Source organism: Cetorhinus maximus, chromosome 1, assembly GCF_964194155.1.
Source record: "Cetorhinus maximus chromosome 1, sCetMax3.hap1.1, whole genome shotgun sequence".
Taxonomy (NCBI): Eukaryota; Metazoa; Chordata; class Chondrichthyes; order Lamniformes; family Cetorhinidae; genus Cetorhinus; species Cetorhinus maximus.
In genome coordinates, this window is record NC_135879.1 from 199,353,290 (window position 1) to 199,497,468 (window position 144,179).

Sequence of the window (144,179 nt, forward strand, 5' to 3'; positions counted from 1 at the left end):
CAGATGGAACAAATCCAAGAATACACAGGGAAATAAACAAAAAAGAAGTAGGGGGAATTGTGTCTGAACTTTATTATTGAGAATTCAGTAGTTCAAGAAGTCTGGAAATTAACTGAAGTTATTCCAAATTTGAGACAGAAATTAGAGGCAAATTCTCAACTATGCACATCCTGTTAGTTTGACATCTATAACAGGAAAAATAATGGAGTCTATTAAGGAAACTGTTCAAGTACATTCAATAAAATTACAGCCTAAAGTGAATATTATCATCGGCTGTCTCTCAATTCAAGGATAATGTCTACTCAGGGTCATCGGTTTCTGCCATGGCTCTTCATGGGGCAGGACAGGCTGATTCTCGACCCACAGATCTTCGGGTACATGGGGAAAGACGTCCCATGTGGTAGTGGGATCCAGAGTGCAGGCTTTGCTTCCTTTTCTTTCCTTCTCTGCCGCCGCTCTACCTCATTATTAAGATGCTGTGACTCAAATCATAATGCGACTTGATGGACAGGTTGTATGCATTCTGAGTGATTGGTAGCAAGCTTCTCACAGTCATTAATGTAACTAGTCATTTGGTAGAACAGAACTTGAGTACTGCTGAAAAAAGAGACATGTCTAAGCTTCTCAATTTGCACTCATCAGGACACTCGCAATAAGGGGAAACAACAATTTATACTGTATGTGACGAGAGTGCTGATTGGTTGGCAAGTGGCATTGCCATGGAGAATGTACCACTGTAAAAGGGAATTTTTTTTTCTAATATTACTGTGGGATACTTTAAAGCAGGCTTGGGGAGGCTGTGTTGTGTGTATGTTTGTGTGTGTGTGACTAATTTAATTAAACTGAAGATGGTCAGACTGCAAGGTTTAAATCACCAAAGGTGTAGGCAGGCATTTTGAAATGGAAATGGATGAGCTAACATTTGCATTTGTAGATAAGTTAAGAGGTTGTTTGAATTACAAAGGGGAATTAGAAGGTGACAAGGAAAATGGTTGCATCTTGCAGGAGTTCATAGGCAAACAAGCAGCGGGGATATCATGTTTTATTAACTCAAAATCAAAGACAAGATGGAAACATGAAAGATTTGTATTTGGAAGATTTTGAGTTTCAAAGAAAGTTTGAAACAATGGATTTATAGATCAAAAGGGAGAAAATATATTTAGGAAAGATTGAAAGCTGTATGGTGAGTGGCCATGTGAGATCTTGAAGAGTGTACTGTGAAGTAGCAGCTTCTAGCCACCCCAGAGAAGTGCTTGCTTGTTCCAGAGAGCAAGGTGTTGCTAAAAGCCTTGGAATTCCATTGTCAAGTGAAAGGGTGATAGAAGCTGTGAACCACATCCCTATAGTGACAGTGGGTGCTTGTAATATTGCTGGATGTTTTATGAATTTACAGCGTAATTCTTAGCACATTGAGGATTATTTAGCAAATAAAACATCCAGCAATATTACAAAGAATCTATTTGGACTGTTGCCTGAAAGGGGTGTCTGGTTGGGAGTCTAGTTAAGTAGAAATCTTTTGGGAACTGTTATAAGATTAAGTTTAACTGTGTAACTGTAATCTTGTGTGTTTAAGTTTTCTTTTCTTCTGTTAATAAATGTTTTACTTTAATCTTTAAAATCTCTAAAGATGGTAGTGGACTTTTTAATTCTGACTTCAGTGCACAAACCTTCTTGTAATAAATACAAATTGTAAAATTGTGGTGATAGCTTGGCCAAGTTTCCCTTTGAGATTTGGTCAGCCTGGTAAATACCACCCACCATATCATAACACCACTGATGGTGACTGACAGTTAACTGCCAGGCAGCTTGAACCTGATTGGTCAAGGCACTGCCCTGAGGATTGAGCCAGTGAATGGCTGTCACTTATTTTGTTTAGCTGAAACAGGTGCAATGTGCTTACATGTTCTTCTGTCTGCAAAGAACAGGGTTTGCAAAGAACAAGGCCCTGTGTATTAATATACATAGCTTCCAGTACATGCAAATGCACCACACTGCGAATCCGACTGACAATCTTAAATTGGTTGTCAGCGTAATTCTTAGCACATTGAGGATTATTTAGCAAATGTTGTCTAATCACAGGATCACATCTAATCTTGGACACTGTGTTTTGAGTTTTGCAAGCACGCGCTGGTTGGGTATGGCCTGTACCCTGCCCGTTGTGTACAGCGGCTGAGGCATGCTGTTTGATATGATCCGTCAGTCTTTGGGACGTATGGTGTACATACCTAACAGTATACTGACACTGAAATTCATATACCACATTACTCATTTGTGTGATAGACAGAACATCTTTTTGGCTTGACAGCAGCATCCCGTTAGTGGAAAATACCACTCGTGTTGCTACTGCATAGTAGCGGGTGAAATGGTTAGCTTTACCTGTAGCTCAAATTTTTGAGATACCTTGCCCTTCCAGGGTAATCTGAGGTAGACTGGGCACTTTTCAGGGCCGAAAGTGATGGCCTTAGGCCCATTCATGATTTTGCGTGATGTACAGTGTGAAATTATTTGATCATTGAGGGTAGTCATTATCCTGCATGATGTCTTTGATGCGCCCTATTTCAGCTTGCCTGGTGAGCAAATGGCTCGGGCCCTATTTACAAGATTATACCAGTTTTGACCAAGTTTTCCACATATACAGTGAAGGATTCCTTCACATTTGCGAAGGCCATACAGAACTTGCATATCGATAGCAATGCTGTGTCCATGTGCTCATTTGACAGTGCTAGCCTATTCACCAATGTTCCACTTAAGGAACCCATAGATATACAAGACAGATAAGACCAATCTTATAGCGTGTGAAACTGTAGGAATCCCCATGTGTATATTGACCAGTGAAGGTAGGCTTGCAGTAGACCATGGTAGAGAATCCCTTGGCAGATTTCTGAACTAGTATGTCAAGGAAGGGGAGTTAATTTGACTGCTCCATTTCATAGCTGAGTTTGAGCGCAGGATGGAGCCCATTGACTCATGTAAGGAAATTGTTACATGCAGCTGCGGATTTAAATATAGCAAACATATTATCCACATATTGGAAATATGCAAGTGGTAGGAGGTCAGGTGTCATTCCTTCGAAGGCACGTTTCTCACAAAACCCAACAAAGATGTTTGCGAGAGCTGGGCCTAGAGGCAATCCCATGGCAACACTATCGATTTGGCCATACATGGCGTCATTAAAGCTGAACTCAACTGCATGAGTTGCTGAGTTCATAAGTTCAATGAATACTGATTCACATAATGGTGGTGGGTCTAGGTCGCCATGATAGAGTGCTGCAGCGCAAATATCTATGGCTTCCGTAAGTGGAACATTGGTGAATAGGCTACCAATGCCAAATGAGCACATGGACACAGCATTGCTATCGATATCAATTCTGGTCGCCACATTACCAGAAGGATATGGAGGCGTTGGAGAGGGTGCAGAGGAGGTTTACCAGGATGCTGCCTTGTCTGGAGGTTATTAGCTTTGAGGAGAGGTTGGAGAAACTCGGATTGTTCTCACTAGAGCAACGGAGATTGAGGGGCAACTTGATAGAAGTTTACAAAATTATGAGTGGCTTGGACAGAGTAGATAGTCAGAAGCTTTTTCCCAGGGTGGAAGAGTCAATTACTAGGGGACATAGATTTAAGGTGAGAGGAGAAAACTATAGAGGAAATGTGCGGGGCAAGTTTTTTACGCAGATGGTAGTGAGTGTCTGGAATTTGCTGCCAGAGGAGGTGGTGGAAGCAGGTACAATAGTGGTGTTTAAGAGGCAGCTTGACAAATACATGAATAGGATGGGAATAGAGGGATACGGACCCCGGAGGTGCAAAATGTTTTAGTTGACGGGCAATATGATCGGCGCAGGCTTGGAGGGCCGAGGGGCCTGTTCCTGTGCTGTACTTTTCTTTGTTCTTTGTTCTTTGATATGTAAGTTCTGTTTGGCCTTCGCAAATGTGAAGGAGTCCTTCACCGTATATGTGGAAAACTTGGTCAAAACTGGTTGTAACAACTTGCCCAATTATTTGGTAAATTCATGTTGTGCAGAACCAGTCATAGGTAAGGTGGGGTGTAGAGGGACATCACTTTTGTGTGTCTTGGGCTGCCCATGCATACAAAGATGTAACGAACTGTGAGGACAAACCCTGTCATATATATCATGCGGTCGCTCCTACACAAGTCCAGCAAACATTTTTTTAGCTTACTTTCGAGCAAGGCTGTCCAGTCATGTTGAGCAACAGGTCCTATGGACATGAATTTGGACCTGTCATTAAGAATGGCGTGCATTTCATTGATATAGTCACTTATGTTAAGGATGACTATTCCCATCCCTTTGTCAGGTTTACTGATGCGTATGTCTGGGTTGGTCTTTAGGCCTTGCAACGCTGTGAGACATTCACGTTGTGCTTTCACATCGCCTCCTTCACTTTGACAGAGCTGGACTCTGATGCTGGGCCTCGGGGACAAGCTACACTACCTGGATCTCGCCTGGTCTGAGTCAGAAGGTTGGGCTAGACAGGCTTGGAAAAAAATTCACGTTAATAATTGGACACAGAGTGGCAATTCAATGCTAACTGCCACTCTGAGGAAGTTATGGCTCAATATGATTAGGTATAACAATTAACAGTAATAAAAATAGAAAATTCTGGAAATACTCAGCAGGTCTGGCAGAATCTGTGGATAGAGAAACGATAAAAGATCATCAACCCAAGTTTCTCTCCCCACAGATGCTTCCAGGTCTGCTGAGTATTTCCAGCATTTTCTGTTTTATTTCAGATTTCAAGCACCCACAGTATTTTCCTCTGGTGTTAATTGTGGTAACTTGCTTACTAGAGTTTGGATAGGGTTCCTACTACATGTTCAGTTTCTTAGATAATGGACAAATATTGCTTGCCAAACTACGTTCATGCAGCTAAAAGAGTAACCCAAAATATTTATAATTGAATAAAATAAAACAATAAAAATACTAGGTAAGTTTGACAAGCCTTTTAAAGTAGAGGGCTGTTGGGGCAGGAAACACTTTCCTACAAAAGCTGAGGAGGTGGTCATCATTGTTGTCTCCTAAGAGAAAGCTGAAAAAAATGTATGAAGCAAAGGAATTTAAAGGTTTAGGGGGGCAGAAAAATGGATTAGTTTGAACCATTTTGGCAAACAGTATGCATGTTGGAATGAATGGCCTCCTTTGTGCTGTATATGTCTATAATTCTTTATATTTAAGTAAACTTTTCCAATTCATACATCTAGATTGTACATTCAAAGATGCTGGTGCTGTTATGAATTTTCTTCTGCCATAGTTCTATTGCCGCACTCAACACATGGGAGAAATCCCAGGGAATGAATTAATTAATGATCACACAAATCAGAAATATTAACCAACTTTCAGGAATCTATGAAGGACCCAAGCACATAACAAAGTCCAATTGCTTTAATCGAACAATTCCTTAGAAAATAGGATTGACAATCAACTGTGATCAAGGCAACAATATCAAGCTAGATTATTTTTGCATTTTTTCCAGAATTAGATCAAAATATCATGAAGGACACTCCAAAGGATTCTAATTAGAATAAAAGAGAAAGAGAGAGAGAGAAAAAAGTGATTGCATTTGAGACATGAAATCAAATAGACTTATAAACAAAACCTGAAATGTATTTGAATGACGAATCAACAAGACGCAGTTTTCAAGAAGCTAATGGCAAAGCAGTGCATCTCAAGCCGCAACTTCCAGATTTTTGTATTTAACTGTGCACCTGCCCTCATCTGGCATTGCTGTGCAATTTGCACAAATAATGGTGAGCACCAGTAGCCTCACCGTTACTTTGTCAGTAGATTTTGGTCCATTAGTTTATAACCTACCTAGCTTAAAACCATGCAGGCTACTGCCAGCTGCCACCTCCCCACCCCTGATAGTGACCTTGACTCTCCCCGCCTTATGCCCTAATCCCTTTCCCTTTCATGGTGGTTACCATCTTCCCCCCATCTTTCACATTGCTTACCCTTTAATGACCTGCCTACCTACCTGATAAACAATGATAATGAATTTATGATAGTGGGTTATACAGGCTTGACAAGCTCAAACTCCAACATCTGAAGTGCAAATGGCAGGACAAAGTTACCAGCTAGGAATCCTTGAGCATACCAATATCTCTGGCATATTTGCAAAACTTTAATACAGACATGATCCCTTATTTTTAAAGGATTCTCAATGGTTCATGTGGCGATGTAAGATTCAAAATTATTTTCACGGGTATTAGAATCTGATATAACCAGTACATTTCAGTTGGGCCGAATGGCCTGTTTTCATACTGTATATTCTATCTAATTCTATGAATTTACTTATTCTAAGTATATAAATAATATAAATATTCCTATCTACCATATGTAAATTTATAGAATCTTCCGTATCCACACCATTGTCTCTAGAGTTCCTAGGAATCTATCCTTGGTTCCCCTCCTATTTCTCATCTACATTCAGCCCATTGGTAACATCACCTGAAAGAATATTCTTAAAAAGAAAGAAAAAAAAGACTTGCAGTTATATAATGCCTTCCACAAGCGCCAGGCACCTCAAAGTTGTTTGCAGCCAATGAGGTGCTTTTAAAGTGGAATCACTGTTGTAACATTTTTTACGCATAGTAAGCTCCCACAAACAGCAATGTGATAATGACCAGATAATTTGATTTTTGGTTGTTGATCAAGGATAAATGTTGGCCAAGACAGTGGCAGGTTAAATCATGGCTTTCGAAAGAGAATTGAATCATTACCTGAAGAGGAATAATGTGCAGGGCTACGGGGAAAAGACTGGGGAATGGCACCAGGTGAATTGCTCTTGCAGCGAGCCAACACAGGCACAATAGGCCGAATGGCCTCCTTCCATGGTGTAACCATTCTTACGTTCCATGATATAGTTATGGACAGAAGGGGAATTAATTTAAACGGCCCTGATTTATCCTCTCACTACCGTGCATAAACAGAAAGGTGTTTTTGATTTCCAATTTTCCCCCTTTATAAGTGGTGGCGTATTTACCCCAACCCTTCATGTTGGAGTGATCCAATCCTCTATTAATAACCCCACAGCAAACTCGAGATAAGGCAAAATAAGAGGGTTGGTTTATTTTACACACACACAAAATGTGTGGAGGGAAAGAAAGGGGTACAGGGTGAGACTACGATAAAAATAAGAGTTATGGTTTCACATGAGTCCAGAGTCCAAAATCAAAAGTCCAATGGTGTACTCCTTCTGAGGTTAGCAGGCTGAAACTGTGGCAGGGTGATCCGTCATCCCAAAAGCGAGGACTTGCCCAATGGAAAAGGGCACGTAGAGATGAATTAGTTTTATAGGCCCAGATTCAGGAGTTCTGATGTTCCAGTAGTTCACAGTGTAGATTAGGGCCAGGCAATTTACCTGAACATAGCTCTTTCTGCTGCTACCCTGTTAGGTGGTAAAATGGTAGGCTGCCTGGGTTCAGTTCCACACGGCAATATTACAGGTTCTAGCAGCTTGAGGGAGGTCATGTGAAAAACCTCCCACTTCTTCTTCCTGGGCGTTGGACAAAGGATGTATTTTTCCAGGTTTGGAATCTTGAGGCATTTAATAGGGGAATCAGGGTCCGTTTGGTCCTTGCAGACATGGTCCTGGCTTCATTGGCCAGGGCTCTGCTCTAGAAATGTAAAGGGTGTTGGTCTATTTCTTTGGAATTTGATTTTCTGCACTCACGGGGGGCATTAGCACCTCTTTAAAAGTAACTGCTCGTTCCTGAAGGTTAGAAATTCCTCTGGTCTAAGTCATTGCTAGTCAGGCATGTCAGGGTAAAACCTTTGCCCATTTTAAAAATAGAATAATTTTATAAAGTAGCCAAGTGGACTTAGATATATATTTTCCTTCCTGTCTTCTGGCTGAGACAATATGATTCTATGATAAGACACTGAGGATAACTCCCCTGCTCTTCTTGAAACATTGTCATGGGGTCTGTTATGTCCACCTGAAAATATAGATGGGGACTCAGTTTAACATTTAAATTGAAAAAAGTTCCACATGTACGCTGATGCCACCCAACTCCACCTCACCACCACCTTTCTCAACCCCTCCTTCATGTTGGCAGCTTGCATGTCCAACATCCAGTTCTGAATGAGCCACAATTTTTCATTAGCTTTGAGCTTCCCAATATGTAATTCAGCCCCACCACAAACTCTGTTTCCTAGCTACTGCTTCCATGGAGCTCCTTTGCCATTTTCTCCACCTGAACCAACCTGTTTTGAACTCTGGCATCCTATTTGAGCACGCGGAGCTTCCAATCCCATATTTGTTCCGTTACAATATCCTGGAGGTTACCCATGGCCAGAAACTGAACTGGAATGGCCATATAAATAGCGTGGCTACAAGAGCAAGTCGGAGGGTAGGAATCCTGCGGCAAGTAACTCACCTCCTGATCTCCAAAGCCTGTCCACCATCTACAAGGCACAAGTCAGGAATGTGATGGAATACTCTCCACTTGCCTGGATGAGTGCAGCTCCGACAACACTCGAGAAGCTCGACACCATCCAGGACATAACAGCTCACTTGATTGGCAACCCATCTACAAACATCCACTGCCTCCACCACTAACGCACAGTGGCAGCAGTTTGCACCATCTACAAGGTGTACTGCAAAGAATTCACCAAAGATCCTTTGACAGCACCTTCCAAATCCACAACCACTACCATCTAGAAGGCCAAAGGCAGCAAACACACTGGAACACCAACACCTGCAACTTCCCCTCCAAGCCACTCACCATCCTGACTTGGAAATATATTGCTGTTCCTTCACTGCTGCTGGGTCAAAATCCTCCCTAACAGCACTGTGGGTGTACCTATACCACACGGACAGCAGCGGTTAAAGAAGGTCTCAAGGGCAATTAGGGATGGGCAATAAATGCTGGCCTAGCCAACGGTGCTTACATCCCATGAATGAGTAAAAAATAAACAAAGATCTCCTACTTCCATCTCTGTAACATAGCCCCTCTCAAACCTCTGCCTATCTGCTGCTCAAACCTCTATCCATGTTTGTTTATCTCTAGACTCCCCTATTCCAGTGTTAACGTATCGAGTCTGTATGACTCTTCAAGGTTCATACGGATTCAAAACGTTAACTCTGTCTTTCTCTCCACAGATGCTGTCAGACCTGCTGAGTTTTTCCAGCAATTTTTGTTTTTGTTTCAGATTTCCAACATCTGCAGTATTTTGCTTTTATCCCCTATCCCAGTGCTCCCCTAGCTGGCCTACAACTCTAATCTTCTATAAGCTTGAGCTCATCCAAAACTCTGCTGTCTGTATCCTAACTCGCACTAAGTTGCATTCACCCATCACCCTATGCTCACTGATCTATATTGGTCCTTGCCTTAAAACCACCTCTTGGTCAAGCTTTTCATCACACCTCTAATCTCCTTTTTAGGATTGGTGTCTGATTACTCTCCTGTGAATTGCCTCACAACGCCTTACTGCACCAAAAGCACTGTGTGAATGCAAGATGTTTTTTATTACATAGCAGAGATTCTTATCTAAATGCCCAGGGACAATATAAATTTCAGAAAGTTGGTAATGCATTTCACACATGTTTGAATAGATAGATCAGTATGCAGGCACCTACAGATTATCTGTGACAATGGCGACACTTTGTTTGCCCTGTCATTTTGCCTGAGCCATAAGGTTCTGGGTTCAAGTCCCCTTCGGAACCTGAGCATAAAAATAAAGGTTAACACTCCCGTGCAATAATGAGGGAGTCTTTTGGATGAGAGGTCCACATCTACTTGCTCTTGTGGATACAAAAGGTGCCATTGCATTAATTCCAATGAGAGCAGTACAGTTATCCTTCGAGTCCTGGCAATGTTTTATCCCTCAATTAACATCAGGAAAAACAGACTATCTGGCCGTTATCACATTGGTGTGTGTGAAAATTTGCTGTGCGCAAAACTGGCTGCCCTGTTACCGCAGTACGAGAGCGAACACGCTTCAGAAGTGCAGTACTTCACTGTCTGCAAGGCGCTTCGACATGGTCGATGGTCATGTAAAGAGCTACATGTATGTAAGTCTTTCTTTTTCCCTTAGGGGTGTGCATCGCTGCAGCATGTTCTGCTCACGAGACGGACATCAGGGATGGACAGCAGGAGCGGCCAATGGTGTTTGCAGGAGTTGGAGAGGGGGGGGGGGGGGGGAGTAGGGGCGGTGCATCCGGTGTTTGTTGAGCTTCTGGTTTCTCGCTCCCGGGGCGGAGAGTGAGGAGCTGAGTGCGGCTGATTGACAGGGGAGCCTGTGCTTGAGCCGGAGCCCAGCGTGTGGTGTCTGATTCGGTTCTCACAGCCAGAGCAGCGGTACGAGTGAAGGAGACATGGAAGAACCAGCTGGGTGAACCCACAAAGAACGCACAAGGTAACCAGGACAATGTGTATGGATTCAATAAACGTTTCAGTGCGAATGTGAATGTGTGCATTGTGGCTTTGCAACAAAAGTTTGTGAGAGAGATTTTTCTCCCTCTCTTTGTGCATGGAGAGAGAGGGGAGGGAGGGGGGTTTGAAGTCTTGTTTGACTTGGCTCAGTCATGCCCTCTGTGTAGGCTGCTTGTCAGATTGTACAATATGGGGCGTTTCTTTCCTAAACTTGGGATTTAGTTTCCGACTCTCGAGGATGTTAGAAGTCGAACACTAACACCAATGCCATTATTTAACTTTCGTTTTATTGCTATCTACCACATCAATAAAACTTGACCTGGTATTTCTGCGACCCTCGCAGCAAGTAACTCTCTTTTTACCCATGAAATAAATATCTTGTTTCCTCGCAGTTGTACAATCCAAGAAATTACGAGTATTGTGCTGTGATTTTAAAGAAAACATATTAAGGGCTTGTCTCTTCAGTAGTGTTTCCCCCCCCCCCCTTCCAAACCATTATTAGCAATGCCTTAGCTTTATCCGTTTTGCACTTAATCTTTTAGGAGTTTTGTACTTTGAAGTCATAATCGGTTAAACCTATTATTGAGTCTTTTGAATTCTTTCATGTTTACTCCATTTGAAATCTATCATTTACTAGAGCTTTCATCGGCATAATTATTTCAGTTAATTATAACTTTCTGTTAACGGTAAAGTTCAAAGTTTTTATTTCTTCCCTCGCTAACACTGCAATCATTGTGCGCTTTAACTTTTGCGATGAGTGTTTTGTAAGTTATAAAGACTTCAAAGCGTTTCTGTCCTGCTCCTCCTCCTCAATGATGTGCTTTTAATTCACTGGTGGTAGTGTATTCTTCAAAAAAAATCCTCACTTAGGAAAACAGCGTACTTGTACTTTTAAAACATCTCTTCGCCGTAGATCTTTTTTTTTAAAAAAAATGTTCGTTCTCGTGTTGTTTGTGTCGAGATGATTTTGCAGTAAAAGTATATTTTAGGATGGCGTTCTTTGTGGAGATATTATTGAGCCCTTGGTTCAAGTTCTTGAATTGCAAATAGTTCATACACAGGTTGCTTATTCCTGAAACCACCTTGAAAGCTTGAACGTCTTGAGTGACAATAATAACAACAACTTTCATTTATATGCCACCGTTAGTGCAGTAAATGTCGGATCATTTGAGTGTTAGCTGTGGCTTAGTGGGTAGCACTCTGGCCTCTGTGTCATAAGGTTTCAAGTTCAAGCCTCAAGTCCTGGGCATGAGCACATGGATCTTTGGTGATCCGCCAGTACATTGCTGAGGGAGTACTGCATTGTCAGAGGTGCTGTCTTCTGGATGAGATGTCAAACTAAGGCCCCATCTGCCTGCTTGAGTGGATGTAAAGATCCCATAATGCAGTTTTGAAGAAGAGCAGGATAGTTATCCCTGGTGACCTGGCCAATACTTCTCCCTCAATCAACATCACAAAATGAAGTTTTCAAGTCATTATCACATTGCTGTGTGATGTGAGTTTGCTGTGTGCAAATTGGCTGCTGTGTTTCCTATATTACAACAGTGACCATGCTTCTAAAACTACTTCATTCGTTGTAAAGCACTTTGAAATGCCTGGCAGTTGTGAAAAGCACTAGATAAATGAAAGTCCTTTCTTTACCATTATCAGAGAGAAAAAAATCAGCACCAAGCCACATTAGCAGGTATTGGCCAGGGTTACCAAAAGCTTGGTCAAAGGGATAGGTTTTAAGGAGGAGAGGGAGGTAGAAAAACAGAGAGGAATTCCAGAGCTTCAACCTCGACAGATGCACAGCCACCAATGTTGAAGCACTGAAATTAGGGATGTGCCAGACAACAAAATTGGAGAAATGCAAAGATTTGAAGGATTGTGGCACTACAGGAGGCTATGGGACAGAAGCCCCAACAGCATCCACTGCTGCGAACATGGGTCCTTGGGTCCTGCCGCTGGTTGAGATGGTGTCACCTCCTGCTTTTGGGCCTGGTGGAGAAACTTCAGTCTTCGCGATAAAATTCGACCTGAGATTTTAATATCAAGGTGTTGTTTGACTGGGAGCCGATGCATGTCAGCTTGCACAGGGATAATGAGTAAATGGACTTGGTGCTAGTGGCATCAGTGTTTGGGATGAGCTCCAGTTTGCAGAGAGTAGATGTGGGGTTGGAAGCTCAACTCGGGGTCAAACAGGACACTCAGGTTGCGAATGGTCTGTTTTGGTCTCAGACACTGGTAGGGGAGAGGGATGGAGTTAGTTGCTAGGGATTGGGGTTTGTAATATAAACTGAAGACAGTGGCTTCACTCTTCCCAATATTTAGTTAGGGACATAATGCTGGGAAGTATGTTTTCTTAAATTGGTAGGCTGCATAAGCCCTTCTTTTGTTTTGCTGGATTATTGCAGTCCTAGAACCCTGAAATTATTTACTGCCGCTACTCTATAGAATAATTTAATAGAAAATTATTTTATCCAATTCTAATCTTGCTGATAATCTGCAGAATGTAAACTGTTAACAGCTCCAAGAAATGGCAAAGGAATTTCATGCAAACTATATGCATTGCAATTTCAATGCGGGAGTCTTTTTCCTTGCATCTAGTCAAGATGTTTAAAAAAGACAAGCAGCAGGCAGGGGTATCTTGATCCAACAACCCAACCCTGTGAATATCGATCACCCAGTCCTTCATTTCCTATTGGTGCTAGTTCCATTTCCATTTCTCTCATCCTTTGTCCTGTGGATCTGGTAAATGATTTATTTTGTATTTTGTATTTCATTGCTTGGGTTAATTTCCCTTTAGACATAAGGCAACTGTCACCCAGATCCCTCTTTAATTGTCCAGTCTCAAACTTTGCAAAGCTTTAGATGTGTTGAATAGGAAATGAAAGGCCAGCAAAACGTTTTTGTGCATTTTATTTGAGGGAGAACCTGTGCACACTCTTCCGAGGCAGTTGACCATAATGGGAAGATCACTTTAAATTCTCTTTACCTCTTTCTATAAGGGAGGATGTTTTTATATACATAACAGATTTGAGTGCTGATGAATGCTGGTCAGGGTGACATATCAAGGGGAAAGATCTTCTACAAAAATATTTTTCATCACCATTCTTTGTATTCTAACTTCTATATTTTTGAGCACATGCCAAACAATTATTTGTTATCTGAAGTCATTTGAAGTTTGAAACCAATTAGTCAGTTCAGTGAAATAAAAACAAAATGCTGGAAATACTCAGCAACTGTGGAAAAAGAAGCAAAGTTAACTTCCTGATGAAAGGTTGTGAAATATCGACCTGAAATATTAACTCTTGCTCTCCACAGATGCTGCTTGACCTGCTGAGTACTTCCAGCATTTTCAGTTTTCATTTCACATTTCCAGCATCTGCACCCTTTTCCTTTTGGAGTCACTTTAATTCTGTCACAGTTCTTCATGAATACAGTCACTTTGTTGGCTGTGTTACAGAAAACCAGTGAACATGCTTTTGTTACAGCAGTTATTGAAATAGTTTTGGTGTTAGCTGGGCTATTGGCATGAAGGGGATAACATTTGAGCATCTGCCTCCAAGAATGTTTTGCATATGATGGGGCATAATTACTCATCAGTTTTATTGCTGTTATTTTCAAGTGTGATGGTTCAATTATATTACAGTTTTTGTATTACATCAGAGCAGAAGCTGTCATAATTACAAGTTAAGTTGTTATTTGTACTGCATATTTTGGCATTAACCATGAATGAAAACAGTGTCTTCACACCCAGAGCCAACATCTCACATCCAGTTGCTGCTTCAATGTCTTTTTCAATTGATTGTAATTTCAACTACTTTTTTTTGCTAATTTTATCTGCAGAGGTCATTTTTTTCTCTCTCCATCTCCTGTGGCAAAGAGCTCCTGAGTACGTAGCCTCATGTTGGTAACCTTGAGTGAGAAAGTGGCCGGCCTTATGCACTTTGGCTTTCTATCTGGTTTAGTGGAGCTGTAACTCGTGAGATAAACTTTAAAGCACTCCCAAGTGACCTGTTGACCCACCTAGAATGTTTTTAAATTTAATGTTTAAACTACCTAGTTATAGCAAAGAGCCAACTTTCTCAACAACAATTTCTCCTCTGTCTTTACTCACATTTTCAAAAAAAATTAAAGAATTTCTGCCAGTATGCTTATATGAATGCACCTTTGAATTGACCGTAGAGCAGGACAGAGCCAGGGAGACGGTGATGTTGTGATAATATCACTGGATGAATAAGTGAGACGCCCAGGCTAATGTTCTAGGGACATGGGTTCAAATTGCACCATGGCAGCTGGTGGAATTTAGAATCCAATTTAAAACAAAATCTGGAATAGAAAGCTAGCCTCAGTAATGGTGACATGAAACTATCATTGGTGGTTCATCTGGTTCACTAATGCCCTTTAGGGAAAGAAATCTGCCGTCTTTACCTGGTTTTGATAACATGTATCATAGTATCACAGAATAATACAGCACAGAAGGAACCATTTGGCCCATCGAGCCCATGCTGGTCTGCTACAAGGGCATTCCAGCTGGTCCCACACCCGCCTTTTCCCTGTTGCTCTGCAAATGTTTTCTCTTCAGGTGCTTTTTCAGTTCCCTTTTGAAAACCATGATTAAACTTGCCTCCACCACACTCTCGGGCAGTGCATTCCTGATCCTAATCACTCACTGAGCGAAAAAAAGTTTTTCCTCGTGTCATTATTGCTTCTTTTGCCAGTTACTTTAAAACTGTGCCATCTGGTGCTCAATCCTTCCACCAATGGAAACAAGTTCTCCCTGTCTACAGTGTCCAGGTCCTGCATAATTTTGAATACCCCAATCAAACCTCCTGTCAACCACCTCCTAAGTGACTCCAGGTCAATGGGAATGTGGTTGACACTTAACTGTTCTCTGAAATGGCCTAGAAAGCCACTCAATTCAGTGGCAATTAGGGATGGGCAACAAATGCAGGTGTTGTCAGTGATGCCCAAATCCCATGAAAGAATTAAAAACAGATGTCCCTTTGCAGGTCATGACCCTGCACCAGTGCCTCAAGTCTAATCATGCCATAAAAGGCTTTATGTCAAATCCTATTTTTTTTAAACGGTTTTTCTGCATACTTTGTTTTATAAACTGTGGTGTCCTTTGAACTTTGTTGAATTCACAGTGAGTCACATGATTGTCCTGTGAAAGAGGCACCTTCCTTAATTAAGACTCATCATCAGCTATGCTCATCTTTTGATTATCTGCTCCTATCACTGCTTGCTTGTGCCTGCAACCACCCCCCCCCCCCCCCCCCCCCCCCCCCCCCACCTTAAACCAGCTTATATTTCACCCCTCTCCTAATATTACTCAGTTCTGTTGAAGGGTCATGAGGACTTGAAACGTCAACTTTTTTCTTCTCTGCCGATGTTGCCAGACCTGCTGAGTTTTTCCAGTTAATTCTGTTTTTGTTTTAGATTTCCAGCATCCGCAGTAGTTTTTTGTTTTTATCAGCTATGCTCCTTGGTCAGTCTGGACTTTAACAAGTCTGAAGTCTGCTGGAAACCTTCTTGCATTCCTTCCTTCCTCTCCATCACAGAAGCCTGTTATTTTGGTTTGTCAAGTTTACCCTCACTTGATCCTTTATATTGATTGTCCTGAGTACACGGAATACTTCCAGAACAGTCTTCATTTTTTTTTTGCAAATGTGGATTATGATACACCTGAGATCAAGAAGTAGTGGGTGTGAATCTACAGCTAACCGTGGCTATCCATGGCTGCGTTTAATCTGGCCTTAGAGGGATTCTCAGCATGGTTGGTGAGTGGTACACGAACCTTGGGAGCCCCAGTATAAACTGACTGAAAAAGCAGGCTCTTCCCAGCAATTGGTCTTAGTGAGTGCAGAAAATTTACATTAAGAGTTGCCACCAGGCGTCTGAAACCCATGCATCGGGAACACAGATGAAGCACCTCTCTTAAAGTCAATGTAAAAGCACCTGGAGAGATAAATGATTCCATTTATTTCATGATTAATATATGCAAGTACATTATTTTATGTTTTTGGTAATACCAAGATAATTGTTTGGTGCAGCTTTTATCTAAAATTATTTACAAACACCTATAATGCTTCGAGATTATTCTGCATAACAGCTGTGCATTGAAAGCTTCACAGCCTGATAAACTCGATTTTCGAAAAACAATTCCATTTTCAGTTCTAAGGGTTAAAAATATCGGTTTGAAAATCAAATGATATAAAAAAAATCTTCAAAGCAAATTGATTATCACACCGTTTTGTTTTCCTCCTTCCTACTTCACACCCATAGTAGTCAGTAAAAAGACTTTCTTCAGGCTCATTGTTATGCCTTGTACTTCTACTTTTGGCTTCAGAAATGTTATTACTCAGATTTTGTTGGGGAAGAGATATGAACAAAAATGAAAAGTTAACTTGCAGTTCCTTGGGGTTTAATTGGAGATTTACTGTGCTGCTTTTCTGGCCTACTCCTGTTCCTAATTCCTCTGTAAAAAGTTGCTCTTGGGTTGTGAGCGATGTGGGTAAGACCACATTTATTGCCCTCGGAAGCTTCCTGCATTGCAACAGTGACTGGATCGTAAGAAATAGCACGAGTGGGCCATTTGGTCCATCGAGCCTGCCCCACCTTTCCATAAGATCGTGGCTGATCTGATTGTGATCTTAATTCCACTTTCCTGCCCGCCTCCCATGACCCTTGCCTCCGTTTTAGAACAAAAATCTGTCTAACTCAGCCTTGAATATATCCAATGACCCAACCTCCAATGTTCTATATGGAAGAGAATTCCAAAGGCAAATGGTCCTCTGAGAGAAGAAATTCCTCCTAATTTCCATCTTAGATGGGAGACCCCTTATTTTTAAACAGCTCTGCCTAGTTCTAGATTCCCCCCCCCCCCCCCCCCCCCCCACTCCCTCGAGGGAAAAGATCCCCTGTATCTACCCTGTCAATGCCCCTCAGAATCTTGTATGTCCTGATACTTCTTAACTCCAAACAGTATAGTCCAATCTGCTCAACCTTTTCTCAAAAGACAACCCCTTCCTTCCTAGATCAACCTAGTGAAGCTTCTCTGAACAGCTTCATGTGCAACTATATCTATCCTCAAGGAAGGAGACCAAAACTGTACAAAGTACTCTAGGTGCAATCTCACCCAATGCCCTGAACAGTTACAGTGAGAGTTCCCTATAATTATACTTCAACCCCCTTGCAATAAAGGCTACACTTCAAAAGTACACTAAAGTCCTGCTGTTTGCGACTTCCTGGTCCGCGTTTTGACTTACCCGCACATTGTACACAGAATTGCGCATTGCGTGAGCAGTGTTCGCTCATCTGCCGTTTCTTCTCCCCCCTCGCTTCTTTCCCTGGGGAGACAACAGTCATAATAGAGCAGAGACGGGAATGGTTGCAACTGAAGTGAAGCCTGAACGAAGGGATTAACATGGAAATATCTGAATCGCGCCGTAATAACGGCTCTGTTCATTTTGAAATCTTCGCCGATGTATTGCTCAGAGGTTCCCCCGTCTGTCAGATACAGGTACTGCATCACAATTTTGTGCAGAGTAACTGCCCAAACCAGAGCTTCCCTCGCAAGGCTGGAATCCATCTAATTCAGCCCCATGGAAAAGCGTGTTCATTGGTCACGATTTCACCATTTGCGAGGTTTCGCTGGAATGTAACCCCCTGTGAACAGTGGGACTTTACTGTACTTCATTGGCTGTAAAGTTTGGGATTTCCTGTAAGGAACATGTCTTTTTATTTTTCTTTATTTCTGTGGGACTGTGGTTTTAAAAACTACCATGGCTGCAGTTGAAAAACATGTTCATTGGAACAGAGTGAGGAATATACAATATAAAAGCGAAAAAAAAAGCAACATTTTCTGTTTTTGCGTGAGGAATATACAATGTTGCTATCTCCTGGAACACAGTGTGCCAGGTTGGACGCAATGGTGCCGTAAAGGGGTCCTGAACTAAGGTTAGCAACAACATTTTAATTGGCTCCTGATCAGATGACCAAGGTTTTGTGTGATAGCAGCGACCAGAGAGATCCTAGCCTGCAAAGAGAACACACCTAAAACCTCTCTTCCTGTGTCTGTAAGATTCCAGTAGACCTATAAGGCTAGCTAGCTGGCTTTTTCTTCATATCTCTGTAACCTGCTCTCTCTGAAAATCCCCCTGTCAAGAGGAAAGTCACCAGTAGAGACATTGAAAAGCAAGTTTTCAACCAATGAACTACAGACTGAAAGTGCTGGAAGACCATCTTGTGTCATTAACAACGAGCAGCAAGGAATTTGGAAGACATCAATCAAAATCAGCCCATCTAATCCCGTATTCCGGATTGGTGCTACTGAACTGTTTTATCTCACCCTTCAGATCCATGTTTTGTATGTCTTATATGTGTGTGTGCGTGTGTTTGTGTATTGTGATTTAAGAAGGGTAGAGTTTAATTTATAGAGTTAAAAGTTAGTTCATATTCTTTCTTTTGCCACTGGTTAAGGACAATTTGTTTAATAAACAGTTATTTACGTATTAAGTTTACAAATCTGGTGCTCATATTCTGTTAACCTAAATTAAACAGTTAGGTAAAATTGGGCAGTTTGGTAGTTTAATCAACCTTTTCACATTTGTCGTGGCTCGGGGAACAGTGGGGCTTGATATTATATAGCACACTAACCCCAGTGAGTCGTGACACAAGGCGTTACATAAATGCAAATCCTTTTCCCTGAACTGCTGCTGATCTTATGGTGATGGTGCACCCGTGATGGTGTTAGGTAGGGAATTTCTAGATTCCAACCCAGTGACAATGAAGGAATAATTATATTTGCCCATGTCAGCAAGATGTGTGACCTACAGGAGAAATTGAGTTGTGTTCCCCTTCTTGGTGGATGAAGGTTGCGGAAGAGATAGGTGGTGTCGAAATAACCTTTGTGAGCTGTTGCAGTGCATAGTTTAGATTGTAGCTACTCTGTAGCCACAATGTGCCAGTAGTGGAAGAGTTCATTTGTTTGCGCCTACAAATCAGGCGAAATGTTCTATCCTGGATAATTATTGAGTGGTGTTGTAGATGCACCCATCCGGGTGAGAAATATATATTCCATGACACTCCTGACATGAGCTTTGTAGAGGTGGACCGTCTTTGGGGGACAGGAGGTGACTGCCTCATCTCGGAGTATGTAGCCTCTGTCCTGATTTCGTAGCCATGGGTTTTTATATGGCTGGTCCAGTTCAGCTTTTGGACAATGGTAATCACCATGATAGTGAAGAAAGTCTGAATGTTATCCTTGTCTTGAGCCGGCATGGGCTATTTTCTTATCAGAGGGTTTGTGAAGGGAGCTGAACATAGGAATTATAAGCAAAGAATGCTACACCTACCCTTAGGTTGGAGGGATGCACTTGAAGACCAACCTACAACAACTTCAACCATCTTTTGCTTTAGGCATGACAGCAGCTACAGATGGGTGTTCTGTGCTCACTGACCTACATTGATTCCTAGTTTAGCAATACTGCAATTTTAAAATTTCTAATCCCTGTCCCTCCATGGTCTGACCCCCCCCTCCCTCCCAAACTTCTGGAACCTCCTCAAACCTTACAATCTTCTAAGATATCTGTGCTCCACCATTTCTGGCCTCTTGCATGTTCATGATTTTAATCACTCCACCATCAGTATCTGTGCTTTCAGTTGCTGAGCCCATAAAACCTGAGATTCCATGCTTAACCCTCTTTGCCTCTCTACCTCACTTTCTTCCTTCGTGGCACTCCTTAAAGCCGACCTCTATGACAAAGATTTTGGCGTCTGGCCTAAAGTCATCTTTTGTGGCTCGGTGACAAATTTTGTTTGATAAAACTACCGTGAAGTATCTTGGAATGTTTTACTTTGTTATAGGTGCTGTACGAAATTAATCTTTTGGGATATTTTGATCTCCATTGAAGCAAATAGCACCATTGCTGATCTTATAACAGAGAGAAGTTCACCTAATAAAGCAATTGAGTTAGATTTGAGATTTAATTCACAATAATGAAATCTAGCTTTGTGTGCGTTATTTATGTGGTATGGAATTAAGCTGTTTTTAAGAAGAGGAGAAATATGGTAACAGCAAGCAAAAGATAATTCTGTGCATTCAGTATGTGGAGGACAAGCTCCACATTCATTTTTTTGTTTGTTTTTTTTACTAGCCAGTTGAATTGCGATGACATAAGATTTTGAGTATTTTTGAGCAGACAGGCTTAATCTCAGGCAGTTGCCAGGGAGAGAGATGGAGACAGTAGTCAGGAAACAAAGTTTAGAGTGGGGACTGTAAACAATGGCTTCCGTTTTAATAATATTTAATTGGAGGAAAGTTCTGTTCGTTCATTATTGGATGTTGGATAAGCCATCTGATAATTTAGCAACAATGGAGGAGTTGAGAAAGGTGGTGGTGAGGTAGAGCTGGGTGGCATCAGCGTACATGTAAAAACTAATGCCATGATTTCAGTTGATGTCACCAAGGGGAAGCATGTATGTGAGAAATGGGTGGGGTGGGGTGGGTGGGGCGGGGGGAGGGGTGGGGTGGGTGGGGGGGAGGGGTGGGGTGGGTGGGGCGGGGGGGAGGGGTGGGGTGGGTGGGGCGGGGGGGAGGGGTGGGGCGGGGGGGAGGGGTGGGGTGGGTGGGGTGGGTGGGGGGGAGGGGTGGGGAGGGGATGGGCGGGGGATTGACCCTTGGGGGACACCAAAGGTAGCAGAGGTAGGAGCAGGAAGGGAAGCAACGGCCACAGTCAGACGGAGCTGGCACTCCTCAGAGTTGAAAGCAGCATCTTTTTTTAAACCTAGTAAATATTGGACATGATTTATCTACTAGCGTTTGAGATACACAAAATGGTGCTCTTTGGTGCTTTTTTTCTCTTCCCCTTCCCCGCTTAAAACATGCCATTCTGATGATGTGGCTTAGCCAAGTGGCAGGTGAAATAATAACATTAAAGTTTGTTTTTAAGTTGAAAAATATTTTAAGCTTCACTTGTATGTATTTAAGTATATACTCAAATAACTAGTTCAAATAATGCTTGTTTGTTGTTCCTGTGAAAGTACTTGGAAAATAACCTGTACTTTGGTGCCTTCAAGTGAATTTGCAACTCAAAACCTGATGTTGTTGGACTACTGGTAGAATACAGGCAATGTTGACAATGAGTTAGACAGCAATCTAATTTATAGATTTGATTCTCATCCAGTTAATTGTAATACTTTATTTTCTGTATTGCTAAAGTAGTTTTGTTGCTTCCTTTTAACTTCTCTATAAATACCAATACCAAAAGATCCCCTCTGTTTTCAGTTTGATAACTGACCTATTGTGAGAAAGATGTTGCTGAATTGCAGATACAATCTGCAGATGTTTTCCACATTTCGATCTTTTAATGTTGTATTTATTAAAGTGAAGGTCTTTTGAGTTTACTGGTAGGTTTTCCTAAAGAGAACTTAATAATATTGTAGATAAAAGCAAGAAACTGCGGATGCTGGAAATCCAAAACAAAAACAAAAATACCTGGAAAAACTCAGCAGGTCCGGCAGCATCTGCGGAGAGGAACACAGTTAACGCGTCGAGTCCGAATGACAGGAATGAATCTGTTGAAGGGTCATTCGGACTCAAAACGTTAACTGTGCTCCTCTCCGCAGATGCTGCCGGACCTGCTGAGTTTTTCCAGGTATTTTCGTTTTTGTTAATAATATTGTATATTTTCAGTATTAAGTACTTGCCCTGAAATTGCTTTTCACATAACAATTTGCAGAACTTATATTATTTTTGCATTAAAGTATACATTTAACAATCTTTTTTTAAACAGACAGGAGGCTTGCACTAGGCATTTAAAAAGCATTATATAGCCACAATCATAGAGTCACAGAATCTTAACAGTGCAGAAGGAGGCCATTTGGCTGCACTAGATTGCTGAAAGAGCATTATACCTAGTCCCACTCCCCTGCCTTATCCCCGTAACCTTGTATAACCTTTCTTTTCAGATAGCAATCCAATTCCTTTTTGAATACCTTGATCGAAACTGCCTCCACCACCCTCTCAGGAAATTCATTCCAGACTCCAACTGCCTTCTAGGCGAAAAAAAATTTCCTCACATCACTATTACCCCCTTTGCCAATCACTTTGAATCTGTGCCCTCTAGTTCTTGATGTATTCCTCAGAGGGAACAGTTTCTCACTATTTACCCTGTCCATACCCCTCAGGATCTTGAATACCTCTATCAAGTCTCCCCTCAGCCACCTTTTCTCCAAGGAAAACATTCCCAATCTCTCCTATCTATCCTCATAGCAACAGTTGTTTATCCCTGGAATCATTCTTGTAATCTCCTCTGTACTCTCTCAAATGCCTTCACATCCTTCCTTGAGCATGGTGTCCAGGATTGGACGCAGTACTCCAGGTGAGGCCTAATTAGTTTGTTATACAAGTTCAACATGACCTCCTTACTCTTGTACTCAATATCCCTATTAATAAAGCCTATCCTACTAATGCTTTATTAACTGCTCTCTCAACATGCCCCACCCTCTTCAATGTACATTTACACCAAGGTCTCTCTGTTTCTGCACCTCTTTTCGAGTTTCTCCCTTTATTTTATACTGTCTTTCCATATTCTTCCTGCCGGAAGGAACCGCCTCACACTTTTCTGCATTGAACTTCATCTGCCACTTATCAACCCAGCGCACCAATGTGTCTGTCCTTTTGAAGTTCACAACTATGCTCATCACAGTTGACGACGTTTCCAATCTAAGTATCATCTGCAAATTTTGAAATCATGCCCTGAACACCACAGTCTAGGTCATAAATATATATAAGGAAGAGCAAGGGTCCCAACACTGATCCCTGGGGAACTCCACCAAAAACCTTCCTCCAAAACAACCATTTATTACTACTCTCTGTTTCCTGTCACTCAGCCAATTTCTTATCCAAATGCCTACTTCCCCTTTATTCCATGAGCTAAAATTTTTCTCACGGGTTTGTTGTGTGGCACTGTATCAAATGCCTTTTGAAAGTCCATATACGCCACATCAACAGTGTTTCCCTTATCAATCTTCTCTTACCTCCTCAAAAAATTCCAAGTTAGTTAACTATGATTTTACCTTAATGAATCCATGCTGGCTTTCCTTAATTATCCTGCACTTGTCTAAGTGACTATTGATTATGTCCCAAACTTTAGTTTCCAGAAGCTGCCCTACCGTTGAAGTCAAACTGACTGGTCTGTTGTTGCTAGCTTTATCCTTATACCCCTTTTTGAACAAAAGTATAACATTCGCAATTCTCCAGTCCTCTGGTACCACCCCTGTGTCTAGAAGATTATCACTAGTGCCCCTGCAGTTAATCTTTCTAGTTTAAAAAAAAAAATTCTTTCGAGTTATCAACAGTCACAGATTGCAACTCTTTCGAGTACAATCACAGTTCTTGGTTTCCCGGGAGTGGGACATGAACCCACAACCCTCTGATTCAAAGGCGAGGGTGCTATGAACTGAGCCACAGCTGACACCTCATCTTTCTAGTTTAAAAAAAAATTCTTTCGAGTTATCAACAGTCACAGATTGCAACTCTTTTGAGTACAATCACAGTTCTTGGTTTCCGGGAGGGGGACATGAACCCACAACCCTCTGATTCAAAGGCGAGGGTGCTATGAACTGAGCCACAGCTGACACCTCATCTTTCTAGTTAAAAATTCTTTCGAGTTATCAACAGTCACAGATTGCAACTCTTTTGAGTACAATCACAGTTCTTGGTTTCCGGGAGTGGGACATGAACCCACAACCCTCTGATTCAAAGGCGAGGGTGCTATGAACTGAGCCACAGCTGACACCTCATCTTTCTAGTTAAATACTTCGTGCCTCTTGATTACATTTTGCCTTGTAACTCTTTCGAGTTATCAACAGTCACAGATTGCAACTTCTTTCGAGTACAATCACAGTTCTTGGTTTCCGGGAGTAGGACATGAACCCACAACCCTCTGATTCAAAGGCGAGGGTGCTATGGACTGAGCCACAGCTGACACCTCCAAAATAAGGAGACCAATACTGTACACAGTACTCCAGATGTGGTCTCACTAATGCCCTGTACAACTGAAACTCTTTCGAGTTATCAACAGTCACAGATTGCAACTCTTTCGAGTACAATCACAGTTCTTGGTTTCCGGGAGTGGGACATGAACCCACAACCCTCTGATTCAAAGGCGAGGGTGGTATGAACTGAGCCACAGCTGACACCTCATCTTTCTAGTTAAAAAAAAATTCTTTTGAGTTATCAACAGTCACAGATTGTAACTCTTTTGAGTACAATCACAGTTCTTGGTTTCCGGGAGTGGGACGCGAACCCACAACCCTCTGATTCAAAGGCGAGGGTGCTATGAACTGAGCAAAAAGTACAATCTTTCTAGTTAATGTGCACCGATGAATCAGTGCAAATGATTGCTGCATTGATTGCCACCTGTTGCTCTATATAGGTCTGGTGTTCCAGCAAAACACTTCCTTGTGCTGAGAAAAACACTTTCCTGCGTTTGCTTGGTTGCACTGCTTTAATGAAGCTGTCCTGAATGTGCTGAGCAGTGTACTGTGACGTCAATGGAAAAAGATGAATGGTCACCTTGATATCTTTCAGCCTCAGTCAGTATAAGTTAATAACCTTGTAAATAACAAAGTACAGCAAAGCGTGTTCCAGGGAAGATCACATTTATTCTTATGTGCACATTATAAGGTCATAGGGGTTGATGTTCATCTACATCATGTCTGATTTTTTTATTTCCCCCCCCCCCCCTTGCATTCTTTTGAAAGGAGGGAAAATTGGACATGATCTATTAGGGAGTGTGATTCTCCCCACCTGATTTCCACTGGGTGGTGCAGACAATAATCTACCCGATAGTCCCCTTGCCTTTAGTTGTACCACATCTCCTGTTGCCTCCTTGAACAACTTGTGGTCTGTGCAAGACATAGCCCCCATTCTCCAGCTCCTGTGAAATAATTCTCATTGCCAAAACATATTGGTAGTACAGCTGATGTATCACTGCCACTATTGTTTTATTTAAATGGACCAGAATATACTACATGGGTCATTACACACTGAAATTTTATCTGATTTGATATTAAACTTTCAACCAAAGCTTAATCACCAAAAATATATTTTTATAGGCTATACATGTGGATTAAAGCACATAGAAGATCTGAGGATGAATTTTCAACACTTGGTGGGCTGGGGGTGATGGGGTGTGGGTGATGGGGATGTGTAATGTCTGTTTACTGACTTAGTATTTCAACTTCAGAGTCAAAGCAATACTTCCACCTTTCACCACCCTGCCTCACCATCCCTCTATATTTTATGGAGTGTTTGCTTCAATGTCCAAATCATGTTCCCAACAGTAACTATTGGAGAATAAGCTATTAACCTTTTTAACCTTATGTTTAGACATTCTAACCTTATTCTATAATCCAGAAGATTGCAAAGTCAAAAATTCATTGATCCCAAGCATTCTGAACTGGAGAGGTTACAAATAATTAAAATTTGGTGATTGGGGTTGATAAGCCCCTGAACTCATTTTGTTAGACAGGTGTTTCTCCTTCGTGCTCAGTGATGAGTACAACTGTCACGTCACATTTTTGTTATCTAAATATGCACAAGAAAAATGTTCCTGGTTCTGCAGGTTGATTGTAGTGTTACGGTTGGAGTGTTTCGTTTTGTTACTGAAAGGTACATGATGTGCGCATTGCATGTGACAGAACGTGTACTGAAAACGTAGTGAAATTCTGCTTGCACAACCTGAGCTAACATCAGTTGTTGATTTTCCTCATTGCAAATGCCATTGGTGACTTGAACATGTATCCAAAAAAAAATTGCCAATTTCTATTTCCCAGTTATGAGCAATCAGGCTTTGTTGAATGAGGGCACTGTGGTTACACAAGGATACATGAAATTGATGCAAGGACCGCTGACTTTGACATGCTTGAGCTATGATGGATCAGAATATACGTTGATTGTTACTGTGGTAAAGTGGAATACCATGTACTTTTTAAGAGAATGCAAGTGGGCTAACCATGTGACAGGACTGACCAATCCCTCTACAGCGCAGGCTACTGGTTAACTGTAAGTCTAGAGCTGGAGGTGGTTGTGGGAGCACACAAGGATTTAGTGCTCTGCCTTCCGTTGCAGTAAATAATCAGTTTGTTCCCCTCTCTGTTAATGATAGCGAGCATCAACTAAAGTGTATATGAAGGAGTGCAATTCAAGTTTATTCGACTAGTGAACTCATTGACGCAGGACGTAAAATTTGCGACGAGAATGAAAATAACAAAAAATAGCACCATGAGTGAGAATCCACAAGATGGGTGAGCAAAACATTGGAAAGAGGTTCTGTACTTGTGTTGTCAAATAGACGGCAATCAGAGCAGAAAGCAGTGCTGCAGTTTTAAATTTGAGAAAAAAAACCCTGCAAAATCACGATTGTGGGGATCCCGCCAAAACTCAGAGTGCGAAACACAGCACAGAAAAGCTGATGGCAGCAGAGACAGAGTTGAAAAAAAATGTTGACTGCTCTTAAAGTGGCAATACATTTTAAAGAGTTTTATGCAAGAAAAATGGCTATGGACATAAAATTATAAGAGACCCCAGAGAGAGGGCAACTCTGTGAAGGCAAAACACGAATTGATCAATGGCAGTCAAGAAAGCCAAATACCTGAATTCGTCATTAACTGGGAAGCCCATCGGAAACACAGGCCCCTTGCAGTCGGCCACAATGCTGCAGTTTGGGAATGTCGATCCATTTGACCCCACTTCAGATGACTGGTCTCAGTATGTCGAACGCCTAGTGTTCTTTTTACGCTAATGACATCGTGGGGGAGGAAAAGAAGAGGGCAATTCTTTTGTCCACATGCGGGAGCAAAACGTACGGGCTGATCTGCAGCCTCACGTCACCTAACCTCCCTGACTCGAAGACTTTGGATGAGTTAATAAAAACTGTACAAAACCACCTGAGCCCTCAGTGACAGTGCAGCGCTTCAAGTTTAATTCAAGGAATAGGCTTCAAGGGGGACAATAGCTGACTGTGTTGCCATTTTAAAGGTATTAACTGAACATTGTGAATTCAGAACGTCCATTAGTGATATGTTGAGAGACCAACTGATATGCGGGATTTAAGATGATACTATTCAAAGGCGTTTGCTAGCCGAAGCTAATCTAGACTTCAAGGCATTAGAATTAGCCACAGCCATGGAGAGTGCTGTTAGAAATTCGGAAGCTATAAGAGATACACAAAATGGCGCCATCCATCTGGTGGGGCAGGACAGACCAGCAACAAAAGGCCCGAAAATGTCGGACCCCACAAAGATGGGAAAAGCCCCCCATGTACAAATTAGTAAAAAAAACAGTACTACAGTGAAAATCCACAAAATGAATGAGGGGAAATGCATCCAGGCATCCAGTGGGCGATCGACAATTCAAACAAGTCAAATGCTTTTTCTGCCACTGCTATGGTCACATAATGCTGCAATGCAGAGTTAGGCTGAGACAGCATTTTAAAGACAAAGGGAGAAAATGTGAAATATGTCTCATGGAAGAGCCAGAAGAAATAGAACCAGACATTCATTCATTATATAACCTGAAAGTAGGTAGAACTGAGCCAATCCAAGTAGTCATTATAGTCAATGGACAACCTGTTAAGATGGAAGTTGATACTGGGGCGTCGATATCTGTCATTGGAGAACATACATTCAGATATTTGAATAAAGGAACCCATCCTTTAAGATTGGAAGTTTTGGACACTAAACTGAGAACGTAGGTAAAGAAATAAGACTGAAAGGGTTGTGTCAAGTCTCGGTGATGTATGGAGATCAATTTGAAAGGGTGCCCTTGATAGTGGTAGCTGGAGAGGGCCCCAGCTTAATAGGCTGCAACTGCCTGACCCTTATCTGGCCAAATTTAGAGGGGAGGGTGCAGAAGACCAGGCATGATGGTCATGGGTGCGAAAGAACTTTCATGGTGGGCGATGCGGTCCTTGCGAAGAATTTTGGAGATGGGCCCAATTGGCTGTTAATTGGAGGTGAGTGCAGTAACTGGACCCCTCTCCTATAATGTATCAGTAAATGGCAGAATAATTAGACGACACATGGATCATCTCCGCAAAAGAACACCAGTCCCACAAGAAGAAATGCAGTCGTCTTCTACGCTTGAGTTCATGCCGTATGTAGAGGACAGGTCACATGATTTGGAAGCACTGGTGGGGCCTGTGGGACCCGAAAGGGTCAGGGAGACAAACCTTAAAATTTCCACTGAGGAACTTAGTGGACGACTGTCCCCTGAAAAGGAGGGTCTTGGAAAAACCAGCTGAGGTTGTTGACCTGCAATGCTTAATGTGTCCAAGAAAGTCTCCTGAGAGACTTGATTTGTTAATAGTTATTAGTGTAAATAGTTCACATGTTGTCAAGTTTGTCGACTGTATTTTTTGAGTAAAGGGGGAGGGATGTGGTAAAGTGGAGTACCATGTACCTTTAAGAGAATGCAAGTGGACTAACCATGTGACAGTACTGACCAATCTCTGTACAGGCTGCTAATTAACTTTATCTGGAGGTGGTTGTGGGAACATGCAATGATTTAGTGCTCTGCCTTTTGTTTGAATAAACAATCACAGTTTGTTCTTATGGTCTCTCTCCATTATTGATAACAAGCATCAACTAACAAGTGTATATGAAGGTGTGCGATCAGAGTTTATTCGACTAGTGAACTCATAGATCCAAGGCATAAAAGTTACACACTTAAATTTCTCACTAGAATCATAGAATCGTCGAATAGTTACAGCACTGAAGGAGAACATTCAGCCCGTTGTCAGTGCTGGTCCTATGAAGGAACAAGTCACCTACTGCCCCTCCCTGCCTTTCCCCATAGCCCTGCAAATTTTCATTTTCAGATAATCCAATTCCCTTTCGGAAGCCTTAATTAACCCTGACTTCACCACACTCTCCGTGCATTCCAGATTCTAACCACTTGCTGCGTTTAAAAAAAAAGAATTTCCTCATGCTGCTTTTGCCTGGTACCTTAAATCTGTGCCCTCTGGTTCCCGACCCTTCCACCAATGGAAACAGTTTCTCCCTATCTATTCTGACTAGACCCCTCATCATTTTGAATTATCTCTATCAAATTTCTTCTCAACCTTCTCTTCAAGGAGAACAGTTCCAAATTATCCAATCTTTCTGTTATTGAAGTTCCTGATCCTTGGAGCCATTTGTGAATCTTTTCTGCACCCTAATACCTTCACATCCTTCCTAAATTGTGGTGCCCAAACTGGACACAGTACTCTGGTTGAGGTCGAACCATTGTTTTATACGGGTTTAATATAACTTCCTTGCTATTGTACTCTTTTGCTTTTATTGATTAAAGCCCACTATGTTGTATACATTTCTTAACCATTCATTCAACCCCTTCTTCCACCTTCAGTGAGTTATACACATATACATCCAGGTCTCTCTGCTCTTGTATCCTTTTAGTACACCTTTTCTTTTATATTGGCTGTCTACGTTATCCCAATCAAAATGTGTCACTCCAGTTCTCCGGATTAAATTTCATCTCCCACATGTCTGCCCATTCCACCAACCGATCTATGTCCTTTTGAAGTTCTGCACTATCCCCCTCATGGTCAACAATACATCCAAGTTCAGTATCATCTGCAAATTTTGAAATTGTGTCCTGTACACTTAGGCCTAAATCATTAATGTAGATCAGAAAGAATAGGGATCCCTAATACTGATTTCTGGAGAACTCCACCATTATCCTTCCTCCAGTCTGAAAAACATGCATTTACCACCACTCTTTGTTTCCTGTCACTCAGCTAATTTCATATTCGTGTTGTTACTGTTCCTTTTATTCCATGAGCTCTAATTTTGCTCACAAATCTGTTGTGTGGCACACTATCAAATGCCTTTTGGGAGTCCATGTACACCACATCAACAGCATTGCCCTCAACAACCCTCTCAGTTACTTCATCAAAAAACTCAATCAGATTAGTTAAACAGGATTTGCCCTGAACAATTTCATGCTGACCTTCCTTAATTAACCTAATTTGCCAAGTAGGATGCAACATTTGCAATTCTCTGGTCCTCTGGCACTACCCTTGTGTCTAAGGAGGATTGGAAAATTATGGTCAGTGCCTCCACAATTTCCGGTCACTTCCCTTGGTATCCTTGGATGCATCTCATCTGGTCCTGGTGCCTGATCAACTTGAATTACAGACAGCCTATCCACCTCCTTATCAGTTTTAAGCCCTTCAAGTGTCTGAACTACCTCCTCTTTCACCATGACCTTGGCAGCATCTGTAAAGGCAGATGCCAAATGTTAATTTAATACCTCAGCCTCGCTCCCTGCCTCCAGTTATAAATCCCCTTTTTGTTCCCTAATCAGCCCTACTTATTTTCTTATCACCCTTTTGTCTATTTATATGCCTATCGAAGACTTTTGGATTCCCCTTTCATGTTAGCTGCCAGTCTCCTCTTCATACGCTCTTTGCTCCTTATATTTGCTCTTTTACTTCCCCTCTGAACCTTCTATATTCCACCTAGTTCTCAATTGTATTGTCCACCAGACATCTGTCATAAGTGCACTTTTTTTGTTTCGTCTTAATCTCTATCTTTTTCATCATCCATGGAGCTCTGGATTTGTTTGCCCGACCTTTCCTCTTCTGGTGGGAGCTTTGTTGAATTTCATCCATTAATATTTTGGTGCTAGGTTGGTGGCAGGAATTTGAAAATGAGGATTTTAGGGAGAGGAGATGGCATAGTGGTATGGTCGCTGGACCATAGGCCAGAGACCCAGGGTAATGCTCTGAGGACCTGGGTTTGAATCCCACCATGGCAGATGGTGGAATCTGAATTTAATAAAAATCTGGAATTATTTGGCTTGGAATAATCTGGTTTCATGGTCATTATTAAAAGTCTAATAATGACCATGAAACCATTGTTGATTGTTGTAAAAACCCAACATGTGACTCCAGACCTACAGCAATGCCCTCTGAACAATTAGGGATGGGCAATAAATGCTGGTCTAGCCAGCTCTGCCCACATGAATGAATAAAAAAAAAACCCTTTCTTGCCTGCCTGAGAGGTTTATAATCGATATTAACCAATAATTGGGGGTGAAATTATTCCTGTAAAGTGACAAAGAAAATCAGGTGTGATTCTCATATTTGGGCTCATATAGGATTTTCATCTCGGGTGTGTTGGGGGGTAGACGTAATGAGAATTTCTTGCTACCTGCTGGAGTGCCAGTCTGCCAGCATAATGGCACCTCTTAAGGAAGGCGGCTTCTGGGGGTTGATGGCTACGCACCCACCAGTAGTGGAGAGCCAATTAGGCCAACTACAGTGCCAATGAGGCACATTTCACCTGCTGCCTTGATTTTCCAGATGGCTGATGGGCTGGTCCATGTAGCTGGAGCCTGTAGATTTAATGGTATTGGTCTCCCAGTTGCAGGGGAGGGGAGGGGCGGAGGTGGAGCAGAGATACATCCCGCAAAACAGCCCAGAATGGATCTGCTGGGCTGTGAGGGCTGCAGATGCCAATCATCCTATGGAAGGGGTCCTGGCAATGATGGCCTGGCAGCTATGGACACGGTTATATCTTATATCATTAACATGCCTTCAGAGGGTGCCTCTATCTTGAAGCACCCTTTCAGTCCCCCACCTACAGCAGCAGCAGCACCCTACCTCTCCTGATGGGGTTGCCGGTTGCCGAGAGACATGGCCCACCCACTGCCCTTAATTGGATGTGGCTCCCCGAGGCGACATCTTAATTGACTGCCCTCAAATCTTCTCCCATGTACGACCACAGCCTTCTCTGGGTTCCATATTCACACTTCAACCGGCATTAGAATCAGAGCCTGGAATTAAAATTCACCCTGGGTGAGGCTGGTCTTTTCAATTTCTTGCATTTAGCTCCATCTAATGTTCTTAAATTCTCCTAAAACATTTTAAGAATGCATTTGCGGACCCAGTGGGGAATTAGCTTAAGAACAGCCAAAAATTGGACAAAGCTCAAAAAGTTTGTTCAAATATTCTCAATGGAGACACTAATCTCCTATGGATAATTGCTGGAGAAAGGTTGTTGAAGGTCTCCAAAACCCTGATTAACAAGTTTTAGTGAGGGTTCTTGACTTGCAAAACTGTAGATTTTGAAAACCAGATTCTCACTGTATGATCCAAATTAAATATTTTTAGGTAAGGTACGGTTGGGCCAAGGCTGAGGTCAGGAACACCACAGTGGAAGCTAGCACAAAGGAATCATAGATGTTTACAGCACAGAAGGAGGCTATTTGAGCCATCCTGCCTGTGTTAGGGCTCGAAAAGAGCTATCAGCTTAGTCATTTTCCCGTACCTTTTTTAAAAAATAGATTGTTTTTCAACTATTTATTCCACTTCCTTTTTTAATGACCATCGTGGAATCTGCTTTCACCATGTTTTCTGGCAGGGCGCACCAGAATCAGTTTTCATTTCTCTCGCTCAGTGGCTGGGTGGTGGATGGAGCAATTGGTTGCCTGCCTAATGTTGGCAGTGTGAGGCCCTGAAGTATTTACATCGTCAGCCTGGTTACCATATTATCAGCGAGCTAGAAGTGCTGAGGTGGAACCAAACCAAAAATGGGAATGGTGGGGAGTGGAGAGGCATGGAGATGCTGGCACTAGATGTAGCATAGAGTGATATAACACAATAGGATGCTCTTCATTGTGCCGGTGCCAACTTTTTGAAGGAGTTGTTCAGTTAGTCCCACTGCTCTGTCTTTTCTCTTTCCAAGTACTTATCCAGTTCCCCTCTGAGAGTTTCTTATTGTATCAGTCTCCACCACCTTTATCATGATGAGATTTTTCAACAGAGGTGTTATAACTGGAAACCTTCCAGTTCTTCAGAACAACTTCCATATTCAAGGATGTTTGTCAGGTTGTGACAGAGGCTGTTATTTCCTTTCTCTCATCCTGAAATGCTAGATTGCCTGCCACTGGAACCTGTACTTTTGCCACTGGAGAGCCTCAAGGCCTTTCATTTTAAGTACTACTCTAAAGTTAGCCTATCTAATTGCTTCACATTTTCTTTTTATGTATTATTCCCATGACATAACTTATGAAAACAAAGGCTAATTGCTCTTTCATCATCATTGTTCATCTTTGATTTAAAAATATAACCCTCTGCATCTTTAATTGGCCCTAAAAGTAATCTTTTACTTTTTCAAATTTATAACATTCATTATTATTTGTTATCCTTTGCCTTGGCCCAACGTATTGTAATGACTGTTTCATTCTCCCAACTTCTCCATCTCCACTGCATCTGTTTTGACAATCCCACCTTTCACACCTATGCTTCTGATATATCATTTTCCTCAACTGAGGATGCTCCCACCGTGGTTGATGAGGAACTCGACTGCATCTATTCCATTTCCTAACATCTCTGCTCTTGCCCCTTTTCCCTCCCTCCCCAGAACCATGATAGGGTTCTCCTTGTCCTCACCTTCCACCTCGCAATTTCAACTTCTAATTGAAGTATTCGCTGTTCATGATACAGTCTCCCTTGCATTCGGGAGACTGACCACATATTGGGTGACTGCTTTGTGAACACCTCTGTTCAATTTCCAAGTGAGCGCTCAAGCTTCCAGTTGTCTATCGTTTTAATTCTTCGCCTCACTCCCTCTCTGTCCTCGGTCTCCTGCGCTGTGCCAATGAAGCTCGAGGTACGGCATTTCATCTTTCAGTCGGGTGTTTTGCAGCTTTCTGGACTCTGCATCACGTTCAACAGTTTCAAATTATAACCTGCCCCATTTTGTTGGATGACAGCTGTTGGTAATGATTGTTATTGTCACTTACACCTCCTCTAAATCCATCCTTTGTTTCTTTTTCTTGTCCCTGCATCACCATGACCTTTGTAATTTAACCTCTCCTGCCACTATCAAAGACCTGCCACTTGTGTTCTATCCCCAACCTACACCCTCAAAAACAGTCTCTCCCCCCCACCCTCTCTCTCCTCCTGTATTGGCTTAAAACCCACTACATGTTTAACTTTTCCTGTTCTGTCGAAACGTCATCAACTGAACTGTTAACTCTATTTTTCTCTCCACATATGTTACCACACCTGAGCTTTTATAGCACTTTCATTTTATATTTCTAATGTCCAGCTTCATTTAGCTTCATTTAGTTAGTGTAATTGGGCAGGATTTTGTTTATATGCTTGGGAACCCAATATTGGAGCTATTTCCAGGTCACTGCCTGGCATTGGAGTAAGGGAGAGAGGGGAAGTAGTCAAAGCCTGTGATTTTTACGGTGGGTCGCTAATTGATTGGAGGGTGGGTTTGGTGGCGGTGGGTGTGGGATGAAATGCAGGCCCAATTTAAAGGCATGATGGCAGCCATTACTCTGGCAGTAGTTTTGTATTGCAATGGAAATGCAAGCAGGAGGAGAGGCAGAGGCCTGGCACCTAGGGGCAGGAATGCCTCAGTTTTCTGATGCAGCCTTGAGGTTATATTGGAGGCTGGAAGAGAGAGGCAGGAAAAGACTCGCAGCCTAACTAAGCAGGCCTGGCAGAAGGTGGCCAGAAATTTTAGCAGCCATAGTGTTGGCCAGAGGACCTGAGTTCAGCACTACAAAAGATTTACGATCAACTCTTTCTCTCTCGCAAGGCAAGTACATCATGGCCTCCAGATCTGCAAACACACCAGCTGAGCAGCCTTGACGCATGCTACTCTTGAACATGGGAAAAATCTGTGCCCAGGGTGAACACCAGCTTATCAGCAAGGCCCAGAGCCCTAGCGCTGTTGAGGACCTAGCAGCACTGATACATGTAGCATCTTATTTAAATGAGCTGCTGGTATGGGTGAGAGGGATATAGAATCTTCAGGTGAGGCAAGGGAGGGGGTAAAAGAGGAGGAGGCATTGCATTATTAGTTAAGGAGTCAGTTACTGCAGTAAGGAGAGATGATATCTTGGAGGGGGTATTGAATGAAGCTTTGTGGGTAGAGCTCAGGAATAAAAAAGAGGCAGCCACGTTGCTAGGTGTTTATTATAGAACCCCAGATAGTCAGTGGGAAATTGAGGAGCAAATAAGTACACAATTTGCAGAGGTGTGTAAAAACAATAGCAATGGGTTAATTATATTAGGTGATTTCAACTTTCCCAACATTAATTGGGATAGACATAGGGCAGAATTTTGCCGTTGACGAGCAGGGGGGCGGGGCCTGCTCACCGACGCATAAAATGACGCGGAATGATGTCGGGCGGAACTCCTGACGTCATCCTGCCCCATTTAAATCTTCAGGAAGGTGGGGGCGCAGCAAAATCAGCTGCGGGCCCGCCGACCTGTCAATGGCCAATTGAGGCCACTGACAGAATCAATTAAGCAATTAAAGGACCTGCCTGTCCAACCTTAAGGTTGGCGGGCAGACCAGGAGCCCCGGCGCGAACTAGAAAAAACATGAAACCTCATCCACCGGTGGGATGAGGTTTCATGTAGGGATTTACAAAGTTTAATAAATTTATAATGTAAATTATGAACATTCCCATCTCATGTGACATTGAATTTTTTTTTCTAATTTTCATATTTTTAGAAGTGTAAGCGATCTCCCTAAGGCAACATTTAGCCTCAGGGAGATGTGCGCTCTTTTGTGTGCATGTGCGAAAGAGCGCACTCTTGCTTTTGGGGAATCCCCCCCCCGCCCGCAGAGGAAGCACATAGTGCTTCCCGCCGGACGTCATGCTGGGCGGTCCTTAATTGGCCCACCCACGTAAAATGGTGGCGGGGCCCATTTCTCCAGCGGGGATCATCTCCCTGCCCGCCAGAGATTGAGTTGGGCCCGCCCGCCCGACAGGCAGAAAATTCTGCCCATAGTGTTAAGGGATGGATTCTGCCCATAGTGTTAAGAGTGGATTTCTTGAAATGTGTACAGGAGAACTCCTTTAGGTCAATATGTCCAACAAGGAACGGCGCAGTGCTGGACCTAATTCTGGGGAATGAAGCCGGACAGGTGACTGAGGTGGTGGTGGGGGAGCATTTTAGCGATAGCGACCACAACATGGTACAATTTAAGCTTGTTATGGACAAAGAAATAGACAAGTTGAAAAAAAATGTTTTGGATTGGGGGGAGCGGATTTTCGTAAAATAAGGCAGGGCCTGGCCAAGGTAGACTGGGAACAGCTACTTGTGGGGAAATCTACAGAAGAGCAGTGGGGGGGGGGTGTTCAAAAAGGAAATGGGGAGGGTACAGGCTCAACATGTTCCCTCTAGTGTGATAGGAAGGAATAATAAGCCCAGAGAACCATGGATGACCAGAGATATTCAGGTTACGATGAGAAGGAAAAGAGAAGCTTTGAGCAGGTACAAGGGGAGCAAATCACCAGAGGCATTGATGGAGTACAGAAAGTGCAAGGTGTAGCTTAAGAAAGCAATTAGAGCAAAGAGGGGATATGAGAAAGCTCTGGCTGGTAAAAGTAGGGAAAATCCCAAGATATTCTATCAGAATATCACTGGGAAGGGGATAACCAGGGAAAGAGTTGGGCCTATTAGGGACCAGGGGGGGCAGTCTATGGATAGAGCCAGAGGACATCCGTAGAGCGTTGAATGAATACTACACATCCATCTTCACCCAAGAGAATGAGGATGAAGGTATGGAACTCGGGGAGAGAGACTGAGGTTCTTGAGCAAATTGATACAGGGAATGACAAGGTATTGGAGGTGTTGGCAGGCCTAAAAGTGGACAAATCTCTAGGTCCAGATGATTTGTGTCCCAGACTGCTGAGGGAGGCAAGGGAGGAGATCGCAGGGGCTCTGACCCAAATTTTTAATTCCTCTCTGGCCACGGGGGAGGTGCCAGAGGACTGGAGAACAGCTAGTGTGGTTCCGCTATTTAAGAAGGGTTATAGAGATAAGCCAGGGAACTACAGACCAGTGAGTCTCACATCAGTGGTAGGGAAATTATTGGAGAAAATTCTGAAGGAGAGAATCTATCTCCACTTGGAGAGGCAAGGTTTGATCAGGGATCATCAGCATAGCTTTGTCAGAGGGAGGTCATGCCTAACAAATTTGATTGAATTTTTTGAGGAGGTGACCAGGTGTATAGATGAGGGTAGTGCAGTTGATGTAGTTTATATGGATTTCAGCCAAGCCTTTGACAAGGTCCCACATGGGAGACTTATAAAGAAGGCAAATGCACATGGGATACAGGGTAATTTGATAAGGTGGATTCAAAATTGGCTTACTTGTAGGAGACAGAGGGTGATGACAGAAGGCTGCTTCAGTGACTGGAAGCCCGTGTCCAGGGATCTGTGCTGGGTCCCCTATTATTCGTCATTTATATAAAGGACATAGATGACTATGTGGGGGGTAGGATTAGTAAGTTTGCGGATGACACAAAGATTGGCTGGGTGGTTAACAGTGAGGTTGAGTGTCTTGGGCTACAGGAAGATATAGACGGGATGGTCAAATGGGCAGATAAGTGGCAGGTGGAATTTAACCCTGAAAAGTGAGCTGATTCACTTTGGAAGGAGTAATTTGACAAGGAAGTATTCAATGAACGGCATGACACTAGGAAGTTCTGAGGAACAAAGAGACCTTGGCGTGTGTGTCCATAGATCTCTGAAGGCAGAGGGGCATGTTAGTGGGGTGGTGAAAAAGGCATTTGGGACACTTGCCTTTATCAATCGAGGCATAGATTACAAAAGTAGGGAGGTCATGTTGGAGTTGTATGGAACCTTAGTGAGACCACAGCTGGAGTACTGTGTGCAGTTCTGGTCACCACATTATAGGAAAGATGTGATTGCACTGGAGAGGGTGCAGAGGAGATTCACCAGGATGTTGCCTGGGATGGAACATTTAAGTTATGAAAAGAGATTGGATAGACTTGGATTGTTTTCGTTAGAGCAGCAAACACTGAGGGGCGACCTGATTGAGGTGTACATTAGCATAATGCGGGGCATGGACAGGGTGGATAGGGAGCAGCTTAGTTGAAGGGTCAGTCACAAGAGGACTGTTCAAGGTGAGGGGCAGGAGATTAAGCGGGGCTGAGAGGAAAAACCTTTTTACCCAGAGGGTGGTGATGGTCTGGAATGCATTGCCTGGGAGGGTGGTGGAGGCGGGTTGCCTCACATCCTTTTAAAAGTACCTGGATGAGCACTTGGCTTGTCATAACATTCAAGGCTACGGGCCAAGTGCTGGTAAATGGGATTAGGTAGGTAGGTCAAGTGTTTCTCACGTGTCGGTGCAGACTCGATGGGCCGAAGGGCCTCTTCTGCACTGACAGATTCTGTGATTGTGTGACTTCGCATGACCAAATGGGCGATGGGAATTCCTGCAGGAGAGAGTGAAAGGATATTGAATTCTGTAGATGAAGGTAATAGAATGCACTCCCCTTCCAACAATTTTGAGAAGCCTTGGAAAACCCTTAAAGATGATGGTAATTTTAAAACACAGCCAAGGTTTAAATTGTGTTTCAACTTTGAATTAGAGTTTCCTTGACAACTTTCCATGACTCAATAGTAGTAATGTAGAGAAATCCATTAAGTGAAGAGAATTTTTAGCAACAACTACCATTTAAGTCATGCCTTTTAACATAGAAAATGTTCGAAGGTGCTTCACTGAAAAATAAGGAAAACGAATGTTGAGCCTGAAAGATTGAGTGGCGATGAAAAGCTTAGTTAGAGGTTGGTTTTGAAGAAGATTTTAGAGGAGGAGGCAGGTGAAGAAGTAGAAGGTTTAGAGTTTGAGTGGAACCTATGTGACTGAAGGCACAGCTATGGAGGAAAGGAACACAAGAGAGGTCAGAGAAAAGTAGCATTCATTGTTAAATGGCATATCTTGTGTTTGCTTATTTAATAATGTTGACATTGATATTTTGTACTTTTTAAGATTTGAACCATTTTGTTTCCATGCAGTGCATCTACAAGATGCACTGCAGGAATTCACCAAGACTCCTTCAACAGCACCTTCCAAACCCATGACCAATGCCATCTAGAAGGACAAGGGCAATGGATAGATGGGAACACCTCCACCTGGAAGTTCCCCTCCAAGTCACTCACCATCCTGACTTGGAAATATATCGCCATTCCTTCACTGTCGCTGGGACAAAATCCTGGAATTCCCTTCCCTAAAGCACTGTGGGTGTACCTACACTACATGGATTGCAGCGGTTCAAGAAGACAGCTCACCACCACCTTCTCAAGGGCAATTGGGGATGGGCAATAAATGCTGGCACAGCCAGCAATGCCCACATCCCGTGAATGAATGAAAAAAGCACCTAATGCTTAAAATTGTAATAAAACAGAAAATGCTTGGAACACTCGTCAGGCAGGCAGCACCTATGGAGAGAGGAACAAGTCAATAACCTTCCATCAGAACTAGAAAATGCTAAGAATGAACCACTTACAATCGTCTTTATTGGCGACTACTGTTTGCTGGATATTTTTTTCTATTTTCTTTGCCATTGAAAAGAATAGCAAAGGAGTTATGTGAGCAAAGAAATGCATATAAGACACTGTTATGTAGAACTGTAGAAAGTTAGTGGCACAAGTGAAGAAATTGTGATAATGTCACATACAGAGACTAGTGGACTATAGCTTGGTAGTGAATTGAACAGAGACTCTGCATAGACCACGGACTTTTTGTGTTTTTGTGTAAAGGCACATGATTCTTATTATAGCTCTTTAATCTCAAATGGAACTTCAGAGCAGGTACATTAGAGGCACCTTTATTGTTAATGTATGTAGTGATATGATGTGGTCATTTAACCACCATTCTCTTGATGGACTTGCTTCCTGTATTGTCATGTAAGGTGCATCATTTATAAAGGTATAAATAAGAAAGACAATTCTACTCTTTAGGAGAGTGTGGTTGACAGACATCTGAAAAATTAGTCATTCTATAGTTTTTCCATATTTCTCTGCTTGACGCCTTAATATGCCCTTGCCTGATATTGTTTTACGAGCACTGGTGTTCCTCTATTCATTTCTGATAATAAAGAGAAAAGGTCAGTACTCTAGCAGCTATTTGTCAGGATATTCTGTGATTTGTGGTATGGTAGTAATTTCTTGTACCCATGTAATTTCAGAAGGTCAAAGTATTTTTGTTCAAGACCCCTTTTAAAATGGATAGGTTTTAGCTGCATCTGAGTTAAATGAATCATATTGTGTTTTTCGATATTTCATTACACTTCAAGTGTCGAATATTTTGTTCCCATTTCAGATGCTTGGCTCTGCCTCCTACCTATGCCATATTCTTGTTATGGCCACAATTTTTCTTTTGATTCCAGCTGGAGCAGAAATTTTCAGAGCGAAAGGTAAGCTTGCTGGGTTTTTTTTTGGAGGGAGGCACTGAAATTTGCTTTTTAACAATCGAAAGTGTAAAGCAACTCAACTCCTTTGTCTTTGAGGCTTGGTGCAGCACTAGGGAATAGTGGTTTAGATGTTCAATCTTCCACCACATTGTTAGCTTCATTTCAACTGTATTATTGTGGTGAGAAAGTGAGACAAAAAAGTTGGACATTAAAAGTTAGATGAAAATCTTAAAGTAGGCATGCAAATGATCTTAGGAGAGAGGCAGAGGGAATGTGAAAATAATGCACCCTGGATTGCCTCCACCCCAAACTTTTGGATTTGCAATCTTTAAATTGAATGGTTTAAGAGTTTTAATCAACTGATCTTGGTTAACTTTATTGCATTTTCTCTATAACTTTAAAAATAATTCACGTGAACTCTTGATGCATCTCTATACGCACACTCCTAAAAAGTGGAAGCCTTTCTATTACGCAAGTATTGATTTTTTTTTAATCAAAAAAAGGACTAGTTCATTTTCGAGTTCAGTTGATCTTAATTATTTTGAAAGGGGATGTCAAAACAAACAAGATAAATAGTCCATTTGTTAGAACATTATCTGTGACATTACATAATCTTCAGTTATTTTCATGACTGTGATGCAAACCTTTTAAAATCTTTATTAAAAAATGAATCTCTTTATAATACTTTTTGCTTATGTCAAATTTTATATCTTGGTTTGTGTTTTAATCTGTGTTCAGTGTAATGTATTGACGTGCTCTAGGAAGTGTACTGATGATATTATGTTTATTCAATATGTAATTAGAAGCAGATTTTGTCAAATTTCCTGCAATAACTTTGAGCAAAGTGCGAGATTGGAAAATAGTGTCAAAACATAACGTATGTTGCAGCTATCATTAATGTAGCTTTACAACAAGCATTATTTGTGTTTATTTAGCGCCTTGAATGTAATAAGACCAAGGTGCTTCATGGGCATTATAGTACAAGTCAAGTAAAGAGAGGACAGATGAGCATAAACTTAGTCAATGAGGTAGGTTTTAAAGAAGGAAAGTAAGGTAAACAGGTGGAAAAATTTGAGAGAGAACTCCCAACCTCGGAGTCTTGAGAGATGAAGGGACAGCATTCAAGTGTTGAGCAGCTAAATTTGGGGATTCTCAAGAAGCCAGAATTGGAGAAGCGCAGATTTCATGGGTGATTTTGGAGCTTGTGGAGATTACAGATATGAGCTTGGGAGTGGTGAGGATGTGGAAAGATTTGAAAACCAGAATAAGAATTTTAAAATGGAGGTGTTGCTTAATCAGGAACAAGTGTAGATCAGCGGGCACTTGGGGCAATGGGAAAATGGGGTTTGGTATTGGGCAACAGAGTTTTTGATAATTTCAAATTTACAGATGGGAGAATGTGGAAAACGCTGCCCTGTGAGCTTCTTGCACTTTCTGGAGGTGAGGATTGAGAAGACAGGACAAGGGGTTTAAAAAGACAGTTTGCAGTAGAGAAAAAAATCTGAGATGTTCCCTTTTCATTCCAGGCTGATCCTGGAATAGTGACGAGTTTTCAGAGATGAGAGCAGGATCCCACAGTACTTTGGTGAATGATTAAGCCATATCTGTTCACGAATGCACCCTTTAAAGAACTAATATGTGATAGCCAATGCTGTTTTGACACTAGTGCGACAGAACATGAGCTGGGGAGAAGAGTCTGAAGTCGTTATAACTTATTTTGTTCTGTCCTAGATGTTCTGTATGGAAGAATAGGAACAGATATTACCTTGATGTGCAATGCTGCTAATGACAGGTATACTCTGTTAAGCTCTGGTTAATCATTAATTCATGTGTAAAGTGCCTTTCTTGTTTTTGTGTCCTTTTACACCATTATCCCAGCTCTTTTCTAGGTGGTATTGTGCAGTAACTGACTTCATACAGCAGCAGTGTTTCCGTTAGCTCAGGAGAAAGAGAGGTTGATCGATCTTGATGCTTTGACTAGAAAATCACAGCCATTAAAAGGGAGGCAGAGAGAAAACAGGGAATTATAGACCAGTCAGCCTGACGTCAGTAGTGGGGAAAATTCTAGAGTCCATTATAAAAGATTTAATAGCTGAGCACGTGGAAAACAGTGGCAGAATCAGACAGAGTCAGCATGGATTTATGAAAGGGAAATCATGCTTGACAAATCTACTGGAATTTTTCAAGGATGTAACTAGTAGAGTTAATGAAGGGGAGCCAGTGGATGTGGTTTATTTGGACTTTCAGAAGGCTTTCGACTAAGTCCCACATAAGAGATTGGTGTGTAAAATTAAAGCGCATGGGATTGGGGGTAGTGTATTGAAATGGATAGAAAACTGGTTGGCAGACAGGAATAAACGGGTCTTTTTCCGAATGGCAGACAGTGACTAGTGGGGAACCGCAGGGATCAGTGCTAGGACCCCAGTTATTCACAATATATATTAATGATTTAGATGAGGAAATTAAATGTAATATCTCCAAATTTGCAGATGACACAAAGCTGGGTGGAAGGGTGAGCTGTGAGGAGGATGCAGGGATGCTTCAGTGTGATTTGGACAAGTTGAGTGAGTGGGCAAATGCATGACAGATGTAGTATAATGTGGATAAATGTGAGGTTATCCACTTTGGTAGCAAAAACAGGGAGGCAGATTATTATCTGAATGGCTATAAATTGAGAGAGGGGAATGTGCAATGAGACCTGGGTGTCCTTTACACCAGTCGCTGAAGGTAAGCATGCAGGTGCAGAAGGTGGTAAAGAAGGCAAATAGTATGTTGGCCTTCTTAGCGAGAGGATTCGAGTACAGGAACAGGGATGTCTTGCTGCAATTGTACAGGGCCTTGGTGAGACCATACCTGGAATATTGTGTGCAGTTTTGGTCTCCTTATCTGAGGAAGGATGTACTTGCTATAGAGGGAGTGCAGCGAAGGTTTTCCAGACTGATTCCTGGGATGGCGGAACTGACATATGAGGAGAGATTGAGTCGGTTAGGATTACATTCGCTGGAGTTCAGAAGAATGAGGGGGATCTCATAGAAACCTATAAAATTCTAACAGGACTAGATGGTAGATGCAGGAAGGATGTTCCTGATTGGCGGGGGAGTGCAGAACCAGGGGTCACAGTCTGAGGATATCGGATAGACCATTTAGGACTGAGATGAGGAGAAATTTCTTCACCCAGAGTGGTGAGCCTGTGGAATTCGCTACCACACAAAGTAGTTGAGGCCAAAACATTGTATATTTTCAAGAAGGAGTTAGATATAGCTCTTGGGGCAAAAGGGATCAAAGGATATGGGGAGAAATTGGGAGCAGGATATTGAGTTGGATGATCAACCATGATCATAATGAATGGCGGAGCAGGCTTGACGGCCGAATGGCCTACTCCTCCTATTTTCTATGTTTCTATGTATGCTGTACTCTAGCTGCAGTCTAGCTGGTGCTCCATACATTTCCACCCTAACCTCCCAGCTCCTACATTCTGTGCCTTGGCCAAGAAAAGCAAGTACCCCATATGCTTTCTTAACCACCTTATCTACTTGTCCTGCCAGCTGTGGGGATCTGTGGACATGCACTGCAATGTCTCTCTGTTCCTCCACACTTCTCAGTATTCTACCATTTATCACGTATTCTCTTGTCTTGCTTGCTGTCTCCAGTTGCATTACCTCCAGGTTGAATTCCATTTGCCAGTTGTCTGCCCACTTGATCAAGTCCATTAATCTTTTCCTGCAACCTACAGCTTTCTTCCTCACTGTCAGCCAGACAGCCAATTTTTTGCACCACTTGCAAACTTCTTAAGCATGCTTCCTGCATTTAAGTCTGAATGTTTGATGTATACCAGAAAAGGCAAGGGAGCAATAGTACTGAGCCCTGTGGAACCCCAGTGGAAACAATCCTCCAGACACACAAACGCCAGCTGATAATACGCTTTTGGTTTCCTGCTACTGGACCAATTTGGATCCAACTTGATTTTTCCCTTGGACCCCTTGGGATTTTACTTTTCTTACCAGGCTTCCACGTGCAGCCTTTGTCAAAAGATAGGCTAAAATCCATGTAGACGACATCAATCATGTTACCCTCATTGACACTCCTCAAAAAATTCAGTCAAATTAGTCAGACATGACCCCTTAAGTCCTCATTGACTGTCCTTGATTAATCCATGCCTTTCTAAATGACAATTAATACTGTCCCTCAGAATTATTTCCAATAATTTGCCCACCACTGAGGTTGGGCTGAGTAGCCTGTAATAACGATTTATCCCTTTCTTCCTCCTTAAACAACAAAACAATATTAGCAGCCTTCCAATACCATGCTGTTAGCTGGAGAGGATTGGAAAATGATGGTCAGAGCCTCCGTTCTTTTCTCCCTTGTTTCCCCCGAGATACGTTTCATGCAGGCCGAGCGATTTATCCACTTTCAATGATACTAAACCACTTAATATGTTCCTGTTTCACTATGTTTGCCCCTTGCAATATTTCACACATTAATGTCTATGAAATTATGCCGAGAAAATGTCTGCATCATTGTCTCTTTTGTGAAGACAGGCACAACGTATTCATTAAGAACCTTGTCCAGCTCCAAATACAGGGTTTGTATTTGGTCTCCAAAAGGCCCTACTCTTTCCTTAGTTGTTCTCTTGCTATTCATGTATTTATAAAACAGCTGTGGATTTTCCTTAATTTTACTCACGAATATTTTCTCATGACATCCCTTTGCTTTCCTAATTTCTTTTTGAATTTCACTCCTACACTTTCAAGGCTTCTCAAGACTCTCTGCTGTATTGAGCTCTCATTATCTGAAGTAGGCTTCTCTTTTTTGCCTTACATGAATAAGGGCAGGAGTAGGCCATTCGGCCCCTCGAGCCTGCTCTGCCATTGTAACCTCAACATTCCTGCCTACCCCCAATAGCCTTTCACCCCCTTGTTAATTAAGAATCTATCTAGCTCTGTCTTAAAAATATTCAAAGACTCTGCTTCCACCGCCTTTTGAGGAAGAGAGTTCCAAAGACACTCAACCCTCTGAGAGAAAAAATTTCCCCTCATCTCTGTCTTATATGAGCGACCCCTTGTTTTTAAACAGTGACCCCTAGTTCTAGATTCTCCCACAAGAGGAAACGTCGTCTCCACATCCTCCCTGTAAGACCCCTCAGAATCTTAAAAATCTCAATTAAGTTGTCTCTTACTCTTCTAAACTCCAGTGGATACAAGCCTAATCTGTCTAACCTTTCCTCATAAGACAACCCGCCCACTCCTGGTATTAGTCTAGTAAACCTTCTCTGAACTGCTTCTAATGCATTTATATCTTTCTTTAAATGAGGCTAGCACTGTATGCTATATCCCATGCGTGTGGCAGAATCACCCCAGATTTGAACTAAGTGCGGTAGAGCGTGGGTAAAATGATGATTTACCGCCGGCTGCAATGGCACGTTTTCACGCCATATCGCCCCAAACCTGCCACATTATTTATGCAGCCCCAGGAAACACTTTGTTTAATGATGAGCGGGCTCTCATTCGCCCGCCCGCCATCACCTCACCATTCCATCATGCCAGGCGCCATGTTTATAGTCCAGCCGCGCGCGCACGTCTCAGTGTTTCCAGAGCATGACTGCTGCAGGGAAGACATGGCCCTGAAAGGCAAAAAGGCTGCAGCCCCCAGGTTCAGTGTCACCTCACTGGAACGCCTTTTGGATGCTGTGGAGTCCCGTCGGGATGTCCTCTACCTCGCTCTGGTCGCAGTATGGGCAGCAACATCACTAATCTGGCTTGGGAGGCGGTGGCAGTGGTGGTCAGCGCCAACCCCCTGCAAAAGGGGACAGCCACCCAGTGCCACAAGAGGATGAATGATGATCTCAGTTCCTCTGGTTCAAGGGACATCGCCATTTACTCTCTCACATTCACCGTCATTGTCCTCATCCTGTCCATGGGACCACTCACCATCTACACAGGTCAGGCATACTTATCACCTGGCCTGGCAGGCGTCCTGCTTACATTTTCTCCATCTCTATTCATGCAGGGCAAGCTAATACACAACAGGGAGAGGCTGTAGACCGTGGAGGAACGCCTGAAATCAAGGTCCTCACGGACTTTGAAAACACAGCCATCCAGTTGGCCGGCGATGCTCTGGACCAGTCCTGTGCTGACAGTGAAGTCGATGGTGCTCTACCAAGTGAGGCTCCAGCAGTGCAACATACATCAGACAACGTGCTGTGAATGATGTGCCCTGTTTCACAGGCCACTGCCATGCACTAATTATCTCTCCTTGCTTCCACAGGCACATCGGGGGAAACAGCCGACACAGGGCCTCCAATCAAGCCCCGAAGAAACCTCTGAAGAGAACTCTGAAGACATCCTCTTGAAGTCCTGTCACAACGCTCTCCACACCCCCCACTAGCGCAGAGAAACACAGCTCGGTGGGACCTAGCTTTAGAGTAGCCTTGAGATCACAATCTGGTGAGCACATCACACTGTCTAATCCACAGCAGGCGGTGGAGGGACATCCTGGTGTCCGGCACTCAGAGGACTGCTGGAGGCCAGAAATTAGCTGAGTGCGAGTCAGATGACGAGCCTCTGGACTCAGTCATGTCACAGCTGCTTGAGCTGCAAAGGCAAGCTCGGGAACATCAGGAAGGGGTGTCCACTGCACTCAGATTGCAAGGCACGATGGAGGTCCATCCGCCTTCATTCTGAGGTGATAGCACCGGCATGCCAACGCACTGAGGTCAACACTGGTAGGATGGCGGCCACCATGGAGACCTTGGTCTAGAATGTTGCTCCCGGACTGCTGTGCGGGCTCAACCCCATTGCTGATACCATAGTTGGCCTCCAACAGTGTGTATGCGAGAGAGATGACGGGCAGCTCGATCTCACTTCAGCTACCCCTTCTCCTCAAGGAGTCAGCCTGGGCCCTTGGGCACCCATAGGAAGGAGGATCAGCAGGTGCACACTCCGGGGCCATCCATCCAAGTGACTCAGAGAATGTTCGGCCCATCCGAATCCTCCCTTCCTGTGACCTCAGCAGCTCCAGCTCCACAGGCCAAGGAGGGTACCATTGCCACACAGCAGGACCCCAAAAGCAGGCCGGGGCCCTCCAAGTCTCAGCCCTCCAGAGGATGCCCACCAAGGTCATCAAAGGCAGGATGTTGCAGTCAGCAGGCTGCCTCCATCTCTGCTGTGGATGTCAGGGGAGCACCAAGACGTAGCGGCAGGGTTAGGAAAGTTAAGAATTAGTTGCACAGCCTGGGTACGGAACTTAATCTCTTGTACATACTGTTCACTATTGTCAGTAAACTCCCAAGAATGCCTTTTTGCCTATGGCTCCTTGTTCTGATGAGCAATGTTCATGTCACTCAGATGTGAAACCTTGCTGCACAAGATAAAGGCAGGTATCTCAGTCCAGGGCCTCTTCCCTGTGCAGTCTTCAAACCAAAGTGATGGTCTGGCCTCACACTCCCTGGAAACGGTATTGATGCCTGCACCTCAGTGGTGCTTCTCATTGCTGCCAGAATGTAGTGGGTAGGCGCCACAGGGTTCTCTCATTCTCTCTGTGTACTCTCTTTAAGGTGGGGCTGGCCCCCATCACACCAGCATCTGTGACCGCCAGAGATGGCCAGAAATTAGTGTTCTGCATGGCTGCCCAAAACCCCACCACCTCTGCCCCACTGCACCCAACCGACTGGTGGCAGTTTTGCTCATTGGACTGCAGGCTGTGCTCTCAGCTCGGGCACAGGCATTCTCCTAACCTGCACTGCAAGTTTGCACTGTTAGCTTGAACCATGGGGGAGACAGGTACAAACTGAGATGCTGACATTGGAAGGGGCTGAGTGTGCCTCCAGCAGTAACTGGTCCATGGCCAGCTTTAGTGAGGAGATTGTACAACGTGTGCAGTCATCAAACTGTTCTGCCGTCCACTAAAATGCTCATGACTTTGCATTCTGTGCCAGTGGGAGGGAGCGACGGTGTGGGGTGGGGGGAGTGGAAAGCTTTGGAGCACTTGGTGGCACTTTGCCTCTGCGTTGCTTGAGTGGGCAGATAAGCTAGAAGCCCAATTCCAACCATATCAATATGGCTGTGCCTGAACTGGTTCAGTTGCAGAGGACTGGTCACTTTATCCAGGTTTCCCTAATGCGTGGCCACTTCCCTCGCCCACCCTACCCCCCACCACGAATGCTTGTGCGCTATATTCAACAGCAGGGCAGCTCTTGCTCCCCCCCCAACAAGTCTCCTCAACAGCAAGGCCGCCCTTAACCCCGACCCCCAAACGCCCTGAAGCTTGAAGTCCAACAGACGAACCTGGTGAGCGCTGCACAACGTTATGGTGTACTCGCCTCCGAGTTCCCCACAAAGCACATGCCGCCAAGTGCACACCTTTTATTTGCTGCTGTGAAAAACATCAGCGTGCATTCCCACAGTTGTGGACGGACGATCCAGCACAGGGGGTGGGGGTGATTCCGGTGGGCAGGCCTTATAATGATATGCTGAGGTATTACAGTGAAGTTCCCGACATCCGATGGCAGGAAACGCAGCCTGTCATCAGCGGGCTGAGCGGACAATCACGAACTGGTTTCACACCGTCATGCAACCATTCGCGCAACATTGTCTGCTCACGCCACCGAACATGCCTGACACTGGTGGGCAAAGAAAAATCTACCCCTGGTCTCACCAATGCCCTGTACAACTTAAGCATAACCTCCCTAACTTTGTAATCAATTCCCCCTCATAATAAATGATATTCTATTAGCTTTTCTAATTACCTGCTGCACCTGCATACTAACCTTTTGTGATTCGTGCACTGGGACACTCAGATCCCTCTGAATCTCAGAATTCAGCTATCTCTCACCATTTCGATAATGAGCTTTTTTATTCTTCCTGCCAAAATGGACAATTTCACATTTGCCCACATTATACTCCATTTGCCAGATCTTTGCCACTCACTTAACCTACCTATTTCACTTTGTAACCTCCCTATGTCCTCTTCACAATTTAATCACCTACCTATTTTTGGGTCATCACCAAATTTAGCCACCGTTCCTTCAGTCCCTTCATCCAAGTCATTTATATAAATTGTAAAAAGTTGAGGCCCCAGCACTGATCCCTGTGGCACACCACTCCCCAACTAAAAAAAGACCCATTTATGCCAGCTGTCTGCTTCCTGTTAGTTAGCCAATCTTTTATCCATGACAATATGTTACCCTCTACACCATGAGCTTGTATTTTCTGCAATCACCTTTGGTGGGGAACTTTATCAAATGCCTCCTAGAAATCTACCACTGGTTCCCCTTTATCCACAGCATATGTGACTCCTTCAAAAAACTCCAATAAATTGGTTAAACATGATTTCCCTTTCACAAAAGCCTGTTGACTCCGCTTGATTGCCTTGAATTTTTCTAAGTGCCCTGCCATAATACCTTCTAATGTTTTCCCTATGACAGATGTTAGGTTAATAGGCCTAAAGTTGCCTGCTCTCTGTTCCCCTCCCTTTTTGAATAAAGGAGTTATATTTACTATTTTCCAATCTAATGGAACCTTCCCCGAATCTAGGGAATTTTGGAAAATTGAAACTAATACATCAGCTATCTCATTAGCCATTTTTTTCAAGACCTTAGGGTGAAGTCCATCTGGAACTGGGGATTTGTCAGCCCGCAGCGCCAACAATTTGCTCAATACCACTTCCTTGATGACTGCAGTTTTCCCAAGTTCCTCTCTCCCTTCCATTTCCTGATTTACAGCTATTTCTTGGATGTTACTTGCGTCCTGTATATTGAAGACTGAAGCAAAATACTTGTTTAATTCGCCTACCATCTCCCAACTTTCCATTATCAATTCCCCTGATGCGCTCTCTATAGGACCAACGCTCACTTTGTTAACTCTTTCCCTATTTAAATATCTAGAGAAACTCTTACTATCCTTTGTATTACTATAAAGGAGCCTTGGTGAGTTGCTACAGTGCATCTTGTAGATGACATACACTGGTATTGCCACTGTGTGCCTATGTTGGATGGAGTGAATGTTTAAGGTGATGGATAGGTTACTGATCAAGTAGGCTGCTTTGACCTAGGTTGTGTTGAGCTTCTTGTGTTGTTGGAGCAGCACTCATCCAGGCAAGTGGAAAGTTTTATTTATTCTTTCATGGGACGTGGGCATCGCTGACAAGGCCAGTATTTGTTGCCTATCCCTAATTGCCTTGAACTGAGTGGCTTGCCACATCATTTCAGAGGGCAGTTAAGAGTCAACCACATTGCTGTGGATCTGGAGTCACATGTAGGCCAGACCAGGTAAGGACAGCAGATTTCCTTCCCTGAGGGACATTAGTGAACCAGATGGGTTTTTGCAACAATCGACAATGGCTGCAAGGTTACCGAAACTAGCATTTAATTCCAGATTTATTGAGTTTAAATTCCATCAGCTGCCATGGTGGGATTGAACCCATGTGCCCAAGACATTAACTTAGGCCTCTGAATTACTAGTCTAGTGACATTACCATTATGCCCTGTCTCCCCATATTCCATCACATATCTGACTTGTGCCTAATAGATGGTGGACAAGCTTTGGGGAGTCAGCAGATGGGTTACTCCGTGCAGAATACCAAGCCTCTGACCTCCTCGCAGTATTTATATGGCTGACCCAGTTCAGTTTCTGGCCAATTGTCACTGCAAAGATGCTGATGGGGGATTCAGCAATGGTAATGCCATGGAATGTCATGGGAAGATGGTTAGATTCCTTCTTGTTGGAGATGGTCATTGGCTGCCACATGTGGGGTAATGTTCATTGGCATACATGTGGATCTGCAGATGAAATGGCTGATGTACAGCAGGTAGTTAAGGAACAGGAAGGACCAATGATAAAACCTTTGAAGAGGGCTCCAACAGTAGTGGTGAGTGGGTTGGAAGAGAAGCTGTGCTTTGGCTGTGTTCGGATAGATAAAAGTGGAACCATGTGAGGATGTTTGCATGGAAGACCGGCATTGGAGAAGTTAGTTGTGATCAGTCACTCAAGCATTGCAGGGAGTTGAGGACAAGGAGGAATACAGCATTATGGCCATGTTCACAGGGACAGGTGAAGTCATTTGTAACCTTGGTTAGGGCCATTATGATGCTGTGAGACAGACATAAGAGATGTAGGAAAGAGTTAAATAGGGAGTTAAAAGAGAAGTGGGAATGGCTAGAAGGTGATGACGTTTCCAATAATTTTGGAGGAGTAGTAATTGAGGACAGAAGGGTTGAGTATGTTTTTATTAAAGAGACGAGAACGGGAATAAAATGAAAGATAGAAGTGTGAAGTCAGTATTTTAACCTCATCCCAAGGCTGATCTATACCTCTTGAGATTTTTGCTGTGTAAATGTTTGTTTTTAAAGGTAGTCATAGTCATGCAATAATCAGTAAAGTGCTGGCACTGAAACCTCTTTGAATAAGTTTTCCCTGAATTAAGTTTTCACTGCAACAGGACAAGTTGAAATGTGAAATGTTGGGATAGGGAATTTTACATCAATACTGCATTGTCAACTCTACATTTCTTGCTGTTTTATTACTCTTGTGGTTGAGATAAATGGTATACAAACTGACATTCTAGGGTTTGTAGAACTCAATTTCCATAGGAAGGTGTAATTAATTAGGGTATGACATTGTAAATGTGATCACTGTAATGTAGTAGTTGAGCGATTCAAATGCAGATACGCAATAAAATCTGTGGTAGAACAGAAGCCAGGGAAAAGTAGGGAATCAGCAAACTTTTCTAGAAGCTGTTCACAAAAGGTTCTTTATTTACAGATTAACTGACTCCCAAACTTCTACTTTGTAACTGCAAAGTTGTACAGCTATCTGTTAAGTACATGTACAATGTTAGTATTTATTTTGGATATGTTTAAAAGGCAAGAAAATTGATCTTTTCAATTAGATTCACATTTTAAAGCTGCTAACGTTACATCACACAAGTGATTACACTTCAAAATATTTCATTGGTTTCCTTCAACTAAATATAGGACAGTTTGGAGCTGTTGTTTTCAGTCCTTGCCACAAACTCCATTCCTTCACTACCTTCTGCATCCCGCTCCCAGAAGCTGAATAAGATCCTGCATAGCCTTTGGGCTGAATTTTCAAAGGTTATATAAGGTGGGTTTGGGGATTGGCAGCACGGAAACCTGCCCACTGAGTCACCGTGCTGATTTCCCAATGCAAGACTGGCATGCTGAATTTTCAATTGAGGAGCAGGAATAGGCCATTCAGTCCCTCAAGCCTGCACCACATATGATAAGTTCATGGCTGATCTGATTCTGGCCTCAATTCCTTTCCTGTCTGCCCCCATGACCTTTGACTCCCTTGTCAATCAATGATCTATCTGATTCAGCCTTGAATATATTCAATGACCCTGCCTCCTCTGCTCTCTGGAGTAAAGTATTCCAAAGATTAACAACGTTCAGAGAAGAAATTCCTCATCATCTCTGTATTGAATTAGAGACCTCTAATTTTTAAATGTTGTCCCCTAGTCCGAGACTAGGCAGTAACTTCCTCTCAGCATCCAACTTGTCAAGTCCTCTCAAGATCTTATGTTTCAGTAAGATCACCTTTCATTCTTCTAAATTCCAATGGATAACTGTTCAACCTTTCCTCGTAAGATAACCCAGGAATCAGTTGAGTGAATCTTCTGTGAACAGCCTCTACTGCAATTATATCCTTTCTTAAGTAAGGAGACCAAAACTGTATACAATATCTAGATACGGTCTCACCAAGGCCCTGTACAGCTCTAGCAACACTTCCCTACTTTTGTACTTGATTTCCCCTTGCAGTACATACCAATGTTCCTAACCACATACTGTACTGCATACTTATTTTTTGTGATTAGTGTGCCAGGACATCTAGAACCCTCTACTGTAGAGTTCTGTAGTCTTTCTCTATTTAAATCATATACTTTTTTATTCCTCCAGCCAAAGTGGACAAGTTCACATTATCCCACGTTAAACCTCATCTACCAAATTTTTGCCCACTCACTTAACCTATCCAAATCCCTTGTATGCTCTTTACATCCTCCTGACAACTTACTTTCCTACCTATCTTTGTGTCATCAACAAATTTAACTACCATACATTTGGTCCCTTCATCCAAATCGTTGTTATAGATTATAAATAGTTGAGGCCCCACGCACTGATCCCTGTGGCACTCCGCTAGCTACAGCTTGCCTCCCTGAAAATGACCTATTTATACCCACTCTCTGCCTCCTATTAGCTAACCAATCCTCTTTTCATGTATACATGTTACCCCCTACACCATGAGCTGTTATTTTGTGTAGGAACCTTTGATGTGGCACCTTTACCAAATACCTTTTGGAAATCCAAGTACACCAAAACCACAGGTTCCCTTTAACCACCATGCTTGTTACTTCCACAGAGAGCTCTAGTAAATGAGTTAAACATGATTTCCATTTCACAAAGCCATGTTAAACCATAGGTTAAAAGGTAGGGCAGTAGAGAAGCAGTGGCAGACACTTAAGAAGATATTTCATTATTCTCACAAAGATATATTCCATTGGGGAAGAAAGTCTCTGAGAAAGATGCACCATTAGTGGGTAAGTAAGGAAGTTAAGGATTGTATCAAATTGAAAGAAAAAGCCTGCAATACTGTGAAAATTAGTGGTAAGTCAGAAGAACAGACAGATTTTAGAAATCAGCAAAGAATTACTAAAATATAAAAAGGAGAGAGAAGTTAGGATTTGAGAGAAAGCTAGCTATAAATGTAAAAAATGTAAGAGTTTCTACAGATATTTAAAAAGGAAAAGAGTAAGTAAAGTAAGTGTTGGTCCCTTAACACATGAGACTCAGGAATTAATAATGGGAAACAAGGAAATGGTGGAAGTATTGAACTGGTATTTTCTGTCTGTCTTCACTGTAGAAGACACAAAATATGCAGAGCATAATTGAAAATTAAGAGCTAAAAGGGAGGGTAGAATTTGAAGCAATCACAGTTACTCAGGAAAAGGTACAAGTAAAACCATTAGAACTAAAACTGACAAATCACCTAGAATTGGCCTGCTTGCTAAGGTCTTAAAAGAAGTGGCTGCACAGATAATAGATAGTAGATGAATAGTCGCTTGGTACTACAGAACTTGAGTATTGCTGAAAAGAGGCCTAATTAGTCAAGCTGCCTGTTTGAATTTCAAACAGTGCTCGTCAGTCACTGTCAGTCACCATCAGTGGTACATTCTCCTTGGCAATGCCACTTGCCAACCAATCAACACTCTCTTCACATACAGTATAAATTGGTATATATTGGTATTCCTGCGAGTGTCCTGATGAGTGCAAAACGAAAAGCTTAGACATGTCTCTTTTTTTTCAGCAATACTCAAGATAGTAGATGCATTGGTTGTGATGTTCCAAAATTCCCCAGATTCTAGAAAGGTCCCAGTGGATTGGAAAATCACAAATGTGACACCTCTATTCAAGAAAGGAGGGAGACAGAAAGCTGGAAACTATAGATCATTTAGCCTAACATCTATCATAGAGAAATTCTTGAATCCATTATTAAAGAGGTTAGTTAGAAAATCATCAGGCAGAATCAACATGGCTTTATGAAAAGGAAATCATGTTTATTAGAGTTATTTGCAGAAGTAACAAGCGTGGTGGATAAAGGGGAGCCTGTGGTTGTGGTGTACTTGGAATTCCAAGAGGCAGTTGACAAGGTGCCACATCAAAGGTTACTACACAAAATAAGAGCTCATGGTGTAGGCAATAACATATTAACATGGATAGAGGATTGGTTAGCTAACAGGAAGCAGAGAGTAGGCATAAATGGCTGATCTTTGAGTTGACGAGCTGTAACCAGTGGAATGGAGGGATCAGTGTTGGGGCCTGAACTATTTAAAATTTGTATCAATGACTTGGATTAAAGCACTGAATGTATGGTCGTTAAATTTGCTGATGACACAAAGATAGGTAGGAAAGTAAGTTGTCACAATGACATAGAGCCTACAAAGAAATTCAGGTTAAGTTCAGTGGACAAAAATTTGGCAGATGGAGTATAATGTGGGAAAAATGTGAACTTTGGCCAGAAGAATATAAAAACAGTATATTTAAAGGAGCAAGACCGCAGAACTCTGAGGTATAGAGGGATCTTGGTGTCTGGTACATGAATCAGAAAAAGTTAGTATGCAGGTACAGCAAATTATTAGGAAGGCAAATGGAATATTGGCATTTATTTCAAGGGAAATTGTGTAGAAAAGAAGGGAAGTGCTGCTAGAGCTGTATAGGGCCTTAGTGAGACAGCATCTGGAGTACTGTGTGCAGTTTTAGTCTCCTTAGTTAAAGGATATAATTGCATTAAAAACTCTTCAAAGAAGGTTAATTTGACTGATTCCTGGGATGAAGGGGTTTTTTTATGGAGAAAGGTTGATCAGATTGGGTCTATCCTCATTAGAGTTTAGAAGAATGAGAAGTGATGTTGAAACATGTAACATCCTGAGGAGACTTGACAGGGTGGATGCTGAAAGGGTATTTTTCCTTGTGGGAGAGTCTAGAAATAGGGGAAACAATTTAAAAATTAGGGTTCTTCCATTTAAGACTGAGGATAGGGAATTTTCTTCTCTCAGGAGTTCTCTTCCCAGGGATAAGTGGAGGAATATATTCAAGGCTGAGTTGGATAGAATTTTGATCGGCAAGGGAGTGAAAGGTTGAGGGGGCTGGGGCGGTGTGGTGCAGATAGGAAAGTGGATCTGAGGCCATAGTCAGATTAGCCATGATCTTAACGAATAGCAGAGTAAGCTTGAGGAGCTGAATGGCTGACTCCTGCTCTTAGTCTTATATTGTGATAAAGGATCAGGAGGCATCAATACACAGCACACTGATCTTCTATCGTTAGATGTAAATTTAAATCCTGTCTATGCTACCACCTGGAGGTTCCCCTCCAAGTAACTCACCCCATCCTGACTTGGAAATATAACACCATTCCTTCACTGTCACTGGGTCAAAGTCCTGCACTCCCTTCCTAACAGTACATGGACTGCAGTGGTTCATGAAGACAGCTCACCACCACCTTCTCAAGGGCAACTAGGGATGGGCAATAAATGCTAGCCCAGCCAGCGAAGCCCACATCCCATGAATGAATAAATAAATGCTGGCTGACAGGCAGGATAAAGGTTCAATTTCCTTGCTGCATGTAAGGTGCCCTACATAAAAGCATGGACTTATTAAGGGCAGGCTGCACTTGACTAATTGAACAGAATTTATTTCAGGGATTCAAGTGTTTAGGTAAAAGTGAATGAGATGAACATTTATGGTTTAATTTTTTTTAGGAGTTAATAAAGGTGCAACCTGAGACTTTGAGAATTAAGGCACATAGCATTAGAGGGAATGAAGCTGCTTGGATGGATCCCCAGAAAGCAAAGTGTTGGATTAAACAGATATAAAACAGATATATTTTTGGATTGGCAAGATGTGTCTATGCTGTAGCAAAACAAGCTGTGCCGGGATCTCTCTTGTTTTCCATTTATTGACGTATTTTCAACATGGCCACAAGAGAAATGATGCTGAAGGTTGCTGATGCCAAATTAGGGAGAATGACAAACTCTGAGGGAGATTTCAGGGAGACTGATGAATGAAGTGTGAAGAGGGGTGGTGGATGTGGTTCATGTAGAGAAATATAAATAGTAGATTTTGGGAAAACTAAGTCTCTTGGTGTAAAAGCAGAGAGATCTAGAACTGCAGATGGAAAATACCACAAAAAGACAATGGGATCTTGGATTTCGTACATCACATCAAATGCAAAAGCAAGGAAGCAATGTTGAATTTGTATACATGTTGGTTGGGTCACAGTTGGAATATTGCATGTAGCTTTAGGCATTTCATTAAAGAGAGACTATCAAAACCATGCAAATGGTTTTGTGAAAATTCATTTGAATTATTTCAGGAAGTAGATATTATAATGATGTAATAAGGGATGGAAATATTGGATTTTTTTCAGAGGATTAAGGAGAAATAATAGAGATTTTTAACATTAAGAAAGGTTTACAAGAGTAAGTCATGTAAGTTTATCTGTAATAGTTGATAAATTCGGCAGAAATGTACTCCAGGTTATTGTTAGAATGAAGAAGGAAACTAGAAAAGTTGTTTTTTCTCATTCAGGACTATTAGAAACATGCAGTGATTTATATTAAGTGGCTAATGAGGCTGAAACTACCATCCAAGTTCTCTCTCAAAAGGTAAGTATTTGAAAAGGAATCTAAAAAGATGCACTAAAATTGAATTGAAGTGGATAGTCTCAGTAGATAAGCTGGCATAGACAAGATGTGATGAATAACACCAAAGTTGCTATGATTTCAATGATATGAGAACAACAGGATAAGATGACAAGCAATCTTACCTTGGAATATTGTATAAATCTAAATGACCATATTCAATAACTTGGCACTATGATGTTACGCAGGAAGAACTGCATAAATTCCTTATTTTATAGGTGGATAGATGACTAAGGATGTTGTTGGGGGCTGGGTGGTGCGGTGTTTTAGTGTGTGGTTACACTAAGTTTGTGTGTGTGTACCTAATAAAGGTGAAATGTATTCATTCGTGGAATGACATTAGGTGTTATAATATTGCCTCACTTACATCCCCATTTGAAATTAGCTTTTTGTATTCATGCTGTGTTTATTTAAGAGTGCTACTAATTCTTTGAAATCTATACCACTGCTCTCTATTTCTGGTTACGTGGTGGCATACTGAGTCCTGTGGGATTACAAATAATATTTTTTTCCTCTAGTTTTGATTTGATTGCATTCCTCTTTAGCTTTCACTAGAAATTCAGATGGATATTAGATTTAGTCTAACAGTGACATCAGGCCTTTAGGATCTTGGTCACAAGTAGTAAGGTGGAAGAATAAGTTTTTCATCCCTTTACCTGTGAAGGCGAAGGAACAGTAAAGTGAGTGAAAACATATATAGATGGTTTGGAGAATCCACAGAAATCTAGACAAGCCCAGAAAAAGATTTTTTCAAGGAATTTAAGTAGAATGATAGTTAATCCCTATTATCATGAAAGCAAACTTTCTGGGAATTGCCAGAAGAACAAGATTGACTGTTTCGGTACAAGTTAATGTGCGATAACTGTTCTGGAAGTTTATGAAAGGGGCAAAGTATTTACAGTAGTCTTGCATAAAGAGGCAAATGTATAGAAATAAAACCGTGAAATGAAATCACTTAGTGAATTATCGGGACCCCTAAATCCCTGATATGTGAAGATTTATTAATTGTTTTTTTGAGGTTTCAATGCGTGCACTAAAATATTCTTACGACATGTAACTTTATCAATAGGATTATTCAGTGGAAGGTTAATGGGACCCTTGTGGCCCTAACTAATGTTACAAAAGTACAACATGGAAATCTTGTGTTGTTGGTGGCAAACTTGCCCGTGGAAGGAAATTATAGTTGCTACGACAAGACTGGAAGATTGTTGCACTGGATTCAACTAAAACTTGGACGTAAGTCAAATTTATAATTTGGTAGGTATCTGTCATGACTGATAATACTTCTAAGAGAATACTGCCGTGGATACTGTGATTCAATTCAGAAAATCTATGGCAATTTTTAGCTCCAGAAAGCAACCTTTTGAGCCTTTCTTGGGGATTATAGTTGAAACTATTTAAACAGTATTAAGATGTTGCATTAAAACTTGTGCATGAAAGTATTGAATTTCCTTTTGAAAACTTATTTTCTATCTACAGTATCTGAAACTTAAAGTTCAGTCTAGTTACATGGACAGCCAAATAATTAATTGGTGATTTTTTTTAAATTTGAGGTGTACTGAGTTTTTAATTATGTATATCCAAGGTATCTACACATGAATGGGGCAGCAAAATTCATAAATAATTTAGATTATGCTGGAACTATTTTGGTTTTTTTCCTTCATTGGGACAAATGTTATGACACAGCAGTTGGTAAAGGCTGAGTAGTTTAAATCCCAGGGGGAAACTTGAACAACTGTCATAACCTATATTTTCAATTGATATGTTTGAGATGCAGCTCTGCATTCGGGAATAAAACCACCAAGCCTCAAGAGGTTTTTTTATATACAATTAAATTAAATGTTTATTAATTTAACAACAAATTTAAACACATACACATACACATGTCTACAAATTACTACCATATAATAACTTTTAAACAAATCCCCAAATTAATCACTTCCAGGTAAATCTTCACCAAGGCAACAATAACCCATAGACTTTAAACAGACACCAGGCAAAGCACATTTGACCTTTCTAATTCAAAAGGAGGTCACTTGCAATTTGGTTCCTTTGCAGACAGGTGTAGGTTTACAGGTTGGTTAGATCTTAAATGCCTCTGACTCTCTCTCACAAACTCCTTTCTGTTTATACCTAGCTTCACCTTTGAAAATAAATTTTCCATTGTATTATTAGGCTTTTAAATTTTACCTCTCCTAACAGTAAACCCTTTAATTCCACCAATTTTATTAGTAAATGAAAAAATAAATAAACACATTGCTTAGCTAGGTGCAAGATTTCACCCATTCTTTTGAATGGTTTATTCAACAAATGTAAATGTACTCTTTACCTTCTATCCTTACTTACTGTTTACCCAATTAACAACTCAAACTACTATACACCAAAGCACCCAGAGACTAGCTGGCTTTAATCCACTTAAGACACACACTAACACATACATAGACTAAAACCCTACTACAATTCCAATTTAAAAATAATTTCCAAAAACATTACAGACATTAATATCTCTTTGTGACACAAAGAAACGTTTTCAGACAGAATTCCCCTTATTTGGCTTGCACCTAGACTAATTATTTTAAACTGCCTACGCTCGCAACTTGATGTAATTCTACATCATGCATAGTAGAATAAACCAGTTTGAAATCTGTCTATGTTACTTCAATATTTAATTTTTACAATTAATCATAGGTAATGTTTTCCTTTCATTGCCTTCAGTGACCAAATTTCTGTTTGGAAGCACTCTATAAACGTTATATTACTACTTTCCAGTAGTAAAGCGGCTTTGATCTTGGCAGTTAGAATTTAAAAGCTGATTTTAGTTTAGGATTATCATGGGAAAAACTTCAGTATTGTGAGTAGGGTTGGTGGTGGTGTACGGTGGGGTCATTTGTCTAGTGTGGTTATGTTTATTCCAGTAATTCATGTATGATCCTAGATGGAGACTTAGTTGCTCATTTTATGCGTATGTCTTTCTGTTTCTCCCTGTTACTTTGCACTGTTCCATCACCAGTACTTTCTGTAGCCTGAGACCTTGCGTCCACTTTCATGAACACGTCAAATATAGATATTCCAGTACTATTAATGATGGGAGGCATTGAGTGAGGTATTTATGGAATGACTTGAAATTGGCTGAGTCAGAAGTGAATGGTAGTTATACCTGGAGCTACTTGGTGGCATAAATGAGCATCTTAAGTACTGATCTGTAGTGAGATCATTATTGTTTAAATTACATATAAATGGTTCAATAGCCAAAGAAATGAAAATATCTTGACTTTGATAAAGGTACGGATGAGGGAAAAGATGAGCAATTAGACCAAATTTAGAGGGACCTGTTGACTTGAGGAATTGCAAAGTGGCAGATCTTTAATGTGGAAAGTTTCTGCATAACTTTGAACCCTAGCAAGGCTACCTACAGATGCTTGACACATTTGTGGTTCTCCTGTAACCTTCAACATTTTACAAGTTCTGTCTCATGCTAGTTTCCATTATCTTGTCATAACCCCAAGAACAGCAAAGTAATTTCAAGCCGTCTGCTTTCAGTTCAGGACTTTGAATTAAGGAAATTAGGTCTGAAACACTCAGCTGCCTTCTTGCGCCACTAATCTCTTCTAACTCAAATCATAGTTATTAAACACGAGGAAACATACCAGAGAACTTTAGTGGTTGCAAGTATTCATATATGTATCAATCTAAGTCATATGTTGGCACCCAGAATAGCATATTCATGCTCTGTAATATGCTCTGCTGCAGGGTATCAGGACATATCACTCAAAGACTCCTCACATGGTAGACTATTTAGTAGTCTCAGTGTTGTGGAGAACTGGTACTTTTCCCACAGAAACATCAGTGGCTATCTTTGCAATCCTTCGTCTGTCTGATTACAAAATAGAAGGAACAGAGTCTTAACTCCAGGTCATCTAAATAAAAATGTAAGAAATGGCTGCAAGAGTAGACCATATGGCCCATTGAGCCTGCTCCGCCATTAGGTATGATCATGGTTGATCTTTGGTCTCAACTCCACTTTCCAGCCCACCCCCTTGATTCCCTGAGAGGCCAAAAATCTATCTCAGCCTTAAATATATTCAACGATGGAGCATCCACAACCTTCTGGGGTAGAGAATTCTAAAGATTCACAACCCTTGAGTGCAAAAATTTCTCGTCTCAGTCATAATTGACTGGCCCCTTATTCTGAAACTGTGCCCCATGTCCCAGATTCCTCAACCAGGTGAAACAAACTCTGTCTCTATCTCTATCTGTCTCTGTCTCCTATCAAGATTCTTAGCATCTTAATTAACTGCTTTTTAAGCTATGTTCTGTCAAGTATTTCAAACATGTTGTACAATGGGATTTATACTCTCAGTCAACAGGTTTTTTGTTCTCTGTAATTTTGTCAAATTTGTACTTATTAAATCTTATACCATCACATGTTGAATTCTTAGAAAATGGGGAGTTAACTATTTTCTGTTTCGTTAATAGATCCTCCAAGTAAGCCATTGGTGCACTGCAAGGCTTCAAATTTTTATAGAATTTCCTGCTCATGGAAGAAGAATCAAGAGGCAGCCTTTCCCACCAGTTATATTGCGACCTATAGGTAAGGTGTCTTCAGACACTTACATGTAGTGTAATTGTGAAATGGTTGACTCCTATTTAAATCACTGCTGCGTAACGTTTCTGGAATCCCTACCTCATCGTGTCAGAATCATCAGCAGTTCAGGGAGAAGACCCATCATCACTTTTTCAGGGTAAGTAGGAAGAGCAATAAAAGGAAGCTTTGGTTATAGTACCACTTACTAAGAAGGAGGCAAAACAAAGAAAGAAACAAGACTTGGAGAGAAATTGGTCCGTGTCTAACTAGATTTCTGGGAGAAAATAAGAGTTTGGGGCATCAATTTCTGGGCATGATCTTCTCCAGATGTGTGCAGCTGCTAAGTTGCCTCTTAAGATTTTCCTGCAAGCTGGCCCCACATCATGATACTGGACTCGTGAGTTGTATCTTGATTGACTTAGATGAGGCGCAAGGTCTACTTTTCAGTAAGCCTTGGGCCTTCATTTCTGCTTCATGTCAATTTCCAACACAAACTAATTTCCCAACTGGTGTGTGTTTGAAATTCATTCTAACATTGAGATTATATAAAAGAATTTCTGTGATTGGCACAAGGGTTGTATTATGAATGACTAACCAAGTATTGCCAGTTTATATATTTCCTCTTACTATTTGTGGATAAATGTTTGTGCAGCCTGATTCTTACAAGCAGCGAGACTGATCAGTATTAAAAAGTGTGTTACCCAATCCAGAGAGGCAGTTGATGTCACAAATTGCGAAAGCTGGAAAGGTTTAGTAAGTCTCTGGCTAAGTGGATTGAATACTTCTATGCTTCTGCAGATTGGTCTAATAGTCGTTTGGTAGTACAGAACTTGAGTATTGGTGAGAAAGAGACATTTTGTCAAAGCTTTTCATCTTGCACTCTTCAGGACAATTGCAAGAATACCAATGTCAGGGGAAGCAATAGCGTTATACTGTATGAAAGAGAGTGCTGATTGGTTGGCAGTGTGCACTGATAGAGGCGTTGCCATGGACAATGCACCAGTTAATGGTGACTGACAGTTAACTGTCAAGCATTGTTTGAAATTTTAAACCAGGCAGCTTAACTCTGGTCAAGACATTGCCCCAAGGAATGAACCAGCGAATGGCTATCACTTATTTTGTTTAGCTGAAACAAGCACGGTGTGTATACATGTTCTTTCTGTCTGCAAAGAACAGGGCCCTGTGTATTTGCTATGTTTCCAGTGCATGTAAATGCACCACACTTTGAGCCTAACTGATATTCTTAATTGGTTGTCAGCGTAATTCTTAGCACATAGGATTATTTAGCAAATGTCCAATGGCAGAATCACACCTAATGTTGAACACTTTGTTTTGAGTTTGCAAGCACGGGCTCGTTGGATGTGGTCTGTGCCTTGTCTGTTGCGAACAGCAGAAGGGATGTGCTGTTTGATACGATCCGCCAGTCTTTGGGACGTACGGCCTACATACCTAGCATTGCACTGGCACTGAAATTCATATACCACATTACTCGTTTGTGTGATAGGTGGGAAGTCTTTTTGACTTAATGGCAGAATCCTGTTAGTGGTGAATATCACTCGCTCTGCTACTGTATAGTAGCAGTGTGAAGCAGCTAGCTTCACCTGTAGCTCAAATGTTTGAGATACCTTGCCCTTCCATGGTAATCTGCGGTAAGCTGGGCACTTTTCAGGGCCAAAAGTGATAGCCTAAGGCCCGTTCATGTGTTTGCGTGGTATTCAGTGCGAAACGATCTGATCAGAATAGCCATTATCCTGCAGGATGTCTTTGATGTGCCCTATTTCAGCATCAAGCTTGCATGGTAAGCAATTGGCTGAGGCCCTAAATACGAGGTTGCCGATAAGACCAGTCTTATAGCACGTGGAACTGTAAGAATCCCAAAGCGCGTATTGACCAGTGAAGGTAGGCTTGCGGTAGATCATGGTAGAGAACCCCCTGGCAGATTTCTCAACTACGTCAAGGAAGGGGAGTTAATTTGACTGCTCCATTTCAAATGTGAATTTGAGCGCAGGATGGAGCCCATTAAGACGCACAGGTAAATTATTACATGCTGCCACGGATTTAAATAGAGCAAACGTATCATCCACGTATCAGAAATATGCAAGTGGTAGGAGGTTAGGTGTCATTCCATTGAAGACACATTTCTCATGGAACCCAACAAAGATGTTTGTTAGAGCTGGGCCTAGAGCGATCCCACGGCTACACCATCTATTTGGGCATACATGGTGACATTAAAATGCGCAAGTTGCTGAGTTCATAAGATCATTGAATACTGATTCGTGCAATGGTGGCAGGTCTAGAGCACTATGATATAGTGTTGCAGCGCAAATATCTATGGCTTCCTTAAGTGGAACATTGTTGAATAACTTAGCAATGTCAGGTGAGCACATGGACACAGCATCGCTATCGACATGCAAGTCCATCTCGTCTTCACAAACGTGAAGGAATCCTTCATCGTGCATCTGGAAAATTTGTTCAAAACTGGTTGTAACAATTTGCTCAACCATTTGGCTAATTCATGCTGTGCAGAACCAGTCATAGATAACATGGGGCATAAAGGGACATAACCTTTGTGTGTCCTGGGCAGCCCATACATAAGCGGACACAGCGAGCCACGAGGGCATACCCTGTCATATATATCAGGCTCATCGTTCTTACACAAGTCCAGCAAGAATTTCTTTAGCTTAGTTTCCAGCAAGGCTGCCCATCATGTTGAGCGGCAAGTCCAATGGATCCGAATTTGGACCCATCATTAAGAATGGCATGCATTTTGTTGATATAGTCAGGCTTATTAAGGAATGACTATTCCCATCCCTTTGTCAGGCTTACTGATGTTTATGTCCGGCTTAGCTAACCAATCTGCACTCTTTTCTCATACAGCCTAAAGTTGTTGCTTCCCCTGACATTGGTATTCTAGCGATTGTCCTGATGGGTGCAAGATGAAAAGCTTTGACAACATGTCTTTTTTCAGCAATACCCAGATTGGTCTAAATTCTAAATAAATCATAGTGTGTATATATTTTGTGGTGTACCACAGGGATCTGTGCTTGGTCCCCTATTATTTGTCATTTATATAAACGACATAGATGACTATGTGAGGGGTAGGATTAGTAAGTTTGCGGATGACACGAAGATTGGCTGGGTGGTTAACAGTGAGGTTGAGTGTCTTGGGCTACAGGAAGATATAGACGGGATGGTCAAATGGGTGGATAAGTGGCAGATGGAATTTAACCCTGAAAAGTGTGAGGTGATACACTTTGAAAGGAGCAATTTGACAAGGAAGTATTCGATGAATGGCATGACACTAGGAAGTTCTGAGGAACAAAGGGACCTTGGCGTGTGTGTCCATAGATCTCTGAAGGCAAGAGGGGCATGTTAGTGGGGTGGTGAAAAAGGCATATGGGACACTTGCCTTCATCAATCGAGGCATAGATTACAAAAGTAGGGAGGTCATGTTGGAGTTGTATAGAACCTTGGTGAGGCCACAGCTGGAGTACTGTGTGCAGTTCTGGTCGCCACATTATAGGAAGGATGTGATTGCACTGGAGGGGGAGCAGAGGAGATTCACCAGGATGTTGCCTGAGATGAAACATTTAAGTTATGAAGAGAGGTTGGATAGACTTGGGTTGTTTTTGTTGGAGCAGAGAAGACTGAGGGGCAACCTGATCGCGGCATACAAGATTATGAGGGGCATGGACAGGGTGGATAGGGAGCAGTCGCTCCCCTTAGTTGAAGGGTCAGTCACGGGGGGGGGGATGTGAGGGAAAAACTCACCAGAGGGTGGTGACGGTCTAGAATGCACTGCCTGGGAGGTTGGCGGAGGCGGGTTGCCTCACATCCTTTAAAAAGTACCTGGATGAGCACTTGGCACGTCATAACATTCAAGGCTATGGGCCAAGTGCTGGTAAATGGGATTAGGTAGGTAGGTCAGGTGCTTCTCACGTGTTGGTGCAGACTCGATGGGCCGAAGGGCCTCTTCTGCACTGTGATTCTGTGAAATGCAGGAATGCGAGTCACAAGATAATTAATTGGAGGAGGTTGTAAAGTGTTCCATTAGCGTTGTTTCAGAATGTTTTGATCGAATTGCTGCATCCTGACTTATTCCGGTAAATTCCAGGATTTAATCTACATCTATCCATTTGAAACATTGAATGCTGTTTTTACTTTCTGGATTTTTTTTTGTAATTTTTGTTCATGGACGTAAGGGATGTTATTGGATAAGTGGACATTTTTCCTTTTAGACGCTTTGTTGCTCCTATCCGCTACTCCCAGGTCAGATGTGCAACCTACTGCTCTCTTAATTTGGAGTCGATAAATTTTAATTGTTGAACAATTTTATTTTTTTTCCATCAATTCTTCAGTATAGTTTGGTCACAGAATTTGTTTGCTTCCTTCAGTGCCCATGATCAGTATGTTTTGTATGTAAGGGGTGCATATTCCTTACCCTTGTAGTGTGTATCCTAATTAAATAATTCCACCAACCAGCTTTTGAGAGTTTAAAAATAAAGGTTATTTATTCTTTCACGCTTGTCCCAACTTAAACACACTCTCCCACACACACTCACGCGGTCATACGCACGAATGCACAATGATTAGGTACAGATGAAGGCTACAAATTAAAATTATCTCAGTCACTGATTTATGCTCCCACAAAGTAGGCCTATAGTTTCTTGGATGGTTTCGATGTGTTGAAGTGAGGGATTTGCAAAGCGAAAGATTTTTATAGAGATTTCTCATAGTTGAATTTCAAGAGGCTCTTTAATATGGAACATAACTTGGGAAGAAATGTTGACACTTTGACGCCAGACATAAAACCACAATTTTATCTTATTTAGACATTCAGCTGCTCCAGAAATAGTGAATGTTTAATTTGAAAATCTGTCAAGTTGCGTGGCCTAATGTTGACCAGAGAGGCATACTGCAGAATACTGAGTAACCATATTCCACTGGGGGGGAACAGTGTGGTTGAAAAAGAAGAAAACCAAAGATTTGAAAAAAAAAAGCACTTTCCACAAGTAAATCAGTAGGTAGATCAGACAAGAGAGATGAATCTAAGAAAGCTAATAAATTAAACCGATTTGCTAAGAAGAGGTTTACTTGAATGGTTCCAGGGATAAGGAATTGCATTTACATGGATAGACTAAAGAACCTGTGGTTGTTCCTTTCGTGCTGCACAATTCGATGATCAGGAATGCTAAAATATAAAACTAGATTAAAAATGTGGAGAACATGAAACACCATCTGAAAAAACATAGATGCCTTGCAAGCAATTGGCTAATGAAGTAGTGGGGCCAGTACAGGATCCCGAATGTGACAATGTCAAATGGGAAAGAGATATCAATAGCAATGACGCCATCATTTAGGATAAGTGAGGAAACAACAAGAAATCTTCCCAATAAAAGAGGTGACATTTTCAGGGAATGATATGGAAATTTTGAGTGATATTTTAATTTTTAACGAACAGAGAGAATGGAAAAAAATATTACAGAATCATACAATGAGGCCATTTGGATCATTGTGCCTAAGCTGATAGTTAGAAAGAAATGTAGGAAATAGGACCAGGAGTAAGCCAGCCGGCCCCTTGAGCCTGCTCTGCCATTCTACCAGAACATTGTTGATAAGGCCATATGACGTAGGAGCAGAAGTAGGCCATTCAGCCCATCGAGTCTGCTCTGCCATTCAGTGGGATCATGGCTGATCTGCTAATCCTCAACTCCACTTTCCTGCCTTTTCCCCATAACCCTTGATTTCCTTACAGATTAAAAACCTGTCTATCTCAGCCTTGAATATACTTAATGACCTAGCCTCTACAGCCCTCTGTCGTAAAGAATTCCACAGATTCACTACCCTCTGAGAGAAGAAATGCCTTCTCTCCTCTGTCTTAAATGGGTGACCCCTTACTCTGAGATTATGCCCTCTGGTCCTAGGCTCTCCCACAAGGGGAAACAACCTCTCAACATCTACCCTGTCAAGCCCCCTAAGAATGTTTCAATAAGGTCACCTCTCTTTCTTATAAACCCCAGTGAGGACAGGCCCAACTGACTCAACCTCTCCTCATAAGAAAATCACTCCATACCCGGTATCAACCTAATGAACCTTTTCTGGAAAGCCTCCAATGCCGGTACACCTTTTCTGAGATAAGGGGACCAAAACTGTTTACAGTATTCTAGATGTGGTCTAACTAGTGCCTTTTATAGTTTTAGCAAGACATCCTATTTTTATACTCCAATTCCCATTGAAATAAAGGCCAACATCCCATTTGCCTTCCCTGTTACCTGTTGAACTTGTATGTTAGCTTTTTATGATTCATGCATGAGGACCCCCAAATCCCTCTGTCCTGCAACTTTCTGCAGTCTTCCTCCATTTAAATAATATTCAGCTCCTCTATTCTTCCTGCCAAAATGCATGACCTCACATTTTCCCACATTATATTCTATCTGCCAAGTTTTTTGCCCACTCACTTAACCTATCTATATCCCTCTGTAGACTGTCATCCTCACCTCTTGCCTTCCCACCTATTTTTGTGTCATCCACAAACTTGGCGATAGTACAGTCACTTCCTTCATCCAAATCATTAATATATATTGTAAATAATTGTGGCCCCAGCACTCTTCCCTGTGGCACTCCACTAGTTACAGGTTGCCACCCTGAAAATGCCCCCCTTATCCCAACTCTCTGTCTTCTATTAGTTAACCAATCCTCTCTCCATGCTAATATACTACCCCCAACACCATGGGCTTTTATCTTATTAAGTAGCCTTCTGTGTGGTACGTTATCGAACGCCTTTTGGAAAGCCAAACATATTACATCTACTGGTTCCCCTTTATCTATCCTGCTTGTTACCTCCTCAAAGAACTCTTAATAAATTTGTCAGGCATGATTTCCCCTTCATGAAGCCTCTACTTGATTATATTATGCATTTCTAAATGCTGTGCTATTACATCCTTTATAATAGACTCTAAATTTTTTCCAAATGATGGGTGTTAAGCTAACTGGCCTATAGATCGCTGTTTTTTGTCTCCCTTTCTGAATAAGGGTGTTATGTTGGCAGTTTTCCAATCCTCTGGAATTTTTCCAGAATCTAAGGATTCTTGGAAGATTACTACCAGTGCATCCACTATCTCTGCAGCCACTTCTTTTAATACCCTAGGATGCAACCCATCAGGTCCAGGGGACTTAGTGGCCTTTAGCCCCATTACTTTCCCTAGTACTTTTTCTCTAGTGATAGTTATTGTATTTATTTCCGCCCCCACTTTTGCTCCTTGATTATTTATTATTTTTGGAATGCTATTACTGTCTCATACCGTGAAGACTGATGCAAAGTATATATTCAACTCCTCTGCCATTTCCCCATTTTTATTTCTCCACCCTCATTCGCTAAGAGGCCCATGTTCACTTTGACCTCTCTCTTCTTTATTATATATTTAAAGAAGCTCTTACTGTCCATTTTTATATTACTTGCTAGTTTACCCTCAAGGTTTATTTTTTCCCTCTTTATCATTTGTTTGGTCATCTTTTGTTGATTTTTAAAACTTTCCCAATCCTCTGGCTTACCAATAATCTTTGCCACATTTTCGATTTGATATCACCCTTAACTTCCTCGGTTAACCATGGTTGGTTTATCCCCTTCCTAGAATCCTTCTTCCTCACTGGGATATATCTTTGTTGTGAGTCATGAATTATTTGCCATTGTTTATCAACTATCTTTTCTGCTAAACTCCTTTCCCAGCCCACTCCAGCCAACTCTGCCCTCATTCCTTTGTAATTACCCTTATTTAAGTTTAACACAGTTGTCTCTGACCCAACTTTCTCTCTCTCAAACTGAATGCTAAATTCTACCATGTTATGGTCACTGTTTCCTATGGAATCTTTTACTCTGAGATCATATATTAAACCTGCCTCATTACACATTACCAAATCCAAAATAATCTGATCCCTGGTTGGATCCACAACATATTGTTCTGGGAAACTGTCCTGAATACACTCTATGAATTCTTGCTCGTGGCTACCTCTGCCAATCTGATTTTCCCAATCTACATGTAGATGAAAATCACACATGATTAATGTACTGCCTTTTTTACATACTGTCTGGAAGGAAGATTTAATAATTCCGTGTTATTGGAATTTATTGTAATATAGTGGTATCTGTGTCTGTGTTTTTGTGTGTGAGAGTTATTTGGATTAAAGGCATCTGGTCTGAAGGCTTTGAGGTGGTAGAAGATGAGCTAGGCTTGAAATGTTAAGTAGGTAAACATAGGTGTCAAGGGAACACTTGCATTTTTAAGTAAACTAGGCCAGATTGCTTTCAAAACAGGGAGTGAAATGTGTCACCTAGCCAGGTGAAGTTCAGAAACAGTGGGGAGAATTTTCACGTTGCCATGTGGGGGCAGGCCCCACACAGTGAGGTGTGAAATGACGCGCGGTGACGTCGGGTGTGCATCCCGACGTCACCACGCGTCATTCCAATCTTCCGCTCGGTGGGCACGCACCGGAGACGGCTGCACGCCCCCCGAACTGTCAAAGGCCTGTAAAAGCCATTAGGAGAGTAATTTAAATAATTGGCAGGGCTGCCCGTCTAACCTTAAGGTTGGCGGGCAGGCGAAGACCCCAAGCGGCCTTCGCGTTTTTCATGAAACCTCATCCACAGATGGGATGAGGTTTCATGAAGATTTTATTAAATTAATAAATATTTTTTTCACATTTCATAAACATGTCCCAGCTCATCTGACACCCTCACATGAGGGGACATGTCTAAGTAATTTTAATCTGTCTTTATTTTAAACTTTCAATTTGAACTTCATCTCCCTGAGACAGCTCTGTGCCTTCTGTGCTCTTTTGCATGCATGCACAAAAGAGCGCAGGCCCTGACTCTCCCATCTCCCGCCCGCACACAGGTAGCACTGAGCGGGCCTTAATTGGCCCACCCACGTAAAATGGTGGCGCTCTGCCGATCGCTGGTGGACATTGGCTCCACACCCACCCGTGCCCACTCCCAACTGGCCCACCCAACAGGCAGAAGATTCTGTCCAGTGTGTTTATTTTCCCAAAGATTACTGGTAAAACTTAGTACTACTGGTCCAGTACAGCTACAACATTGGCATCTACCCGGCTAGGTGGAAAATTGCCCAGGTATGTTCTGTACACAAAAGCAGGACAAATCTATCCCGGCCAATTACTGTCCCATCAGTCTACTCCCAATCATCACTAAAGTAATGGAAGGGGTCATCAACAGTGCTGTCAAGCAGCACTTGCTTAGCAACAGCACTTGCTTAGCAATAACCTGCTGACTGATGCCCAGTTTGGGTTCTGCCAGAGCCACTCAGCTCCTGACCTTATGACAGCCTTGGTTCAAACATGGACAAAAGATCTGAACTCCCGAGATGAGGTGAGAGTGACTGCCCTTGACATCAGGCAGCATTTGACCAAGTGTGGCATCAAAGAGACTGAGCAAACTGGAGCCAATGGAAATCAGGGGGAAAACTCTGCTGTTCGGAGTCATACCTGGCACAAAGGAAGATGTTTGTGGTTGTTGGAGGTCAGCCATCTCTGCTCCAGGACATCACTGCAGGAGTTCCTCAGGGTAGTATACTGGGCCCACTCATCTTCAGCTGCTTCATCAATGACCTTCCTTCCATTATAAGGTCAGACGGGGGGATGTTTGCTGATGATTGCACAATCTTCAGCACCATTTCGTGACTCCTCAGATACTGAAGCAGTCCGTGTCCAAATGCAGCATGACCTGGACAATATCCAGGCTTGGGCTGACAAGTGGCAAGTAATATTCACGCCACACAAGTTTCGGGTAATGACCATCTCCAACAAGAGAGAATCCAGTCACCGTCCCTAGATGTTCAATGACATTACCATCACTGAATCCCCTACTATCAACATCCTGGGGGTTACCATTGACCAGAAACTGAACAGGACTAGCCATATAAATACTGTGACTACAAGATCAGGAATCGTGCGACGAGTAACTCACCTCCTGACTCCCGAAAGCCTGTCCACCATCTACAAGGCACAAGCCAGGAGTGTGATTGAATACTTCCCACTTGCCTGGATGAGTGCAGCTCCCACAACACTTAAGAAGCTTGACACCGTCCAGGACAAAGCAGCCCGCTTGATTGGCACCACATCCACAAACATTCACCCCCTCCACCACCGATGCACAGTGGCAGCAGTGTGTACCATCTACAAGATACACTGTAGGAATTCACTAAGGCTCCTTAGACAGCACCTTCCAAACCCACGACCACTACCATTTAGAAGGACAAGGGCAGCAGATAGATGGGAACACCACAACCTGGAAGTTCTCCTCCAAGTCACTCACCATCCTGACTTGGAAATATTTCGCCGTTCCTTCACTGTTGCTGGGTCAAAATCCTGGAACTCCCTTCCTAACAGCACTGTGGATGTACCTACACCACAGGGACTGCAGCAGTTTAAGAAGGCAGCTCACCCCTGCCTTCTCGAGGACAACAATGGGTGGGCAATCAATGCTGGCACAGCCAGCAAATCCCACATCCTGTGAACGAATTGTTAAAAATGAGAGATTTTAATTATCAGAGAGGTAAAGCCCAAAGACATGGTGAAACAATGGGAATTTGCTTTCAAAGGGGAAAATGTGTATAACGGAGCCAAGGCTTGTATAAGGGTAGGCATCTTAGTATCTTACAAGTGTGATAAGTGTTCAGCATCTATGTCTTAAGCTTGCTGCCTTCAAACAACTGAAGTTAAGAAGACTCACTTTAAATTCGACTGGTCTGGGGTATTGTGCATCACTTTGCTTGGGTCTTTTAAAATCTGTGTGTCTTACTGTTGCCTTAACGAAAGTGTAACTGGGAGTTAAATTAATCAGGGGTTTTAGAAGTTAATGTACTAGTAATTTGTAGACATATGTATGTGCGTAAAAATCATTTTTCTTGTTAATAAATGTTTGTTTAATCTAGCTTTGTAAAAACCTATAAGACTTGGTGGTCTTATTACTACTGAATTCAAGGCACGCATCTCAATTTAGACAAATTGCAAAACAAGCTGTGGCAACAGTTTCAAGTTTCCCTTTGGGATTTGAACAACTCTGCATTTACCTTCAGCTGTGCCACAACACCTCATCATTTCCTGATTTATTCTCTGTCCTACAATATAGCTACTGTTAGGGGGCCTATAGACTACTCCCACCAGTGTCGTTTGCTCCTTGTTATTTCTTAGCTCCATCCATATGGATTCTAGATATTCCAATCCAAGATTATTTCTTGCTATCGTGCTTATTCCATCTCATACTAACAAAGCTACTCCACCACCCTTTCCTTCCTGTCTGTCCTTTCGAAAAGTCACACTCCTAAATATTTAGTTCCCAGCTTTGATCTCCTTGTAACCATGTCTCCATAATGGCCATAAGTTCATATCCATTAACCTCTTTGTGCCGTTAATTCTTTAATCTTGTTCAGAAAACTGCGTGCAGTTAAGTGAAGAGCCATTAATTTTGCCTTTTTACTATTTTTTCACCCTTTGACCCTATTTGCTTTTTTGTTAATGTTTGTACCCTCTGTCCCTTCCTGTCACTCTCTGGGAATCATTACCTAAATAGCTGCCCTGCAATGCTGCCATATCCTTTTGCTTTGTAAGCCTACATATCCCCTCTCCTGAACCCTGCTCCCCACTCCCCCACCTCTACAGTTATTCTATTCGCCAGGACACTGGTCCCAGCACGGTTCAAGTGAAGCCCGTCCCACCGGAACAGCTCCTTTCTGCCCCAGTGCTGGTGCCCGTGCCCCATGAACTGAAAGCCATTCCTCCTACACCAATCTTTGAGCCACGCATTTTACTCCTTGATTTTATTTACCCTGTGCCAGTTTGCCCGTGGCTCAGATAGTAATGCTGAGATTATTACCTTGGAGGTTCTGTTTTTTAATTTAGCTCCTAACTCTTCAATTTCTTTCAGGAGACCCTCCGTTCTAGTCCTATCAATGTCGTTGGTAGCAACATGGATGATGACAACTGGATCCCTCCCACTCCAAGTTCCTCTCCAGCCCTGAGGAGATGTCCTTAACCCTGGCACTGGGCAGGCACACAGCCTTCGGGACTCATATTCATGGCTGCAGAGAACAAAATCAATCCCCCTAATTATACTGTCCCCAACCACTACCACATTCCTATTTCTTCCCCCCACTTGAATGGCTCCCTGTACCACAGTACCATGGCCAGTTCACTCATCCTCCCTGCAGACCCGCTCTTGTCCACACAGTTTGCAAGAATCTCGTAACTGTTGGACAATTGCAGGGGCTGAGGCTCCTCAGATGCTACCCCCTGGGTTCCCATACTTGCCTCACCCGGGGTCACACCCTCCTGTCCCTGATCACAAACCAAATTTGAATTACTTAACCTGAGGGGCGACCACTTCTTGGAATGAAATTTCCAGATAAGTTTCCCCCTCCCTGATGTGACGCAATGTCTGCAGCTCAGACTCCAGCTCCTCGACTCTGATCTGAAGTTCCTTGAGCTGCAAATACTTACAACAGATGTGTTCACTCTGGGTCAGCTTGGTGTCCAGCAGCTCCCACATGCTGCAGCAACAACACATCGCCCATCCTACCATCACTATTGTATTTTATTTAATTTATTAATTAATTACTCGCATATCCCTGCTCTTTACACTTGAAGGATCCCCTGCTCTTCACACGTTATTGTAATTTCTTTACACCAATATCGATCTTATACTTTCCCTGCACTCATTGTGGTTTGTGACGTCACTCCGCCAATGGTCTCACATGAACTCTCCCCGTTCATTTTAAAATGAACTCTCCCAGCTCCCCGTGTTCTTTTTAAAATGAAGCCTCCCCGCTCTCTGCGCTCTTTTTTTGAAAATAAAGCCGCCCCGCTTTTTTTAAAAATGAAGTCTCCTCTTTTTAAAAAAAAATCTTCCACCTCCAACATCATTTTCATGCTCTATCCTCATATCCCTTGATGTCTTTAATATGTAGATATCTATCAATCTCTGTCTTGAATATACTCAATGACTGAACCTGCGTAGAGAATTACAAAGGTTTACCACCCTCTGAATGAAGATATTCCTCCTCATCTCAGTCCTAAATGGCCTACCTCTTACCCTGAGACTGTTCCCCTGGTTCTAGACCCTCAGCCAGGGAGAACATCCTTCCTGCATCTACCCTGTCAGGTCATGTAAGAATTTTGTATGCTTCAATGAGATCATTGCACTCCCTCTATGGCAAGTATACCCTTCCTTAGGTAAGGAGACCAGAACTGTACACAATTTACGTGTGGTTTCACTAAGCCACTATTTATGGTTCAAAAGGCAACTTAAATCTGGGGTCCAGTTATGATCTGCTACCAGAAATAAAGTGGATATAGCTCTCTGAAGCAGAGGGTGACAACTTGCTTTTTGTTGGAGTAACTTCTTCACACTCTAAGGTTTAGTGCCTGTGCAAAGTAGTTTAGACTCTCACTAAGAACAGACTTGGAGTGTGAATGTACTGTAAATGAGCTCATATACAATTGATTATGAACTGTAGTTCTAGTTCTTAATGATCGCTTTCAGACTTGGGAACCCAATTTTGCAATTTGACTCAAACATTGCTACGTTTTGTTTCAGGTATCATTTAATTACAAGACTGTTGTATGAATTTTGTACACCTATAAAATTGTAAATGCCAGACATTATTTTCTATAACCTTGAGATGCAAATATTATGCTGTTCAAAATTTAAGCCTGCAACCTCCACCAGGAATAACAATGTGTTTTTGTTGTTTCAGGGCTCCAAGCAGCAAAGTTTTGAACTGTCCTACAGACTTGCTTAATAATATTTGCCAGATAGATAATCCTCAGATTTTTGCATCCCTGCCATATGTTATAAATATAACTGCAATCAACCCTGTTGGCTACAGAACTACATTGTTAGAAATTGTGGCAATGGAGATTGGTAAGTAATGTTTGTCACCACTTCTATTTTGTTGCCATTTTGGTTGAAATATAGAATAGTTATTTAAATAGTTAAAGCTATTAACCGTCCAAAGATTTGCTAAATTTACTATTGTGATTTACAACATCATGCAATAATTGTAAAACAGGAATTTTGTTAGTATTTTAGTAGCTTAGTTAAACCAGCAGCAATAATATGGAGGTTAAAAACTTACTGCCTTGTTGCTGCTTCCAGTCTGGCTGAAAGGGACCTACTACTGGTTGACAAGTACACTTGCCTGTTTCATCGAGTCATAGTCATAGAAGTCTACAGCACAGATAAAGGCCCTTCAGCCCATCGAGTCTGCACCGGTCAAACAAGTACCTAACTATTCTAATCCCAGATATTAGAACCTTTTAAAATGTGGATGGGGATCCTATAACGTACACAGAAGTTTGGGAACCCAATTGCCATATTGGGAGACAAAGTTGGAGGAACATGTGTCCTGCAAGTTCTGCCTAGTTTTACCTTACGGTACAGCTGAATAGAACCATTTTTATTATTGTTGTGCTGTTTTATTGGTAATCATGAAGCTTGTAAATTAATAACAGAATATGTAACCAGAGAAAATCTATTATGATTCCAAATACATTTCAAAAATCAGTAGCAATTTTTGACTTGCATGAAATGGTAGTGTTTTAGCACATTTAGCTCAATATCTACTCAGGTGCAACACAGACAGCAAGCTGCCGCACAGATTTACAGGGTAATTTTAGATCACTTCTGAATTCTTTGGAAACTAAAACAGGTATTCACTATTACTACATGGCACAAACTGATAACTTTTTTAAATGTATTCATGCACAGGATGTGGGCGTCGCTGGCTAGACTAGCATTTTACAAGGCTGTCCGTTATTCTGTCATCTGCAGACCTGGATATTTGGCTTGCCTATCCTGTCATTTAAGCTTTTAATAAATACAGTGAATAATTGAGGCCCGAATGCATATCACTGTCTACCACTAAATATATCTTGCCAATTGGAGTACCTTCCCATTATCCTAATATCTCTTAACGAGATGAATAATTCGGCACATAAAACACTCTACGATATATATTGCTATTTTTTTGCTGTGATTAATATTGTTTTATTCAGATCTTGTTCAGAATGCATCTCTTTCCCCCTCCCTCACACCTCAACCCCATCCCTTGTCCCAGCTGATCATACGATTGATAGGAATATAGGTGTCATCTCCCCCTGTTCCCATAAGTTTGAAATAATTACACTTTTAGACTCAAAATGCTGGAGTTTCAAGTGTATTTCTTGATGCTCTCCATGTGGCAGATGGACTGACACCTTGTGGCTGCAGTGCAAGAAGTAAATATGGCACCCCAGATGTACATTCGCATAACAATTAGTTCCTATTTCTTTATGAATAATATTAACAATAGGACCAAGAATAGGCTACTTAGCCAATTGAGTGGTGAAACAGGCTCAGTGAGGTCATGGCTGATCTCCAGCTGAACTCCACATAACCATCCTTGCCCCCTATTCCTAACAGAAATCTGTCAATCTCAGATTTAAAGTTAACAGTTCCCCTAGTATTGTGCCATTTGATGAAAAGTTCCACCCTTTATATGTAGTTTAGTTTCCTGATTTCATCCCTGAAATACCTGGCACTATATTTTAGGCCATGTCAACTTGTTCCAGATTCCCCATTTCCCAATCAGTGAAAATAGGTGAAATAGAGATAAACTATCCATTCCTCTTAAAGTCTTGAGAACTTGGATCATATCATATCTTCTAAATTCCAAGTATTACAAAATCTCTCCTCATAATTTAACCCTTGGAGTCTAGGAATCATTCTAGTATATTAGTGCTGCACAGCCTCCCAGGCCATTATATCCTTCCTAAGGTTTGATGCCCAGAACTGATAACCAGAACTTTGTATAGCTGGAGCATAACTTCTAGCTACTAATTTTAATCTTCTAGATAAAAGGACCAGCATTCTATTTGTCTTTTTGATTATTTTGTGGCTGCCAATTACATTTTAATGATGTGTGTACATGGATATACACTTCTCTTTAGACCTCCACTGCTTCAAGTTTCACCATTTAGAAAGTACTCTTTTTTTTTAGATCCACAGTGGATAACTTCATACATATGTTGAAATCCATTTGCCACTATTATGCCTATTCAATTAATCTATTGATGTCTATAATTTTATACTTCTATCTAGATTTGCAGCTTTGTAAACAATCAGTCTGTCATCTGCAGACTTGGATATTTGGCTTGCTATCCTGTCATTTAAGTCTGAAATAAATACAGTGGCACAGTGGTTAGTGCTCCTGCCCCTCAGCTCCGTGAACCCGGGTTTGATCCTGACCTCCGATGTCTGTCTGTGTGGAGTTTGCACGTTCTCCCCGTATCTCTGTGGGTTTCCTTCCACCATCCAAAGATGTGCTGGTTAGGTGGATTGGCTGTGATAAATTGCCCTTCAGTGTGTGTGCATGTGAGTGTGTGCCCTGTGATGGACTGGTGTTCCGCCCTGGGTGTACCCCATTGTGCCTAGTGCCCATTGCCTGTTGGAATAGGCTCCGACTCCCTGCAACCCTGAATTGGATATAACGGTTCTGGAAAAGCAAGTGAGTTGAGGCCTTAACACAGATCTCTGTCTCCTATCACTAAATATATCCTGCCAATTAGAGTCCCTGCCCATTATCCCTGCTGTCTATCTCCTAATGAGGTCAATTCCATGAGCTTCAACTTCAGCTAATAGTCTCTTTAACAGACTCCAATGATTACCTACTGGTAATCCATTCAAGTAACATCTGTTTACATTCATTCCCCTGTCCACTCCTTTAGTCACCTCTTCAGAAATAAAATCAATGAGGCATGATTTACCCATCACAAATCCATGCTTGCTCTCTGTCTGATCAACTGAAAAATTGCAAGGGGCTACATCTTCCGGTTGGCCAGCAGTGGGGTGGGGCTGGCCTGCCGACACGGGGTGACGTCAGGCGTGCGTCCCAACATCAACCCGCGTCATTTAGATTTTCAGTTCGGCAGGCGCACAGCTGATTCGGCTGTGCACCCGCCGAACTGTCAAAGGCCTATTAAGGCCATTAAAAAAAAGTAATTAATGGGCCTGCCCATCCAACCGTCAGCCGAAGAGCCCAGGCGGGCTTCTGAAAAAACATGAAACCTTATCCACGGGCGGGATGAGGTTATTAAAATTTGTCTGAAATCTCTAAATAAAAGAAATTGACTTGTCCCACCTCATGTGACAGTGGCACATGAGGGGACGTGTCAGTTTTTTTTCTCATCTTTATTTAATGTTTCAAACTTGAGCCGATCTCCCTGAGGCAGCACTTTGCCTCGGGGAAGTCTGCGTGCTCTTTTGCACGTAGGGCGCACCCCCAGTTCAGGGAATCCGCCCCCCCGCCCACATAGGGAGCACATAGCGCTTCCTGGCGGACGTCATTGTCATGCTGGGAGGGTCTTAATTGGCCCGCCCACGTAAAATGGCAGAGTGCTCCCAAACGGGGGTGCCGATCAGGACCCCACCAACTCGAGCCCGCTCACACTCCCACACATCCCCCTGACGGGGGGCGGAATTGGGGGAATGTTGCCCAAGGGGCTGAGTCACTCTATTCTTATTTATAGACTCTAGTAATTTCCCAACAACAGATGTTAGGCTGATTGGTTTCTTTCTCTCACCTTTCTTAAGTAGGGAAGTGACATGTAAGAGAGTGCTGATTGGTTAGCAAGTGGTGCTGCCATGGAGAATGCACCACTGATGGTGACTACAGTTTACTGCCAAGCATTGTTTGAAAGTTAAACCAGACAGCTTGACCCTGATTGGTCAAGGCATTGCCCCTGAGGAATGAGTCAGCGAATGGCTGTCACATATTTTGTTTAGCTGAAACAGGCACAATGTGCGTACATGTATTTTCTGTCTACAAAGAACGTGGCCCTGTGTATTAATATATGTAGCTTCCAGACAGACAGAGAGAACATGTATAAACATTGCACACAGTTACTCCCAATTTTGCCTTCCTTTTCTAGGGGTGTAAAATTTTGCCAGACACACTGGACATCCTTTCACATAATTCTCTACGTCTTTTCTCATTCTCGGCCACCATTCTACCTGTTTTATTCTTTCTCAGGTACCTTCGCTTCCCAGGTGTCCTGCTCCAGGTCCCCCATGTGCTAGCTGTGATATCCTTCTGGTACTACCCACTTGTCACCCTTAAACAACATTCCCTCTCTAACCATTATCACTTGCCTGCCATGGCCCTTCCAATTCTTCCCCTTTATCCTTAGCCTGAATTACTGTCTTAATGGTTGGGTCCTTATATTGTAGCTCCTTCAAAGTGGTACAGGTACTGGCTCTGTTTTGTCTGTAATAGCTGCCACCATTCCTGATTTGTAAGGGTCCCAGGGGTTACCTTTCTCTGCACCTTCCTTTGTCAACTCACCTGCTCTGAAGAAGAGTCATACGGACTTGAAACGTCAACTCTGTTTCTCTCTCCACAGATGCTGACAGACCTGCTGAGTTTTTCCAGCATTTTCTGTTTTTGTTTCACCAGCCCACTTGTTGCCCTCCCGTCTAACTTCTGCCTTAGAATATGCCTTCACCTTATGGATATAATATTGTCATCCCGGACTTGCCGCACCCCTAGCCAAACTGTTCCAGTACAGCTACAACACTGGCATCTACCCGGCTACGTGGAAAATTGCCCGGGTATGTCTTGTACACAAAATACAGGACAAATCCAAACTGGCCAATTACCGCCCCACCAGTCTACACTTTATCATCAGTAAAAGAATGGAAGGGGTCATCAACAATGCTATCTAGTGGCACTTGCTTAGCAATAACCTGCTCACTGACGCCCAGTTTGGGTTCCACCGGGGCCACTCAGCTCCTGACCTCATTACAGCCTTGGTTCAAACATGGACAAAAGAACTGAACTCCTGAGGTGAGGTGAGGGTGACTGCCCTTGACATCAAGGCCGTATTTGACTGAGTGAGGCATCAAGGAGCCCTAGCAAAACTGGATTTAATGGGAATCAGGGGGAAAACTCTCCACTGGTTGGAGTCATACCCAGCACAAAGGAAAATGTTTGTGGTTGTTGGAGGTCAGTCATCTCATGACCTTCCTTCCATCATAAGATCAGAAGTGGGGATGTTTGTTGATGATTGCATAATGTTCAGCACCATTCACGTCTCCTCAGATACTGAAACGTTCCATGTCCAAATGCAGCAAGACTGGGACAATATCCAGACTTGGGCTGACAAGTGGCAAGTAACATTCCGAACACACAAGTGCCAGACAATGACCATCTCCAACAAGACAGAGTCTAACCATCGCTCTTTGATGTTTAATGGCATTAGCATCACTGAATCCCGCACTATCAACATCCTGGGGGTACCATTGACCAAAATCTGATCTGGATTAGCCATGTAAATACTGTGACTACAAGAGCAGATCAGAGGCTAGGAACCCTGCAATGAGTAACTCACCACCTGACTCCCCAAAGCCTGTCCACCATCTACAAGGCATGAGTCAGGAGTGTGATGGAATACTCCCCACTTGCCTGGATGAGTGCAGGTCCCACAGCACTCAAGAAGCTTGACACTGTCCTGGACAAAGCAGCCTGCTTGCTTTCAAACATTCACTCCCTCCACCACTGACACATAGTATGTACACAGAGTGTGTACCATCTACAAGATGAACTGAAGGAATTCACCAAGGCTCCTTAGGCAGCACCTTCCAAACCCACAACCACTGCCATTTAGAGGGACAAGGGCAACAGATAGATGGGAACACCACCACCTGGAAGTTCCCCTCCAAGTCACTCACCATCCTGACTTGGAAATATATTGCCGTTCCTTCACTGTTGCTGGGTCAAAATCCTGGAGCTCCCTCCCTAGCAGCACTGTGGTTGTACCTACACCACAAGGACTGCAGCGGTTCAAGAAGGCAGCTAAACACCACCTTCTGAAGGGTAACTAGGGATGGGCAATAAATGCTGGCCCAGCCAGCGAAGCTCACATCCTGTGAATGAATAAAACATTTTTTCGATGTGTATTTTGGACATTGTAGCCCCAATATTAACTCTGGGGGAGAGGGTTGAGGGGGCGGGTGCGGGGTGGGGGGAGGTGGGGGGGATGTTTAGTGGTCACAATAAACTGGAATGGACTTTTTAAATGAGTGACCGATGTAATGAAGACATATCGGATAGGTTTCAACAAGAAGCATTTAACTTTATTACAGAGAGCTTTTCAGAAACTACATGCTTGAACCTGGTGCTTGACAAGAAAGCCCCCCTCTTCCCCCCTCCGCCCCCCTAGATTACCCACGCTTAGGGCTTATTGGTCAGAGCCTCCAAGAACAATCACATGACCCTTGATAGACAGTAGGGGAGGCTACATCTTCTGTTACTGCATTTCCTCCCTGTTTAGATTTTTTACAGCTCTTTACAGAGAGCATTTGAATACCCAACAGCATATACATGTATACAACTCAGGTGATTAAAGATTAAGTCTCTGAGGTGCTTTCCTTATTCATTTCCAGCTCTACCACTTGAGGTTCTTCCACAGGATCGACATGATCAGGAAGCGCAGCACCAGATATATCATTAGAAAGTGGCAGTTCAGGGTTTTGGCAACTCTACAGAGACATCGGGCATGACTATTCTAGATTAATCTGTCACCTTGGATTAATGGTTTGACTTTAATCACAGGCAAGATAGCTGATTGTTGGAATGCCTCTCTGTTTCTAGGATGGTCCACATGTTTTCAAACAATTTGATCTTCCAGTTCCACCTGGAAGGACAAGAGACCAGTTTCTGAGACAATTGTACTAGGGACCCAACAAGGTCCACGTCCAAAATTCCACACAAAAACTTCTCCTATAATGAATCTATGAGCTTTGCTATGAATATTGTGATTCAATTTTTGAACCTTGATTCTTCTCTACCTTCCCCTCTAAGTTTAGAAACACCAGACTTAACCTTGTCCATAGGCTGCATTTCATCATTAATTCAGACAGCGTCGAACCCGTAGTTGAATGAGGTGCATATGATAATTGAGAATAAAGCAGGAATGTTGAGTTTCTGGAGTACTTTCTGATAACCTCTTTGTTCCAGAGTTGAAAGTTTGCACAGCTCTTTCAGCTAAACCATTTGATGAAGGATGGTATGGGGCTGTTTTAATATATCTTATTCCATTTTAACTCATGAATCTTTGAAACTCTGTACTGGTAAAGACTGAACCATTATCGGAAACAATGACTTCCAGTAGGCCATACTAAAACAATGATGCAGCTTTTCGATTTGCTGTATTTGATGTTGGCTATCTGACTTTGTAAACATCCATCTGTTTAGAATGCGCATCTACGATCTGTAAAAATATGGTACCTAAGAATGGTCCTGCACAATCGATATATAGTCTAACCCAAGGTCGACCCGCAGATGCAGTGGAGCTGAAACAGGCAACTTGTTGCTGACAATGAAGACAGTGCTTGACCGTGCTTTCAATGTCACTGTCAGTACCTGGCCACCAGACATAGCTTTGCACAAGCATTTTCAGCTTTGATATGCCTGGATGCGCACTGTGAAGCTCTGTGAATGATGGTTATCTTCCTTGCGAAGGGATGATGACTCTTGACCCCACAACAAATTCCATCTTGACACCTTAACTCTCTTTGGGCATGGAATGGTCTCACCTCTTAAGACACAGGTGAATTTGCCCACCCTTGCAATACATGTTTGCAATCTTGGACTTTTGAGAAAATTGGATCACTGTTCATCCAATTTCTAATTTGCTTCGCACACACAGGCAAAGAATTGTTGTGGCACTGGAGCATGTACAATGCTATCTAGTAATGGGCGCCAACTGAGTATGTCTGCATTTGCAATATGCAAGCCAGGACGGTGCATAACGGTATATTCATACGCAGATAGAATCAAAGCCCAACATTGGATTCTTGCTATTGGCGGGTTGGCCTTATCCTCACTGAATAAACCCATTAATAGTTTATGGTCCGACTCAATGGTGAAATGTCGATCATGCAGGTACTGGTGGAATTTCTTCACTCTGAATATCACTGATAAACCTTGCTTTTCTAGAACAAAGAACAAAGAAAAGTACAGCACAGGAACAGGCCCTTCGGCCCTCCAAGCCTGCGCTGATCATATTGCCCGTCAACTAAAACATTTTGCACTTCCAGGGTCCGTATCCCTCTATTCCCATCGTATTTATGTATTTGTCAAGCTGCCTCTTAAACACCACTATCGTACCTGCTTCCACCACCTCCTCTGGCAGCGAATTCCAGACACTCACTACCCTCTGCGTAAAAAACTTGCCCCGCACATCTCCTTTATAGTTTTCTCCTCTCACCTTAAATCTATGTCCCCTAGTAATTGACTCTTCCACCCTGGGAAAAAGCTTCTGACTATCTACTCTGTCCGTGCCACTCATAATTTTGTAAACTTCTATCTAGTCGCCCCTCAATCTCCGTCGCTCTAGTGAGAACAATCCGAGTTTCTCCAACCTCTCCTCGTAGCTAATAACCTCCGGACCAGGCAGCATCCTGGTAAACCTCCTCTGCACCCTCTCCAATGCCTCCATATCCTTCTGGTAATGTGGCAACCAGAATTGCACGCAGTATTCCAAGTGTGGCCTAACCAAGGTTCTATACAGCTGCAGCATGACTTCCCAGCTTTTATACTCAATACCCCGCCAATGAAGGCAAGCATGCCATATGCCTTCCTGACTACCTTATCCACCTGCGTTGCCACTTTCAGTGACCTGTGGACCTGTACACCCAGATCCCTCTGCCTGTCGATGCACTTAAGGGTTCTGCCATTTACTGTATAATTCCTCCCTGTATTAGACCTTCCAAAATGCATTACCTCGCATTTGTCCGGATTAAATTCCATCTGCCATTTCTCCGCCCAAGTCTCCAACCGATATATATCCTGTTGTATCCTTTGACAATCCTCTTCACTATCTGCAACTCCTCCAACCTTAGTGTCGTCTGCAAACTTACTAATTAGCCCAGTTACATTTTCCTCCAAATCATTTATGTATACCACAAACAGCAAAGATCCCAGCACTGATCCCTGCAGAACTCCACTAGTCACAGCTCTCCATTCAGAAAAGCACCCTTCCACTGCTACCCTCTGTCTTCTTTGACCAAGTCAATTCTGTATCCATCCTGCCAGCTCACATCTGATCCCGTGCGACTTTACCTTCTGTACCAGTCTGCCATGAGGGACCTTGTCAAAGGCCTTACTGAAATCCATGTATATAACATCCACTGCCCTTCCATCGTCGATCATCTTTGTCACTTCCTCGAAAAACTTGATCAAGTTAGTGAGACATGACCTCCCCTTCACAAAACCATGCTGCCTCTCACTAATACGCCCATTTTCTTCCAAATGGTAGTAAATTCTGTCACGGAGAATCTTCTCCAATAATTTCCCTACCACTGACGTAAGGCTCACCGGCCTGTAATTTCCTGGATTATCCCTGCTACCCTTCTTAAACAATGGAACAACAGTTGGGAATAACCCTTCTAGACTGCGGAGAAGGTTCTGGAAACATAGCCAATTGGCCTTTCTGATCCATCTTCCATTCTGTGTGGTAACACAGCTCCTACACCGTAAGGAGACACATTGCATATTAATACCAACTCTTTCGATGGATCTTAGTGTACCAACAAACATAATGAATGTAATAGCTTCTTAACTTTCACAAAGGCTTCTTCCTGTTGTGAATTTCACGACCAACGATGATTCTTTTTTAACAAGTGTAATGGTGCTAACACTGTTGACAAGTTTGGCAAGAAGCGGCTATAGTAGTTGATCATACGCAGATTTCGGTTACACTGGATGGAGAGGGCGCATCTTTGATTGCTCTAACTTTCTCTTCTACTGGATGTAAACTCATAGCATCCACCCTGTGACCCAGGTAAGTAACTTCTAGCACTTGGAATGTACATTTCTCTTTCTTTAATCGTACACCAGCTTCCAAGAATCATCTTAGCACATCTTCAAAGTTGGCCAAGTGTTTGGTTTCAGTTGACCCTGTGATCAGAACATCATCTAGGTATACTGCTACTTGGGAAAGTCCTTGCAAAAGACTCTCCATTGTCCTTTGGAAGGTTGTACATGCAGATGATACTTCAAAGGGTAGGCAAGTATATTGATACAGACCCTTGTGCGTGTTGATAGTTAAGTATCCTATAGCGGTGCTATCCAGCTCTAACTGTTGGTATGCATGGCTAATGTCCAGTTTTGCATAGGATTTGCCTCCAGCTAGCTTTGCATATAAGCTGTCTATTCTCGGGATAGGATATTTATCTAGTTTGGCAGTCAATCTTGTTCACGGTCAATTCATAGTCCTCTCAAATGCATATACTTTGGTCAGGCGTCACCACTGGGAGGGACTATAGGCGCTGTCCATTCCAAAAATTGGACTGGTTGGATGATGCCCAGCTTTTCTAACCGGCACAGTTCTGCATCCACCTTCTCTTTTAAGGCATAAGTACAGGTCTGGCCTTAAATAAACAGAGTGCCGCCTGAGAATCCACATATATTTTTTCTTGCAAGTCTTTTAACTTCCCTAATTCATCACGAAATACACTGCTGTATTTCCTTAGTAGTTCAGGAACTCCTCCTGTTCTCAAGTGAAATATTACAGACCAGTTAAGCTTGATTTTTTGTAACCAGACTTGGCAGTAGACTAGGTCTTTCTCCTGTCACTGTGACTGAAAGCTGGGCTATCTGTTGCTTATGAGACACTGGCACTGTGGCAAACCCCTTTACCTGTATAGATTCTCCAATGTATGTCTTTAATTGAGCAGTTGGCCGCTCCAGATTCAGTGGTTGGGGACCTTCATTTAAGTATTTAAATGTGTGCACTCCCATCACTGTGGTTGAGGCTCCTGTGTCTACCTCCCCTATTAGTGGCCTCCCATTAACTTGAATTGTGACTGTTATAGGTTTTGTTTTTACCGCTGTGATGTTAGACAGGGAATAGATGTCGGTATCGGCAGCTCCAGGTTCTGTTGTATTGTTCAAATCAATCATATTGGCTTGCTGCTTTATGGGCTGTTTCGATTTCACCCTGCATTGCTTTATTATGTGACCTTTCTAATGGCAGTAATAGCATTCTGCCTCCTTGAATCTGCAGCTGTCCCGTACGTGGTCACCCCCACTTCTATAACAGATTAACCTTGGAGTCACTGCTGAAATGTTTCTACTAGGCGTTTTCGTTTTTCTAACAGTGGACATTGCCTCTCACTTCGCTGCTGTGTCTCTGGTTTTCGAGCCACGCGCAGTGATAGGTTGATGCCCCACATGAAGAACAGCGCCATGTTGTATGTGTCGCAAAGCCTGCGAGTCTCTCGCAGCACTTTCCATGGCTAGTGCTATTTACATGCCGCACTTCAAATCGATGTCGACTTCTGCGAGTAAATGGCGCTGAATGCTGCTGTTGAGGTCCACAAACTAATCGGCCCCGCAGCATTATCATGGAGTGTGTCTCCGAAGTCGCAGTACTCTGTCAACTGCTTCAACTTCACTATATGGGTTGCAATGGACTCCCCCGGGGCTCCTGGGTGGGTTTTGATGCATATTGTTTCAGGTTTGAAATTTTTTTACATATTTAGTTCCTGCCCGACCCAAACCCACTTCTTATTAGGTATTAAAATTCCTCCCCTACACTTCTGTTATCAGCAAATGCGTTTAGTTGCAGATGTAGCATTTCTGATTGGTCTGACAGAAACACATTCTCTTATTTTTTTTTGATTCAGTCCAGCCTGATCCACCTGCAAATTTAACAGCTGAGCCTGTTTTTGGATCTCCTAGAAGGATAAAAGTGCAGTGGGATTATCCACCATCGTGGGGTGAACGTTTCGAATTAAAATTTATCTTGGAATACAAACTCCAGCAAAATCATTTCTGGTCAAGGGTGAGTTCACCAGTGGTTTGAGGTTACTACTTGTGGGTTGTGTTGACTTTTCTGGTGCTGAATTTGGAAATCTGTTGATAGTTTTATTGCTGCAACATTGCTATTTAAAGCTGCAGCATTTCATGTGTTGCTTTTTGAAGAATTGTCCTTATACTGGTGTGAACTCTGCCATTGTGCTTTTGGCATGGGTACAGCTGTCATCATTGTAATTCAGTTTACTGTGGTAGGTTTCTGAATCTTAGAACATACGAATTATAATCTTTGCTGAAACAAAATGCACGAGTGCTTGTTTTGAATTCCAGTGCCAGTATCAGAGTGGAAAAGTATACTTTATCCGTGTGGACAACTATTTTTAATTGCAGCAGATCTCTTACATGGGTTTAATCTTTTGAATATATATTTTATATAAAGGTAGATTATGTAATTTTAAAGGGTGGAAAGATGTTGAACAGATGCCTTGTTTAATTTTACATAACTCTTTATTGCTAAAGTAAGACTTGAAGGATTGTTCCTTCAAGTTGCTCAAAGTCATCTTGTACTATGCGAAACCAACTGTTGTAATCAAATTCCCAGTTCGCCCAGATGTATTTACTTTAAGCATGAAATCTACCCTCCTTCAGAAAGGGGGAAGAAATAAATGGTGAGGATATTCCACCCACTAGCTTCTTCATGAAGGTCTCTTTTATTATATATCCTGGTGCTGGGAAATTAGCGAGTGTTGCAGTTTTGTAGAAAGCATGGATTCTGTAGTATGTGAATTAGGTTTGTATGAAAGGACGTAAGAAATAGGAGTAGGAGTAGACCATACAGCCCTTTGACTCTGCTTTGTTAATCAATATGATTATGGCTGATCTTCAGCTACAGTTCCACTTTCCCACCTATTCCCCATATCCTTCGATTCCCTGAGAGACTGAAAATCTATCACAGCCTTAAATATATTCAACAATGGAGCATCCAAAACCCTCTGAAGTAGAGAATTCTAAAGATTCACGACCTTTGTTGTGAAGAAATTTCTTCTCATCTTAGTCCTAAATGATCAACCCCTTATTCTGAGACTGTGCCCCCATGCCTTATTCAAGACAGTTAGACAGATTTTTGATAGACAGGGGAGTCAAGGGTTATGGGGGGGTGCAGACTGCAAAGTGACGTTGGGACCACAATCCGATCAACCTTGGTCTTACTGAATGGCATAGCAGGCTTACTGAGTGGCTACTCCTCCTAAGTCCTATGTATGTTCTAGATTCCCTAGCCAGGGGGAACTCTTAAAGACTTCTTCTTAGGCAGGATGACTTGCTTCCACTCCTGTTCAGTGGGTTCTGAGATTGTTGATCTGCAGACTCTGCCATATGTGGGGCAGCTACTGCTTAAAGAGTCAAGTAGACGAGTTGTTTGGAGGTTTATAAGTTCTCCCTGACACCTCGACTTTGCCTCTGCATGTTCATGACAAAGTCTCCCCGAATTAACCTTCTTTGTTTTGGTTGGTCATGGGCTGGGGATTTCAGTGAGTCAGCAGGGATGTTTCAATGGTTGATTTTGTCAGAGATGCTTTGAGGACATCCCTAAAGTTTTTCTGATATCCCCTTGGGAGTCTTCTTCGGCAGCCAAGTTCCGAGAAGAGCAGTTGCTTTGGGAGTCAGACATATGAATGACGTCCTGCCCAGTGGAGCTAGTTTTGAATGATTAGTGCCATGATGCTGCATATGTTGCTTAGGAGGGTGCATTCTATTGGACCACCTTTCTTGCCACCGAATGGTGGTACTTCAGCGCCTTGAGGTGTAGGATGTCCAAGACTCTGAAGCACATGGGAGCACAGAGATCACTGCTGCCCGGTAAACCATGACCTTAGTCTCAGGTTTGAGATCCTGGTCCCCAAATACTCTTTTCCTCTGTCGGCCAAAGACTGACCTGGCACATTGGAGGTGATGAAGAATTTTGTCAGCTTATGTCTGCCTTTGTCGAGGGGAGACTCCCAAGAAATGGAAAATGGTCCACATTTTCCAGGATTTCAACTTCTAAAGGGCGTAACAGGTTAGATACAGTCTTGTATGTTTTAATGAGATCACCCACGTTTCTAAACTCCAGAGACTATAGGCCTAGTTTACATAGGACAAACCTCTCATATCCCAGGAACCAATCTAGTGAGCTTTTACCGTACCACCTCCAAAGCAAGTACATCCTTCCTTAAATATGGAGACCAAAACTGCATACATTACTCCCGATATGACTCACCAAAGCCATGTACAATTGTCACAAAACTTCTTTATTCCTGTACTCCAATCCCCTTGCAATCAAGGCCAACATGCCATTTGCCTTGAATAAAAAAGAAAGCACTGGAAGTAATGCTCTGAGGGCCAGGGTTCGAATTCCACCATGACAGATGGTGGAATTAGAATACCGATTAAAAATCTGGAATTAAAAGTCCAGTGATGACCATGAAACCATTTCCGATCATCATAAAAACCCATCTGATTCACTAATCTCCTTTAGGGAAGGAAATCTGCTGTCCTTACCTGGTCTGGCTTACATGTGACTCCAGATGCACAGCAATGTGGTTGACTCTTAACTGCCTTCTGAAATGCCCTAGCAAACCACTCAGTTGTAGCAAACCTCTACAAAATCTATAAGGAATGAAACCAGATGGACCACCCGGCATCGACTTAGGCTCCGGAAAAAACAACAGAAAACTCGGTCGACTTTGCAAAGTCCTCCTTACTAACATCTGGGGGCTTGTGCCAAAATTGGGAGAGCTGTCTCACAGACTAGTCAAGCAGCAGCCTGGCATAGTCATACTAACCGAATCATACCTTACAGATAATGTCCCAGACACCACCAACACCATCCCTGGGTATGCCCCGTCCCACTGGCAAGACAGACCCATCAGAGGTGGCGGCACTGTGGTATACAGTCAGGAGGGTATTGCCCTGCAAGCCCTCAACATGACTCCGGAACCCATGAAGTCTCATGGCATCAGGTCAAACATGGGTAAGGAAACCTTCTGCTGATTATCACTTACCGCCCTCCCTCAGCTGATGAGTCTGTGCTCCTCCAGCCAGAAGTCCCAAGTAGATGATCCATCTCAGCCTCTTCCGGAGGTCCCCAGCATCACAGATGCTAGTCTTTAGCCAATTCGATTCAAGATATCAAGAAACGGCTGAAAGCACTGGATAGTGCAAAGGCTATGGGCCCTGGCAATATTCAGGCAATATTACTGAAGCCTTGTGCTCCAGAGCTTGCTGCGCCCCTAGCCAAGCTGTTCCAGTACAGCTACAACACTGGCACCTACCCAGCTATGTGGAAAATTACCCAGGTATGTCATGTACACACAAAGCAGGACAAATCCAACTCAGCCAATTAATGCCCCATCAGTCAAATCTCAGTGATCAGCTAAGTGATGGAAGGGGTCATCAACAGTGCTATCAAGACACACTTAAAAATAACCTGCTCACTGACGCTCAGTTTGGGTTCCACCAGGATCACTCAGCTCCTGACCTCGTTACAGCCTTGGTTCAAACATGGACAGAAGAGCGGAACTCTCGAGGTGAAGCGAGAATGACTGCCCTTGACATCAAAGCAGCATTTGACTGAATTTGTATCAAGCAGCCTTAGCAAAACTGGAGGTAATGGGAATTAGGTGGAAAACACTCTGTTGGCTGGAGTCATGCCTGGCACAGGGAAAGATTGTTGTGGTTGTTGGAGGCCAATCATCTCAGTTCCAGGGCATCGCTGCAGGAGTTCCTCCACTGAACCATCTTCAGCTGCTTCAGTGACCTTCCTTCCATCATAAGGTCAGAAGTGGTGATGTTCACTGATGATTGCACAATGTTCACAGTCGTGACTCCTCAGATGCTGAAGCAGTCCATGTCCAAATGCAGCAAGACCAGGACAATATCCAAGCTTGGGCTGACAAGTGGCAAGTAACATTCATGCCACACAAGTGCCAAGCAATGACCATCTCCAACAAGATGGAATCTAACCATCGCCCCTTGACATTCAATGACATTACCAACACTGAATCCCCCACTATCAACATCCTGGGGTTTACCATTGACCAGAAACTGAACTGGACTAGCCATATAAATACTGTGGCTACAAGAGCAGGACAGAGGTGAGGAACGCTGCGGCGAGTAATTCATCTCCTGATGCCGCAAAGCCTGTCTGCCATTTACAAGGCACAAGTCAGGAGTGTGATGGAATACTTCCCACTTGCATGGATGAGTGCAGCTTCCACAACACTCAAGAAGCTTGACACCATCCAGGACAAAGCAGCCCGCTTGATTGGCACCATATCCACAAACATTCACTCCCTCCACTATCGGCATACAGTGACAGCAGTGTGTACCAGCTACAAGATGCACTGCAGGAATTCACTTTTCGTTAAACCATGTTAACTTTGTAGACAGCACCTTCCAAACCCACGACCATTCCATTTAGAAGGACAAGGGCAGCAGAATGATGGGAACACCACCACCTGGAAGTTCCCCTCCAAGTCACTCACCACCCTGACTAGGAAATATATTGCCATTCCTTCAGTCATTGGGTCAAAATCCTGGAATTCTCTCCCTAACAGCACTGTGGTTGTGGCTACACCACATGGATTGCAGCGGTTCAAGAAGGCAGCTCACCACCACCTTCTCGAGGGCAATTAGGGATGGGCGATAAATGCTGGCCTAGCCAGTGACGCCCACATCCCAAAAATGAATTTTTAAAAAATATTTAGTAAGTCTGGCAGCATCTGAGAGAGAGAGGGAGAGAGTTAAAGCTTCAAGGCATGATCTTTCATCAGAACCGGGAAAGATTAAAAATGCATAGAAATGTAATACATTTCCTGATGGTTAGCCAATCCTCTCTCCGTGCTAATATATTATCCGTAACTCCATGTGTATCAATCTTTCACATGGCGTCTTTTGGGAATACAAGTATACTATTACCTGCTGGCTTCCCTTTATATACCCTACTAGTTAGATCCATAAAAAACGCTAATGAACTTGCCAAACATGATTTACTTTTCGTCAAACCACGTTGATTTTGTAGAGCTGGTGTGGTGAGCATACATGTGGAAACTAATGCTGTGCTTATCAATTATGTTGCTGAGGGGCAACATTTAGACAAGAAACAGGAGGGTGCCAAAGATAGATCCTAATGGGGCACTGGAGGTAATAGTGCAGGAGCAAGAAGAGGAGCCTTGAAATTAGTACTCTAGCTACGGTTAGATAGGTAAGAATGGAGCCAGGTGAGTGCAGTCACACCAGCTGGACAACCATGGAGAGGTGTTACAGGAGGATGGTTGATTAACTGGATCAAAGGCTGCAGATAGGTCAAGAATGGTGGAGGGCTAGTTTACCACACCTTCAATAAAATATTGATTATTTCATAACTTCCAGGGTAACTGTTCCAATACCCTGTTTACCTACGTGACCACCACCTCAAACTAGCAATGCAAACAGCAGCAATAATTTACAAAAGCAGAATACTACAGATGCTGGAAATCTGAAATAAAAACAAAAAATGCTAGAAATACTGGGTCAGGCAGCACCTGTGGAGAGAAACAGAGTTAACATTTCAGGTTGAGATGATCTTTCATCAGAACTGAAGAAAGATGAAAATAGTCATTTGGTAGTATGGACCTTGAGTATTGCTGAAAAAAGAGACATGCTGTTGAATCTTTTTGTCTTACACTCATCAGGACAGATTCACAAGAATAGCAATTGTAAAGGGAACAACTGTTTATGCATGAGAAGAGTGCTGATAGGTTGGCCTGTGGACTCTGATTATTAGAGGTGTTGCCATGGAGGTTAGGTGTCATTTCATCGAAGACATGTTTCTTCTGGAAACCCAACAAAGATGTTTGAGAACAAAAACAAAAATACCTGGAAAAACTCAGCAGATCTGACAGCATCTGCGGAGAGGGACACAGTTGACGTTTTGAGTCCGTATGACCTTTCATCAGAACTAAGACATAAAGAAATGAGATGAAATATAAGCTGGTCTCATTTCTATATTTTATCTCATTTCTTTATGTCTTAGTTCTGATGAAGGGTCATACGGACTCGAAACGTCAACTGTATCCCTCTCCGCAGATGCTGTCAGACCTGCTGAGTTTTTCCAGATATTTTTGTTTTTGTTCTAGATTTCCAGCATCCGCAGTATTTTGCTTTTATATAAAAGTGTTTGAGACCTGGTCCTAGAGGGGATCCCATGGCAGTGCCATCTATTTGGGCATCCATGGTGTTATTAAAACTGAACTCAACTGCACAAGTTGCTGAGCTTAAGTTCAATGAATACAGATTCAGAAATTGGTGGTATATCTAGATCACCATGACATAGTGACATGGTCCAAATGCCATTGGCTTCCTTGAGTGGTACATTGGTGAGTAGGCCAGTAATGTCAAATGAGCACATGGACATTGCTATTGATATGCAAGTTCTGTATGGCCTTCGCAAAGGTGAAGGAATCTTTCACTCTGCATGTGGAAAAAGTTGCTCAGAACTAGTTGTAGCACATCGCCCAACCATTTGGCCAATTCATGTTGTGCAGAATCAGGCATGTAGGAACATCACTATTGTGATGGACAATCCATATATATGCAGTGAGCCGTGAGGACAAATCCTATCGTATATACCACCTAGCAGCTCGTTACTGGTATTTTTGTAACTTGCTTTCAAGCAGGGCTATCTGGTCATGCTTAGCGGCAGGTCCAATGGATACAAATTTGGATCTGTCATTAAGAATGGAATGCATTTTGTTGATAAAGTCACACTTGTTGTAGATGACTATTCCAGTCCCTTTGTCAAGTTTAGAGATATGTATATCTGGATTGGCCTTGAGGCCTCGCAATGCCACAGACATTCGAGTTGCATGTGAAAATTAGCCAAGTTGATTAGAATCCCACATTATGCGTGCGCTAGATCAGCTAGGCATGCTTTCAAGGATTCAGCATCTTCAGTGGATGCTGATTTGTGGTGGGATAGCTGGAGTAGAGGAGTTCGAACTCAGTAGATACCTGTTCCTGTTTGTGGGGCAAAGGCACATCAAAATTCAAATCATGCGCAAGAACAAACTCCTCGCTTTCAGGGGGTACATGGTCAGAGAGATTTACTACATGTTGAAGCAACGGCTGAAGTTAGCTGTTGCACACTTACAGTGGAATAGCATCGCGAGTGGTATTCTCCACTAACATGATGCTGTTGACAAGCCAAGAAGACATTCTGCCTATCACACAAATGAGCAATGTGGTATATGAATTTCAATACTGGCATGATGCCAGGTAAGTGGGCCACATGTCCCAACGACTGGCGGATCATATCAAACAGCACGTCCCTTCGGCTGTTCGCAACAGGCAAAGTACTGACTGTACCCAACCAGTCTGTGCTTGCAAAACTGAAAACGTACTGTTCAACATGAGATGTGATTCTGCGATTGGACAACACTTGCTAAACTTCTGATTATGCTCAGAATTACACTGACAACCAATTTAAGCTTATCAGTTGGGCACACTGTGTGGCTCACTTGCGTGTGCTAGTAACTACATATATTCACACACACAAGCCTGTCCTTTTGCAGACAGAAGGAGCATATCCACGCATTACACCTTTTTCAACTAAACAGAAGCTTGGGGGGGGGGGAAGCCGTCTGCTAGTTTATGCCTCAGGGCAATGCCTTGACCAATCGGAGTTGAGCTGTCTGGTTTGAATTTAAACAAAAGCTTGGCAGTTAACTGTTCCCTTGTGCATCCTCCATGGCAACATATCTACCAAGCAGAGTCCACTTGTCATTCAAAGATAGAAATGTAAAATTTTTAAGTCAGTGGAAAGCGGGAGGGAGCAGGAAGAACAAAAGGGAAAGTCTGTAGAAAGGGTGGAGGCAGGAGAGATTAAATAACAAAGAACTTACACTTGTATTTCACTTTACCACTTTAAATAGAAGTCCCAAGGTACTTCACCTTAAGGGTTCTGGTTGAGTTCACAAATTGACTGAACCCTGTTACTATATTATAGCACAAAACACAACCAAATACAGTATTTATAGTTTGCCATTTCAAGTCAACCTCCTGTAAACACAGAAAATGTATTTTTTTAATATTTTCCACAGCAGAATACAAATGTAGTCTTCATTACTGCATGTCTGATTTGCTGTTTATCTTCCTGAGTCATACTAATTGGAATAACCATGAATACACAAAGAATTCAGGTATACACGATCAAAACATGTTCCTTATTTATTTTGTATCTCCGGAAATATTGTCAATGGGCAGCCAGTGGCTGTAGTGGCAGAGTGGAGCTTTGATTCAGTGGGAGAACACTCGCATCTGAGTCAGAAGGTTGTGGGCTGAGGCTCACACAGGAGTTTAAACACCAAAGGGATGAATTTCAGGCAGGGGGTCTCATTCTACTCCTCTACTTGGAGTCTTGGTGGACCATTTTTCCAAGATTTCCACAGCCCTTCTATCAAAGGGACAGGTCAGAAGTACTGTCTTTTCAGATGAGATGTCAAACAAAAGTCTTGTCTGCCCCCTCAGGTGGCAGTAAAAAAATCCCATGACACTATTCGAATAAGAGCAGGACAATTCTTCTAATGGCCTGGCCAAAATAATGCCTGAAGTAGCATCACTAAACTAGATTACCTGGAAAGTTACCTCATTCCTGTTTGTGGGACCTTGTGTACAAATTTGCAGGTTTTTCTCTGCAGATTACAACAGCAACTAAACTTCACCAATGCTGCACTGGCTATGAAATGCTTGGGTTATCCTGAGGCAACAGAATATGCTATGCTTAGGGTTCTGAGTTTCTGTACAAAAGCAAAATACAGCGTGCTGCCTGACCTGAGTATTGCCAGCATTTTCTGTTTTTATTTCTTGAGAGTCTGTGTTGGCTGATCTTTGGTACTTAGACAAGGATTTAGAGCACTTTAAGAATGATGGCGACATCATTGACAGTTTTTTGTGTGCTGTTTCTGGAGGAGCTCTTCTGGAATCATCTAATCATGAAACAATTACAGCAGAGAAGACGACCATTTAGCCTGACAAACCCGTGCCAGCTCTCTGCAGCAGCAAGTTAGCTAGCCCCGCTTCCTGGTAGCCCGACAAATGCTTTCTGTTCAGATGCTTATTCAATTCCCCATTGAAAGCCATGATTTAATCTGTCTCCACCAACCTTTCAGTCAGTGTGCCCCAGATCCATGTGGTGCGCTTAAAAAAAAAAAGCTTTCCTCATGTCTCCTTTGGTTCCTTTGCGAATCATTATAAATCAGTATTGTCTGGTTTCCTACCAAAATATATCACTTCACACTTCTCTGTCAAGAAGAAGAAATTATGCCATTGGTTCAGTCTTACATCTAAAATTCACCTGTCAGTTTGCTGTATTTGTGATTGTACTGAGAAATCTATGCAGATTGCCAAAAGAAAAATATAGCAGGGTGGGTGAACTGAGGAGTGGAGTAATACAGGGGAGTTAATGCGGCATGCTATTTAAAATTTAAGAATACAGGTAGACTACCTCAAATCTAACAACCTCAGGACCAAGTCCATGCTGGATTTCGGAACTTGTCGTTTTTGGGGAAACAAAGATCAGAATACCTTCATTTAATTTGGAATGTCTTAATTCAGTGAATAGGGGATGCAGGAAAACAAACTCTTTCATGTTTCCTCCACTTCCCTGCACATCAGTGCACCCTGTTTAAAATGAGGAAAGATGAATCAAGCTGAAATGATAGTTGTAACAGAAAGCTTTTTTTAAAATTCATGCAGTACAGTACTCTTTTAATAATTCTCTTTGAGCTGGCTTGGGCCAGATGCAAGAAGACAACCAGTACCCATGGAACTTAGGGAATCTAGTGCAATGTTTGTATTTAAGCCTGTGGGCTTCTATTTGGGTGGCCTTAATAACATCACAACTCATTACCGGTACCCTGAACTGTAGCAGGAATAGGCATATGGTGTGATCCCAAGGCTAAATATTCTACCTCACTGGGTTCTGCAAGAATCTTCTGTTCTCCCTGGGTAAATTCAACTGTCTCTGCCACATCTGCACTGGGTCCACTGAGGTCAGCGTTTGCTAAAGCACAGGAAATTTTTTTAAATTCATTCATGGAGTCCGGGTGTCACTGGCTAAGCCAGTATTTATTGCCCATCCCCAGTTGCCCTCGAAGACATGGTAGTGAGCTGCCTTCTTGAACCGCTGTGTTTTAAGAACACACTCAGTGCTGTTAGGAACAGAGTTCCAGGATTTTGACCCAACAACAGTAAAGGAATGGTGATATATTTCCAAGTCAGGATGGTATGTGACTTGGAGGGGTCTTGCATGTGCTCCCATGCATCTGCTGCCCTTGTGGTAGAGGTCATGGGTTTGAAAGGTGTTGTTGAAGGAGCCTTTGGGTTGCTGCAGTGCACACTTGTAGATGGTACACACTGCTGCCACTGTGCGTCAGTGGCGGAGGGAGTGAAAGTTTAAAGGTGGTGAATGAGGTGCAGATCAAGTAGGCTGCCTTGCCCTGGATGGTGTCGAGCTTCTAGTTCCATTTCTGCTCAATGTACCCTCAGGTTGTTGGTAGTGGGTACTTCAGTGATGGTGATGTGATTGAATGTCAAGGAGAGATGGCTAGATTCGCTCTTGTTGGAGATAGTCATTGCCTGGCACTTGTGTGGCACAAATGTTACTTGCCACTTGTCAGCCCAAGCCTGAATTGTTGTCTAGGCCTTGCTGCATATGCATACGGACTGCTTCAGTATCTGAGGAGTCACGAATGGTGCTGAACATTGTGCAATCATCAGCGAGCATCCCCACTTCTGACTTATGGAGGGAAGGTCATTGATGAAGCAGCTGAAGGTTGGCCCTAGGACACTACCCTGAGGAACTCCTGCAGCGAAATCTGGGGACTGAGATGATTGACCTCCAACAACCACAACCACCATATGATTCCAATCAGTGGACAGTTTTCCCCTGATTCCCACTGACTTCAGTTTTTCTGATGTGAATGGGCGCATGAAGCCGATCAGCATCATTCGTGACTCCTCAGACACTGAAGCAACTCCCCAAATTTTTCCAAGCAGAACCTGGTGGGGTCAAGGTTCACTGGAGCATGGGAAAAATATCTGGTTTTCATATTGTAAAGAACATATCTTTTTATTTCTATTGGACTGTTGTCAAGAACCTACCTTTTTATTTCTGTTGCACTGTGGACTAAAATTGCAATGGCTGCAATTTGAAAGACATGTCTACTGAAACAGTGTGAGGGATATCTACAATGTTGCTGTCCTGGAACAGAGTGGGCCATGAAAGACATGATGGTGCCAAGGAGGAGTCCGGTCTAATGGGGAACTGCCTGGCAACAATGTTTTACTTGGCTCCTGACCAGGTGACCAGGATTTGTGTGAGAGCAGTGCAGCAGAATAGTTCCTAGCCTGAAAGGAAAAAGACCTAAAACCCCTCCCTCCTGTGTGTGTAAGATTCCAGTAATCCTACAATAATAGCTAGCTGGCATTTTTCCCTCATATCTCTATAAACCTGCTCTCTCTCTCTGAAAACCCTTGTCAAGAGAAAAAAGGGAAAATCACCTTTAGAGACATTGAAAGGCAAGAGCTCAACTAAATTAAAAACTGAAAGTGCTGGAAGACCACCTCATGTCATCAACAAAGAACTAAAAGAAATCAAAATCAACCCATCAAATCCTGTACTCCAGAATTGGTGCTATTGAACCACCCTTAAATCCATGTTTTTGTGTGTCTTGTATGTATGTGTATAGGGATTTAAGAAGGGGTATAATTTAGGTTATAGAGTTCGAAATTAGCAGTTCATATTTCTTTCTTTTGCCACTGGTTAAAGATAATTTGTTTAATAAACAGTTATTTACTTATTAAGTTTACAAGCTGGTGCGCATATTCTTTTAACCTAAATTAAACAATTAGGTGGGTTAATCAAACCTTTTCACATTTGTCCCGGCTCGGGGACCAGTGGGGCTTGATATTACAGCGCACTATCCACAGTGAGCCGTGATAGGACACTGCCAGCTTTTGGGTAGCTGCATTTGAGGCACTCTACTGTCAAAATAGAGCATTCACGTGAAAAGAGCATTGATGTTAGAATGTTGCTCTGCCTACTGGAATGATCATCATAGAACAGGGATGATCTCAATATTTAGAATCCTCCTCGATTTTTATTTTTCCCTTCATTTTCAGTTGGAGACTAAAATGAAAGCAGAAATCATCACCGATGCTATTGCTGCTCAGCTGTATGTGATTCGTGTTAAAGCAAAAGATTCTTTTGACAATGGGAAGTGGAGCGATTGGAGTTCAGAAGTACTTGTCATGACATCGAGTGGTAAGCATAATCTACCTACAGAGCTACAGAAGCACTTGAAACCTTTTTATGTTGCAGAATCACCAAGTAGAAATGGTTTTAGTTTTGTGATGTGCTTCGGCAGTTGGTTCGGTTGAACCTGCTCCATTTACTTGCAGATGAATTTCATAGCGCAAGCAGCAACAGAACATATTGCACATGCACAGTTGTTTGAGAGCTGCAAATCCTGACTTTCTTTATTGGTCATGGATGGCTGAGGGCAGTCGGTAAAGATAAAGGGTAAAAATACATCACTGATGAAAGTGATGTGCCATTGGAAGGTATTTAGAAATGCTAGTACTAAAACTCATTAAGAAACAAAGCCATTTCTATATGACCCATCTGACCTTCAAACACAGGAAGCTCACACCTTGGGATCTAATCAGTTCATTTTCAATTTTTTGCAATTCAACTAGTTTCTGAAAGATTGTTCCAAAAGAAAATCAGCCACTTTGTAAACAACAAGAGGTAAATATTGGCCAAGACATTGGAAAAAATTCTGTGCAAATTCAAGCCAGCTGCTTCATCAGTTGAAAGGCGAGCAGACTGAAGTGGAATTACATTTTCTCTTTCTTTCTGCACTTCAGTAGCCAACTATAAAGCGATATTAGGACAATGAACAGCCCACTTGCTTGACCTCCAGTTGCAGGACAATCCTTAACATGGTAATGTAAAAAAAGAAGCTGATTTTAGCTGGTAAGCGATGCACAAAGACTAGTCAAGTGGTTGTTGAGGTCATAGCAGCATTCAGTACCTATTTCAGTCCTGTAATTGTGATCAGACTGTGTAATATGAAATTTAAATTGATTACATACTATTCCTTAGGGCACTGTTTTTGCCTGTTCTATCCACCTATGCAAAATCCTAGTTACATTGTTGAATATTCATTTGAACACTGAGAAGTCGAATTACTGTAGCTCTGGCACATTGGAAATCCACATCCATGTGTGGGGATGTAGGGGGAATAGACTTAATGTTGCAGCGGTAATATTGAGACCATTTGCTCCCCAAGCTAAAAGCATACAATATGCAAAGTTGCCACATGAAGGCCTTTGGGGCGTAAAACGCTCTTGTATAATTTGATTTGACTTTTGAAATTTATTAATTAATATTTATGCATTGCAGAAACATCTACAGAAAGCATCCAAACTACTGTCACCACATTGATGACGGACTTTGTGCACACATACAGTCAACCAACAGAGCCTACCTTTTCTCCAACTTCAATCCTTTCAAGTAAGATCAGAGTCTAATGTTACTTTTGGTACTGTGTCAAGAATTAATGTTAAATGCCAAATGCCATCGGGAAGCAGGCTTAAGTCAGGAGTGGAAAATGCTGCTTGTGTGAATATGTCCATAAATTATATGCGGGGGGGAAAGAAATCTGGCATAAACTTTATTTATATTATTAAGCCAGTTTGAACACTGCATCCAATGAATTATTCTTTTTGTGTATTTTTTGGAATATCCATTTTACATATCAAATCAAATAAGGGAAAAGTACCTTTCACTGAATACCAGTATACCAAAAGTACTGATTGTTTGAATTATTATTTTCTGCACTTAAGTATATAAACATCAGTTTCTGTGCATAATATGCACATAATATAACAAACTTAAACACTTTTATGGTGTAAACAGCAAAGGAACTTACATTTGTATAGCAGATCTAACATAGAAAAAGATTCCATGGCTTTTCATAAAACCATAGTCAGCCAAAAATTGATTGTGAGCCAAAGAAGGTAGCAATAGGAGGAGTGACTAATAGTTTGATCAAAGGGGTGGGTTTTGAAAAGATTATTAAGAAAGCGAGGGAGTTGAAAAAGCAGAGAGATAAAGGGAGAGAATTCCTAAAAGAAAGCAAGAACATTTTTATTGGACATATCTAGTCCAATAGATATTTAAGTTGGAATCAGGTGGGAGGGTGGCAAGTGGGGACCCTGCCATCTTTCTGCCTCTACCTCAATTAAGTTTTTAGCAGAAAGGCACGTGGACAGTCTTCCCACCCTGCTGCTTAAGGGCCTTACCCCACTGTAGCTGATATTCACCCAGCGGTGAGTGGGGGATGTAGCGTGGGGGTTCCCTCATTCATACGCGCTCTGCCTGATCAAGGGACCGTGCCTGATTGAGGGATCTTGCATCAGGAAGGAGGGTGGCTGCTGAGAGCCATCCCCTGTCCTGCTGGAGACTCCCTGACCCTGCGAGCTCACTCCCACCATCACTTAACCTGTGCTTGAGTCTATCAGCAATCCTGGGCCTCGGGTAGGTGTGGTACTGACAACAGCCACTGCTGTCACGCAATGAAGAGCTGCTGGCCTTTGGACGACAGCTCTCGGTGTGCACAGCTTCTGTCCCTGGAGGCCTTGTTCCAGGGGAAGGCCTGCCACTGCCCAGTTAAGTGCCTGATTTGCACTTAATGCAGTGGGTCTTTCTGAAAAGAGGCAATGCAGGGATCTTGCCGGCTCTCCAGTCAGCAGGCAAGACTCCAGCCACCTCCATTAAATACTGCCCATTATTACCACAGCTGTTTTAGAGGCCACCAACTCAGGATTCCTTTAAAAGTGTTTTTGCTATCCTATTTTAACTTTGAGGTTGTTCTTCTAAAACAAAAGCTCCTAACTCAATGAATCACTTAATGATAAGGGCTTATTGGGTAGTACAAAGATCCAGAGAGCAAAGTCTGACTGCGACAAACTTGATGGGTCAGTGGGCCTTTTTTAGCTTTTTTTTACAAATGCTTCCTATGTAAGTCTTAAATGTTCTGAATTTTATTTTAAAATGAACTGAATGAAGAAAAGGATTGGCGTTTAATGCAATTTCACACTCTAGGAAAGTTGGGGAAGGCTTTAGAGAGGGTGCAGAAAAGATTTATGAGAATGCTTCCAGGGGTAAGAGACTTCATTAAGGAAGATAAATTGTCTGTTCTTTTTTAGGAGAAGGTTGAGAGGATATTTGATCGTGGTGTACAAAATCATGAAGGTTCTGGGCAGAGTAGATGGGGATAAATGTTGCCCATTGGCAGATGAGTCAAGTATCAGGGGACACAGATTTAAGTATAAAAATATTTTTTTTAAAGTATAAAAATAGGGAAGTGTTGTTGCAACTGTACAAGGCATTGGTGAGGCCACACCTGGAGAACTCTGCATGGTTTTGGTCCCCTTACTTGAGGAAGGATGTAGTTGCACTGGAGACGGTTCAGAGGAGGTTCACTAGATTGATTCCAGAGATGCGGGGCTTGTCTTATGAGGAGAGATTGAGCAGTTTAGGCCTATACTCGCTGGAGTTTAGAAGGATGAGAGGAGATGTAATTAAGATATATAAGATGCTAAAAGGGATAAACAAAGTAGATGTGGAGTGGATGTTTCCTCTTGTGGGGCATTTTAGAATGAGAGGCCATTGTTTTAGGCTAATGGGGTAGTAGATTTAAATCAGAGATGAGGAGGAATAACTTTTCTCAAAGGCTCGTGAATCTGGAATTCACTACCTCAGAGTGCAGTGGATGCTGGGACGCTGAATAAATTTAAGGAGGAGATAGACATTTTTAATTAGTAACAGGTTGAAAGGTTATGGGGCGAGGGTGGGAAATTGGAGTTGAGGCCGAAATGAGATCAGCCATGATCATATTGAAAGGTTGGGCAAGTTCAAGGGGCTGAATTGCCTACTCCTGCTCTTAGTTCTTATGCTCTTATGTTCTAAGTGATTGGCAAAAGAACCAGAGGCGACATGAGGAGAAGCTTTTTTACACAGCAAGTGGTTAAGATTTGGAATGTACTTCCTGAGAGTGTGGTGGAGGCAGATTTTGTTGTGGTTTTGAAAAAGGAGTTGGATAATTATCCGAAGTAAAAACAATTGCAGAGCTAAGGGGAAAGTCAGGGGAGCGGGGACTAGCTGAATAGCTCTTGCAGAGAACCAGCAAAGACGTGACAAGTAAATGGCCTCCTTCTGTGCTGTTATCCTCCTCACAAATTGAAGTGAAAATAATTTTATAAAGAAAAGAGTTTGAGGTCCATTTTTTCTAAAAACTAATAAAAATTAATAACCATCAATAAAATCCAGATTTTGAGACATTTGTTTGACATTGTTTTACTTATGTTTCCATATTGTATAAACTGACCTGTTTCTGTTGCTTCAGCCACAGGTTCTGATGTTCTGGATAGAGATATTGTCGTATTGATCTCGGTTACCGTCTCAGTTGGAATATCCATAGCAGTTGCTACATTTCTGTTATGGTATAAAAAACAGTATTTGAATTATTTTTTGATCTCATGTTTTTGTAATTCTTACTTATGGCTGAGGATGAGTGTTATGGTCTAATCATTAACTGTGTAGAATATTAAAACAATATTAATTATTTTAAGTGTTTCAATACGAACATTCGAATTAGGAGCAAGAGTAAACCATTCAGCCCCTCGAGCCTGCTCTGCCATTTTACAAGACTTTGGCCTCAGCTCGATTATCCTACCTATCCCCGATACACTTTGACTCCTTTGTTAGTCAAAAATTTATGTACCTTTGCCTTAAAAATATTCAATGATGCTGCCTGCACCGCTATCTAGGAGAAGAGAGTTCCACAGTCTTGTGACACTCATCTCCATCTTAAATGGGAGACCCTTTATTTTTAAACTGTGTCCCCTTGTTCTAGTCTCTCTCATAAGGGGAAACATCCTTTCAGCATCCACCCTGTCAAGTCCCCTCAAGATCTTACATGTTACAATAAGATTGTCTCTCGTTAATCTAAGTTTCAATGGATATAGCCCCAACCTGTCCAACCTTTCTTCTTAAGATAACACCCCCATCTCAAGAATCAGTTGAGTGAATCTGCTCTGAACTGCTAATGCAATTATGTCCTCTCTTAATTGAGAAGACCAAAACTGTACCCAGTGTTCTAGATGTGGTCTCAACAACACCCTGTACAACTGTAGCAAAGTATCCCTACTTTTATAATACATTTCCCTTTCAATAAACAACAACATTGCATTTGCCTTCCTAATCACTGCCTGTACCTGCATACTAACTTTTTGTGATTCATGTACAGGACAACCAGATCCCTCTGTACCTCAGAGTTCTACAATCTCTCTCAATTTAAGCAATATGCTGCTTTTCTATTCTTCCTGCCAAAGTAGACATGTTCACATTTTCCCATATTATACTTCATCTACCAAATTTTTGCCTGCTCTTTGCGGACTCTTTATGTCCTCTTCACAAGTTACTTTCCTGCCTATCTTTGTGTCATCAGAAAATTTAGCAACCATACATTTGGTCTTGTCACCCAAGTCATTGATATAGGTTTTAAATAATTGAGGGCCCAGCACTGATCCTTGTGACACTGCACTTGTTACATCTTGCCAACCTAAAAATGACCCATTTACACTTGCTCTCTGTTTCCTGTTAGCTAACCAATCCTCTATCCATGCTATTATATTACTCCTTACACCATGAGCTCATATTTTGTGTAGTAACCTTTGATGTGGCACCTTGACAGATGCCTTCTGGAAATCTAAGTACAGCGTATCCGCAGGTTTCCTTTTATCTATGTTGCTTGTTACCTCAAAGAACTCAAATAAATTAGTCAAACATAATTTCCCTTTCACAAAACCATGTTGACTCTGCCTGATTGCATTGAGATTTTCTCAGTGCCCTGCTATAACCTCCTTAATAATAGATTCTAGCATTTTCCTTATGGCAGATGTTAGGCTAACTGGCCTTTGGTTTCCTGCTTTTTGTCTCCTTCCTTTCTTGAATAGAGAATTTTCCAATCTGAAGGGACCTTTCCAGAATCTAGGGGATGTTGAAAAATTACAACCAATGCATCTACTACCTTACGTACGAACATACGAAATAGGACCAGAAGTAGGCCATTCGGCCCCTTAAGCCTGCTCCGCCATTCAATAAGATTATGGCTGACCTGTTTGCGTTTCAAATTCCACATTCCCATCTACCTCTGATAACCTTAGATTCCTGTTAGGCAAGGGAATCAATCCACCTCTGCCTTAAAAATATTCAATGACCCCCACCTCCACTGCTTTTGGAGGCAGAGAGTTCCAAAGTCACACAACCCTCAAAAAAAAAAAAATTCTCCTCAACTCTGTCCTAAAAGGGCAACCCCTAATTCTGGACTCACCCAAAAGAGGAAACATCCATTCCAAACCCACCTTGTCAATACCATTCAGAATCTCATATACTTCAACAAAGTCACCCCGCACTCTTCTAAACTCTAGTGGAAACAAGCCCAGTCTGTCTAATCTTTCCTCATTAGACAACCTGCACATTCCAGGTACTAATCTAGTAAACCACTCCCAGTACATTTACATCCTTCCTTAAATAGGGAGACCAAAACTGCACACACTATTTGAGATGTGGTCTCGCCAATGCCCTGTGTAACTGAAGCATAACATCCTTTTATATTCAATTCCTCTCATAATAAAGGATAGCATTCCATTAGCCTTCTTAGTTACTTGCTGTACCTGCGTACTAACTTTTTATGACTAGTGCGATAGAATACCTAGATCCCTCTGCACCTTGGAATTCTGCAGGCATCCTTCATTTAAGTAATATTCTGCTTTTTTCATTCTTCCTGCCAAAATGAACAACTTCACATTTTCTCACATACTCCATCTGCCAGATTTTTTGCCCACTCACTCAACCAATCTATATCCTTTGCTGGATAATCCTCAGTGTGCTTAGAATTACGCTGACAACCAATTTAAGATTGTCAGTTGGGATCGCAATGTGGCGCATTTGCGTGTACTGGAAGCTACACAGGGCCCTGGTCTTTGCAGACAGAAAGAATATGTACACATGCCTGATTTAGCTAAACAAAATAAGTGACAGCCATTCGTTGACTCATTCCTCAGGAAAATACCTTGACCAATCAGGGTCAAGCTGCCTGGTTTAAATTTCAAACAAAGCTTGGAATTAACTGTCAGTCACCATCACTGGTGCATTCTCCATGGCAAAGCCTCTACCAATCAGAGTCTACTTGCCAACCAATCAGTACTCTCTTATACAGTACGAATTATTGTTTTCCCCTTATATTGGTTTCTTGTGCAATGTCCTGGTGAGTGTAAGACAAAAGGCTTCAACATGTCTCTTTTTTTCCAGCAATATCTATATCCTTATGCCTCTTCATAACATGCTTTCCTACCTATCTTTGTCTCATCTTGAAATTTAACTACCATGCCTTCACTCCCCTCATCTAAGTCATTGATTGAAATTGTAAAAAGTTGAGGCAAATAATTAAGGTCCCTGCGGGACTCCACTCGTCACATCCTGCCAATCAGAAAATTTATGCATACTCTATTTTCTGCCAGCCAGCCATTCTTTTATCTATGCTAATATGTTACCCTCTACAGCATGTGTTTTTATTTTCCGCAATAACCTTTGATGTTGCACCTTATCAAATGCCTTATGGAAATCCAAGTACAGCATGTCTACAGGCTCCCCTTTATCCATAGTGTATATTACTCCTTCAAAGAACTCCAATAAATTGGTTAAACATGCTTTCCTTTTCACAAAACCATGCTGTCGCTTCCCGAATACATTGAGTTTCTCTAAGTGCCCAGCTATAACCTCAATGATCGACTCTAACACCTTCCCCATAACAGATGTCAAGTTAACTGGCCGATAGTTTCCCTTTTTCTGCGTCCCTCCTTTCTTGAATAAAAGGGTTATATTTGCTACTTTCCAACCTGATGGAACCTTTCCAGAATCTAGCGAATTTTGGAAAATTAACGCCAACGCACATACTACCTCATTAGCCACCTCTTTTAAGACCTTGGGATGAAGTCCATCAGGACACGGAGATTTGTCAGCCCACAGCTCCATCAGTTTGCTCTGTAACGCTTCCTTCGTGATTGTAATTTTACCAAGTTCCTCTCTCCCTTCCACCTCCTGATTTACAGCTATGCCTGGAATGCTTTTTGTAACCTCTGTAGTGAAGACAGAAGCAAAATATTTGTTAAATTCATAAGCCATTTCCTTATTATCTACTATTAACTCCCCATTCTCTCTCTCTAGAAGACCAACACTCACTTTACTTTTTTTCCTTTTTAAATACCTGTAGAAACTTTTGCTATCTGTTTATACATTTCTAGCTAGCTTCCTCTCATACTCTAATTTCTTTCTCCTGATTAACCTTTTAGTCATTCTCTGCCATTCTTTATGTTCTGACCAATCGTCTGCCCTGCCACTCATCTTTGCGCAGTTATATGCTTTTTCCTTTTATCTTAGCAGCTGCTGCTTTTAAGACCCTAGGAGACAAAACTCTACACCCCATGCCCTCCAAAAGTAGCCAATAATAACTTACCATTTCCAGCTCTGTTGGAACAAAAACGTAAAGACGTAATGAATGAAACGAACGCATGTTAATGATTTACCTATGATGCTAATCATAAATTGAGTAGGTTGTTCAGTCATTCTGCTTATGGGTTATCAATTGTCTGCCAAAATTCTTCATAAAATACCCTCCATACAAAAAACAAACCTTCAGTATGCTGGTTCATGAATCACCTTAATTATTTGCCTGAATGTGAAGCAAATGGTACTGAAACTATTGAATCAGTAACCTGCCGTATGTCTTATCTTCCCAGGATCAGAAGGAAAAGACAAGAGTCAGATAAGAATGGCATTCTGACCAAGAAGGCGCTGCCTCTTTGTTAGTGTGGTATGTATGTATCCAGCTGGTACAATTCCAAATCTTTACCTTTTTCCAGTCTTCATTTTTGAAAATTAGAAACCTGGAATAAGTATGAGATTTCAATTAATGATTTAAAACCAGCATATATATCGTGTTTAACACATTTTCCTGTGCTGTGTTTGAAGTAAAGCATTGTAGTATGAATAGTGGGCTAGAATTTCAGCATCGCTATCCGCATACCGTTTCACAGATGTTGTGTCATTATAACACTGTAGGTTAAAGAACTTAACCAAGGTGAGACAGAGAACATCAAAACATCATTGACTCCTGCATTGTGTTGGTAAATGCCTTGAGGCAAATCACCACCTGCCCCCATCCCTCCACCGCCCCAAACTTCAGCTGCTGTTGGTACATGATGTGGAAGATGAGAAGGATGGTGCAAAAATAGACCTTGGAGGATAGATTTTGTGTTGTCATCCAGTCGCGGTAGTCTTTTGCAGGTTGCCCGATTGCCTTTGGGAACCAGAGAGGAATTTTCTAGACTTTATTTTTTCTACATTTATCTTAATTGCTTTCCTTTTTCCTTACTCAAAGACATTGCATAACAGTGTGGGAGGGAAGGGTACGGTATGTGGATGTTATGCTGGGATAGAACAGGCTAAGTGGATCAGCTGGTCTTTTCTTGTCATTTTTCTTATGTTGTATTACAAATCTTAAAATCTGTATCAGTAGACTACATAAATTAAGTTTTTTTTTTATCATAACCATTGGACATTTTATCACTGAAGTTGCTTTCTTGTTCACAGCTCAGCATACATATAGTCCTGAGGAATTCTGGCTACTATCTCATATGGACAATCTGTTCACTGTTTTACAGTTCTTCAGCTAACTGAAAAACATTACGAAGGAATTGGCAACTGGCCTTTAAACTGAAGGAAACGTCCAGAGATTTCCAACTAAATAATTACAAGATTGATCTGGTTAATTATTTTGTCATCGTCTACCAGTGCAACGTCCTTTTGCTTTACAAAACTGTGTTTAAACGGAGTGGAAGGTGTTCTGTTTTTTTTCAGTGAGATTGTTGTATTTCCTGAATATAATCACCCCTTGTTTTTCATTGATTTTTTTTTTCAGTCACCCTCTACTATGCTTTCCAAAATTTGGCTATTGTGACACAAATTTTTGATGCAGTTTTGTTTCTGCTATGAGGTTAATGAGAAACCAAGTTAAAGCATGGAGAACCCCTGTGCTGCAATCTATAAGGTCTCTATTTTATGGGCCACACAAATTGAAGTCCTTTCTGAAGGTGATACAAAGGACAGCTGCTGGAAAAAAAATGTGTTCTGCATCATATAAGGGTTGCAAAAATGACTGCAGTCTGCAGAAAATATGACCACTCTTAATTATAATTGCTCCAGTAACCTGCAACAACATGATACCTTGCAAGATTATGCCAACAATCTGGAGTTAAGCTGAGGAAATGGTGATTATTTTGTTTAGAGGTCTGAGCTTGTTTTGGTTTTTGGTGCTTATTTTAAAGCACTTTGCCATTGAGAAAGGGATTTCACCTGCATTTTTTTTTGGCGACAATAGGATTTTCTTTATAGGCGATCACTTCTATCTTTTAACCTGTATCATTTTGAACTTAAGCCACTTTGGTGTTAGGTGTAGATAACAGAAGAGAAAACCCAAAAGACGCTGATTTTGGACCCCACCTGTGAATATTTTTCAGCTTTATTGATCTCTCTGGCAATAGACAAGACAAAAAAATGACTCCTTTAAAGAGCAGGTGGACGGTTATTTTTTAATGTTTTAGCACAGACTGTCAAGAAGTCAAATAAATAGTCATTTGGTTGTACAGAACTTGAGTATTGCTGAAATCGTACTGGTGCATTCTCCATGGCAGCGCCTCTACCAATCAGAGTCCACTTGCCAACCAATCAGCACTCTTCTCATGCAGTATAAATTGTTGTTCCTTTGCGGATTGTCCTAACGAGTACAAGACCTTTTCAGCAATACTCAGGTCAAATAAGTGTTAGGTAAAAAGCACAAAAATTGTGATGACACAGCCCATTGGTTCAAATGGTTTGTATTTTCTTTTTGATTTTGAAATGTCAGACATATTTGGGAAACATTGAGGAGGCTGTGAGCAATTTGATTTCCCCTACTCCTGGAAGGAAGGGTTGGGGCGCTGGTGGAGGAAAAATGCAAATAATTTTTTTGAAGGTCATTCGTACACTCTGAAGTACTGAGTTTCTCTCTATTGTCATTTATAACTGAACAAATATTCACTAAGTACTGAAATAGTTACAAATGCAGTGTAACATAATCCTATTTCTGTAAAAGGCGTTTTAGAAATGACCACACAGTGCTCGATGTAATATTGGTCGTATGTCACTTGCGGAAGTTTGAGATATCTTCAGAGGCTTGTGTGTTTTTTTTAATGTGATGAGTAGATTGAATGTATTCTGTTTGTGATGCCATTCATGGTAAGGGGTGAATGACCTACAAAGAACATGGAGAAAGCACAGTAATTTAGCATTAGGTATTCATATGAAGGCAGCATTTTAGAATTGGTTGAGGTTACTTTTATTTAGTGGGGCATTATTGTGAAAAAGGTTAGCCTGATACCTAAGCACAAAATCACAGAATTTTTTCAGCACAGGAGGCCATTCAGCCCACCATATCTGCGCCAGCTCTCTGTAAGAGAAATGTACCTAGTGCCACTCCCCACCTTCTCCCATAGCCCTACACATCCATACTTTTCGGATAACAGTCCAATCCCCTATTGAATGCCACGATTGAACCTGCCTCCTGCACACTCTCAGGCAGTGCACTCCAGATCCCAGCCACTACTGTGTGAAAGCTTTTCTTTATGTCGCCATTGCTTCTTTTGCTATTACCTTAAATCTAATTTAAATTCCACCATCTGCCATGATGGGAGATATGAACCCCAGTGCATTAACCTGGGCCTCTAGATTAGTCAGTGATATTACCATTATGCCACCATCTCCCCAGGTTGAAGGGGTAGGTCCACCAGGTACGTATAATCACAGTATACAGTTATACAAATTACAGCATTTAATTTGTTTGTTTCTCCTGCTCTTCCCCAGCCAAAAGAACAGTTTGCCAAACCATGATAATGATTGTCTTTTTGAGAAGTTATGTAGATATAATGTATGAATACCAACATTTTCTATGTTGGTCCTAATTCTATACAAATTGATTCTTCCACCCCCAACCCCATCCACCACCCCTTAAAATGCATATTTTAAATTGTAGAAAGCTTGAGCAAAACAAATAAAACACAAACAAAAAATACAGATATATTCTTTGATGCTATTGATGACTTTTTAATTCCAGGTGCATCATCCCATTTGAAATGCAGAATAGAAGATGCAAATTTACAATTTGGTTATTGCACCGCTATTAATTAAATACACCAGAGTGAGCGTCAACTGTTGTGGCCCTAGATGTGGCTGATTTAACTTGAGGGTCCTAACCATACACAACCAACACTTAGTGACACTCTGCAGTCAACCAGCCAGTGTGCTTCATCCAGAGAGAATTACTTAAATGGATAAATCTGAAACAAAGCACAAGCACTAAGGGCTAACGTTTCCAACTAAAGTTGCCAATATTATTGTGCCATAAAGAGACAATAAATGCCATCCACTTGGATCCTTCAATTTTACATCATCATAGGAGACCATTTGGCCCTCTGCTTAGTCACTGACGCTGAAGACAATGGGAAAGCAAGTTATTTGCAAAATTATCTTGCAGCATCTTGCAGTTGAAGAAGTTTCTGGCTTTGCTGAATATAATGCATTTGCTATATCATTGATGTGTGAGTGACCAGTAGACTGATAATGCAGATATCTCCTGCAGTAGCTTGGAACAAACCAGTGATATAAAATTGGGACTGTGCAGACTAAAAGTGTATTTAAGGTTGTCTACAAGTCCCAAAGTTGTGGCTGCCTCCCAGCCTATCCTTTGCCTCATGGACAGTGTTTCTCAGTTATTGGCAGGCATTTATGCCAGGACCTACAATTGCAAATGGGTAGCATAGAAGCAGGGAGAGACAGTACGCTTCTGGTACCCTGACATCCCTGACAGTCCTCCTTTGTTCATTCTTGTTCCACAATTGGTACCAGAAACTTCAGTTGATATAATGAGGCATGTTATGAATCACATGTAAAATTCATAATACATCACATGACATGTTAACACATTAAAAAGTTAACATGTCTGCTGAGAATCAAGTAACTTGAAATGTTCACAGCCCCATTTGTAATTTTCAGTGTGAATTAATGACACGGTTTTACAATATTTTAAAGTTAATATACCTCTCCTGTCTGAGCCAAGACTCTAGTACCTGAGCCACACATGTATGCAATACTTCAAAATACACCAATTGCCTTGATTTTTGATATAAAAAAACATTGTGACCTCTAGTGTTCACCCCACTTCATATGGGGTGAGATCTGTCAGAATATCTTTAAATGCTAAAAAAAATTGTTTGCAATCATTACTGTAAAATCAAAGTGAGAAAGTTGGCATCCATTTTTTTTTAAAAAGTAATTTTGGCATTAATTTTAAATGTGTAATTCCAGGAATTGCAGCTCCCAGGGGCCCCTAATTAAAGTGTTACACTGACTGAGCTTTCCAGGCTAAGGCTTACAGCCAGTGATGCAACATAATTGGCTAGAGCTAGTAAAGAACATCAACCACTGTTCTTGCTTCTGACTGCTATCCAATAATTTGTATTGGAAACTGAATGACTTAGTTGTGATGCCTAACAACATTCATTCTTCATTGTTACTTGCATGGTCACTTAGAAGTAATATTCAAGGGTTGCTTTTGCCCTTACAGCCATTCCCCTTATCTTTTAATTTGAGAACTTCCTTAGTCAAAGGTGATAATTTGCAATAATTCAGGCAAAGTATTACAGATGTAAAGATTTAGGAGCAGAGGTGCATGGGCACGCCACCACCTGCAAGTTCCCCTCTAAGTCACTCACCATCCAGTCATGGAACATTCCTTCACTGTCGCTGGGTCAAAATCCTGGAACTTGCTCCCTAACAGCACTGGGTGTACCTACACCACATAAACTGCAGTGATCCAAGAAGGTGGATTGCCACCACTTTCTCAAGGGCAGCTGGGGATGGACAAATGCTGGCCATGCTAGGGATGCCAACATTCCATTAATGAATTAAAATAAAAATCAGCCTTGTTATGCTGCTGCTTCTTATGCAATTTTCCCAAAATAGATGTAACCAATGCAAATTACATAAAGCACAAATCGAGTTTCTGAAATCTTTAGCGCTAGTCTAAAAAAATATGCTAGAAGCAGGCCCAGCCCATAAGACTGGCTAACATTCCCAGGATGAATTAACCATTATTTGGGAATTTCCACTAAGTGCACTATGGCTTTCGAGGAGGCCCTAAAATTAAACTGGCTCTTTTGTAGTCTTTTTCAATCATTTAAATTCAGGTGATGGATTGCCACTGATTTTAAATGCTTATTTTTTTTTGCGATAACCCTATTTTCAATAAAATAAATCAAACTGCGCTTTTAAATATATCAAGGAATTTTGAAAATAGCTCCTCTTTAAAATTGTTTTTTTTTTATGCTGCCCAAATGCTGGTTTGTGGCAGATTTTGCATTCAGCAGCAGCATGAGCTGGAGCGGAAACTTGAGGTGGGAAAAAACTTCCCAAATTGCCCAGGTCATCAATTACGCCCAAAGCCGTGACTCCGTGTTTAAAACGTAGCTGAATGGTAGGCCAGAAGTTGTAATACAAATTGTTCAAGCTTCAGTAAGCTAGAAAGCTCTTTCCTCATATTTTGAGGAAGTGCCAACTTCAAGAAAAGGGAGAAAATTAGAAAAATTCCAGCTGGTGTCATACTGTGGAGTTGGGCTGCTTGGGATTGTGTGTTGATGGAGCTTGACAACTGCACCCCTTCGTGTGGTAAGTCAGAGCTTTTTTGACCTGTCTACTATGTGACAAGGAAAGAATCTTGGTGTGTGGAACAAAAGGGTGGGTGAAGTTTTCCTTCAAGCTCCGAATAATTTTTATGCAGATTGGTTGATTGGTAATTTCTGCCTCCCAGTTGGGCTGAATGTTGACAAATTGTCATTTGCTAAAAGAATTGCTAAAAGAAGAGGATCACTGTCATGTGCTATCAACTCATGTGGGTTTAGTACGTAATGTGGAATAACTCACTTTAGACCCTACAAATGGGTTAAATATTTTGGCAGAAGGTAACAGCTGTTTGCAGTACCATTTCACTTCAGCATAGTGTAACTCTCTGCAATGTTTTTAAAGTATTTATATCTGACAGTATAAATTGTTCCATTTCATTGGGGTGACTGAAATTTAGTGCAGGCAGTACAGTCCCTGCCAGTCAGGTTTGGCTGTCAACCAAACCAACCCTCAGTTGGATCAGCACTTGTTTGGGAGATTGCCCTGCTATCGTGGCTTAGGTAAGAGAAAGTGTAGTTGTTTTCGAGGTGAGGGGAAATATATTCCTGTATTGGAGATTTGAGCTTTGGAGAAATTAGAGAAGTAGAAATTAATAGATAAAAGTACAGTACTAATGCTGAATTTAGATTTTGCAGTAGTTTATTATAAACAAAGGGAAGGAAATATTTCATTTTAAAATCAAACAAGTTACAATTTCATTTTATTCAGAGAAGCTATCAATCTAATCTGCTTTTGAGAGTCTAAATTTAGTACTTGGTTTGTACATCTGGTACAGAAATGAATGAAGAGAGATTGTCATTGCTGGAAATACAATTCCATTACCAAGTACTCTTCAAATATAACTTATGACCATTCAGCATCTTTATACCTCTGCACCAGCTTTATTCAACACTTTGGTGTGACATTTTTTAATAAGCTATAATCTGTTGGTTCCAAAAAACTGCCTCCTGTACATAAAATGTGATTTTTTTTTAAATTGAATAAAAACTATTGTTACAATTTTTTCTACCATTTATTTTGAGGAAAATCTTGTCAAATTTTTCACTACAGGAAATATGAATGATTTAATTGCATTTGCAGTTTATTTTTCATTAAAATGTCTTGTTTGTTCATTGAATACTCTGTTTTTAATTATATTGTAATGGAATAATCTTGTATCCAGTCAGTTTTTAAAATAAACTGTTAAAATATCTGACATTAAAATTTTTTTTTCATATTGAATTACGCTGCTATGTACTTTTCTTTGCCACACCTTGGCACATGCAACTTCCATTCTGGTACTTTTATGCATTTTGTTCTGTGCTTTTGAGTCACACATTGCAACATCTCATTCCCTCATTACGTAACTTATAAAACCCTTTCTTCTATTCTAGAATTGTGGGCGAGATCCTTCAAATGAGGTTGTTCTGTGCCATTGGCATTTGATAATAAATAGTACAGGTTGAGTATCCTTTATCCGAAACCCTTGGGGCCGATGACGTTTTGGTATTCCGCTATTTTCGGATCTACCATATGGATAAAGGATATTCAACCTGTTATAAAGCTAACCAGACATTTTTGACCAGCAGAACATCCAAGTTACTTTTTGCATCCCAGAGTTTTGTAATGTTCATGAAGACATTGAGAATCAATTGTTTCATTTGCACGAGAGTCAAATGTTTGATTTACACATGATGGCAACGTTGGACACAGCAAACAAGCAGGATCGTTGATGGGCAATAATATTTATTTGGATGTGTGAAAACTCTGCAATTGATCAAATGAATCATAAATAGAATTTAATATAGAATGGTTTGGCTGAATGGGCAGAAAAGTGGCAAATGGAATTCAATCCAGGGAAATGTGGGATAATGCATTTGGGGAGGGCAAACAAAGTGAGGAATATTCAATAAATGGGAGGATATTGAGAGGGGTAGAGGAAGTGAGACACCTTGGAGTGAATGTCCACTGGTTCCTGAAGGTGGCAGGACAGTGGATAAGTTGGTTAAGAAAACATATGGAATGCTTTCCTTTATTGGACGAGATATCGAGTACAAACGGAGGGATGTTATACTGGAAATGTATAACACATTGGTTAGGCCACAGCTGGAATTTTGTGTCACAGAAGCTCAGAATTTTAAAGGCACAGAAGGAGGCCATTTGGTCCATCGTGTCTGCACTGGAACTCCAAATGAGCATTATGAGCTAGGGCCATTGCCCTGCCTTTTCCCTGTACATTGCTTCTATTCAAATAATCATCTAATGCCCTCTAGAAAGCCTTGATTTGAACCTGCCTCCACTACACTTCCATACAGTGCAGTCCAGACCTGAACCACTTGTTGCGTGAAAATGTTTTTCTCACATCACAATTGCTTCTTGTGCAAATCACTTTAAATCTGTGCCCCCTCATGATGCTTTTATGAGCAGGAACAGTTTCTCCCCATCGACTCTGTCCAGCCCCCTTGTGATTTTGAACATTACAGGAAAAACATAATTGCTTTGGAGAGAATACAAAGGAGATTTCCAAGAATGGTTGCCAGGACTTGAAAATTGCAGCTATGAGGAAAGATTGGATAGGTTAGGGTTGTTTTCCTTAGGACAGGGAGGCTGAGGGGTGACCTAATTGAAGTGTACAAAATCATGGGCCTAGATAGGGTAAACAGGAAAGACCTGTTTCCCCTAGTTGAGGGGTCAATTACCAGGGGGCATAGTTTTAAGGTGATTGGTAGAAGGATTAGAGGGGACATAAGGAAAAACTTTTTCACCCAGAGGATGGTGGGCATCTGGAATTTACTGCCTGATCAGTCGTTGAGGCTAAAACGCTCAACTCATTTAAAAGGTATCTGGATCTGCACCTGAAGTGCTGTAACCTGCAAGGCTCTGGACCAGGGAAAATGGGATGAAAATGAGTGGCTAGTTTATTTTATTCTATCTTTTTGGCCGGAACAGACACAATGTGCTGAATGGTTTCTTCATGTGCTGTAACTTTCTATGGCTCTAATTACGATCATATATCTGAACCAGGGAATGGCTATCCCCCAAGCTTTTGTTTAGTTGAAAAAGGCATGCCAAAAGCTTGGGAGATGGCCATTCCCTGGTTTATTCCGCACGGCAAAGCCTTGACCAATCAGAGTCAACTTGCCTGGTTTGAATTTAAACAAAAGCTTGGCAGTTAACTACCAAGGTGCATTCTCCTCTACCAATCAGAGTCCATTTGCCAACCAATCAGCAACTCTTATGCAGTATAAATTGTTGATTCCCTTGACATTTGGTATTATTGCGATTCTGTCCTGATGAATGCAAGATGAAAAGTTTTGACAGCATGTCTCTTTTTTCAGAAATACTGAAGTCATTACGTAATATGCTACAAGGTGGATAGAAATCTGACTTGGGCATATTTCTACCCATTAACCTAGCATCAATGTTGGTTAAAATAAGTAATCGAAGCAGTAAACCAATACTTGTAAAACAATACAGAAAAAATTTATATTTAAATAGGGCCTTTAACATAATGAAACATCCCAAGGCACTTCAATGGAGCATTATAAAGCAAAATTTGTCACCAAGCCATATGCTTATAGAAACCCAGGAGAGGATTGTTTTTTCCCCGGGAGAGAGGCAGTGAGTAAACCTGGTTGGAGAACGCACAGGAGACAACAAGGATATAAAGAGAGCCCGGGGTTCAGGGCCTGCTTTTACCCGAGAGAGAGGCAGTGTGTGAACCTGACTGGAAAATGCACAAGACAGCTGCTTCTGCTTTAGCTCTGAAATGCCAGGTTTGAAGGAAAAAAGTGACATCACAGGAAAACCGTAAGTTGATTGGTTGGTAAGAAACTGCTGAAAGGGAGTGTGTTTAAATACTGCAAATTAGAAAAGCATTATTTTTAAAGAAGTAGCTACTTGGATTTAAGTAAGAAACACTGGGAATAAGGGAGTAAATTTAAGTCCGGGCCAGTAAAATAAAGTAATATAAGTAAACCAAAGTAAATTAAAGTTAAAGTATCAGAAGTAAAGTTAAGACATGGCAGGGCAATCAGAGTCCACTTGCCAACCAATCAGCACCCTCTTATGCAGTATAAATTGTTGTTCCCCTTAAGATTTGGTATTCTGGTGATTCTGTCCTGATGAGTGCAAGATGAAAAGTTTTGACAGTATGTCTATTTCTTCAGAAATATTGAAGTCATTACTACCAAGCAAATAATTACATATATATAATTACATAAGGTGCTACATGGTGGATACACATCTGACCTGGGTATATTTCTACCCATTAACCTAGCATCAATGTTAGTTAAAATAATAACCAACACTATTCCTAGTGTTGCTTACTTAAATCCAAGTAGCTACTTCTTTAAAAATAATATGCTTTTCTAATTAGCAGGTATTTAAAGACACATGTGGAATGTGTGTCCTGTAATATGTGGGAAGTTGTGGACACTGCTGGTGTCCTAGATGACCACATGCAGGAAGTGATGCCAGCTGCAGAAACTTGACTCCAGGCAGCTGGAGTCACTGTGGTGCATCCGTGAGGCTGAGAGCTATGTGGGTAGCACGTTCAAGATGTGGTCACACCACAGCTAGGAGCATGCAGGAAGCAAATGGATGACTGCCAAGCAGTCCAAGAGAACCAACAGGTAGTGCAGGAGTCCCCTGGGGTCCTGCTCACTCATCGGTTTTCTGATTTGGACACTGGTGAGGGTATTGGCTCCTCAGAGGTGTGCAGTCACAGCCAGGTTTGTGGCACCACGAGCTTCTTCGCTGCACAGAAGGGGAGAAACAAGAAAGGAAGAGCAATAGTGATAAGGGATTCATTAGTTAGGGGAACAGACAGATGTGCCATAGATGTGACTCCAGGACGGTATGTTGCCTCCCTAGCGCTAGGGCCAAGGATATCACCGTGGCTGCAGGACATTCTTCTGGGGGAGGGTGATCAGCCAGAGATCATGGTCCACATTGGTACCAATGACTTAGGTAGGAAGTGGGATGTGGTCCTCAGATCAGAATTTAGGGAGATAGGTTGAAAATTAGCAAGCAGGACCTCAGATGTAGTAATCTCCAGATTGCCCCCAGTGCCATGTATAAGTGAGTACAGAAATAGGAGGATAAGGCAGACAAATGCATGGCTGGGAAGATAGTGCAGGAGGGAAGGTTTTAGATTCCAGGGACACTGGGACTGGCTCTGGGAAAGATGGCATCTGTACAAGCCGGATAGGTTGTACCTGAACAGATCTGGGACTGAGTTCCTTGTGGGGTGCTTTGCAAGTGCTGTTGGGAGAGCTTTAAGCTAACTCTGCAGGGGTGTGGGAACTAGGACAGACTATTAGAGAGGAATACCAGGGTGCACAGAACACTGGGACAGACAGAGCAGTTAATAAAGCATGCAGTATCCTGGGCTTTAACTATAGGGGCATAGAGCACTAGAATAGAGAAAATTAAGTTAATAGGTGGAGTCAGAATAAGGGAGAAATTCATGAAGTCTAAATCAGGGTTACTGTGCATGTATGTGAATGCATGGAGTATAGCAAATAAGATTGGGGAGTTACAGGTGCAGATTGCCATGTGGAAATATGATGTGGTGTTAACAGAGACCTGGCTCAAGGAAGGGCAGGACTGAGTGCTTAATGTTCCCTGGTACAAAGTGTTCAGGAAAGATAGGGCAGGAAGAAAGCGAGGAAGGATGGTGGCATTGGTTAAGGAGAGCATTGCAGTGCTGGAAAAAGAGGATGTCCCAGAGGGTTCAAGGACAAAATCAATTTGGCAAGAACTAAGGAGCAAAAAGGGTGAAATTACATTGCTTGGTGTAGTCTATAGACCGCCAACTCGTGGGGAGGATGTAGAGGAACAGATCTGCAGGGAAATTACAGAGATGCAAACATTGTAGAGTAGTTATAATGGGGAACTTTAATTACCCAAATGTAGACTGGTACAATGGTAGTGTAAAGGACAGAGAGAGGCAAGAGTTCCTAGATTGTGTTCAGGAGAATTTTCTACAGCAGTACATGTCCAGTCCAACAAATAGGATGCACTGTTGGACCTGGTTCTTGAAAATGAGGTGGGCCAAATAGATCAAGTGTCAGTGGGGGAACATTTAGGAAACAGTGATCATTGTATCATAAGGTTTAGGATAATGGGAGAAAAGGACAATGTGTAATCCAGAGTCAGGATAATTAATTGGGAGGGAGCTGACTTCAATATGGCAAGAACAGAGCTGGGCTGGATAGACTGGAACCAAAGGTTGGTGGGAAAAACTAGCTGAACAATGGGCTACCCTCAAAGAATAAATGGTTTGGGCATAGTCAAAGTATATTCCATTGAAAGGAAAAGGAAGGGCAAACAAATCCAGAGCTCCCTGGATGAAAAAGGAGATAGAAATTAAGATAAAGAAGAAAAAATGTGCTTATGACGGGTGTCACATGGAAAATACAATTGAGAACCAAGAGAAATACAGAAGGTTCAGGCGGGAGGTGAAAAAGTAAATAAGAGAAGCAAAGAGGGGTTATGAGAAAAGACTGGCAGCAAACAAAGAGGAACCCCAAAGTCGTCTTTCAGTACATAAATAGTAATAGGTGGTAAAAGGTGTAGGGCTGATTAGGGACCAAAAAGGGGGTTTACACATGGAGGCGGGGGCATGGCTGAGGCGATAAATGAATACTTTGCATCTATCTTTACCAAGGAAGCTGATGCTACCAAGGCCACGGTGGCAGACGAGGAAATTCTGTCACTAGAAGGGTTCAAAATTGAAAAGGAGGAGGTGGTGGATGAACTATCAGTATTTGAGGCTGATGAGGCACAGGGGAGCCAGATGAGATGCATGCAAGGATACTGAAGGACGTAAGTGTGGAAATTGCAGGGGCACTGGCCAAAATCTTTCAGTCTTCCCTAGACTCAGGGGAGGTGCCATAAGACTGGAGAATTGCAAATATTATGCCCTTGTTCAAAAAAGGTTGTAAGGATAAGCCCAGCAATTGCAGACCAGTCAGTTTAACTTTGGTGGTGGGGAAGCTTCTAGAGACAATTATTCAGGATAGAATTAGTAGTCACATGGAAAAATGTGGCTTGATTAGGAAGACCCAGCATGGATTTCCAAAGGGGAAATTGTGTTTACCTAACTTAGTTTTTTGAAGAGGTAACAGAAAGGGTAGATGAGAGTAATGCTGTTGATGTGGTGTACATGGACTTTCAAAAGGCATTCAATATAGTGCCACACAACTGATTTGTGAGAAAAGTTATAGCTCAAGGAATAAGAGGGACAACAGCAACATGGATACAAAATTGGCTGAGTAAGAGGAAACAGAGGGTAATGATCATTGGATATTTTTCAGGCTGGAGGAAGGTTTATGGTGGAGTTCCCCAGGGGTCAGTATTGGGACCCTTGCTTTTCCTGATATATGTTAATGATCTAGATCTTGGTCTGCAGGGGAGGATTTCAAAGGTTACAGATGATACGAAACTTGGAAGCATAGTAAACTGTGAGGAGGACAGTGTAGAAGTTCAAAAGAACATAGACAAATTGGTGGAGATAGGTGGCAGATCAAGTTCAATGCGGAGAAGTGTGAGGTGATGCATTTTGGTGGGAAAAATATGGAGAGACAATATAAAATAAGGGGTACAATTCTTAAGGGGATGCAGGAGCAAAGAGACCTGGGTGCATAGATCTTTGAAGGTGATGTACAGGTGGAGAGAGCAGTTAAAGTATGCAGTATCCTGGGCTTTAACTAAAGGGGCATAGAGTACAAGAGCAGGGAGATTATGCTGAGCTTATATAAGACACTGGTTAGACCTCAGCTGCAGTACTGTGTACAGATCTGGGCACCACTCTATAGGAAGAATGTGAACGCATTGGAGAGAGTGCAGAAGAGGATTACAAGAATGGTTCCAGGGATGAGAAACTTCAGTTACAAAGATAGGTTGGAGATGTTGGGACTGTTCTCCCTGGAGAGGAGAAGGCTAAGAGGAGATTTGATAGAGGTGTTCAAAATCATGCGGGGGCTGGATAGAGTAGATAGGGAGAAACTGTTCCCACTTGTAAAAGGATCGAGAACAAGAGGGCACAGCTTTAAAGTGGTTTGCAAAAGAAGCAAATGTGATGTGAAAAAAATCTTTTTCACACAGCGAATGGTTTAAGTCTGGAATGCACTGCCTGGAAATGTGGTGGATGCAGGTTCATTCGAAGCATTCAAGAGAATATTGGATGATTTTTTGAATAGAAACAATGCGCAAGGGTATGGGGAAAAGGCGGGAGAATGGCTCGTAATGCTCATTTGGAGAGCCAATTTAGACACGATGGGCCAAATGGCCTCCTTCTGCACCACAACAATTCTGTGATTCTGTGAACAAGGTCAGCAGGTTTATTGGAACATCACCACCTGCAAGTCCCCCTCCAAGTCACGCACCATCCTAACTTGGAACTATGTTGCCATTCCTTCACTGTCGGTGGGTCAAAATCCTGGAACTCCATTCCCAATAGCATTGTGCATACAACTATGCCAGATGGACTGCAGCTATTCAAGGTGACAGCTCACCACAACCTACTTGAGCAATTAGGGATGTGCAATACTTTGAATTAAAAAATGAGATATTAGAGCAGATGAGCAAAAGCTTGGTCAAAGAGGTAGGTTTTAAAGAATGTCTTAGAATCATAGAATGGTTAATGCAAAAGGAGGCTATTCAGTCCATCAAATCACTGCTGGCTCTCTGCAACAGCAATTCAGATAGTTCCATTCCCCTGTCCTTTTGTTCTAAACCGGCATGTTTTTTACCTTCTGATGCTCTAACTAATTCCTTTTTGAAAGCTACTGTTGCACCTGCCTCCACTACATTCTCAGACAGTGCATTGGAGATCCTAATCACTTGCTGTGTGAAAAAAAATGTTTTCTCATGTCACCTTTGGGTTTTTTTGCTAACCACCTTAAATCTGTGTCCTCTGATTCTCACCCCTTCCCCCAAAGCTAACCGTTTCTCTCTACTCTGTCTACACCCCTCATGAATTTTAACACCTCTATCAAATCTCCCATTCACCTTCTCTTGAGGAGAACAACCCTAGCTTTCCCGATCTATCCTCATAACTGAAATCCCTCATTCTTGGTATCACTCGTGTGAACCTTTTCTGCACCCTCTCAAACCTTCACCTCCTTCCTAAAGTGGAATTCCTGAATTGGACACAATACTCCAACTGAGGCTGAATTAGTGCTTTATAAAGTTTCATCATAACCTTGCTTTTATACTCAATATACTCAATTTCTAAGGCCCAGGAACCCACATGTCTTTTTGACCATTTTCTCAACTTGCCCTGCTACTTTTAATGATTTGTGCATATTTACCCCCAGCGGTCTGTATTCCTGTTTAGAATTGCACCCTTTAGTTATAGTGTCTCCCCTCATTCTTCCCACCAAAATATATCACTTCACATTTTTCTGCATTAAATTCCTTCTGCCACATGTGCCCATTTCACTAGCCTGTCTACGTCCTCATGGTTCAAATTACTTCCAAGTTTTGAGTCAACTGCAAATTTTGAAATTGTGCCCTGCACACCCAAGTCAAGTCATTAATATTGATCACGAAAAGCAGTGGTCCGAGTACTGAATCTTAAAGTATAGAGAGAGGGAGATGGAGAGGTTTAGGGAGAGAATTCCAGAGCTTCAGGCTTTAGCAGCTGAAGGCATGCATGCCAATAGTCATGTGAATAAAATCAGAAACTCTCAAGAGGCCAGAATTAGAATACAATAAAAAGTAGAATCCAGGATTGATGTAGGGCTGGATTTTCATCTTAGAGGCGGGCATCAGGAGTTGGAAAATTTCCTGGCTCGGTGTGCCCGCCTCAGGAGAAAGCCCTTTGAGATACACAATTTCCATTCAGGTGGTGGGGTGAGGTTGGTGCATGCTGGAGTTGGGCCTGCCACCCCTGGACATGGATCAATGGCAGCCACAGAGGTTTCGGAGTTCCGAGACTGCCTCAGTTCTCTTGAGAATTCTTTGCAGTTGTGCTGTTAAATAGTAGGCCCCTCTATCCCTCCTCCCTTACACCCCCTTACCCCCACCCACTCCCCATGCCCCATCCATGCCACCTCATGTCAACCCACACCCCCACCCACCCCCAATGGCTCCTCATACCCTGAATTCCAACTCATAGCACTACCTTGCCCATTCACCCAGTATACACCCTGTACAGAATCGATGAATCCTATCGTAACAATGGCATGTGTGGAAAAGCTTAATAAAGCTATAAATAGCTTTTGCTTTTTAATTGTTACTTTTTAACTTGTATAATTAAACACTGAGCCATTGACAAAATAGATCTGAAAAAAAGCTGTCAATTAAGCAATGTTTTCCCTTGTGTGCACCTGTTTAAACAATCTAATGGAAGTCAGGACTCTTAGCCCAGTGAGTGGGGGTGCATGGGTTGGTGTAGAGGGCAAGAGGAGCCATTGGGTGGGTAAGGGGCATGATTTGGCATTGGGAGCATGGGTAAGACTTTTTGAAGTTGTCTTTCAATAGGTTCCTGCAGCCAGATTATGGTTCCCAACTCCTCTGGGTAACTGTGAACTACGGGTCCTCAAGAAGCTGGCTTGATTCTATGAACATCATGGGGGCTAGGAGATGCTACCCCGCAATGCAGGTCAGGAATGCAGCCTGCAACCTTCTCCCACGATAGTGAAAATTTAGGGGGGCAGGAATCACAGAATTGGTTTCCTCCACCATTTTTGAAGGTCCATGAAGTCTTCCTGACTCAATGAAAATGTGGCCCATAAAAGATAGAACCCATTCGGCAAAGTTCCTCTAGTTACAAATGGAAGGATAGGTTCTTTGGTTTTTTTTTTTTGCTTCTGTTGGGGTTGGTAAGTCAGCCAAGTAGGCCTTAGCCTATTTCTCATCTAATTGCTTCTCCCCACACATTGCCTGGCTAGCTGAATTGTTTGGTCTAGAATGCTGTCAAACATGTCTTGGCAGTGCCTTACTAAGGACCCAATTTACTCTGAAATATTTAAATCAGTACCTGAAATAATTTTCTGGCTAAATAATGTTTTACAGTTTAAACATTCTTGCATACTATTTAGCCTTAAGTGTTGTGAAATATGAACTTTCCCCATGTTCTCCCTCTTCTTAGGACACTGACTCCCATTCAGCTACTGTCTTCTGCTTTTGCTGATTGGACCTACTTCATCTCACCCTATGACCTGTTTCTAAGCTGTAAATTGTATGTAATTACCACAAAAATCAAACAAAAAAATGTAATGTCTCTGAAAAAGAACAGCCTCCAACAGTCCCCTTGAGGACCACCGGTTAGGTATTCAGTTACACTGGTCAGTGCATGTGTTCTTAATTCTCTGTTTAGTGGAAAACTACAATTGCAGTAGGATCCTAAGCACTACACAGGGCTTTAACTTTAAATATATTCATGCGATTTATGTCTGCTTTGGGTGGGAGTGCTATTTTAACGCTCCTCCAAAAATTGTAGCGTGTGTGAAGACAGTGTATGTTCTCGCTTATCCTCTGGCACTGCTCTACTACATTTTCAGTGCAAAACAATTGAAGAATGTGATATTTGGGAGCCATTTACTTTACACTAAGTAACTTCCTTGAAAGAAGAAATGTATTTTGAGGAAGAGTGAAATTGTGAAAAGAAATTTTACTTAATTCACAAATAGAATTGCTAGAATAATTTAGGTAGGATTGCCACATTTTTTGTGAATAATCCCCCGTGGCTCAGGAGCACCAGACATCAGTTTCCAATAAATTTGTTTTCAACTAAATTTTCTGGATTATTTTCTCTGCGCTATTTGAGTCATATGCTTTAAAATTACAGTTATGATTAATAGTTTGGATCGAGTTCTTAAAACAGAGCTGGTTTTGCTACATTGTACTCAACACTTGAAAGGGACTGTTTTATTAGCATACACAGAATGGACTTCAAGATTTATGTGTAAAATATTCTTTGTTGCAGAATATTCAATTTAAGGTTTTCATAACTTTTCTGATACTTTTATCTTAGTCCAAGGGCAACCACATAAAAAGTAACATGTTATTTTTCAGTTTATTGCAGCTAGAAGTAGAGAAATGTTTTGCTGGTTGCGCAATAAAAGGTGGATGGTGGCATAGTGGTAATGTCACTGCATGTAATCCAGTGGCCTGGGCTAATGCTCAGGAGACCTGGATTTAAATCTCATCATGGCAGCTGGTGGAATTTTAAACTCAATTAATAAATCTGGAATATAAAGCTAGTCTTAGTAATGGTGACCATGATAACTATCATTGTTTGTTGTAAAACCCATCTAATGTCCTTTAAGGAAGGAAATCTGCCATCCTTACCTGGTCTAGTCTACATATGACTTCAGATCCACAGTAATGTGGTTGATTCTTAACTGCTATCTAAAATGGCCTATCAAGGGCAATTAGGGATGGGCAACAAATGCTGGCCTAGCTGGTGAGTAGTAACAAACTTCAGTTGAACATAGACTGGTGAAGTGGGAAGATACACGGTGGATGAAATTTAACAAAGTGTCAAGATATCTGTTTTCAAGGAGAAAGGCTATATTTACTAAATGGTACAATTTTAAAAGGGGTGCAGGAACAGAGGCCTTTTTATGTTCTGAGAGTGGATGAGAGGATGAGAGTGTCCTGTAAGGCCAGTATTCATTGCTCATCCACACTTGCCCTTGAGAAGGTTGTGGCTCACTACCACCTTGAATCTCTGCAGTCCATGTGGTGTAGGTACTCCCATAGCTGTGGGGGTGAGGGTGGGGGTGGAGGTGGGGGTGGGGCAGAATTTTGACCCAGCAACAGTGAAGGAGTGGCGATATAATTCCACGTCAAGATAGTGTGTGGCTTGGAGAGGAACTTGGAGGTGGTGGTGTTCCCATGAATCTGTTGCTCTTGTCTTTCTGGGTGATAGAGATAAAAGCAAAATACTGCAGATGCTGGAAATCTTAAATAAAAACAGAAAATTCAGGAAAATCTCAGCAGGTCTGACAGCATCTGTGGAGACACACAGAGAGTTAACGTTTCAAGGCCATATGACTCTTCTTCAGAATTTTCTTCTTCAGGTGGTAGAGGTCTTCGGTTTGGAATGTGCTGTCGAAGGAGCCCTGGCAAGTTGCTGCAGTGTATTTTTTAGATAGTAGCCACAGTACACCAGTGGTGGAGGGAGTGAATGTTTAATGTGGTAAAGTGCAGTGATCAAGCAGGCTACTTTCTGCTGGATGGTATCATGCTTCTTGCGTGTTGGAGCTGTATCCATCCAGGCAAGTGGAGAGTACTCCATCACGCTGCTGTACTTGTGCCTTGTAGATGGTGGGCAGGGGGTGAGTTACTCGCTACAGTATTTCTAGCATCTGACCTCCTCTTGTAGCCACAGTATTCATAAGGCTGGTCCAGTTCAGTTTCTGATCAATGGTAAACCCCACAATGTTGACAGCGAGGATTCAGCAATGGTAAAGCTGTTGAATGTCAAGGAGAGATGGTTAGATTCTCTCTTCTTGCTGGAGGAGAGGGTCATTGATGAAGCAGCTGAAGATAGCTGGGGCAGAATTTTCCTGTTGGCGTGTGGGGGCGGGACACGCATGCCAACACATAAAATGATGCGCGGTGATGTCGGGCGAACGTCCCGACGTCACCGTGCAGCATCGCGATATTTCATTTGGCGGGTGCGTGATGATATCCAATGCGCACCCACCGTTAATTAACAGGCCACTTAAGGTCCTTGAGGCATCAGTCGATGGCAATTTTTCAGCGCGCATGCAAATCTTTGGGTTGGTGCATGGGCACAACGGGCAGGCAGGTAGGACACATTTGTATAAGCCTCATCCACGAGTGGGATAAGAGGGCTCACTGGGGTCGCGAGTGTGCTCTGTCAAATATTGATTTTTTTAAAGTGCCTGTGTGATCTGCAATACTTCAGAATGCATACCAGCTGCTTGGACTGGACTCACAACCTTCGGGTCAGCACTCTGCAGTGAAGAATCTTTTTTGGGCTTTTTAGGAAGCCTTCCCTTAGCCTGGGAATGGGAGCTGAACTCTCCACTGGAGGCACCTCCTCTGAGGAGGAAGGGAGGGCTAGAAGGGGGAGGAGGCCAGGAGTGCACATTCAGCCTCCAGGGGAGCCATCTTTGAGAGGACAGGCACAGGCACAAGGGGTGCAGTGCCAAGAGGTGGTCCAAGGTGGAAGGGGCCACTGTCCTGCTGCCAGGGTTTACAGGCAGCGAAGCAGCTACCTCAATATGTCTGAGGTGCAGTGCCGAAGGAGGCTCCATCTCTCAAGGGAGACAGTCAACTATATCTGTCAGATGATTGGGCCTGAGATCTCCGCTAACTGTGTGGGTGGACACCCCATGCCAGTGGCCCTAAAGGTGACAGATGCCCTCAACTTCTATGCCTCTGGCTCCTTCCAGGTGTCGGTGGGTGATCTTTGCAGTGTCTCCCAATCAGCTGTCCACACTTGTGTCAAGCAGGTTACAGACGCTCTGTTCAGGCGGGTATTGACCATCATCCACTTCCGTTGGGATCAGGCAAGTCAGGCACAGCGAGCCAGAGGCTTCGCGGCCATTGCTGGCTTCCCCCATGTCCAGGGTGCTATAGACTGCACACATGTGGCCATCAAGGCGCCAGCAGGTGAGCCCGGTGCCTTCGTCAACAGGAAGGGCTTCCACTCCATGGACGTGCAGATAGTGTGTGATCACAGGATGCTGATTTTTCAAGTCTGTGCAAGGTACCCAGGCAGCCCCCACGACGCCTACATCCTCAGACACTCCCAGGTGCCGGGGCTCTTCAGTGCTGCAGCCCAGCTTGATGGGTGACAAGGGTCATTCCCTCAGAAGGTGGCTCATGAGGCCTCTCCGTCATCCAAGAACAGAAGCTGAGCAGTGCTACAATAGGAGCCACGGCACCACAAGGACTGTGGTGGAGAGAACCATCGGTCTTCTCAAAATGTGCTTCCGATGCTTAGATCGCTCGGGGCGCACTCCAGTACTCCCCAGATCGTGTCTCTGTGATAGTGGTTGCATGTTGCGTTCTCCACAATCTTGTGCTGGAAAGAGGGGATGCAGTCGATTATGAAGATGTAGATGCAGTGGCTGCGGCTGCACACGATGAGCCCAGCAATGAATCCGAGGATGAGCATGCACAGGGAAATGCTGAGGGAGTAGACACTGACTTGGGCATACTGCAGGGAGGCAGGGACACCCAGGAGGCTTTAATCCAATGAACCTTCAGCTATCACACCACATATGAACCTCCAAGACAAGCCTGGGCTGCAGGCCCCATACTCGATACCTAAGTGCCAAATCTGCCTGGATAGGAACATTAACTAAGGGCCTTGTTAATAAACCTCAATGTCCCACAAAGCACTCATAACATTATTGGAAACCATCCACCTGCAGAAGAAAAGAGGCACCCTCAGCCATGGTGACATGTCTGAATATTACAACCAAAGGAACTTAAGAAAACAAAATGATAAAGGTGTTAAAAAACACACCAACTCATAAAGACCTCATTGCGGGCCAACACAAAAGCACCAGTGACAAACATGTGGTGTGTCTAAAGTTCCTTATGTTTACATTTTCGGGTGCTACATCTTGGTGCTGCCCCCTCGCTGGGAGTGGCATCTGAGACAGCCTGCTCACTCTGTTGTCCTGTTGGCCTCGATGACCTTGGCAGTTGTCTTCTGGTCCATGGAGCCTGCGCTGGCCCCGCCTGGGAGGGAGCTGCCAGTTCCACAGCTGGCATCTCCCCAGTCGTTGCAGCCTCACCGGATGCAACGGTCACTGGCAGAGGGGTAGAGGAGCTGCTGCCCTCATCCGGAGCGCCCTGAGAGGAGCCTGCAGAGATGACAGGCAGCTGCTGCGCTGATGTAAGGTTACTTCGGACCTCCCTGCTCCCCGTGGATGGATGGGCACCAAGCTGGGAAACATGGTGCCCAGACCATCTCCCACACTGGCACTGACCAGCTGAAGTCAATGCCGATGTGAGGGCTTGCTGGTCCGAGCACATCCTCAGGAAGCCCTGATTGGGCTCCTGGAAGAGCCTCTCCACGAGAGTCACCACTCTCTCCATGGAGGATGCATGGTGCTCAGCCATGAGGCTCATTGCATCAATGATAGTCCGTGTAGACTCCTCCACCATGGACACTAAGCCTAGCATAGCCTCATGTATCTCCACCAGATGCTCTCGCACACCCGGCCGCATTTCCTGCATTTGATGTGTCGTGGACGACTCCAGAGGCACATCATCAGGCACCGACTGAGCATCTGCCTGGTCTCCTGCAGTCCTCCGACTGCTGGCGCCATGGGTACACTCTGCCTCTGCCAGCTCCTCCAGCGACTGTGAAGTGCCCTCACCGCTGTGCCCCAGGACACTAGCTGATGTTCTAATTCCCACCGAGGTGCTAGTATCTGCGCTGGTGCCTGCCTGGCAGAGATGGTGTGATGCTGGTGAGTCCGAGACGTTAGGGCCCTCAGGTGTGAGAGGGGGCCCCTGCTGCTCCTCCTCCTGGCCCTGCTCCGCTGATGCTGAAAGGAAGAACAAGGAAAAAGATAACATGGAGACAATGTCAATGTGCATCCCTGTCCCATGGATCATTATGTGCTCATCCTTCCATGAGCAATGGTCAAGCCATGTTGCAAACTTCAATCACTGAACATTCAGCACTGCCTTGGCTGTAGGGAGAACAATGGTGACCTCACTGCTGGGCAAACATACCTGCCTGTGGCACCCCAGCCTCACCGACACCGGTGGACCTGGGCGCATGGCACCTCTCCAAATCTAGGGCCTCCGCCAGTCCTCACCTGCTCTCCGGCATTATGTGCATTCTTCTCCTGAAAAGGAGAGAAGAGCATTGATTAGTGCTACTTGTACCTGGATTCTCTTCGTGGACGGCCCACCCCAACCAGAGTGGGACATTGCAGGGCTCCAGTGCCTCCTCACTGCTGCCGAACACTCACACAAGTATGCCAGGCCTGATCCCACCCCACCCCCTTGGCCAAATGCTGCCTACATCACATTTGGCACCACACGGTCTAACCTTCTATTGTAAGGAGGCGCAAGCACGTGGAGCGCAGAGGGCAGCAGATGGTTCGGTACTACACCACCTTGAAGCTCCCCTCCCAGCATGTCATCACCCTGACGTTGACATGTCCTGGAGTTTCAGCATTGCACCTAGGTGCAGCTCCTCCAGGTTGCCCCCAAAACAGTAATGTGAGTCTCAGCGTACCACATGCTGCGGAGGCAGAACCCATCTCTTCACCACCCTCTCAGGGTGGCCTCGGCATGGGCAATATCTGCTGGCCCACCCAGCGAAGGACACAAGCCGTCAATGATTCAATGTAGTCACTACACTCAGACTTGGGGGGCGCCAGTGGGGAAAGCCTACCTGCTGGATTAAGTGACCAATGCCAACATGTACTCACCCTTCCTGAGCGCAAGAGGTCATTGAAGTGCTTGCGACACTGGACCCAGGTGCATCGCACCACATCGTGGGAGCTCACGATCTCTGCCACCTCCTCCCAGGCACGTTTGGTCATGTGGGGGCGGCCTCCTCCTCCCGTCCTGGAGTACGAGCACCTCCCACCATACTGCCACCTCCTCGAGGAGGGTAACAAGGCAATTATCAGAAAAATGAGGGGCACAGTGCCCCCCTGCCCTACCTTCCTGGCCTGCTCTGGGGAGCCCTTCCACTGGCCATCATTCACAGCCTTTGAAAGGCTGCAGCAGTTTTTTAAAACAGGCCGCCGAATCGCCATTGGACCAGGCGGTCATTGTTGTCCCGCCGCTGCCCGCCCACTCCTGCTGTCCTGGGGAGCCACGATTCATGCTGGGTGGGCCTTAATTGGTCCGCCCGTGTAAAATGGCGGCGCGGACCCAACCGTGGGCGGCGATCAGGCCCACATCCGGTCCCACACCGCCCGCCCGACAGGCAGAAAATTCTGCCCCTTGGCTAGAACATTGCCCTGCGGAACTCCTGCAGTGATGTCCTGGGGCTGAGAAGATTGTTGTATTTACACAAATCTTTGAACATGGGAGCATAAATTGTGAAGGTGGTTTAAAAGCATATAGGATTCTTGGCTTTGTGAATAGAGGAGTAAGAGAGCAGCATCAAAGAATTTCTGCTAAACTTTGATAAAACATTGGTTGGGCCTCCTCTGGAATATTGTGTTAAATTCTCAGCACCACACTTTAGAAAGGATATCATGGCCGTAGAGAGGATGTAGAACAGGTTTACTACGATGGTTCCAGGGATGAGGGACTTCAGTTATGTGGGGAAGCTGGGGTAATTCTCCTTAGAACAGAGAAGGCTAGGAGGAGATTCGATAGATCTTCAAAATCAAGAACAGTTTTGATAGAGTAAATTAGGATAAAACGATTTCAATTTCAGTAGGGTCTGTAACCAGAGATATGGATTGGTAAACTTATTGCCAAAAGAATTAGAGGATAAGGAAACCTTTTCTTTATACAGCGAGTTGATATCTGGAAAGGATGTTGGAAGCAGATGCAATAGCAAGATTTGAAAGAAAATTGGATAAATAAAAATTTACAGGGCAATGGGGAAAGAACAGGGGAGGGTGGGACTAATTGGATAGCTTTGCTAAAGTGCTGGCATAGGCACACTAGACTCAATGGCTTCCTTCTATGCTGTATTATTATAGGATTATCACAGATAGACTGTAGAGTTGTTTCCTTATGTAAGGAACATAAGAATTAGAAGCATGAGAAGACCATATGGTCCATTGAGGCAGGTCAAAAATTCAAGATGATCATGGCTGTTCTCCGTGGGCATCAAATTCCTTTTCCCACCTACTCCCCATATCCCTTAATTCCCTGAGAGACCAAAAATCTGTCTATCTCAGCCTTAAATATATTTAATGATGGTGCATCCACAACCCTCTGAGGTAGAGAATTACAAAGATTCGCAAAACTTTGAGCAAAGAAATTTCTCCTTCCCTCTGTCCTAAATGATCGACCCCTTATTCTGAAACTGCACCCCCTTGTTCGAGATTCCTCAATCAGGAGCAACATCTCAGTGTCTACCCTGTCAAGCCCTTCATAATCTTAAATGTTTCAATGAGATCAAATCTCATTCTTCTAATATATGGACACAATTTATTCAGCTTCTCTTCATAGGACAACCCTTTCATCCTGGGGACCAATTTAGTGAACCTTTGCTGTATTGCCTCCAATACAAGTGTATTCTTCCTTAAATATGGAGACCAAGGGTGGAATTTTCCAGCCTGCTTGCCAGCCTCGGAGGCAACTGCTGAGCAGGGGGTGGTGTCTGGGGGCAAGTGCTGGCCAGCCTCGGAAGCAACCGTTGTCCGTGGGGGGAACAGGGGGTCAAGTGCTTCCCTGGCGCTGCATTATGTGCACAGGCAATTGAGGTGGGGGGTCAGGGTAAGCGAAGGAAGTGGCCACGCATTAAGGACACCAGTATAAACTGACCATGCCTCTGCAACTGAGACAGATCAGGCACAGCCACAGGGATATGATTGGAGTTGGGCTCCCAGTCTGCCCGCCCATGCAAGCAACGCGGAGGCACCAAAGGGCCACCGAGCGCTCCATACTTTACACCATCCCCCAGCACAAACTTCAAGTCCGCCACCACTTTACTTGACTGCGGAGCAGTTGGACTGCACATGTTGTTCAATCTCCTCACCAACGCCGGCCATGTAGCAATCACTGCTGGAGGCACTCATAGCCCCTTGCAATCTCAGCATCCCGGTTGGGACCTGTCTCCCCCATGTCGCAGGCTGACAGGGCAGCCATGCAGCGCATTCATCTCCAGCCGTCCAAAGGGTGACCAGCACTCTCCGGGAAGCATTAGGGATGGTCACACAGGGCCAGGAAAGGTGCTAAGTACAGCCATGATAACCCCGAATCTCTCTCTTTAATGTTGCAGGAGGACCACGTCAGGATCATGGATCCTGGTGACCTAGCTGTATGCCTGATGGCCCACAGAGACCAAAGAAGGCGGAGGAGAGAGCGACTGAGGCTCCTGGATGTGCAAAGGCAGGAGCAGCAACCACATGAAGAAGGGGCAGCAAGGGCTCCCGCACATGCTGCCCAGGAGCAACAGGGAACCGTGGCTGGTCAGCGCCTAGCGACACCCAGGGTCTATAGGCGCCGCCTGCCATTCCTGCAGATGAATGAGAACAAGTGTCGCCGATGACTGCGCATGTCTAGGGACCTGGTGGCTCACATCTGCCACTTACTGCAGCACTTGGCGTCAAGGGGACATGGAGGGCATCCACTGCCAGTGGCTGTGAAAGGGGCCGTGGTGCTCAATTTCTATGCCAGTGGCTCCTTTCAGGGCTCCACAGGTGACCTCTGTGGGATTTCACAATCCGCCATACACAAATACATCCATGAGGTCACTGATGCCATCTTCTCCATGGCACACAACTTTGTGCATTTCACCTGGGACTGGGACAGCCAGGATGCAAGGGCCATTGGATTCGCCCTGATCTCGGGATTCCCGCAGGTGCAGGATGCGATTGACTGCACTCATGTGGTGCTAAGGTCTCCATCACTACACTCGGTGGACTTCATCGACCGCAAAGGATTCCACTCACTGAATGTGCAGCTAGTATGTGACCACCAGAAACACATCCTGCAGGTGTGCGCATGGTTTCCAGGGAGTGTTCACAACGCCTACATCCTCAGTCGGTCAGATCCCTGAAGTCTTCCAGGGTTCCCAGAAGCTGCTGGGTTGCCTCCATGGGGACAAGGACTACCCACAGAGGCCATGGCTGATGACACCCGTGAGGCGGCTTTAGACTGCAGCAGAGTGACGGCAAAATGAGGCTCATGCTGCAGCTCACAACTTGGTGGAGCAGACCATCGGAATGCTGAAGATGTGGTTCCGGTGCCTGGACCGGTCTGCTGGAGCCCTGCAATACAGTCCACGTCTTTTGCACCCTTTACAACCTGCCACTCCAACTGAGTAATGAGCTGGCTGAGGAAGCGATGGAGGAGCTGCATGTCTCCTCCGATGAGGAGGACACCGATGGGAACGAGGGTGAGGAGGTCCTCGGTGGTGACGATGACAGAGATGAGGCTTTTGCACTGGCTAGATGAGGCAGGCATGATTGGGAAGCCCTCATAGCTGCCAGGTTTGTGGAGGATGATGACGGCATGCAGTGCGGTGTCCCCATGGACCCTCACATCGCAGTTGTGAACGTTCCAGTCTGGCTTATGGCAGCACCAATACCCTCTGTGAGAATGCTCCTGTCATGGAGATGCAGTGGAGGCCCTAATAGCTGCTCAATCGCAGGAGGATGATGACAACATGTAGTTGACAACATAGAACTTCACATTGCCTCTGAGAATGTCTGACTTCTGTCTGGCTGAGGGCAGCTCACTTGCGCTCCAGGATCAGGGCCATCTCAGAGGTGCAGCCATGGAACTTTAAACGCACCTGATGATGCACCTCAGCCCTTCAGGAGCTGGTGCATAGCATCACTGGCCGCAGGTGCTGGTGTGACAGGGGCCAGCCTCACCTTAAAGGTGCTGAGAGCACACAGAGAGAGTATGAGAGAACTCTGTGGCGCCTGCCCACTACATTCTGGCAGCAATGACGAGCACCGCCAAGGTGCAGGCATCAGTAATGTTCCCAGGGAGTGTGAGGCTGGACCATCATTTTGGTCTGAAGGCTGCACAGAGCACAGGGAAGAGGCCCTGGACTGAAACACCTGCCTTTTATCATCTGAGTGACAAGAACACTGCTCATCAGAACAAGGCAGGGAGACATACTTAGCAGTTTATTGACAATAATGAACAGTATGTGCAAGTGGTCAACACCCATGCCCAAGCTGTGCAACTACTTTTACTTAACTTTCCTAACCCTGCTGCTCCATCTTGGTACTCCCTGGACATCCACAACGGAGGAAGAAGCAGCCTGCTGACTGTGATGCCCTGTCTGTGATGACTTTGGCGGGTGTCCTCCGGAGGGCCGAGACTTTGAGGGCCCCAGCCTGCTTTCGGGGTCCTGCTGTGTGGCAGTGGCACTCTCCTCGGCCTGTGAAGCTGAAGCTGCGGAGGTCACAGGAAGATGGGATTCGGATGGGCTGGTCACTCCCAGAGTCACTTGGGTGGATGGCCCCGGAGTGTGCACCTGCTGATCCTGCTCCCTATGGACACTCGAGGGCCCCTGGCTGACTCCGTGAGCGGAAGGGGTATCGAGAGTGAGATCGAGCTGCCCAGCATCTCTCTCATGTACACACTATTGGAGGCCAGCAATGGCATCAGCGATGGAGTTCAGCCTGCGCAGCAGTGCAGGAGTGACATCCTGGACCAAGGTCTCCATGGGCCACCATCCTGCCAGTGTTGACCTTGGTGCGTTGCAATGCTGGCACTATCACCTCAGCCTGAAGATGGACGGACTCCTCCATCGAGCCTTGCAATCTGTGGAGTGCAGTGAACATCCCTTCCTGGTGTTCCCGAGCTTGCCTTTGCAGCTCCAGCAACTGTGACATGACCGAGTCCTGAGGTTTGTCATCAGACTCAGCAAATCTCTGCCTCCAGCAGTCCTCCGAGTGCCAGGGACCTGGGAAGTCCCTGCCTCCGCCTGCTGTCGATCAGAAACTGCGATGTACTTTCCAGATTGTGATCCTAAGGCTACTCTAAAGCTAGGTCCCACCAAGGTGTGTGTTTCTACACTGGTGAAGAGTGTGAGTGAGTGCTGTGATGAGACTTCAGGGACGGTTCCCCCAGATTCCTCTTCGGAGGTTTCTTCGGGGCTTGATTGGAGGCCCTGGGTCATTGACTCTGTCGGCTGTTTGGCAGATGTGCCTGCGAAAGCAAGGGAGATAATTAGTGCATGGCAGTGGCCTGTGAAAGTGGACACATCACTCACGGCACGGTTGTCTGATGGATGTTGGACTGCTGGATCCTCACTTGGCAGAGCAGCACCAACCTCACTGTCAGCACAGGACCCATCATCACAGCCAGCTGGATGGCTCTGTTTTCGAAATCTGTCAGAACTTTGATCTCTGGCATCCCTCCACCTGTCTGCGATCTTCCCTCCTGTTGTGAGCCAGTTTGTCCTGCATGGATAGAGATGGGGAGAATGTATCAGGATGCCTGCCACGCCAGATGATAAGTATGCCTGGCTTGTGTGGGTGGTGAGTGGTCCCATGGATGGGCTGAGGACAATGCAGGTGTGTGTGGGAAATGTATGTGTCCCTTGCACTGGCAGTGAGTGAGGACCCTGTGGATGTGTGATGGGTTTGTGAATTGTGAGCTGGGAGATGTGTGATGGAAAGAGTGACTTACCCTGGTGGAACGGAGGAGATCATTCATCCCTTTGCGGCTCTGGGTGGCTGTTCTCCCCCACAGGGCGTCTGCGCTGACCACCGCCTCCCAAGCCGGGTTGGTGGCTCTGCTGCCCAACTTGCGGCCAGAGCAGGAGTAGAGCACGTCCCGGGGGGTTTCCACAGCATCCAGCAGTCGCTCAAGGGACCTGTCATTGATGCAGGGGCTATGGTCCTTTTTCCTTTGCTGGCCATGTCTCCAGGGCAGTGGTGGTGAACTGGTGGCGATGATTGCTTTGCTGGCAGCTGCCTTTTAAAGATGGCGGCTGGCATGATGCAACAGCGGGGTGATGGCGGGCAGGTGATTAGAGGCTGCCGCCACGGGAATGGCGTGTTTCACAAGAATGAATAAATAATGAGGCAGGCTTAGGGCGGTTCAGAGTGAAAACCCGCCATTTTTGTCAGCTGGTAGGACTCCATTTTACCCGCCCGCTACTGCACTTTGTCCAAATCTGGGAAATCCCCTAGACATCGCACAGTATTCCAGGTGTGGACTCACCAAAGCCCTGTACAATTCTAGCCAAATATCTTTATTCTTGTACTCCAGTCCCCTTGCAATAAAGGCCAACATGCCATTTGCTTTCCTAATTGCTTGCTGTACCTGCATGCTAACTTTTTGTGATCCTTGTACAAGTACACACAAGTCTCTGAATATCAACATTCACAAGTTTCACGCCCTTTGAAAAAGATTCTGCTTTTCTATTCTTACAACCGAAGTGAATAACCTCACACTTCCCCATGTTACAGTCCATTTGCCACCTTGTTGCCTACTCAATTGACCTGTCTATATCTCTTTGCTGCCTCTTTGTGTCCTCCTCTCTGCTTCCATTACCACCAAGCTTTGTATTGCCAGCAAACTTAGATCAATTATTCTCTCTCTTCGTCTGTCATTAATATAGACTGTAAATAGCTGAGGCCCAGCATTCATCCTTGCAACACTCCGCTAGTCACAGTATGCCAACTTCAAAATGCTCCATTTATCCCAACTTATTGCCTCCTGTCCATTATCTAATCTTCAGCCTCAACTCCATAAGCCCTTATCTTGTATATTTGCTTGTGTGAGGCACCTTATCAAATGTCTTTTGGAAATCCAGGTATACTACATCTACTGGATCCCTTTTATTTACCCTTCTAGTTACACCCTCAAAAAACTCTAATAAATTTGTCAAACAGGATTTCCCTTTTGTAACACCATGTTAATATGGTTGAATCATCCTATGCTTTCCTAAGTGCATTGTTAAGCGTTCCTTAGTTATAGATTTTAGCACTTTCCTATTGATGTCAGGCTAATTGGCATGTAGTTCCTCGTTTTCTCTCTCTCTTTCCTGAATAACCATGTTAGTTTTATTAACTTTCAATCTGCTGGGACCATACCAGAATCCAGGGAAGGTCAGAAAATCATAGCCAGCGCATCTGCTTCAATAACCTCTTTTAAAACCATAGGATGTGGGCCATCAGGTCCTGGAGATTTGTCTGATTTTAGTCCCTTGAGTTTCTCGAGTACTTTTCTCTGCTATTAGTTACCTAATTTCATCACCCTTATTAATCTCTATGGGCAGAAATTTTTTGCTCGGTGGGCGGGTGTGCACTTGACCCGCTCGAGCGTAAAATGATATGCGTTGACGTCAGCTGAACGTACCGATGTCAATGCGCAGTTATATGATAGTTCGGTCAGCAGGCACACACCGGATTCGGCAGCGCGCCCAATGACAATTAAAAGGCCTGTTAAGGCCAGTAAATAATCAATTAACTTAAATTTTTCACTGCCCATCCAACCTAACAGTTGGCGGGCAGCCGAAAAGGCCAAGCGGCCTTTGAATTTTTGTGGAAACCTCATCCACAGGCGGGATGAGGTTTCCAAATGCAAATAAAAATAAAATAGAAGTTTTAAAATTTAATTAATAACATGTCCCTGCTCATGTGACAGAGTCACAGGAGGGGACATGGTTTATTACATTTTTATTTACTTCATTTTCTTTTTTAAAAATGCTTCATTCTCCCTCAGGCAGCTCCGCGTCTCAGGGAGATTATGCAAAACTCACTCGCGCACATGTGTGAAGTTTGCGCCCGGCCTGCTCTCCTCTTCCTCTCCCCAGCCCCACAGGCAGCACTGCCACTCACGTTTCATGCTGGGCGGGCCTTAATTGGCCCGCCAGCATGAAATTGTGGTGTGCGGCTGATCGAAGGCAGTGGTCAGCTTCCCAAATGACTCACCCGCCCCTGCCAAGCCTGCCCGCCAAGGGCAAAATTCTGCCCTATGTCTCCCTCTATTTCTGGTATGTAACTTGTGTCTTCTGCTGTGAAGATGGACAGAAAATATTTGTTCAATATCACTGCCATTTACTCCCTATGATAATTTATCCTGTCTCTGCTTCTAAGGGGCCAACGTTTTCTTTAACTGCCCGCTTCTTTTTAATATATTTGTAAAAGCTCTTACAATCTGTTTTTTATCTTCCCAGCTAGTTTACTCTCATGTTATATCTTATCGCCCTTATTTCCTTTTTTGGTGGCCATTTGCTGGTTTCTAAAACACTCACTCAACAGCCACCTTCCAAACCCATGACCTCTACCACCAAGAAACACAAGGGTAGCAGATGCATGGGAACACCACCACCTGCAAGTTACCCTCTGAGCCACACACTATCCTGACTTGGAAATATATCACCATTCCATCACTGTTGCTGGAACTCCCTCCCTAACAGTGCTGTGGGTGTAACTACGCCACATGGGCTCACCAACAACTTTCTCAAGATTAATTAGGGATGGGAAATAAATGCCATCCTAGCCAGCAATGCCTACATCCCATGAAAGAATAATAAAACAAAACTGTCAATCCTCAAATTTACTACAGCTCTTTATAACATTATAAGCATCTTGTTTTAACCTAATACTATCCTTAATGTTTCCCATTGCTTTTTTACCCAATCAGTTTTAGCCAACTCTCCTCTCATACTGATGTATTTGGCTTTGTTACAGTTTAAAATTCTTGTTTGTGATTGGAGTATGTCATTTTCAAACTTAATATGGAATTCAATTATATTATGATCACTATTTCCCAGTGGATCTTATACTATGGCATTACTAATTAACCCTGACTCATTGCACAACTGGATCTAAAATAGTTTTTCCAAGGGACCAGGGAGAATGTGGAATTGGAGGAAATTAGTATTAGTAAGAAGGATATATTGGAGAAATTAATGGGATGGAAGGTTGATAAGTCCCAGGACCTGATGATCTACATCCCAGAGTGTTGAAAGAGGTAGCTATGGAGATAGTGGATGCATTGGTGATCATCTTCCAAAATTCTATAGGTTCTGGAATGGTTTCTGCAGATTGGAAGGTAGCAAATGTCACTCCACTATTTAAGAAGGGAGGGAGAGAGAAAACAGGGAACCACAGACTTGTTAGCCTTACATCAGTAGTAGGAAAAATGCTAGAATCTATTCTAAAGGATGTGATAAATAGACACTTGGGTAATAATGATCTGATTCGGCATACTCAATATGGATTTATGAATGGGAAATCATGTTTGACAAGCCTGTTGGAGTTTTTTGAGGATGTTATTAACAGAATTGGAAAGGGAGTCAGTGGACGTAGTATACTTGGATTTTCAGAAGATTTTTGATAAAGTTCCCCATAGGAGGTTGTTTAACAAAATTAAAGCACATGGGATAGGAAGTAACATACTAGCACAGATTAAGGATTGGTTAACAGGCAGAAAACAGTGAGTAGGAATAAATTTGTCATTCTCATGTTGATGAGCTGTGACTAGTGGGGTACTGCAATGATCAGTACTTGGGCCCCAGCTGTTCACAATATTTATCAATGATTTGGATTTGGGGACCAAATGTAACATTTCCAATTTCGCAGATGACACAAAGCTAGGTGGAATGTGGGTTGTGGGGAAGATGCAAAGCAGCTTCAAGAGAATTTGGACAGATTTAGTGAGTGGGTAAGAACATGGCAGATGGAATATTATCTGCAAAAATGTGAAGTTATCTACTTTGGTAGAAGGAACCGATGCGCAGGGCATTTCTTAAATGGTAAGGTATAGATGTACACATGGATTTGTGTGTCTTTATCAATAAGTCACTGAAAGCTAACATGCAGGCAATTAGGAAGGAAAATGGTATGTTGGCCTTTATTGCAAGAGGATTTGAGTACAGGAGTAGCAAAGTCTTGCTTCAATCTTATAGCACCTTGGTTAGACCGCACCTGGAGTAATGTGTACAGTTTTGGTCCCCTTACCTCAGGAAGGATATTATTGCCATAGAGGGAATGCAACGAAGGTTCACCAGACTTGTTCTTGGGATGACAGGGCTGTCTTATGAAGAGAGATTGGGGAAACCAAGCCTGTATTCTCTAGAGTTTCAAATAATGAGAGATGATCTCATTGAAACCTACAAAATACTTAAAGGGATAGACAGAATTGATGCAGGGAAGATGTTTCCCCTGGTTGAGGAATCTAGAACCAGGGACACAATTTCAAAATAAGGGGGAATCCACTTAGGTCCAAGGTGAAGTGAGTTTTTTTTACTCGGGGGTTGTGAATCTTTGGCATTCTCTACCCCAGAGGGCTGTGGAAGCTCAGTCATTGAGTATGTTTAAAGTAGAGATTGACAGATTTCTAAATGCCAATGACGTAAAGGGATATGGGGATAGTGTGAAAAAAAGACATAGAAATGGATGATCAGCTATGATCGTATTGATTGGCAGAGCAGGCTCGATGGGTTGAATGGCCTACTCCTGCCCCTATGTTCCTGTGTTGGTTCCACAGCATATTGCTTCAGAAAAACATCATGAAAGCATTCTAAAAACTTACCTTCCAGACCACCTTTGTCAATTTGATTGGTCCAGTCTATAGTTATAATTATAGGCTGGCATAGTAGTAGTGTAAAGGGTAAAGAGAGGCAAGAGTTCCTAGAAAATGTTCAGAAAATTTTTCTACTGCAGTATGTTTCCAAAACAATGAAAAAGGAGGCACCACGGGACCGGATTCTTGGGAAAGAGGTGGGACAAGTGTATCAAGTGTCAATAGTAGAACATTTAGGGGACAGTGATCATTGTATCATAAGATTTACGTTCGCAATGGAAAAAGACAAAGAACAATCCAGAGTAAGAATAATTAACAAGGGGAAAGCTAACTTCAAAGAATGGATCGAGGACCGTTTTTCTGTGTTGGAAAACGGTGTGAGTGACGATTCCTCTGGGGAGTGCAGCCACGCTCATGGCACTGTGAGTGGCTCAGCTGCACAGGGGGGAGGAAAAAGAGTGGAAGAGCAATAGTGGTAGGAGACTCGATAGTAAGGGAAACAGACAGGCATTTCCGCAGCCGTAGACGTGACTCCAGGACGATGTGTTGCCTCCCTGGTGCCAGGGTCAAGGATGTCACCGAACGGCTGCAGGGCATTCTAAAGGGGGAGGGCAAACAGAGAGATCGTGGTACATATTGGTACCAATGACATAGGTAGAGAGAGGGATGAGGTCCTGCAAGCAGAGTTTAGGGAAATAGGAAACAGATTAAAAGACAGGGCCTCAAAGGTGGTAATCTCTGGATTACTTCCGTTGCCACACGCTAGTAAGTATAGAAATAGGAGGTTATTCCAGATGAATGCGTGGC

General features: G+C 42.8%; 1 protein-coding gene across 2 annotated transcripts; it reads left to right on the forward strand.

Annotated features, from left to right (window-relative positions):
* Window positions 1-10,205: 10,205 nt before the first annotated feature.
* On the forward strand, window positions 10,206-112,201 carry LOC144686425 (interleukin-11 receptor subunit alpha-like). Of its 2 annotated transcripts, none has more exons than XM_078551619.1 (12): window positions 10,206-10,376; window positions 40,558-40,651; window positions 42,380-42,440; window positions 58,926-59,092; window positions 62,333-62,447; window positions 76,208-76,374; window positions 88,180-88,337; window positions 100,508-100,649; window positions 101,793-101,903; window positions 104,800-104,896; window positions 109,256-109,329; window positions 110,109-112,201. In XM_078551619.1, exons 2-11 carry the CDS (start codon window positions 40,558-40,560, stop codon window positions 109,323-109,325), a joined length of 1,182 nt encoding a protein of 393 aa, XP_078407745.1. In that variant the 5' UTR covers window positions 10,206-10,376; the 3' UTR covers window positions 109,326-109,329; window positions 110,109-112,201. The 2 variants fall into 2 exon arrangements, with proteins under 2 accessions (XP_078407745.1, XP_078407755.1); XM_078551629.1 differs by having other exon boundaries at window positions 110,180-112,201.
* Window positions 112,202-144,179: the final 31,978 nt, after the last annotated feature.

Bases quoted from the DNA above. Each gene is read 5' to 3' on its own strand.
- LOC144686425 (XM_078551619.1), top strand. From the start codon at position 40,558: ATGCTTGGCTCTGCCTCCTACCTATGCCATATTCTTGTTATGGCCACA. The intron at 40,652-42,379 runs GTAAGCTTGCTG...GTTCTGTCCTAG, and splicing joins AGAAATTTTCAGAGCGAAAG to ATGTTCTGTATGGAAGAATA. The intron at 101,904-104,799 runs GTAAGATCAGAG...CTGTTGCTTCAG, and splicing joins TCCAACTTCAATCCTTTCAA to CCACAGGTTCTGATGTTCTG.